The 144,179-nt window shown below is 39.4% G+C and overlaps 1 protein-coding gene across 1 annotated transcript; it reads left to right on the top strand.

Annotated features, from left to right (window-relative positions):
- Positions 1-24,197: 24,197 nt before the first annotated feature.
- runx1t1.L (RUNX1 translocation partner 1 L homeolog) lies at positions 24,198-134,415 on the top strand (the record flags this gene model as incomplete). The annotated part of the gene is given in 11 exon segments (NM_001095596.1): positions 24,198-24,627; positions 95,688-95,825; positions 97,388-97,629; positions 97,980-98,069; positions 106,269-106,450; positions 110,705-110,955; positions 112,598-112,683; positions 114,821-115,016; positions 119,587-119,655; positions 125,547-125,737; positions 133,472-134,415. Coding segments are annotated over 11 exon segments (1,749 nt in total). The 5' UTR covers positions 24,198-24,599.
- Between the last annotated feature and the right edge of the window lie 9,764 nt (positions 134,416-144,179).

Genomic DNA, 144,179 nt, shown 5'->3' with positions numbered 1-144,179 from the left:
TTTACTGAACCCTTGTGAATGAATTATTCTGTTCCTAGTGATAATGCGCTGCTTATCCTTATGGCGCTATATAAATAAATAAACAAACACGTGCATAAATAATAAATACGTTCATAAATACCATACTTCATAAATAAATGCATAGATACATACACAGTTAGTTAAACCGCAGAGTTAAACACTTGGGCTTAAAGTTGGGGAGGTAAAAGCAAATGTGGAACCAGGTATCATAATAATCATAATAGTTGTGCCTTCTAATAACAGTTCTGTTTTTACACACTATGGCACACTCATTTTTTCGGATACTGTGCACTTGTCTTCTATGAGGCTTACCGCATGTTTGGTGCTTAAAACTCAGTACCTAGTTATGGTCAAATGGTGCCAATCACTCCCAGGTCAAAGAATAGTGTCTTGAGACCCAGCTGCATTTATAGTTATTTGGGAGGCTAATGAACCCATATAAAGGCTGAATTAAAATTCGGTTTTTACTACAATTATTAAATATAATTCTTTACAATGTTTTTGTCTTAGATAGACTTGCTTGTTAGTGGCTATAATATACTGGTATGTTAACCCGGAAAACCGCTATCCGGAAAATGAAAAAATAAGGGAAAGTCTGTTTCCCATAGACTCCGTTTTTTCCAAATAATCCAATTTTCTCTGTAATAATAAAAAAGTACCTTCTATTTGATGAACTTGGATATAACCAATCCTTACTGGAAGCAAAACCAGCCTATTGGGTTTCTTTAATGTTTACATGATTTTCTAGCAACCTAAGGTATGAAGATGCAAATTATGGAAATATACATTATCTGGAAAACCCCAGGTCCCGAGCATTCTGGATAACAGGTCCCATATCTGTACTTCCTTCTGCATTGACAGAGGCTCTACTTGGGATCTTTCAGAAACTGGCGTGGTAATTGTAAATAAATCCAGTCGTCCTAGTAGTTGAATGTAGCCATATAGGGGTCCGTTTACTAAAGTGCGGTAAATCTGACTTTAAGTTTCCGCATGTTATCGCTGAGAATATTTTTCCGCCAGAATATTCGCAGTGACTAAGTTTACTAAACAGCGATGCGCTCAGAAGTCATTGCGATCACTTGTGGTAACTACGTTAAGGAACCAGCTTACGTTAGCAGTAATTTTAGCGAGTTGCGAATTTTCTGGCGAAAAATTTAGTTTTTGCGAATATTTATGCTATAAAATAGTCTTGTTTTATGGCGGTTATTATGGCAATTTTTACTGTGACATTTATGGCCAGAAATGCATCTTCAAAACTCATAAACTTTATTGACTGATGATTATACCATCCAACAACATCACCAGAGTAACACCAATCTGCCAATAGAATCATAGGAACAAGAAATCATACCAGTCAATCTCTTTGCTTCATAGAAATGTCGCCAATCACAATGAAACCAAAAAAGCGTAGCGGCTGACGAATCCTTGGACTGTGATGCCGCTGCCAATAATACACCTCTGAGCTGAAACTGCTGCTGTTGCACCAGATAGAAGCAGAAGCCAAAACATTCTGTCAGCAATAGCTACAGATCTCTCTCCTGTCAGCAAAGAATGATGGGTAAAAAAAACAGTATTATGGGATATTTCCTGCCCCTTGAGAATTTTCTGGCGAAAATATATACTTTTACGACACTGCAAAGGTGGCGTTAAAAGTTTGTGAATATTCTGGCGTTAATTTTGTCTTTAGCACATTTCGCTGTTTAGTAAATCATGCGTTAATGTGTACGTAGCGTTATTTTCAGCGAATGCGATAACTGGCGAACAATTATTCTTGAGCAAGAAAATTCGCAAATTTATATTTACCGCAGGTTAGTAAACTGGCGATAACTTATTTGGCGAAAATTCTGTCTATATATTGTGCGAATATTTTTAACGCACTTTAGTAAACGGACCCCTTAATTCTAACATGTTGTGCTTAGAAGCAATGTCATGCCTATATCCCAAAAGGGGACTACGGTTAAATCACATGGCCCTTGAGCTAAGGGCATCTAAGCGATTAGGTTAAGCACGTTTGTCAAGGTTTCATTTAGCCTGATAATATTTCTTAGAATTTTCTAGAGTCTCCATTCCTACACGTTTTGAGAAGATGTACAGTTTTGCATAATCCAGGACCTTTATTACTCCTGGGTGCAGTAGAAGCCACCAGATCTGATGTCTCTTTTGTGTGATAAAAAATTAGGGGGCTGTTTATCAAGGTTTGGATTAAAATTTTTGTCTTGGTTTGAATTTGTTTTGCACAAAAACTCACAAATTTGAATTATATTTTCAAAAACTCGAAAGTTTGGTATTTATTAAGCTCAAAAAATTTAAAAAAAACGTTGGCATCTAAGATCTATAGTTCATGTACAAGTCAATGGGACTTAGAAGTCAGTAAAAGTCAATTCTTGTAAACTCACAAGTTTGAGTTTTTTATAATGTTATAATCACAAATTTGAATTATATTTTCAAAAACGTGAAAGTTTGGTATTTATTAAGCACAAAAAATGAAAAAAAAACTTTGGCATCTAAGATCTATAGTTCATGTAGAAGTCAATGGGATTTAGAAGTCAGTAAAAGTCAATTCTTGTAAACTCACAAGTTTGAGTTTTTTGAGCTGGTAAATTCACAAATTTTATGTACTCGAGTTTTGTTCCAGAAATCTCATTAATAGATATATATATTTGTCAGAATTTATTAAACCCTGAGGATGGAAAAGTCTGAATCAGAGAATCAGAGACCTGTTGAGGTTGCATATAAGTCAATGGGAGAAGTCCCAATGATTTTTTAAAGTGCGCTGGGTTTCGTGCAATACTCCAAAGTTTTTGGTTTTCAGGTGAAAAATCTGCGTAAAAAACCTGAGCAAATTTGATCAGAGTTTGTAGCAGAAAATATTGAGATAAATTTGGACTTTGATAAATAACCCCCTAAGGGTTTGTAACAAGAAACGTGTAAGGCTGTGGACACAATAAACTATTTCACTTTGAATCAACTGCCTGGTGGAAGATTGCCTTTATTGAGTGCCTGCTCCAAAGAATTTTCGTTATATTATTTAATAAGCAAACATTGGAGTTTTATAGATTGTGAGTTCACTAAAAGTAGAAAACAACTTACAAATTTTTAATAGATCAGCCCATAAGCGTCAGTTCATTCTGAAATTGAACAATTATTTCAACAATAGCATTCTTTCTACTAGTATTGGACCAGTAGAAACCAAGACTATGATTCAGATTATTAGATATATTTCCATTGAATAATACAGTCAATGAATAACATCTAATCATGTTAATGCATCTTATGGTGTAATGCTTTAAATGTAAACATGGCATTCGCTGCCATCTTGGCAACTTCATAAAATATGTTAATTCAAAATAATTGCATGTAAGTGTATTTCATTAAACATCTAATTAACATTGTTGATGAACATTCTAAAAATATTGCATATTTTACAAAATTTTGATTCTTTTTTGAATCCTGTTTCTTTGCCTTCAAAATGAAAATAACAGAAATTTAAATCCAAGCCACTATCAATATTTTTATTCTAGTTTTTGTTTTTTTAAATTTTCATCACAGAAACCTTAGTTTTAAAGCTAAGTCTGAAAATGAAAATAACAAAAATTTTAATCTAAGACACGATCAATATTTTTATTCTAGTTTTCGTTTTTTTAAATTTTCATTACAGAAACCTTAGTTTTAAAGCTAAGTCTGAAAATTAAAATAACAAAAATTTAAATCTAAGACACTATCAATATTTTTATTCTAGTTTTTGTTTTTTTAAATTTTCATTACAGAAACCTTAGTTTTAAAACTAAGTCTGAAAATGAAAGGTTTAAGGACAATCAAATGTAGACTTTGGTTTAGCGATTTTACCAACCGACACATTACAACAATTTCCCTTTGTAGCTTGAAATAACTAGTTGTAGAAAATAGCAGCAGTCATCTGTATCTTTCTTACTGTTGGCTGAGAATGATCAATAACAACTGGACAATAAGAGACGCGGATCTGTTATTTCGAAGGTTCTACATATGGAGTCAGTCTATGTACCTTGTATTTTCTGAGTATTGATCGTTTAATGTTTGGTTGAACTTCATATTTTGTCATTGTTCTTTGAGACATATAACCAAGCAAGTACAATGATGGTTGTAGAAAATGTTCAAATGGTTATATATCGTGGGAAAACCATGAAATGATATGTGAAGTGGATCAACATTCACTTGGTAAATGCCACAATAATCATTTTAAAAAATATTAAAGAGTAATAAAAATATTTGGTACTATAATAATGCCACTTCCTTTATTTATTAACCTTAAAATCGTCTTTAATGCTTTGCAGCTCTAGCCTTAAAAATACATATTTTAGCAGTGCTCACTGGCACAGTTGCCTGCTACAATTATAACCTGTAATTGGGATACTTTATCATAAGCCAACAAACTAATGATAGCGTTCATTTAATTATATGAGCCATGCGATTCAATTTCATGTGATTTTAGACAATATTTCACATTTTGTGTAAAAAGAAAGATAAACCAATAACATTAGCAAGTAATACCTTTGGGAGGTTACATTCTGTGTCAAAATCACATTTAATTGGCTGTGGGATTCTTCATGCCATATGTTAAAGGGCCCTATGCCTAAAGGGAATAAGAAATAGACAAGTGACCTTTAGTCAACATGGGCAGAAGTCTTACCGGTACATTTATTGTAGGTGAGTTTAAATCAATTGCTTAGGCATTAAAATAAATCACCCAGTAATATCATTCATGGGAGCAAGAGGAGGACTATTCTAGTGTAATGTGCAACGTTCTAAAACAATGTAAATGCTAATTACTTTAGCAAAGAGTAATTACATACAAGGAAAGTGATGCCATTTTTGATGAGCAGTAAGAGCTTAATGTTTATTTTGACTAGTTTTGCCAAAAACAAACTCTTTAGTCATCCTTTAGGAAATACAGGTTGTCCCAGAGGCTAGAGGATGAAAAATGTTTCACTGAAAAGTATGTTGAGGTTTTGTTTTTGTTTTTTTTAATAGAAGGCAAAGAGAGGGGAAAAAGTTGGAATGTGAATGCATTAAATGTGTTTTGAATTTTTTTTTAGAAATAATAAAAACTTGCATATTTTCCCATAAGCAGGGCCCATAGTTATTTCATTTGCCTGTATTTTAGAGGTGCCCTAAATGTAGATAGTGACCTCCCAGTAGATCTTGAACTGCAGGCTGGTACAACTGTCCACTACAAACTACAATAGATCACCATTCTTGGTGCTTCCCATCAACCGCATTTTTAAACAAAGTTAGTAGATCCTCATGACAAAGGTCACTAACAATAGACTCCAAATCTGGGCACCCCAACTGTATGTTGGCCTAGGATACTAGTTGAAGAGAGACCAAATACCCCAGATCAGGGCATGTAGTAGTATATTGGCCTAGGTTTTTAGTCAAGGAGTGTCCAGATGGGCCATGATGTGTTGGAGGATCTACAACAGCTGTTGATTTACCTCGTTTTTCAGAATATTTTTATTCTCCAGAATAGTTTCTATGGAAAAAGAGGAAGAAGAGGAATCAGAGGCCTCAGAAGTATCCATTGCAGATCCAAGTTAACTGTAACAATGCTGCCAAAATTGGACCCTGATAGGAGACTATCTACTGTTAATCTGAACTAAGGTGAGGCAGGCGACCCCAGGCAGGCAGTAACACATCCACCGAGAAGCCTCAGAAGCAGGACTGCTGGAAGCAGGCTACAAAAAAGAATCAATGGACATGCTCAAAGCCACTGACTACAATTATTTATCATCTTCATTTTTATCATAATTGTTATCTCAGTTTTTGTTGAACAGCAAGCAGAGTTACTTTATAGTTGTGAAAGTTTTTTGTTATTTGGGATGCACCAAATCCACCAGTTTGGGGGAATCCTGAATCTATTGTGAAGTATGCAGGCGAATCCCAAATGGAATCGGACCCCCAATTTGCATATGCACAGAAAGTAATTGTAAATACCTTGTTCGTGTGAGGAAAAGTCACATAATTTTGATTCTGATTTGGTTTGGCCAGGTGCTTTGACAATCCAAATTCTGGTGAAAAAGGCTGAATCTTTTTTGTTCTTGTTTCAGATTACTGGTGCGCTCTGCATATGTATTGTGTATTGCAGCCCATGTTATTGTCAAAGGGATACTGGAGCAATCAGTATCACACTCTTTAAAGAACTATAATATGTTGGCACTTTGGAAATAAAGGATAATTCAATCCGATGGCAATAAATTGTGCAGCACTTTACCATGAATGTGTGATATGTCAGGGCTGCATTATACAAACTCTGCTGCCCCCAAAATTAATGGAAGCAAGTAAAAGAAAGCCAAACTACTTTTGCTATAGCTATATTATGGGAATCATATAAATTTTGTAATTGTGCAATTATATGTATGCACTAAAGAAATGAAAAGGCTGGATCATTTTTTTCAATATAGTTTAGATTTATTTGAAATAAAAAGTGTTTTACTTTTACAATTCTTAATTTTATGAAAATCATATCACTTTTGTAACTGCACACATTTAAGAAGAGGTAAAGAAATGAAAAGGTTGGATGAAGAGTCTGCAATAAAATGTATTGTGTTAAACGTTTACATAATGAGTTGTGTGTTTATGTCAGAGAAAAAAAGAAGATTCCATGCGATGGATCCTTTATCCATAACCTATTTCTCAATGCAATAAAAAAGTGTTTGACAGTGTTTATGGTGTGGCCACACTATGGGGCAGATTTACCTAGGGTCGAAGTAAAATCCTTCCACTTCGAATATCGAAGTCGAGGGATTTTGCTCTTTTCCTACGATTGAACGATCAAAGGAATAATCGTTCGATCAAACGATTAAATCCTTCGAATCGAACGATTCGGGGGATTTTAATCCATCGATCGAAGGATATTCCTTCGATCAGAAAATTGTTAGGAAGCCTATGGGGACCTTCCCCATTGGCTGACATTGGCCTCGGTGGCAAACTAGGGGGTTCAAAGAATTTTTTAAAAAGACAGTACTTCGACTATCGAATGGTCGAATAGTCGAACGATTTTTAGTTCAAATCGTTCGATTCGAAGTCGAAGGTCGTAGTCGAAGGTCGAAGTAGCCCATTCGATGGTCGAAGTAGCCAAAAAAAACATTAGAAATTCAAACTATTTTTCCTCTATTCCTTCACTCAAACTAAATGGGCCCCTATTTGTTGATGTTTAATTTTTACCTGTACTATCCTAATAACTGTCTATTTCTAGCCTGATCTAGTGAATTTAGAATGTTGATCTGTGTCAATACAATATGGGATTGAAGCATAGCCCTTGAGTATAAAATTGGATGCAAAGTCTAAGGAACATATTTCATATAATCAAATGATAAAAGTAATAGAGTTTGTCAAATCTTTCTTTATTTGAGTAGATCACCTGCAGTAGTAGAGATAAAATATTGTTAAGGGCAGTAGGCGATGGGGAGATTTGTCGCCCGCTTTTCTTTATGCATGACTGGGGTGGACAAATCTCCCAAATATGCGTCTCCATTGGAAATAAGTGAAATTGCTGGCGGTAAAACCAACCTATCATGAAGTCGCCCAAAGTTTCCTCCATAGGTAAGTTCGGGTGACTTCGGAAGAACAAAGCGATGTGTTCCTTTTACCACCATCACTTTCAATTATTTCCAATGGAGATGTATTTTTGGGAGATTTGTAGCCTGCAGTTGTGCATTTTTATTGTGGGCTACAAATCTCCCCATATACCACTGCCCTAAACCCAATACACTCAACATGGTATTGTATCATTCAATCAGTTATTTGGTCTCCCCCAAGGAGATTTAACACAGAAATGATCGGTTGGGAATAGGTTTGCCACCTGGCTGGTATTTTACCAGCCTAGCTGGTAAAATACCTGAAAAAGCCAGGGCCGGTATTACAAATTTACCGCCAATGTAGCTGCCGGTAAATTTGTAATATCCCTAACTAAAGCCCTTGGCCTGCCCCAGTCTGCACAAAATCTACCTTTTCTTCGGCGCCTGGCCAATTGCACGCCGCCCCCTTTGATGTCTTGCCCCGCCCCCTTTGATGTCACGTTCAATTGCACGCCATGACTCCACACCCTTTGCACGTCCCGCCTCTTTTTACCGCCCACAGCACCGACTGGTGCAAATTTTATTGAAAGGTGGCAACCCTAGTTGGGAACCATGGAATACACTTTGCAGGAGTTTCTCATTTTTTCTGACCATTTTGGTGTTGCTTTTTGGTAATGAACAGACTTATTAAAGATCAGGCTGGGGCAGGTCTAGACTGGGAGTCAAATAAGCCCTAGCATTTTAAGTACATTGAGGCCCAAACAGCCCACTAATTAGTTATTTTCTATGGCATCTTACAGCAGCCCCTCTGGCATATGCCAGAACCCACAGATTGCCAGTCCGGGCCTGGGGCATCCAGAAGGATCCCCAATAGTTTCCTTACTATCTGGAAATTATTTTGGATTGTCTAGTCTAAGAACCCCCTGCAGCCAAAGAGATGTATGCTTTCATTACTGCATTGGAAATATTATTTGTCATTTGTTGATGAGTGAATGGTACAAACTTCTCCATTCTGATGGTAGAACGCACAAGAACGTGCACAACTGCAGGTACTGATTGTACAACTCTTACCTTTGATGTGTGCTAATATGGCCTTTATTATACAAATACTACAGTGTAATTTAGTTAGAATATGAAATTAACACTGGACCTTTCAAGGTCAGTTAGAAACCACTTCCAATATCTATGGAGAAGGACATTCCGAACTTTCATCTGCATTTCACTCACAAGGCTGGAAACCATGGCTGCAAATTATGTGGAAGAGGTTTGTCCTTATCAAATAACTTCCTATCTTGGCTTCTAAGACTGCTTTTAATGGATTATTAGTTTATTTTGGCTACAGTTAAAGAAAAAAATTTATTTTTCTATATATGTTTAATAAAATGTATGGCATGGATTTGTTTTCTTTGCAAGAAATAGCTAAGATAGGCTTCTCTGAAATATTCAGAATCCACAGTGAGGTGTTGCTGAGGATGAAATCACAGTGAATTATATATTTCACTTGGTTTTATGGTACATGGTTACAGATTTTTCCCAGCAGCACCTCAAATGGCTCACAAACTCTGTGCCTCTCAAACTGTAAGACCCATCTAACTTGCGAGGCTCCATTCATCTCTAATGAGTTTTAGGTTGAACCTTAGCTCCCTAAACTTATCAAAATTGCAATATTGTTCAGAATATTCTAAAACGGGAGTCCAAAATACTATACTTGATATTTATGAGACATCATATTGCACTTCAGTTATTCCGGATATTACCTTTTAAATGTGGGTAATGCTATTTTGGGCTTTATTAGGCAAATAAAGGTTAATGTCCAGCTATACAGTAAAGCATGGGTTACACTTGACTCTAACACTTAACGCAGGGACTTCGCTAGGTGGAAGTTATGAAGGAAAGGTATAGTTGAACTACAGCTCACAAATGCTAATGTGTAAAAATAAAGTAATAGGACACTAGGAGGTTCTTCTTGCTACAAACAAGCAAAATAAATGTTATTGTCCAAGACAATAGATACACAGGGTTATACTCACAATTCACAGAGGCAATTGCAGTCAAGATGTTAAAATGCCAGGACAGTTAAGCAGAGACAACACCATGTGACACCATGTGGAAGCAGTTATGGTAGTTTAAGGTGGCACCTCTAGGAATGCCCTGTCGTGGTCAGGATCCCATACAAAGATCAGGGAGAAATATTCTAAGCCTGATTCCCTATTCAGCTGTGGTCCCTTTACTTTAGGCAGAATGAGAGCCAAGAGGAGATATACCTGCTTGTTGGAGCACAGGATGCTCTTTCTATTTATCCTCACTATCTTACTCTCCTAGAGAGTACTATTAAATTATCTGATTTATCACTGGCTGGCCTCATTCACGGGTTCCCTGCTCCCCGACTTAACACTAGAGGTACAGGTCCCTCTAGGGCAGAACAGTTTTACTGGGCCTTGGTGCCTCCAGGCTCCCTGGAACAGATGCAGCTGGATCAGCAACCAAAAGCCAAATAGAAAGAAACACCCCTAACCAGACACTCTGGCTCATTTATCAACACTGGGCAAATTTGCCCATGGTTGGTTACCTATAACAACCAATCAGCAATTAGCTTTTTCAAGCAAGCTGCAAGTAGAACAATGAATGCAGCAATTTGATTGGTGGCTGTGGGTTACTGCCCATGGGCAAATTTGCCCAATTTTGATAAATGACGCCAAGTTTTGTGTTAAAGTGTGGCAGGAAGTGGTCATAGGCCAGAAGGCCAATAGTACAAATATGTAAATGAAGTAACTAGATACATGGGCATGATGTGTGGGCCAGTCCAAAACCAATTGGAACTGTGGGTTTATTCACGGGTCGGGCAGATTTGGGCCAGCTACCGCAAAAAATCTTCGGGTCACACTGCTGGCTTCCGTTACCTGAATTTATAGTCTATAAATAGAGGGGATGGAGAAGGGTTCGGGTTGGGACAGGGCTGGTTTGGGTCGGTGTGGGTTGAGGGAAACTTAACCCACACATCCCTAATGGGTATCTGCCCAGCAACAAGGGAGATAAGGAAGTGTAGGGATTTAAAGCCATAGGGACATTAGTAAACCTATGGGTCCCTACATGTGCATACCATAAGATCTGTTGACACCTGTATCTCTCACTGTAAGTTGGGTGATGCCTTGGTGCCAACTGCTGACACTTACAAGTTTGAGTGCAATGTACTGATCATTGTGATCTAACTCAATGCTAAAAAAGGCAGATATTCTGGTTAGTTCAGAAGCCAAAAACAAAGTAGTTGGCTATTCATCTCAATGTCCCCAAAGTGACCAACATGACCAACCTTTAGCCATTTGATGGTATTAGCAGAACCATTGCTAGGCTTTCAGTACCATTGGCTGGATATGCCTCCATGACATAAATACAACAAAATATTTTTAAAAAAACCATAGATTTTGCAATAATAGTCATCTGTAACTGACCCGACCAATAGGTTCTCCCTCACTAGGAAAGCCTGGAGCAAACCCCTCTCTTCCAAAATGACCTTCTTAACTGCCTTCATTTGAACAGAGTTGTAATGCTTCCTGGGATAATGTGTTTCGGGTTTTTTTGTGCTCAGTGGAATCTCTTTCCCAGAACACGACAGTATTACTATATCACCCATGCCATAAAAATATCTAAAATAATCCTGGATTGGATACGTTTTATGCAGAATCTCATTTCCCCTGTCTGCAAAATATATTACAGTCACTATAAACAATAATAATAACCAACAGTAAATTACAATACAGCACTGGCAAGGTACAAAAGTCTCCTCCCTAAAATGTAATTTTCTGCTGTTTGAGCAATAAGGTGGTGCGGCAACTCGCTGAAGGTCACAAAGCACTGCTACTGTGTCATTGTTATGCTCCAATAATGATACATTTGTTTTTCTGAAGATTTGGTTCGCCCCCCAAATAAATGTTATCTTTCAGTAGCATTAAGGAATGTGTGGGTGTTAAGTCAGATGTGCAGCAGCGGTTTTTCTAGCAACTGATAATGTATTAACCATTGTGCTGGTAATGGTTAGTTCTGTGGCACACGGGGCTTCCCAGCAACTAGTTAATATTTTGTCAATAGTTCATTTCATCCAATTATATTTTTCCACTCATTTTTCTAACCTTTTCTCATATCCCACCTCCAATTTCAGTCATTCATCAGTAAATTGGTTCTATAAAATATCAATTTCTATTAATGCTTATAATACACAAAATCTGAGTTAAATGGGTGGGTCTTCATTGTGTTAACTTTCAGTATGATGCAGAGAGTGATATTCTGAGACAATCTGCAATTGGTTTTCATTTTTTATTATTTGGGGTTTTCGAGTTACTTAGCTTTTTATTCAGCAAATCTCCAGTTTGCAATTTCAGTAATCCGGTTGCTAGGGTCCACATTACCCTAGCTACCATGCACTGATTTGAAACTGGAATATCAATAGGAGAGGGACTGAATAGAATGATAAGTAATAAAAAGTAGCAATAACAATAAATGTGTAGCCTTACAGAGGTTTTTTGTTTTTTTAGATGGGGTCAGTGACCCCCATTTGAAAGCTGGAAAGAGTCAGAACAGGGCAAACAATTAAACCATTCTGAGACAATCTGCAATTGGTTTTCATGTTTAACTATCTATGGTTATTTAGCTTTTTATTCAGCAACTCTCCAATTTGCAATTTTAGAAATTTGGTTGGTAGGACCCAGGTTACCCTAGCAACCATGCATTGATCTGAATAAGAGACTGGAATATGAATAAGAGAGGCCTGAACAGAAGGATGAATAATAAAAAGTAGCAATAACTTTAAAGTTGTAGCCTTACAGAGCATTTGTTTTAGAATGGGTCAGTGATCCCCAATTTGAAAGCTGGAAATAGTCGGAAGAAAAAGGGAAATAATTAAAAAAACTATAAAAAAATAAATAATGAAGACCAATTGAAAAGTGGCTTAGAATAGTTCATTCTATAACCTACCAAAAGTTAAATTAAAGATGAACCACCTCTTTAATTCAAATGGATCTGAACTGTTGTCACAATGATTTTATGGTTATTGCTGTAGGAGCAACATGCAGTTTTTAAGACCTATAGTGCACATAGCATATTGTCTGCCTATATTTTTCCAGCTTGCAGAGAAGAGCCAGATCGTGGCCATTCAGTCTGTCATTTACCCCAGTGGAATCTGTCTGCCACTGATTAGTGACGGGCGAATTTGAGAAATGGTGCTGGCATCTAGTTTTTGACGGCGCAAATTCGTGCATATAAATAAATAATTACAATTATAATAAATAATTTGCCCACCACCAGCTCCACAATTGTGTACTTCTTTACCAGCTGTAAAACCCTAGTGGAGAATATGACCAATATGCCATTGTCCTAATGGTGTGAGTTAACCTAAAGCTACCGTATATACTCGAGTATAAGCCGAGTTTTTCAGCCCCCAAAATATGATAAAAAACTCCACCTCGGCTTATACTCGGGTCAAGCGCAAAAACGGTCGCCGGCGCCTAAGAATAGTCGCCAGCGTCCAAGAATAGTCGCCGGCGTCCAAGAATAGTCGCCGGCATCCAAGAATAGTCTCCAAGAATATTCAAAGAATATTCACCGGCGTCCAAGAATGGTCGCCGACATCCAAAAACGAGACGCCGGCACCTCCAATGGGAGCAGAAACCCTCAATTTTTTGATTGAAACTTACCAGAAGCTGCTGCATTTCTCACCCTAGGCTTATACTCGAGTCAATAAGCTTTCCCAGTTTTTGGAGGTAAAATTAGGTACCTCGGCTTATACTCGGGACGGCTTATACTCAAGTATATACGGTATGTGTCCCAGTAATTGTCCATTTTTTATTATTCTAAGGGCCCTTTCAGAGCCAGAGCAGACTTTTTCTCACCCTCCACAAGCCCCGTCTTTGTGGTCCAAGATTCAGTCCCAGAACCTCATACAGGTATGGGACCTGGGTTTTCTGCAAAACAGTTCTTTCCATAATTTGGATCATCGTACCTTAGGTCTACTATGTAAATATTGTGTAAGTAAACCCAATAGACTGGTTCTGCCTCCAAAAAGGAGTCATTATATCTTAGTTTGGATCAATACAAGGAACTGTTTTATTTTTTTACATTTTTTGATTATTTGGATAAAATGGAATCTATGGGAGATGGCCTTTCTGTAATTTGTCACTTTCTGGATAATGGGTTTCTGGATAACAGATTCATACCTGTATAAGGGTAAGTCCACACTGGGCGTTTTGGGGAGATTTGGTCGCCTGGTGACTAATCGCCTCGTTTTTGCTGCGACCAATCTCCCCAAACGTCTTCCCTGACTCTGCCCCGGCTAAAATGAAAAAACGCCGGTGCTAATCACATGCGGCAATTCGTTTTCCGAAGTCGCCCGGCTTTGGGGAGATTGGTCGCTGCAAAAACGAGGCGATTAGTCTCCAGACGACCAAATCTCCCCAAAACGCCCAGTGTGGACTTACCCTAAATGTTTTATAAAAATAGTATAAGCCAATGGAGTAGAGTTTCAAGAATAGCAATAGATGTGTTTGCTCAAAATGTAGCTCTCTTTTCTTCTGCTCCCTGCACACTACTATGGGCCCCCCAGGGTGGCCCAGACTTAAGACGATATCCCAGTCCCAAAGACAGAGGCATAATAATAGAAGATTGTTTTACAAGTGCTCTTCAAAGGCACAAGCTCTGCGTACTGCTATACAATTAGTGGATGCTTTATTACCAGATACCAGCCTTGAATTTGAACCTTTTTACATGCAGGGCTTGTTCCTTCCCTTCTCTGTTTTTTCTCATCTTTCCAGATCATGGACTGCCTTGTGTTCTGTTACCCTGACGCCTTATCTGTTTCTTGTCCAGTTTCCTCTGCAATTGTGCTGATTATGCCTTCTGTCTGGCTGTCCAGATGTTCTCAATAAACAGGCTCCGCCCATTGAAATGATGAATCATTTTCTAATGTGAATGATGTATAATGGCGGTCTGTGGTTGGCACGATTTAAAAAAAGGATAATAGTATTGTAACGTATGAGAACATCTATACAAGCCCTATGTCTTGAAAGAACTTTTGACACCAATATGGTTGGACATTTTTGACAATAATTATTATAATTTTTTATGTATTTCCTACCAGATAATTACCTAATTGTATACCAACGTTTCCCAAGCTCCCCCAGAGGCTGCTAATATCTTTGGCCTGAAGACCAAATAGGCGAAGTGCAATAGGGAAGAAACTGCAAGCACTCTCGCAGTCTTTATTTCATCGGTTTAAAAGCATCCATATCCTGAAGCGTTTTGTAGCCTAAAACTTGTAGTCATAGGCATTTTTGGATACTAAACACGTCAGGGTATTAAAAGCTTAGAACTGTGCTGCATACATATTTTTGGAGTGAAAACCAACTAGGGATTTATTTGGCTATTACCCATTTTCTGTCCAAGAAACTCCAGGATGCTCATCTTGAAGATCAATTAGAGCAAGATTTTGGATGAAGAATAATGTGATATCCTGTATATGAATGCTTATTTTTGAATTTCAAGCTTGGAGGCAAGATTTAATTGCATAAAAACTAGGTGTACTGTCAAGTAGAGCCTCTCCACATAGGGGCTATCAAATAGCCAATCACAGCCCTTATTTGGCCTGGGACTTTTTTTATGCTTTTTTTATCATTGGAATGTGGCTCACAAGCAAAAATTGTTGGTGACCCCTGCTCTATATAGTCCTCTAAAGTAAAAATTAACAGCACAACAGAACTGATGGAAGCGATGATAACCCCTGTTTGTAAAGTAGATTTTTATGGGCACGCCACTTTGTGTTCATATATTTGCTAACTAAGGAGGGCCCCATAGAAATAAGCCCAAAACCTACTGTTTAAACAATGTATTTTACACCTGATGATTATTTTTATTTGGTTCTCTCCCTTACCCCATTCATTATCAATGTCTGCTCTGACCAGTAACGTAACTAGAGGGGGGCGGGACACGCAGCCGAGCCCCCCGCCCCAGTCCGTAAGCAATTTTCGGCCCACATTTCAGTGGCGTGTGAGCTGCCGGGGGCCCTGAGGGGGTGCGGCCCTGGACTGCTCGCACCCCCGGTAGTTCCGCCACTGGCTCTGACCTTTCCCATAGGGCCTTTCAGTATTTAGCATTCAAGGGTTTAAGGGTTAGGCCCTACTGGGCGTTTTGGAGAGAATTGGTCGCCTGGCGACTCTGCGCCGGCTAAAATGAAAAAACGCCAGCTCTAATCACATGCGGCGATTTGTTTTCCGAAGTCACATGGAGTTGCCGGAAAGTTCGGGCGACTTCGGAAAACGAATTGCCGCTTGTGATTAGCGACAGCGTTTTTTCATTTTAGCTGGCGCAGAGTCAGGGAAGCCGTTTGGGGAGATTGGTCGCTGCAAAAAAAGATCGTCAGGCGACCAAATCTCCCCAAAACACCCAGTGTGGCCTTACCCTTACCCCATTTATGGAACTGAACAAACTAGATTTGATTTCATGAACCTAGTTCCAGTTTTATCTGCTTATGTTTATTGAAGTACCATTAGCATTATTTTACCCTCTATCTCATTACATTTTAAAATAAAAAAATGCCTTACCCACTGCAGTTGTATTGAAAACAACATGACCCAGGATTTAGGTGTATAACGTGCTACATATCCGTCCCATTTGTGGAAGCCATCGCAACACCGTGTTTGTGGGAGTTTGCTTTTCTCGATTTTTTCAGTCACAGAGCTTGCAGTGTTCTTTTCAGCCCTGCTTTACTACATCTGTGAAGAATTTGCTTTTCATCATCTGTGCATCACACTGTGTGTTTGCTGTTCCACCGGCTCTGTCTCCATTTGCATATTTATTATCTTTTTCATTACAAAGGGACTTACTTATTCTCATTTGCATATTAGTATGTTTTCGTTGAACAGCGTTGACATGGGTTTTTGCATTCTACCGTTTGTTTGCTTTGATTTAGGGAGCTAATTTAATAAACTATTCAATTGTGCTGCTGAATTTTTGGTATGGGGTTTATGGATTTATGATATATCTCTTAGCAGGATTTGGACAAGCTTAGAGGATTTTGCTGCTTTGTTCTGTTCCCCCCTTATTTGGCAATACCTGGTGTGCCCCGTTCCCAGGGACATTAAAAAGGGCAGAGACAGACGAGAAGATTTGGGGAAATTCAGTCGCCTGGCGATGAATCGCCTCTTCATCGGGCGGCTTATCTCCCTGAATTGCCTCACCCGCCGGCTAGAATCTAAATCGCCCGTGGGATGGCACTCGGAGCACTTAATTTTCCGAAGTCACCCAAAGTTGCCTCACGAGGAAACTTCGGGCAACTTCGGAAAACAAAGCAATCGCAGTGCCATCTCGTCGGCGATTAATTAGATTCTAGCCAGCGGGAAGGCAATTCGGGGAGATTAGTCGCCCGATGAAGAGGCGATTTGTCACCGGGCGACTAATCTCCCAGAATCTCCACATGTGTCTCTGCCCTGAAGGGCTTTGAGGGCAAGGAAGGGGGATTACTGTCAGAGTGTTTAAATGACAACATCTTTATAGAAGTTTGAGAATTACCATCTGAAAAAAAAGAAATATAATTTATTCATGAATCCCAGTTTTTTTTTGATGTTCCATTAAATGGGAAACATGCACTTTTGTCCAACATGAACGAACCAAATAGGGTTTGGTTTGAAAATGTAGCCTGCCTATACATTAACAAAATTCTATATTTTAAGTGTGACAAAAAAGCATTTGTTTTTGAACATGGGGATTAACATGTGACTCCTGGACTAATAGCAGGACCGGCACTAAACTTCTTTAAAAATCAATCTGGGCTGGGGTATTTGGGCAGGGTGTTTATCATTTCACATCTTCAAAGGAATCCTGGCCTGGTCAGACTTGGGCATATGCAGAACTGAATTTCTTGGTTAAAGGTCAAGTCTAATATCTGGAAAGATGGGGGAAGACAGTGGCTGTCTGTCCTGTCATAAACTACCGGTGACATTGCAGTTTTTGAAGAAGTTGAGCACTTGCCCAAGGTATGAATTACAATCACTGTACACTTTAAAAATATATAAAAGTCTTATTATCTATGAAATTGGTATTTTTGTAGGCCAAAACCACATACAAAAGGATCTATAGAACTCTTGGGCAGGCTGGAGATGTGGGAGCACAAAATGCCACTGCCTCTTCCCACACATTGTGATCCAGCTGGACGTCCTCTTTCCAGATGGCAAGAAAAATAGTAAGCTAGGACTGAAGGCACAATTGTTAAAGTTTTTTAAGTCTCCTTTGGATATATCAATATGGTCTTGATTTTAGACTTATTTTGTAACAAACAGAACTTGTACGTGTCCAAGTAATTGCCATTTCCAAATAGCAGGGTTCCACCAACGGACTTCTGTCTTTTCTTCCCTCCTTTGTAAAGATAAAAAGGTTGAGTGTTTATCTGTTGATAAGCATGTGTGGAATGTGTATGATTTGTTTTATTAGGAGAAGTGTGTATATCTAACATTTATCTCCAAGCCATTCTTGGGGTTAGCCTTAAATTACTCCTGTCTTTAAAACTATGCAGCCTATGTGCCTTTTCCAAAGGATTCTGGGGGAGTTTTCACAAGGACGGTTCTCAGGGACAGAAATGATGGATTGCCCTAATGAATTCAGGCTTCAAGAAATGTGCAAACTTACAAAGAATTACATGCCATTTATCAGTCTGGGTGTTTTTAAGATTTTATTATGTCTTTATCCCGGGATAATCCCTAAAGTACTATTATTTAATTTAAATTGATGTTGTTATATCTATATATTCCATTGTGTGTTGGCAGCTACAGTATATACATAGCTTGTCTAATCTTGGTTAACCAAACAGTGCATCAGTGTATATATATATATATATATATATATACACAGTCTAGAATGATTCAACTATGCCCAATATGTCTTATTGCAGGTAAAGTTATAGTTTTCCTTATATTTGATTGAAATCAGCTTGAAAAGGGAACTAAATGTTCTGAAAGCTTGCATTGATTATATTAGTTAGCCAATAAAGGTATCACCTTTATACCATTTTGTTATTTTTTTTTTATTATTATTTCAAAAGGGTTGCCCTGTAACAATATATCTTATGTAATACTTTAAATTCCCACTTCATGTCAGCTTGCTGGTATTTCTATTCCAACTTGGTAAGTTTAACCTGAAAGGCAAACAGGTTCTGTGAGCATAACGGCTGCCTACCAGAGCTTTACTAACAATACTATAACAATTAAAGGATAACAAAGCCCCAAAAGCACCGGGGGGCACTTGTTAGGGAAGCGCAGGAAGATCTTTGGGAAGACCAGCTAAAAAAGTCTTGGTAAATAGAATGTCAGCCTGGGGGTCCGACGTTAGCGATCAGAATCATTGGAGGGTGCCTAACAAATGTGTCTTTTTTCCAATAAATTTAAGTTCTCCTCCAAGAAATAATGGGGCCTCATACTACTTAGCAATATGGGCCCTACCCTCCAGTGCTGGGAAAAAAGAGCTCACCTATAGTCCACCACAGTCTAAAATAAACCAACAATATTATATAACCCTACCCTTCTCCAAAACAATACCGCTAATGGTAGTAAATGTTAAAACTAAACTAAATTTTTTTGTCAGTGGGGCAGCCAATCCGAACCACATAATCCCTGGCCTTTTGTTGACCTAAGGCCAAAAACAAGCAGTGTGTTGGCTCTGCGGCCCAAATTTCCCTCTTCAGTTCCTCTAGGGGTTTACATCCCCTTTAAATTAGATTTAGTATTATTATGATTTAGGGTCAGGGCACACGCTCAGATTTGGGGAGATTAGTTGCCCGCTGAAAAATCTCCTCTTATTCAGGGCGACTAATCTCCCCGAATCTGAGCGCGCGCACTGACCCTCAAAATATATATATATATATATATATATATATATATATATATATATATATATATATATATATTTAAAGACAGGCTGATGCCACTGTGCTTTATATGATCTAACAAGAGCAATCTGGAGATAAGGAAAAAGGGCTGCTGTTCTTTTGTACCCACCAAATGGATATGCTGTTATCTTTAAGGGGAAGTGTATTAGGCAGAGCTCAGTGTGCTATTCTTAGCCATTGTTCTGTTCATATGTGCACATAAGGGAAAGGCTAAGGAACAGATGATGCCTCTAACAAAAAAAGGGGTTAATCGCATGGTGTGCAATGGAGATTCATGTAGCACAAAGGCAGATCTCGAGAAATATCAGGATAAACATGGAAAGGGAAAATACATGCAGGGGAAGAATTCTGAATTAGTACAACTGCTACTGAACTGATATAGTTAGGGGGCAGCCTATATGTACTGTATGTCAATTTCAGGTTCTTTGACTTTTTTTGTTTGATATGCGATGTTTCCAAATGCAATCAGTATTTGTACTGCATTTCCACGCACCCAACCTACAGTATATAAACTAGGGATGCACCGAATCCACTATTTTGGATTCGGCTGAAACCCCAAATTAGGGTCTGGATTCGGTTCGGCCGGGCAGAAGGATTCGGCCGAATCCGAATCCTGCTAAAAAAGGCCGTATCCCGAACCGAATCCTGGATTCGGTGCATCTCTAATATAAACATATATATATACATACATATATAAAAATAGGGGAGCACAAATTGAGCATGAGCGCTCTGGTGTTTGCAGTTGAAAAGTCAAAAAGTGCAATCATAAAAACTAACTAAAAATACTTATAAAATTAAGGCTAAAACATGCATTTCACAGGGTAATATATTGTTAACTAGTCAATTACAGGTAGAGGATCCTTTATCCAGAAACTGGTTATCCAGAAAGCTCCGAATTACGGGAAGGTTGTCTCCCATAGACTCCATTAAATAATTCAAAATTTTCTCGGTAATAATAAAACAGTACAGGTATAGGATCTGTTATCCAGAATGCTTGGGACCTGGGGCTTTCCAGATAAGGGGGCTTTCTGTAATTTAGATCTTCATGTCTTAAGTCTACTAAAAAATAATTTAAACATTAAATAAACCCAATAGGCTGGTTTTACTTCCAATAAGGATTAATTATATCTTAGTTTGGATCAAGTACAAGCTACTGTTTTATTATTACAGAGAAAAAAGAAATCATTTAAAAATTATTTTAAATATAATGGAGTCTATGGGAGACGGTTAACAGGATAACAGGTTTCCGGATAACCTCATCCCATACCTGTACCTTGTATTTGATCCAAACTAAAACATAATAAATACTTATTGGAGGCAAAACCAGCCTATTGGGTTTATTTAATGTTTAAATTATTTTTAGAAGACATAGGGTCTGGCAGATTCGGGGAGATTAGTTTTCCGAAGTCGCACAAAGTTTCCTCGTGAGGCAATTACGGGCGATTCCGTGTGCCTGCCCCCAGGCAATTTACATTTTAGCCGGCGGAAGGCATGGGAAGGCAGATTGGGAGATTAGTCGCCGTGAAGAAGAGGAGATTTGTCGCCTGGCAACTAATCTCCCCGAATCTGCCCTTGTGGCCAGACCCTTAGGGCTAGGCCACATGGGAAGATTTCAGGGAGATTAGTCGCCTGGCGACTAATCGCCACGTCTAATCTCCCTGAATGGCTTGCTGTTATCTTGCACTCGCTAGCACTAAAGTCGCCTGCGCCTATTCACACGCGGCGATACGTTTTTCAAAGTCGCTCGAAATTGCACAAGGCGATTTCGAGCGACTTTGAAAAACGTATCGCCGCGTGTGAATAGGTGCAGACGACTTTAGCGCTAGCGGGTGCAAGATAACAGCAAGCCATTCAGGGAGATTGGTCGCCTCAAAGACGCCGCGATTAGTCGCCAGGCGACCAATCTCCCTGAATCTTCCCATGTGGCCCTAGCCTTAAGGTATAGAGATCCAAATTATGAAAAGACCCCTTATCTGGAAAACCCCAGGTCCCAAGCATTATAGATAACAGGTCCCATATGTGTATTACAATACAAATTACTTGAAGGTGGAACCCCATAGAGACGTATAGTATTATACCCTGTGTCATCCAATTGGGGGCTGGCAGGTGTCTATCACAGGGGTAATACTTTCACATTAGTGACATGAGCTAAATAGAATATGGATCCTGAACCAGACTGTGTAAATTGGCATGAGCAGCAATCTGTCACATTTCCAAAATAATGTAAATTGTCCAACGTCAGACTGAGGTGTATTGGGCCCACTGAGGCTGCCACCATAAGGGCCCCACATCTCCTCAGGGGCCCCCACCTCAGTCATCAGCTTCTCCAGGTGTGATACCGACTCCCTCCTTCCCCCAGTGTGTACCTTTTACTCCTTGTGGCAATCAGTGAGGGAGCAGAGGGAACTCCCACAGTTTCCAGTTAGAAGCGGGGCTGGGCCATGGCCCACTGGGTTATTTCCCAGTTTCTCTCCAGATCCATCAGACACTGAAGATGTCAGTCATATCATAAATGCAGTCACAACACCCAAACACTTAACCCTAACACTTAAAGAAGACTGGAAGCCTTAAAGATGAATATCATTATCAATGCTGAATTATAATAATACTAATTATCCAGGCCTTTAAAGTTGTCCACGGCAGCTCCCCATCTTGGATTTTGTTACACCATCTTTTGTGTGTCAGTGGCCCTGCACATGCTCAGTGTGCTCTGGGCTGCTGCTGCTGCCGAGGAGCTGAGTTTAGTGATCTTCAGAATTCAAAACATTAGCAGAAAGTGAAGTTACGTTTGTCATAGAAGACACTGTCGCAGGGCTGATTATTAATCAATTTGGATGCAGACTGCATATGCTGCATGTTATATGAATCTGGATCAGTGTATTATACTGGCACTCAAAAAAGGCAATCTTCCACCAGGCTGTAAAATATTTAATATGTCAAATCAGCATAGCCTTACGCGTTTCGTGGTACACACACTTAGTCATAGTCTACAAGCTATGACTAAGTGTGTGTAACACGAAATGCATAAGGCTATGCTGATTTGACATAATAAATATTTTACTTATTTTACGGCCTGATGGAAGATTGCCTTTTTCAGTGCCTGCTCTACATTTTGTTGGTTTGAATCTGCTCCCCTGAAGGCTCAGGGCGGTGAGTTAATAATTGATATTGGACTTCTATTTCTGGTTCATTCAGTGTATTATACTACTGTTTATAAGGGTTGCCGGGTTTACGGTTTTCCAGCCTAATTGAAAGCCCAGGTGGGTTTTGAAAGTGCAAACTAGTCAAGGTACAGATTTTGGCTATTTTTGGGCCTTTGGCTGGTTTGTACTTTGGAAACCTGCCAAACTTTTGTCTTGCCCTAATGTGCCGAGCCTGCGTCTCCCAATGCATGTTGGGTAATGTAGTTTTTTAACCGTTTTCCAACTGCCAAGTTTAGACTACAATACCCAACATGCAAAATGAGCTGACTTGTATAGAAGTCAAGAGTTACCAGATTTTGGGCTCTGTACCCCAATCTCCCATCCCATTCTTGCATTTTTCAGTGACTTTCCTCAATTTCAGACAATTTTAGGTCAAAACTCTTCTGGCCACCAAAATGTCTAGAGGTTGACCTGTTTTTATTGAAATTGTGTATGTATTTTTAGGGTCTGGCCACACAAGCAGATTCGTGGGGCGACTAATCTCTCTGAATCCGCTCGTGTGGCCTGACCCTTAGGGCCTTATGGGGCCCCTATACCTCCTGCGTCCCCCTCTGTAGTTACACCCCTGATTACGGGCAAATCTGTCTCATTTTGCTTCATGGTAAAATTTGTGAAACAGTGACAATTTGAAAAAGGCAATTTTTTTTTTTATATATATTCCATTATTTTTAGACGTTTTGTTTCATATTGTGCTATTTTTGGGCTACTTTTGAAGTGGCTTCAAAATTGCTTGAAAATTAGACCTGTCAGCTGTGCTGTATATATATTGTAAGCTTGGGTAAGAGATACAGACCTAAAGATGGGGTGCTAGCCATTTTAGCTTCAATTTATTCATAGAATACAAGTGAATATTCAGAGATAGACACTGGAAGTCATGTTGGGTGCATAGGAAGCAGTGACAGCTGGCACACATGCAATGAGTAGGTAAAGCCTTAGGTGGCAGGGAAAGGGGAGATCTTTGTTCCTCCTCTGTGGCCATTATCTAATGGAAAAACAAACCCACTAAAGAAAGCATGTGACAGAAGGGGATTAGAGAGGGAGGCTGGAGGCAGAGCAGCACCGGGGCTGTGAGAGCAGATGGCGGGGAAAGTGCTGCAGCTCTTGGGTTACTGCAGGGCAGGCGGTTGGGGAGAGGCAGCGGCACCAAAATAAGTGAGAGGAGAAAGGAGCAGACAAAGTGCCCGATAGCCTCTCATTGTTCCCAGGACTTGACCCCGCTGACCCCTTCCAGCAGCAGCACACGACACAGATGTCTGATACCTCCATCACCTCCCACCGCCGCTGCCGGCGACCCCTCCCTCCCCGCTGCACCTGGGCATGTGAGTCGGCCTGTCTGTGCTGCCAGTGAGCTGAGACTGAAAGCGACTGCAGCAGCCGGGGAAAGAGAAATAAACAGAAGAAGAGAGAGGGGAGGGGAAAAGCAGCAGCAGGAGGAGGAGGAGACGCGACCAGATCGCAGCCTTATGGTGGAATCAGCACAGATCGCATCAGGCTCCCTCCCTGACAGCCGCACACTCTGCTTCAAAGCGATGTGTCGCCTCTCTGCATTAGACCACCAGCAGCCATAACTGCCGACCCCCCTCCCAACACCCAGCCTGCTCCTGTCTGCAACACCAGGGTCCTGTCAGGCTGCTGCTGCCACTGTTACAGCTTGGAGACTGCCTGGCTTTATTCTCTGCTTCCCCCTCCGACTCTCTGGGCAGCTGGACTTTCTCACTTAGTTTGGACTTCTCTGGACTTCCCTGCTGCATTCCTCCTCTTCTGCTCCAAGCACTTTGGGAATTTGTTGTTTTTTTCCTCCAAACTTGCCCTCCTACTTCTCCTCCCTGCGTCTTCTTGCTGCAGAGTCGCTGCTCCCAGGACAGGAACTTTGTATATTGTGCAGCTCCAAGGCTGTGGCGAATGGTGGGAATCTCAAGCACCTTCCAGTGTAAGTAGCTTGTTGCTCCCTTGCTCAGGTCATGTTCCAAGCACCGCTCCTCCAGCTGCTGGAAGATTTGGGGGGTTGATGCTGTGGGGGAGCCGGCAGCTGGAGGACCGCGAATTTGGAACCCCACTTTGAAATTTGGATTTTGAGTTGTCTGAGCTAATCCATGTCCATCCCACTTTGCTGTACCAGGGCTTGAAAAACATGAGAAGTGTTTCAGATGCAAGAAAATTATCAAATTGTCGCAGTGGCTGAATTTGCGCTTGCGACATTGTAACCCATTAACTAATGTAGGTCGGATTCATATTTTAATAAATAGGCAACGTTTAAAGCCGCTGAACTCTGGGGAGAGAGAGATCTAAATATCCGTGTATCTGTGTTTTATGTGTAGAGTCGTCTGCAGGCAATAGATTGCGAGCTCCTGTGGTCCCTGCTTGTACTACAGTGGTTGTGTGATAGTAAGAAATATAGGACTTATTATTGTATTGTTGAAAGATGATGCCCCATATGCCAGAATGAACCCCAGGGCATCTAGTCAGTCCCAAACTGGTAGTCAGGAGCAGCGGTGCATCTGTGCACTATTGGTCCAGAACGTTGGTGCAAATAATCGCTGCACAAATTCCATTTAATCGCTATGAAATACTTCCCAATGAGCAGCGACTTCGCTCCATTCGTTTTATCTCGTCTGTATTTCTGCCCCAACTACTATTTAGTCTTTACAGGGATTTGTAGGGGGCACACAAAGAGCTAAAAACTAGACATTTTTTTTTTTTTTACAAATGGATCCTAATGTTTAAAGAAAAGAAACAATGTGAAATAAATTCAAACAATTGGAAATGCCCAACCTGGGGCTCTTGTTACTTTATTGACTCATGAGCTGAGAAAATGTTTATTTTGTGTTTATTTAACAATGTGACATGGGACTGGAGCCCAAAGTGTGCCAGATATGTGTTTATTTCTCCTCTATCTAAACAAGCTGTTCTTTGGGTGGAGGATGGAGGGGGCTCTAAGTCTTGCCTTGGGGTGGCAGGGGAAGAGGAGTAAAAAAAAAACATTTTTGTTTCGATTTTTGGAGCCTCTAATCCTATCATAGAAATGGCAGGGCATCTGCTCTTGTTTTCTAACAGATCTGAGCTTTGCCAGAGATAAGCAGGAGACTAGTCTGGGTGGCTGATAATGTGCTTCCTGCTGAGTCGCCCAGCGACACACACACAGTTTCCTTGCTGGGAAAGCAGATTTCCTTAGGAAGCACAGCCTGACCGAACAGTTTCCTCCAGCTCCCTCAGTATCCATATTACAATACCTAGAAGGAAAATAAATAAATCAATATATAGATATATACACACATATAATGAAACACAGAATAATAATACTACTGCTACTATTACTGCTGCTACTAATAATAATAACATTAATAATAATAGCAATATTAATACTATTATTAATGCTAATAATAATATTACTGCTACTACTACTACTAATAATAATAACAACAATAATAATGATAACAGCAATATTAATACTATTATTAAAACTAATAATAATAATATTGCTGCTACTACTACTACTACTACTAATAATATTGATATTATTATCATCATCTTCATCATGCCTGGGCTAATAATAATCACTTCAGTTCCCAAAACATGCATTTGCTTATTTTGCTTAGTTACCTTGCTGGGTCCCAGCTGGTGCCATGTGTCTATATTTGGCTGCTGCAGCAGGGGGTCAGTTTACTAATGCCAGATATGTGTGACCAGATATACAGCACATTGTGATGAATGCTTCAGATAAGTTAATGCAATGCCTTGATCAATACACTCTGCCTCTTGCCCCAGTTCTTTAAGCACTTAAAAATATTAAAGAAGGAAAAAGAAATGTGCAAGAGAAATGAATCAATGCCAGAGGGGAGTGCCTATTCTGTAAGCTGTAGGCTCAAGGCAGCAATTATTTCTTAGTGATGGTCAAATAAGAGGTTCTTTAAACATACATGAGCAGGGCCCTTGCTGCAGAGAGAAAAGGGAGCCTGGTGCTGCCAAATGCTTAACAACTCTTTAGTGTTTATAACTATTAAATTTATTCCAAGGCTGTGGACTGAACTGTGTTGGGGTTTTGTAGGGAGGAATTACAGAGTTGGAAAGTAATTAAGAATAAATATCATTTCATGTCTGAAGAAACTGCTCCACCTGCAGTCCCACTGGGCATTAGATCTAGTCTAGGAGATTGGGCTCTGTTACCCAATAATAGATGGTTCCTAGTGACAGTTTAGCTGTCAGACACACAAGGATCTTCACTGAGAGAGAGAGACACCTTTATCCTCCAGGTTCACCCTGACCAGCTGACACCCATTGTGCAAATATCTGCAAACCGAAAATGGACAGTCACCATTGTGGACTTTATCTTGGAAAAACACTTGCCACATCCACATGGAAGCATTGGGGTAATTGAAAAAAGAGGCATGTTAAAAAAAAAAAAAAAAAAAGCTTCAAATTTTAATTGAAATTAAAGGGCTTTGCCATTGTTCTGTGGGAACTTGTCATATGCTGGATCTCAGGGCCCTTATCTGCCAAGATATAGAGGTGCTCTTATTTCTTCCCTGGTTTCTCACGCTTACTTTAACTGCTTGCGGGCCAAATGTTTGGGCAAAGTGTTTCATGATTTATTTTTGCTAAATATGTATTTGTCACCTATAGATAGAGATTGAGATCTTGTTAGCAATCTCCTGGCCTTTTTTTTTTTGTGGCTGCCTTTGTGATATACTCTGTATCAATGACATGAAATATTTAAGGATTTATTTAACATTGTATCATTGAATTTGTCTCGGTTATTTAAATACTGATTGTCTCTCTCATATTTTGCTGGTCATCATCACCAACGTTCATTAATAAGAAATATGTTGACAAGAACAAATATAAAAATTCAGTTGGATATGTTGATATTAAATATATATATATTTGCAAAAATAATAATGATGTTTATTTTTTCAGTTTGTTGAAATCTGGGGAAGCAGCAGGTTGACGGTTCTCACCTTTACGCACTGAAATGAATGTGCGTAATTGTAATTGATAAATGGAAAGAGCCTAATCTGGATGTCTCTCTGTCTAGCAGGACTGTACAGTACTGGAGATGGTCTTTAACCTGCTTTCACCTGTCCATCTCCAGTACTGTACAGACTTGCTAGAGAAACATGCAGATTAAGCTCTTTCCATTTATCACTTACAAATAAGCACAATTAGGAGAGGACGGGAGAGGCCACAGATTTGGACTACTAGCTAGTGAGGGCTTTGATGGTTGTGAATAAATCTCGTTTTATTTTATACAGGCAGTCAGCTAAACCCTGAATTTATTTGTATATACATATTCTCAGTGAATCTATACTGCTCATGATTATGTTGAACGTTATATTAATATTTATTAACATTATATCCTGGTATATAAATGATATGTGCTGCATTTGAAGTGAATACAAGGGGCAAACACATCGTAGAGTTCTTGGGCATGAGAAGGAAAGCGGTCTGGTTGTGGAAGAGGGAGTTGCAGTTTACAGGGAAGACTGCGAAAAAGTCTGACGCTGAGAATGTTCGCGCAGAGAGAAAAAAGGTCGCCAGAATATCCTGAGACATCTGTTTGTAGTAATTATGAGTATAATTAGGATAAGAATTAGAAATGCAGAGCTGACACTGGGTGATGGTCATATGCTGGAATTCTCACATTAGATCACGGTCCGGTACACTAGTGACTGGCCCCTGGGGCAAGAGGGGAGGGGGGATGTAATTTATTGGATTTGGATGGACAAAACTCCAGACTGGAAGTCAGTTAATGCTGAGTGCCCGGGGCAAAATGACTGTCCCCCCACAGGGGTAAAATTGTGCACTGCTGTAACACTCTACTGCACCAGGGATTGCACTGATACTAGTCGTGTATAATATTACACCATACCCCATATGCAATAAATGACATACTTACTGCACAGCTTTCCAGCGCCACTGTATATGAATACCTGGGACCTGGCATCTGAATTCCTGGCCAGTGGGTACCTGAGATCATTTCTCTATAGGCATCTCAGTAACTGCAGAGCATTTCAGCACCTCTGCATAAGAATAACTGGGTTCTGGAAGTGCATTCCTCTTCATTGGGTACCTTAGATCATTTCCCAATACGCATTAGGAGACTGTAGAGAGCATTCCAACACCACCGCATAAGAATAACTGGGAGCTGGCATGTAAATTCCTGGTCAGTGGCTACTTCAGATCATTATGCTGTAGTTGCTGCACCACAAGATGTGAATAAATGGCTACAAGGATACGGACACCTGCACATGTAGATTTATCTAACTACTGCCTTGCCTGTGCGGGTCCCCTCCATGCTCTGTATTGTCTGTACATAAGTCAAGCCATGAATTGCGCATGGTGAATATTGTGGGTGAGCACAATAGCCATAAATGATGAGAGGTGTGTGCGTCCTTGTGGATACTGGGTGCTTGTATATATATGGTGCATGTATGTAATAACAGCCTCTGGGAGCGATAAGTTGATCGCGTTTTTTTAAAGCCCAGGAATCTAAGCAAGTGCGGATCTAGCGCGGAGGCTTGTCCGTGGAACATAATTAGCGCTTTATAGAACAAGACCATTTCCCCCGCTCTCCTGGCACTGGCAGACCCCCACCCGTCCCCTCCAGCGCTTTGATCATTTGTACTTTATCTCCCAGACTCACCCACATTATTACTTCCAATCAGCCCATTTGGCAGATGCATTTTTATTTCTCCTGCATAAAAAAGACGACTTTTGCTAATCCTCTGCCAAAGTGTTCACAGTCACCTGCTCCCTGGCACTGCCAGTCTATCCATGAGCTGCTTATCATTGTTACATTGCCAGCCTGTCTGTCTCGTGTTTGCTACTTTCTTGTCAAGTCATCTGTGAATGTGTGTGCATACAATTACACACTTAGACACACACAATCATCATCTATATACCCAACGTGGAAAAATCTGTATAGATATATGTCATAATGGATATAGATATATATATATATTTAGTGCTAACGCCATGAGTTGTATATAATACTGAATGTTGTATATGTTCTTTATTCAATTGATAGAACAACCAATATATATCTTTATATAAACTCCAGTATATCCAGTATGTCGTGAAATGTCTTTTCTTTCTAGATGTATCTTTCTTTTCTAACCCTCTATTCTCTCTCTTTTCTTATCTATCATCTTATTCTTCTATCTATCTATCTATCTATCTATCTATCTATCTATCTATCTATCTATCTATCTATCTATCTATCTATCTATCTATCTATCTATCTATCTATCATCTGTCTGTCTGTCTGTCTATCTATCATCTATCTATCTATCTATCTATCTATCTATCTATCTATCTATCTATCTATCTATCTATCTATATGTCTATCTTCATCATCATCATCATCTTCTCTATCGTCATCTTATTCTTCTCTCTCTCTCTCTCTCTCTCTCTCTCTCTCTCTCTCTCTCTATCTATCTATCTAGCTCTATCTATCATCTTCTCTGTAATCATCTCATTCTTCTTCTTTATCTCTCTATCTATCATCTATCTCTCTCTGTCACTATCTATCTATCTATCTATCTATCTATCTATCTATCTATCTATCTATCTATCTATCTATCTAGCTCTATCTATCATTTTCTCTGTAATCATCTCATTCTCTCTCTCTCTCTCTCTCTCTCTCTCTATCTCTCTCTCTCTATAATCTATCTATACATCTAGCGTTATCCTTTATAATATATTTGATCTAGCAATTCATCTATATATCACCTGTCTATTTATCTTCCTTTGTATATATACAAATCTACTATCTGCTTATCTAACTATTGCCATATGTCTTGCTTTTCTCCTGTTTCTGTAACACAGAAGTGCAAGGCGCATGATATATACCGGGGGGCCCGGGGGCCGGGCAGTAAAACGCTGGGATTGAGAGAAATACAAATGACATAAATGGAAGGAATGAGCCGGTGTTTATTTGATGGGCCAGGCTGTGCGCAGAGAGACTAATCCATTACCCCCTGTATATTTAATGCAAAGCAACATCACTGTCAATAATTAGCCTGAATAATTAATAATCCTAATTAAACACCAAGGCGCTACATATTCCTGGGCATCTGCTTTCTGACAAGCTATAAAGAGGATTTATTTTCATATTTATGGGGTTGTTTTAGTTACTGTGCCAAGGGACGAGCAACTGGCCGCCCTCCAGGTGTTGTTCAACTACATCTCCCAGAATCCCACCTAGTACATCAACATCTGGAGGCACCCCCTTGTTCTCCACTTGCTGCCTGGGCTAATCTCAGTATTATAAATATACTGCTGTAATTAACTGGATAATTAATGTATAATTAGTATCCGCAAATAACCCACCTCCAGCTCTTTATAAGGACCACCTTGTGGGCCCCCATTCTGTGCAGCCTGGCTACACCCCTGCATTACATTAAAGTGCTGTGCAATTGGATGCAGTCAGCCTTGTTCCCTAAATGACATTTGCTGCGCAGCTGTGTTGCGCTGAGATGATTAACACCGGCTGCAAAGGGTTAAAGATTCAGATTTAAACTGCAATTACGATACTACAGGCTGCCCCCAGCCACATTTCTATTCCCACTTTCCTGCTTCCAGCTGCTTGGAATTCAGCCTCATACACTATCACTAACATTTTTAGTGCATTAAAGGGGGTGGTTCACCTTTAAATTAAATTTTGGTATGTTATAGAATGGCCAATAGTAAGCCGCTTTTCAATTTTTATCGTTTTTTTAGTTATTAACCTTTGTCTTTGGATTCTTCTCAGCTTTCAAATGGGGGTCATTGACCCCATCTAAAAACCAATGCTCTGTAAAGCTACACATTTAGTTATTGCTACTTTTTATTACTCAGCTTTCTGTTCAGGTCCTCTCCTATTCATATTCCAGTCTCTTATTCAAATCAGTGCATGGTTGCTAGGGGAATTTGGACCTTAGCAACCCGATTGCTGAAATTGAAAACTGGAGAGCTGCTGAATAAAAAGCTAAATAATTCAAAAAACCACAAATAATAAAAAATGAAAACCAATTGCAAGTTGTCTCAGAATATCACTCTCTACGTCATACTAAAAGTTAATTTGAAGGTTAGCAACCTCTTTAAACAGGAATAAAATTTCCCTTTCGATACAGAATTCCCTTTCAAGGTCCCTCTCTCTCCCTTTGCTCAGTGCCAATCGATAATCCCTAAAAAATGAAGAGATGTAACTTGTTATTTACTGGGAAAGTCATTTAAATTTCAATTTGGAGAGGAAATAGATAAGAGACTGCTTCGAAGAGATTATGACCCTATTATATGCCTTTTAATAAGTGTGTCTGTGTGAGTATGCCAATGCTGTTGGGGTGTAGTACGCATGCGCAAGTGTCAGCGACACAGACATAAAAGCTGTGGCTCAGGCAGTATCATATCTCTGCTCAACAAAAACCCACTGCCATAAATTATAATATGATTGGGGATAAAGGGAAACAGAGGTAATGCTATTCTGGCTGAGAATCAGTTAACTTAAGAGAAATGATCCAGCAGAACGTTCTCTACCTGCGCTAAGTAGTAAATGAGTCACAGTGCGCGGCCACTTCTGATTGATAGAAGATTTCGCTTCCTTCTTGCCATCATTTATTTATCTGCCAATCGATCTGCTGCCCATTCGCTCTCCCAAATGATGAACTGCAACGCGAGAGCGTTCGGATTGGCTGGTGCCCATCATGAGACTTTACTGCCCGTCTAGAGTTTAACCCTGAGCGCCAGTACAGCGCAAGGTTTTATGTTTGTAGCGCGAATCGGCACAACCGGCTGATCCAGAGCGATTATGCTGCAAAGCTAAAGGATGTCTAATAACCGGAGCAGGGTCAGGGGGTAAATGAAAGCTAAGATGTGGCATCTCTGCATTTTGGCCGTGCCTGTCATTCAATGTGAGGGCAATCTCAACACAACTCTATTATTCTTCCAACTGCAACTGAACATATACATGTTTTAACACTGTGCTGGTTTTAGTGAAATTCCCTGCCTACATTGACAAATATTAATGCATGCATGTCATATTCAGAGCTCTGTCAGACATTAGGGTAGCCTCCGTTATTTTTGGGGACATGCTGGGCAGTAGCAGAGGGGAATAATTATACTTAGTTTGGATAAATTGTATGAAGTATAGTAGGGAGAGATGGTGCCTATAGTAACAGTGGAATTATAGTCTCTGGGAAGGGAGTGTGACTGTGGGATAGCAGGTATAGTAGGGAGAGATGGTGCCTATAGTAACAGTGGAATTATAGTCTCTGGGAAGGGAGTGTGACTGTGGGATAGCAGGTATAGTAGGGAGAGATGGTGCCTATAGTAACAGTGGGATAATAGTCTCTGGGAAGGGAGTGTGACTGTGGGATAGCAGGTATAGTAGAGATGGTGCCTATAGTAACAGTGGGATAATAGTCTCTGGGAAGGGAGTGTGACTGTGAGATAGCAGGTATAGTAGGGAGAGATGGTGTCTATAGTAACAGTGGGATAATAGTCTCTGGGAAGTGAGTGTGACTGTGAGATAGCAGGTATAGTAGGGAGAGATGGTGTCTATAGTAACAGTGGATAATAGTCTCTGGGAAGGGAGTGTGACTGTGGGATAGCAGGTATAGTAGGGAGAGATGGTGTCTATAGTAACAGTGGATAATAGTCTCTGGGAAGGGAGTATGACTGTGGGATAGCAGGTATAGTAGGGAGAGATGGTGCCTATAGTAACAGTGGATAATAGTCTCTGGGAAGGGAGTGTGACTGTGGGATAGCAGGTATAGTAGGGAGAGATGGTGCTTATAGTAACGGTGGGATAATAGTCTCTGGGAAGGGAGTGTGACTGTGGGATAGCAGGTATAGTAGGGAGAGATGGTGTCTATATTAACAGTGGGATAATAGTCTCTGGGAAGGGAGTGTGACTGTGGGATAGCAGGTATAGTAGGGAGAGATGGTGCCTATAGTAACAGTGGGATAATAGTCTCTGGGAAGGGAGTGTGACTGTGGGATAGCAGGTATAGTAGGGAGAGATGGTGCCTATAGTAACAGTGGGATAATAGTCTCTGGGAAGGGAGTGTGACTGTGGGATAGCAGGTATAGTAGGGAGAGATGGTGCCTATAGTAACAGTGGGATAATAGTCTCTGGGAAGGGAGTGTGACTGTGGGATAGCAGGTATAGTAGGGAGAGATGGTGTCTATAGTAACAGTGGTATAATAGTCTCTGGGAAGGGAGTGTGACTGTGGGATAGCAGGTATAGTAGGGAGACATGTTGCCTATAGTAACAGTGGGATAATAGTCTCTGGGAAGGGAGTGTGACTGTGGGATAGCAGGTATAGTAGAGAGACATGTTGCCTATAGTAACAGTGGGATAATAGTCTCTGGGAAGGGACTGTGACTGTGGGATAACAGGTATAGTATGGAGAGATGGTGCCTATAGTAACAGTGGGACTTTGGCTGTGGGATAGCAGGTACTAGAATTGTCTTTGTAAAATACGGCCACTCTGATGGGCTTTGTCTCCAGGCTGTATCATATTGCAGATATACAATCAGAATTTGGGCAGTTCTCACAACGACAGTTGCCAAAATCAATATTCCTTTATCTGAAAGACTCCAGATTACATTTACCTTACTGTAACTAGAGAAGCCTTAAATAGATTTAAAAAGACCTGGAGTGATAAGAAAGGTCAAGATATGCAGAGAAGGCAAAACCATTGAACTGAATATGTACCTATAGTCAATTTCCTATGTATCGGGAAACAACACAGTGTTTTTTTTGTACATAATTGGGGCAATCATGCTTTAAAGATACATTATATGTAATAATGGTCAGACTAGTCATGAAGAATAAATCTGTGAACATGGGTGGCATTGCTGATCCATCCTTATCTGACCTTCTGAGCCTAATTACACAGTGTGGACAAACACAGCCAGCTGTCATAAAGATGCATGGGGCATAAATTTGTATAACTAGTCTGAGCATATTAACCATATAAAAAAGCCTGTGGTGCAAATAAGGCATTTGAGGTGAATTTTTGCTTTCCCTCTCTCCACAGCTTCCAGGCTGGGATGGCAGAAAAACGAGGATATTTAATGCAAAGTAAGTACAGGATGGCAGAAACCTCATTCAGTCAATTTCTTTGCAAAATGTTGGGTTTCTCCTAGATGAGCGAGCGATGTGGTGAAAGCCATGTGAATGTTTCCAGGAGGCCAAACATGTCAATTCAGAAGAGAGAGAGAGAAAAAAAAGGGAGATAGATGGTGGAAAAAGCAATCAGTTTCCCTGTTTTCAATTTTGCTCAGAATTCAAGGAGCTGTTTTGTTAAATGGCTACATCTGCTCCAATATGAATATGGAGCTTCCACCACTAAAAATAACACCCTGTAATTTGAAAGCCTCTGTAATCTTCTGTTAATGCAAGCGGTAAAGAAAAAAAAAAAACGCACAGGCACACACGCATTTTTTTGTCCCGTACATTTCATGGCCTAATGTGGATTTTTGGGTCAGCGCAACTTATGCTTGATGGAGTAAGGGTGCAATTAAACTGGAAGGCTTCACAATGGCTTTAAAGGAACATTTAACTCTAAGCAGAATAATTTGATGGAAAGAGTAACTGCATTTCATAGTCATTCTTTGCAATTCGTGGAGACATCTCTCCCCCCTGTAGATCCTTAGGGCATCCCTTGAAATTAGGGAGGTTCATCTCAAGGTGTTGAATAGGGTTTATTACAGTGAAAGCTGGGAGGTTGTGGATTCTCTTCCTGAAATGGTTATACTGGCAAATGTGTTTAAAGGGATTCTGTCATGTTTTTTACTGTCGTTTTTTATTTCTAATTTACACTGCAAATAATTCACTCTACAATATAAAATTTAATTCCTGAACCAGCAAGTGTATTTTTTTAGTTGTAATATTGGTGTGTAGGTGCCATCTGAGGTCATTTTGCCTGCTCATGTGCTTTCAGAAAGAGCCAGTACTTTAGGATGGAACTGCTTTCGGGCAGGCTGTTGCTACTTAATGTAACTGAATGTGTCGCAGGAGGACCTGGATTTTTCTATTGTGTGCTGTTCTTGGATCTACCAGGCAGCTGTTGGGGAGCTGCAATCTGGTTACCTTCCTATTGTTCTGTTGTTAGACTGCTGGGGGTTGGGGGAAAGGGAGGGGGTGATATAACTCCAATTTGCAGTACAGCAGTAAAGAGTGACTAAAGTTTATCAGAGCACAAGTCACATGACTTGGGGCAACTGGGAAACTGACAATATGTCTAGATCCATGTCAGATTTCAAAATTAAATTTTAAAAAATAGGTTTGCTAATTGCAAATTGTCTCCGAATGCCATTCTTTACAACATACTAAAAGTTCATTTAAAGGTGAACAACACCTTTAATTCTCTGTGCAGCAGTGGTGTAAACAAGAGTCATTGCTGCATTGTAATGGTCTGTACAGGTATTGGACCTGTTATACAGAATGCTCGGGACCTGGGGTTTTCCGGATAATGGATCTTTTCGTAATTTAGATCTTCATACCTTAAGTCTACTAGAAAATCATGCAAACATTAAATAAACCCAATAGGCTGGTTTTGCTTCCAATAAGGATTAATTATATCTTAGTTTAGATTAAGTTCAAGCTACTGTTTTATTATTACAGAGCAAAAGGTAATTCTTTTTTAAAAATTTGGATTTTTGGGTAAAATGGAATCTATGGCAGACGGCCATTCCGTAATTTGGAGCTTTCTGGATAACGGGTTTCCGGATACTTGTATTACACATGATTATTATCTGTATGCTTGGGGGCTCCTGAGGTTAAAGTGAAAGATAAGTTCTATGTTGTGAAGGTCTATAATATACTTTATATGCCATGTTGTGCTTTGCATGCAGTGCCGTCCATCTGCTGCTGAAAGAGTCTCGGACTCTCCCAGTTTGTGCTGAGTCTGCTGATAGCGGTAATGGATCAAAACCCTGGTGCGCACAAGCCATTTTATTCTGGATGGGAAATGACAGCGTCTGACTGAGCTGAATAGGAATGATACGACACTTGCTACTACTGTATTATCAAACACACCATTTACCAGCTGTGGCTCCCGGTCTCAGGTTCCACAGTAGGAAAAGCCCTTAGGTCATTGGACTATTTTAGGAGGTGAGAATTAAAAAAATAAAATAAAAAAAAAAGCAGATGTACCAGGAAATTGCAACTTTGTGGCAATTAAAAGTTCTTATCAGTGGGAAACACTAATTACATTTAGGATGGAAGCCAAAGGAGGCTGGAGGTGCTGGACTCATTAGATAAAAGACACACAAAGGCATGAGTATTTAGTAAACATTTCTGTTATAGTAACTGGTGATGTGAAGCTGATGCCTTCCCAGCCAGGCTTATTGGAGCCTTCAGCCTACAGGGATGCACAAACAATGGAGCTGTGATCCTCTTTGTCTTTTCATTCCATTGAAGATCTGACCTGGAGTCCTTTGTAATGCACACACTGTACTGTACCTTTAAGCACTTAAGCCATGTTAAGCCTTCTTTAAGTAGACTGCTCATAACCACTGCTTGGTGGTTTCTGTTAGTAGGTCTACTTGTTTAATCTACATATGTTCATAAATCAGCACTTGCATCTTATAAGTCAGAGCTGTCCAACTCTTTCCATGCAGTGGGCCAACAAGCTGATGTGCTATAATTTGTGATGATTTTGTGCATAGCGGTCTCTGGAACCCATAGGTAGGTGCTGGATTTCCACCCATTGCCTGCTATGGTGATTCCTGAAAATGTTGGATCAGGGCTTTCAGGCAATTAAAGGAATGGAAACATGGCAGTTGGCTTTTTCAGGTGGCTCATTGACTGTCACCTGTGCTGATGGGGAACCAGACAATTATACAGAACCTATCTTGGCAAGTTCAACACTAAAATTGGATTTATTGTGATCATGTGATTATTGGATTTTTTTTGTGATCAATTTCTGTTGGAGCAACTATGCCTTTCCAGTCTCAGTCCTTCACAGAGGTGCATAACTGTGCCAATGATTGAAGTATTTTATGATGAAAGGCCAGTGCCTTGATCTGTGCAGAACTCACTTGATTATATATTCTCAGCTAGTCATGAAGGACTATAGAATGCAGAAGGACGTTTAAAAATTAAAATTGGGATAGAATCAATCAGGACCATGTTCCACCCCAACTACGCCAGCTACCAAAATTCCCTCTGCCCAGTCTACATCCATTTAAGCCTCACCATTTTTAGGTCTGCAAGCTATATCAGGTTGGTTAAAGAGGTTGTTAACCTTTGAGTTAACTTTTAGTAGGCTGTAGACTCTAGAGAGTGATATTCTGAGACAATTTGTAATTGTTTTTCATTTTTTATTATTTGTGAATGCTATTTAGCTTTTTATTCAGCAGCTCTCCAGTTTGCAATTTCAGCAACCTGGTTGCTGTGACCCATATTACCCTAGTGACCATGCATTGATTTGAATAACTGACTGGAATATGAATAGGAGAGGCCTGAATAGGAAGATGAGAAAGAAAAGTAGCAATAAAGTTGTAGCCTTACAGAGTAGGGATGGGGGAATTTTTTGCCTTGTCTCGCCGAAAAAATGAAGCCCATAGACTTGTATGGTGGTTCGACGCCCATAGACTTTCAGTGGGCGTCGGCAACATTTCGCCAGAGGCAAATTTTGGCGAAACGAAACAGGTCAAATTCGCCATCCCTATTACAGAGCATTTGTTTTAGAATGGGTCAGTGACCCCCCATTTGAAAGCTGGAAAGAGCCAGATGAAAAAGGGAAATCATTTTAAAAAAAAACTATAAAAAATAAATAATAAACAACAACTGAAAAGTTGCTTAGAACTGACCATTTTATATCATACTGATGAGTTATGTAATAAAAGGCAATAAGTTTGCACATGAGCAGTAACCTATAGCAACCAATCAGCAAGTTGCAAATAATGATCACCTGTTTAAAATTAAATATCTTATTGGTTGCTATTGGTTACTGCTCCTGGGCAAACCCAGTGCCTTATATTACATAGGGGGGTAAAAGTTAACTTAAAATGGAACCACCCCTTTAAGGGGTATGCAATAATAAAGAACCATAAATGAAGCTGTACTCAATACACAATAGTGCTAAGCAGGGTCCCTATATATTTCTGTAGATTAGAGCAAGCCTGAGATGGTCTCAAGGAAAGCCCTTTTCACAAAATGCAAATTTCTAGAGGAGACTGATGACTTGTAAGAGTGACCCAGTTTGATGCAACAACCAGATATTCCCCAAGGTGTGTGGTTAGTGTGTGAAGGCCTTTTACACCATTTACACCAAATAACCCTGAATCAATTTGGCAAATTATCAGAGCTGACCCTGCTGTTATACAGCCAATGGCGTCACCTTTTACTAGAATGAAATTGCTTTTTATTATGAAATAAAAACCTGAGCATCTTTCAAAGAGAACAGAACAAGGGGAATGCCCTGCGCCCATTCCTGTTAAAACTCTTGGATCATATCAGGCTTTGCCATGAGGATTTTATAGAGTCAGACTTTCACAGGCGCTTGCATTTCAATTTTCCATATGCTGGAAGAACGCAGTCCATATGTACTCGCAGACGGCCTTTCCATTGCTTGCATCACAGAACAGGTCATTTTCCAGTATTATACAACTCCTCAATGATTTGAAGGGAGGCCCAGCTGGAAGAAGTTGCCTTTTGGTAAAAGGCGCTGAAGGTACAAGAGTCGTATCTATTTCTCCAGCGCTGTTAGATCAGCTGACAGAAAAACCGACCAAATCATATTTGCAGCTGGCAGTTACAATGCACCCTAAGATCTGGAACTTTCAACCATGAACACAGATACTGTCAAAGTTCCCTTTTTCCCCCTCCGCCTCTCCATGTGGAAGTCATTGGCACGGAACAGATGCCTTCATTTTGGAGAAACCAGCCTCTGGATATAATTGGCTTTCCCTTCCCTAGTCCTCTAGGGACAGTCTATTGCAGATGAAATTAGATGAAAAAAGAGAGGAGGAAAAAAAAATATACACAAAGCAAAAGCTTTCATGGTGTTTGCGTCTTCCTCTTCTCTTTTTATCTGTGCGCCCCAATTTGGCCAGGCTGGATTTGTTGTTTAACGCTTTAGGCTTCCAACCCGGAAAGGGTTAAGCATAACACAGTCTGTCTCTCCTGCGCTGCGGCTGGAATTAAACACATAGATCACTGTGACATCTGAAAGGATCCCTCATCATTTATTCATCATAATTTCTAGTTAAAGTATGCATATTGTGGCTAGTTATTAAGCATTAATGGTGAAGGGCCATTATGTTTCCTTTGCATCTTGATTTTGTAAAGCGTTTTATTTTTAACAATCAGCTTGATGTTGCTCATAGTTAAAGTTGATGATATAGCATACAGGATGTAGGATAATAATAATAAAATAAAAAGGCCCAGCGCTTGGGGTTACTCTGTAACTTGTACATTGCCGCCACTATGGAGGCCCTTGTTCTTTGCTATGCTTCATAACATAGAAGAATCTCTAGGGTTAATTTTTCAACATTGCACCAATGAAATTTCCACTTTCCACTTTTGATCAATTTACATGTATGGGGTCTGGTATCCAGAAACCCGCTATCCAAAAAGTTTACGAATTACGGAAAGGCCGTCTCCCATAGACTTGATTTTATCCAAATAACCTGAATGTTTCCTTTTTCTCTGATATAATAAAAGAGTACAGGTATAGGATCCGTTATCCGGAAGCCCAGAGTTACAGAAAGGCCGTCTCCCATATACTCCATTTTATCCAAATAATCCAAATTTTAAAAAATAAATAATAATGTAATGTAATACTAGAACAGTAGCTTGTACTTGATCCAAACTAAGATATAATTAATCCTTTTTGGATCCAGAACTAGTCTATTGGGTTTATTTAATGTTTACATTATTTTCTAGAGGACTTAAGGTATGAAGATCCAAATTACAGAAAGATCAGTTATCCTGAAAAGGAAAACCCCCAGGTCCTGAGCATTCTGGATAACAGGTCCCATACCTTTACTTGATCCAAACTAAGATATAATTAATCATCAATGGAAGCAACCCCAGCCTATTGGGTTTATTTAATGTTTACATGATTTTCTAGTAGATTTAATGCATGAATATCCGAATTATGGAAAGATCCTCAATCCGGAAGACCCCAGATACTGAGCATTCTGGATAACAGGTCACATACCTATACTACAAGTTAGAAATGAAAGCATTCACTTGATTGGTTGCATTGATACATTGGCCCAGTACACTTTAGGGTTTTAGGGTGAAGAAAGGCCTCACAGTTAGATATTCTTGATTTATATAGTCCCCCTCTGATGTGGGCCCCTGGTTACCTGTGCTGAATGGGCCCCAGGCTGAGACACTGGCTGTGAGGATAGAATGCATGCAATGGCTTGTTTATTATTCTGGCAGTAATGATGAGTATGTTCTTCTAATGAACAGTGTTTATGATGAGCATGCTGCTATGAATAAAAAAGCTGGGCACTGTATAATGATCAGCAGATAAAGCTTGCTGTGTAATGATTAAGGTTAACTATACATTTATAAAGAGTGTGGCGCTCTGCATAATGCTGATTAGTCGGTACTTCAGTAGCTGTGCCTATAAAGGATATGTAGTAGCAGCACCATAGCAGTACAGTAATGGATATATATATATATTCTGTATATATCTGGTGTGACTATGCCAAGGTGGTCTACCCCTCACCACCAGAGAGAAGGGTATTTTCAGTCCAGCTATAGAATATTTCAGGCAGAATACATGAAGTATGTATGAATGTAGAGCCAGATGAGGTCAGACTGGCAGATTCTGGGCTGCATGCCCTTTCTACTGATATTACAACATAGCATATACAGTATGTGTGGAGCCAGATATTAGTGCCTTTTCCATTTTGTGTCGGGGAAGGAAACAACTAAATCAGTTTTTGTTTTCAGGCAAAATAGACATTATTTATTGGTTATGTACTAAATATCCTATATTTTGTTTTCTTTTCATATTTGCATATTGATTGAGGGCAAACAAAGCATTCTCCATAGACAATGCAGTCAGCACTCCCAGTGGTCATAAATGAATGTATTTTTCATAGCAAATTTCAGATTTACCTCAATAGAGGTCAACAATATGGCACATACATTGGTCTGTTGGTTTGTGTATGAAGCCACACTTGTCAAACACAGCTGGAGTTGGAGCTATAGGGTCTCACAGTAACTGTATGGGACAATAAAGTAGAATGTATATAAATCAGTAATGTCCAACCCTCAGACGCTAGAGCTGTTGATGCCCAACAGCTTGCAAAATGCTGAACTATGTTGGTGGGATTATGAGATTTGCTTAAAATAACTAGTTTACATTACTATGTCCCTACTATATTATCACCAAGGCTTCCTCTAATATCTGTATTTTTATCAACATTGGACTCCAAGGGGCCTTTGTGTTGTTTGCAGCCAAGGGCAAATACCTTCTATGCCCTAGTCCAGTGTTCCTCAGCCAGTGGCTCATGGCCAACCCATTGGATGTTGCTCCAGTGGCCTCAAAGCAGGTGCTTATTTTTGAATTTCTGGCTTGGAGGGAAGTTTTAGTTGCACAAAAAACAGGTGTACTGCCAAACAGAGCCTCCTGTAGGCTGCCAGTCCACATAGAAGCTTCAGAATAGCCAATTTTCATGTTAATTTTACATTTAAATGTGGCTCACGGGTAAAAAGGTCCTGCTTTAGCCTAAAACTGGCTATCCCAATAGGTCATACTAGGCTTTCAGACTCACCACAAGTATGTATTTAGCAGTGGCAAGGCTTAGAGGCCAGTGGCTTCTCTGGGGTCCCATTTTTATGGTTGATAATTGGAGCTGTAGTTGAGCAACAAATGGAGGCTAGACTGGTCTGACATAAAGTGTTGCCACCTTGCCTTAAAGTGGACATACTAAAGCTGAATTGCCATCATTAGTCCATGAATTTGGACGATGGCTTGAACTTACAGATCTGGCAGCAGGTGAAGAGGAACTGCAGATCCTCATCTGCTGATCCACCATCCACCCATGGAGAAGACCTTGTCAGATGATGTGTTCAGTTCGATCAAGCAGACTGAGGTCTGATAGTATCAGAGGATGCTCTGTTAAAACCACCCACATAAGGTGACCCAGATTTGGGTATGTCACACTGTGCCTACCCTACCAACATAGAAGCATTCTCCACAACTTTCTCTTGGGCTTTATTGATTTTCACCAGTTTGAACCAGCCTTACATTTGAGAATCCCCTTCTTAAAAGGAACAACTAAAAAAAAGCCCATTGTTATATAAAAGTGCTTATTTGATATACGGCCCAACATATCTGTCTATATATGAATTCCCAATGATGGCGGCAGGCCATGGGAACTGTGCTTATTCCATGAAGGAATTCCCGTAATGGAATAAGTGCAATTGCTTTCTTATGCGGTCCACTCCTATAAGAATACTGTTTGCCTCCAATTACATCTTGAAAAATAAAGCGATATAAAAATGATTTGCCAAAAGCGATGACTCTTTTCCACCGACGCCGAGGCTCAGGCCGTGCTCGCAGGGTGGAGAGAAACAGATAAAAGTGTCACAGAAAGGAGGTGAATGGAAAAGCTTACCCCCTCCCCAGTTATTGAATTCCTAAGGAAAATATATACATTTCGCATATGGTTAGGGCTGATCAAAAAAGAATTCTCTGTGCCAGTGATTACATTCCCATCTGTGATTAAGGCTCTCTGTCTGCATCTGGTTTTCACATTTATATTTCTGTAACAAGAATCCTTTTTAAAGGCAGGGTCGACTTTCTGTATTTTCTATTAGTTGCAGCTTGAACTACTGCACGGATTTCACATTTACACATGTGGTTTTCATTGCTTCATACCATTGAGAAAAAGTAATATTTGTTTGGGAATATATGTTTTTGGCAATTTCCATGGCGATGCAACATGCTCAGATTTTTTTCTTCTGATTCTTCTTTATTTTATAGTCCATTTCCAGAGTCACAAATTGTGACATTGTGCGTTTGAGTTATAGCAAGCTGGGGGTTTGTTCCCCATTTATTGTCGGCTGGCTGAGAAACAGACGCGGAGAGCGCTTGCAAGAAACGCAGAGCTCCTAGCAAAGAATGCTGCGATGATGTATACATAAACAGACTACATGCACAAATAATGAACAGCTGGGGTGCAAAGACAATGAGACATGCACACACATGGGTGTATAGGTCAGTTTATAGGTCTGTGACTGAAATAAGAAAGGGTTGATGAACACTGTGCTATTGGAGGACCCTCTTGGTCCTGGACCCATCGGGTCTACGTCCTGTCCAATCCTTGGGTATGTCATATTTCCTTTAAAGGGGTTGTTCACCTTTAAATGAACTTTTAGTATGATGTAGCGAGTGATATTCTGCATCAATTTGCAATTGGTTTTAATTTTTTATTATTTGTGGCTTTTAAGCTATTTAGCTCTTAATTCAGCAGCTCTTCAGTTTGCAGTTTCAGCAATCTGGTTACTAGGGTCCTAATTACTCTAGCAAGCATTCATTGATTTGAATAAGAGACTGGAATAAGAATAGGAAAAATTAGCAATAAAACGTAGCAATAACAAAACATTTGTAGCCTTTACAGAGCAATTGTTTTTTAGATGGGGTCAGTGACCCCCGTTTGAACGCTGGAAAGAGTCAGAAGAAGAAGGTAAATAATTCAAATACTATAAAAAAGAAATTCTATAACATACTAAAAGTTAACTTAAAGGTGAACCACCTCTTTAATCACATCCTGTGACGTTCAGTGAATTCCCAATACGAAGATCCTAGCTAAGCTAAGCCTCTCTGTGATCTCTGGGAACTCTGGACACTTGATATTCTTTTAGGGGCACCAAGGGTGGCAGTATCCTATAATCGCCATGCATACACACAAACAGAAGCACAGACATACATAGGTACCTCCTAGTATTACAGAAGGGGTTCCTAACCTGTGGGTGAAGACCCAGAAATAGGTTCCCATACAATTTAGGGTAATTCTCCTTAATCTTAAATAATGAAGAAATGGTCATCAAAACAAGCAAGGCACTTGGTTCTAAACAAAATTTCGGGTCACAAAAGCCAATTCCAAGACTTAGGAGGAAGAAACCCTTTCAAGGAGAAGGAAAGGCTAAAATTAAGTAAGCATTATCAGAAAGGTCTATATAAATACACCAGTTAACCCACAAAGTAATGCTGCTCTAAGTCCTCTGTCAAAAGAAACACCTTATTTTACTTCTATTTTGTACACATGGGCTTCTGTATCAGACTTCCTGTGTTCAGCATAAACCTCCAGGGCTAGGGCTTGAGCATGCTCAGTTTGCTCCTCTTTCCCTCTCCCCCTCACTTTTCCCCACTCGCTGCTGTAATCTGAGCCCAAAGCTATGAGTGAGCAGGGAGACCTAGGCAGGAAGTGATGTCACATCAAGCTAATATGGAAGCTGCTATCCTAAGCAAACAGAGAAAGCTTCAAGATCTGTTTACTCAGGTATGGTAAGGCATTCTGCAGAATAAAAATAGTCTTATAGCTTGCAACATTGTGGCTAAGAAACTGCTTTGGTAGCTTTCCTTCTCCTTTAAATTTTGAATCAACATGGCAGATAAAGATGACACGTAAAATAAATTGCTTGGGTCAGGCCTGTTTTTTTTTCTTCCTAGAAAATAGTGCAGACGAATTTCAAATAAGAGAAAGAAACATATTTTTTTGTGTTGTGGTTGTATCTTATAAAAGCCTCGCTTCCTATTTCCCTACAATAGAGTGCGATCTCAGGCCATGTACACACGGGTGGATTCATCAGCAGCCCAGGTGCATCTGACTCAATGACTCATCCACTTATCCACTCACCTGCGCTCCTGGGAGCATATCCTGAAATATGCTCTGTTGGGGAAAGGGAGGGGGATAAGGATGTGTTTTGGAGTCTATCTGCCATTCTTTATCAATCTTTTATGACACAGGTGCAGCCCATACATTTCCTACGATCCAATGAAAATGATCACGAATTAGCCCTGGACTGGTGCCGCGGTTAACCCCTGTAAATCATCTATCAAGGCTAGCTTTTTTAGTTTGAAGCAATAGACTGATTATGTGTTCAGGTTCATGGTGAGTTGTGCTCACTAGACCTTATTGTCTTTTTTTTTCTGAATAAGCAGATGCTCCGGGGCACTTATAGATGAAGGAAGTCCATCTTTAGCAATAGTGGGGCCATATATAATATAAATGAATACAAATCTGCAAGGAGGCAGCACATACTAATTTAATCTTGCAGAATAATAAATGGAATTCCATAGAAAAAAATGGCAGCATCCAAAATATATATACAAAGTATATGCAATAGTGATTTAGATATTGCAATTCTTCACTGGGAAATCTCTATAGATAAATGGATGTGCCGCCTCCTCACGTATACTCTTGCATATACATCTTTAACAATGCCCCCCCCCCCCACAAAGCTGCAAAGTGGACCCCCCCCTCCTTTTAGCATGAGCCGCACGTGCCAAAAGTTTGTTATTACCTCTATAAAATGTCCTTGCAGCTGTAATAACAAAGCCACAATGTGCATGTATCAAGCAGGGAGGAAAAACTTTCCACTTGAAATAATGTCTCCAACACTTTGAACATTTGCACAAACCCCTCTGTGCATTCTAAGTAACAATCGTAAAATAGCAAGGGGTTTGGAAAAGGCTACATCAAGAGTGAATGTAATGGAACCAACATGATCACACACCCTACACCTCCATCTTTCTCCAATCAGTGGATTTCTTCAGACTGGTGCACTCACCAGTTTCCCCCCTCACCTTCATCATTTAGTGTTAAAGTCCCACTCTACAATCTTTTAACAATGTAGCCCATTGTATTTGTCTAATGGGTGTACTGAGAACTGGATAAATCATTCTATTAACTTTGCTTTTATGAAGCTGCAAGCTGACAATTTAGTCTGCCTAACCTACCCATGTATTAGGCTGGCAGCCTTTTTATTGCCTACAGAAGTCCTCCTTATAATCTACTTACCAGAAACCATGTTCCCTGGGGGCATGATCAGGTGGAAACAGATAATAATGGAGCCAAAATCTGGCCATACACATATAGATTCACTTGAATGGCAAAGTCCCCAAAAGAGAAGATTCTTGGGCGAGTCGGTCACCCATGTGAAGAGCCAAATCTAATTGTTCTTGAACAGATCCACACACAAGACTATGCATATCCACAATCAATGGACCAAATCAATGTGGTCCTGCCTGATGGAATTTGAAAACCTAATATGTGTCAGGCAGGCTCTCTTTAGGAGTCCATGTATGGTCCAATAAGATATCAACCTGGTCTGAAGGGGCAAAGTCTGCAGGTTTTATTGGCCAGTGTATGGCTAACTTTATCAGAGTCACTGCAAGTGTATAAGACAGAGGTTCCCAAACTGAGGCTTGTCCAACTAAGTTGCTCAGAACCTTGGTTAAGGGGGTCATCTGAAGTCCTGTTAGGGAAAAATGGGTGAATGCCAGTTTGTCCTTAAAAACAGACCTGGAAGCCTGTATTGATTTGAGAGAATACTAATTGGCTGCCTTGAATATCCATGGAACTATCAATGAATGAGTGATACAGGGAAACCTACCTTCCATTTACAATAGTACCCTCAGCATTCTGCCTGTAGCTCAAGGATCCCCAATCTTTTGAACCCGTGAGCAACATTCAGAAGTAAAAGGAGTTGGGGAGCAACACATGCATGAAAAATGTTCTTAGGGTGCCAAATAAGTGCTGTGATTGGCCATTTGGTAGTCCCTATGTGGATTGTCAACCTACATTGAGGCTCTGTTTGGCAGTACACCTGGTTTTAATACAACCAAAACTTACTTCCAAGCCTGGAATTCAAAAATAAGCACCTGCTTTGAGGCCACTGGGAGCAACAACCAAGGGGTTGGAGGGCAACATGTTGCTCATGAGCTACTGGTTGGGGATCACTGCTGTAGCTAGACACTAGTGATACACCGAATCCAGGATATGCAAATTAGGATTCGGTTAGGTATTTGGCCGGTTCTTTCGTGAAGGATTCGTGGTTTGGCCGAATCCAAAATAGTGGATTCGGTGCATCCCTACTAGACACACACACAAGGATAGTGGGAGTTGTAGCTCAGTGGCAGAAGGAATGCCACAGGCCGACTCTCCCCATCTGGAATATTCCAGTATATCAGATACTAAAGGTTGGAAACCTGAAGATGAATAACCTGTAAACAGATGTGAATGTGCCCTGCCAACATGCACCATTTCACAGCCATCCCTGATTGCAACAGTCATAACAACTTTTATAAATGGTAAAGGGGCCCCAAACCGATGTACATAAATAAAAGGCCAGGAATTCTAATCAGGGGGAACGTTATGCAATGCGTAATGTCATTGGTTAAATGAGTGATTTATCACCGTTAAGACAAAGCAAATTGATATCCTAATCTTTATTTATGCTCTACCACCATTGCAAATAGCTGGTTGAAGCTCAAATGGAGCCTAGTGCACCTGTACACAGTATGAGCCATATAAATTGGACTTTAGTTGGAAACATCATTTGTCAGTCGTTTTAATTACAAAATATATATTTTATTATTTGTCATCTTAAACGGTGCTCATGGAAAACTGCAGTGCTGTTGTTTACTTCAAACCAGATTGAAGGTAGCAGACTCAAATTATAATATTGCATTGATACCAGTTATTCTTATGCAGTACTTTTATTTTGAGCAATAGTGCTCTTTAGTTATTGTGTTTAGTTATAGCCAAGTCCAGAGTTAGGGATTTTATAAAATATATTCATTTTTGGGGGGAGAGGGTTGATACTTTTATTTTTTGAAGGGAGTTTTGAGTATGCTTGGGCAAGTGCTAGCTATTCCTGGCCCGAGTCTCGCCTCGTGTCCTAAATGCACGGTTCAGTGACACAACACATAAAGACACGTAAAAAGCCATTTATTCTGGCTGATGTTGCACTCTTGCCTGGAACTGTGTTTATTTGCAGGCAGCCACAGTGATTTCCTATGAATAAAGATAACATCTGAAGAAACCCCTGTGAGGATTTGAAAGCTTTCTGTATCATCTTTCCAAGGGCTCTTATGTATTTTGGCTAAAATTGAGGAAAATAAAAGTTTTTACAGCATAGAAGCTGTTTGGAAACCATTTGAGCCAACATGCTATTTTTAATAATATTTCCAATTTCAATAATACTTCTATATCAAACACTAGGTCTATATTCAGTATGATTTTGTACCTTCTTTTTCCTATGGATTTATCTAAATAAGGATTTTGTTTCATATTGATTTTATTACCAACACTTCTGTAAATGTAGTATAGGAAGGCCGGTATTTTTTTCCAGAAAAAGTGGCAACCTTACCCACCAGCCCAGTCCGATCCTGCACCCATGCCTATGCTGCCAATAGGGTTGCCACCTTTCTGAAACTTTCCATGGTATAATGGAGGGCATGCCGTGATGATGGTGGGTTATTAAGCGAATTAGGGGGTGGGGGAATAAGAGCTGTCTAACGGTTATGGCACACAAGAGGTTGAAACTTACTTGCAAAATCCATGGAACAGTAATGGTGTAATGATGGTGTAATGATGCATAAGGAGTGTGAATACTAGGTGTTGTAAGGGGCAGGTTACACATCAGCAGAGGGCAGACAATTATTACCTTTATTCTTGAAAAACGAAACTTTCTTCTTCTTTAACAGAATTTTTTTACCAGGCTGTGCTCCCGAATATGCTAACAGCCCCTTATCGGGTTGGATTGGGGTGTGTAATGCCCACCAGGGGCTGCTACCACAGGGGCCCCCACACCCCCTCTTGTGCCCCTGTTGCTCACCCGATCACCTCCAAGCAACACCCCGTCCGCACTCCCACTATACTTATTTTTGCCATTATTCGGGGGAAGGGCAGGATCTGTTTGGTGGAGCCCACTGGCTTTTGTCCTGGTGTCTCTTTGGCCCAGTCCAACCCAATATCAGAATATTGTACACTGCTTTCCAATGTTTGATGGGTGCTCAAGGGTGTACTGGGCACAGGTTGCTATGTACCCTAAAGCTGACCCTGCTGGGGACAATTGTGTGATATATTCAGTCTCTATATCAGCAATATCCAACCTGCATTAGGATATTTGGCTCCTGACACCGCTGTATATGGTGTATATATAGGGACCTTAGATTGTAATCTCCACTGGGGCAAGGACTGATGGAAATTATGTATAAACTCAGCTGAATATGTCAGTGCTATATAAATAAAGAATAATAATAATAACTACATGATCCCTTTCCTGCATTGCACTGGCAATTCTCTATCGACTCCTTGCAAATAAAGTTAGCATTCAGAGGCAGCACGTTATTTATGTTTTCTTCCCCTTGATGGAGCAGCAGCCTCCTCCGGCATTAATGGGTTGTACCCCACACAGCGCTGTGAGAGTCGTGCCGCAGTGCTAGCCTGATCCCGGGTCAGTGTGATGCGTGAAATCAATTTATTTGAATCTCTTTGGCTCTATAGGAATTTGGCCGTACGCCAGTTGTTTTCATTTAATGTGCTTTGTGTTGAACACAGACAAGCAGGATTTGCCTTTGTGTTTCCCTCCCCGTTGTCTGTACCAGCCTGTATTAAATTCAATGATCTCCGAGATGTAAAGGGAATGGATTTTGCATTACGGCAAATGATTAGGATGGAATTAAAGGGCGAGAAAATAAATATATGCTCAAAATCTATTAGTAGTGATGGGCGAATAAATTCGGCAGGCGCGGCAAATTTCCGTATTTTGCCGGCGGTGAATAAATCTGCGAAAATCCTGTAAAAATCGATGGCGTCAAAAAACTTTTGAGCATTTGACACAGGCGTCGAAATTAGTGTTTACAAAATTTTTCGTTGTTTTACGAAATTCGCTGGAAATTCGTGAATTTTTCCCCAAAGCGAAACAGGAGAAATTCGCCAATATTAGTGAAAATCTTTATAGTGGGTTACGGCAAAGAATTGCAAGGCCAGCCGGCGGTACTAAAGTTCACTCATTCCTCTCTGTATATTCAAAGATAAAATGGAAAAGGGACAGTTTGTCTTACGTTGTTACCATATACATCACAGAGCCGCCAGGGTAGTACAAATGGATCTCGTGCTGGACGATCTGTCACTGGCACAGCACATAAAGGCAATATATATACATGACTGGCATTTTATACGCGTCATAAATCTGCTCCATACCCAGGAAAATAATGAGTCTCTCAACCTCGGTGGAACCGCATGGGGTTGCACCTTTTGTAAATACGGGGGTTAAAATATTGCCATGAGTTGCAGTAGTGTTTATTTTCAATAGAATCCACACTAGGAGATTTTAGAGGCAGACAGTAAAAAAAAATACTGCCCGACAAGTCTTATTTTCCAGTATATAAAAGAGCGTATACCCTTATTTATAAATCATTTGAAGTGTCCTTGTATTTCCTCTTGAATCGACACTTCAGTATTAAGACATAGCATAGGGTGTCTAGGACATTGCTCATCTTGAGAAATCTGTTATCTGGAAACCCGTTATCCAGAAAGCTAAAATTACAGATAAACTCCATTTTACCCAAATAATCCACATTTTTAAAAATGATTTCCTTTTTTCTCTGTAATAATAAAACAGTACTTTGTATTTGATCCAAACTAAGATATAATTACTCCTTATTGGAAGCAAAACCAGCCTATTGGGTTTATTTAATGTTTACATGATTTTCTAGTAGACTTAAGGCATGAAGATCCAAATTATGGAAAGATCCATGATCTGGAAAACCCAAGGTCCCGAACTCTCTGGATAACAGGTCCCATACCTGTATATGTTTAAATCCTAGCAACTGTATTGCCGCCTTCTGTTGAGTAAGATCTGTCACTCTGACATGGGGTTCATTTGTAACCACTAGGGGTGCTGTTACCAGCAATATATAGTCTATAGACAAGTTTCAAGCATGGGGCCTCCAAAAAGCTCCACCTTCATTGACGTAGAATTACATGTATCCATATGTTCAGTGCATATGATAAGGCACAGCTTAACCCATTAATGTCCCTGTAGAATCTACGGTAGTGCCAGCAATGTACATTCTGTTTCTAGGTTACATGTAACTGTATGGAAAACATGTTGCCTAGCAATGCCTGGAGCTGGCTTCGGCCTCCATTAACTGCCACTTAAAGGGTCAAAGGGAAACCAATTTATACTTAATGAAAATATGCCTATAAATCAGATATAGGTGGAATAGTGCAAACGGAATAAGACTAAAGGTGGCCACACATGGGCTAATAAAAGCTACCGGCAGCTTATTGGCCCGTGTGTGGGGCCCTCCGACGGGCTTCCCCAATCGATATTTGGCGAAAGTCGGGCAGATGTCGTTCAGGAAGGGTTAAAGATCCCGTTGGATAGCAACCACTTCTATTTGTTGATGCGGTCCTGTGACCCGACCACCCTTATTGGCTGCATTACAATCCAATCGTTGGGCCCTAAGGCCCACGATCAGATCAGCCCGATATCGCCCGCCTCAATGTGAGCATATCTGGGAGAGTTCCGCTCGTTTGGCGAAATTGACCAAACGAGCAGATCTCTACGTTTAAGGCCACCTTACGTTTAATAACCATGGTGATGTGAGTGATAATGGAGTAATGCTCCCAACAGCAGATTATGACTATTGAGTGCAGGGGACCCTTATCTTTATATTGCTCAGAAACCTGCACTGGGGTAGGATGGTCACCTGATTAGAATTTTATCAGCCTGCCCAGTAATGCCAATGTTATTAGCAGGGAACTACGGTCCCATTGTCTTACATGAAGGCTGTGCTGGGAGCTCCACTCCAACAACAACTAAAGGGCTGCAGGTTGAACATCCCTGATGTAGTTGCTTGAAATTTTCTAACAATGGCTACACAGTACAATACTATTGCCCTTCCTCTGCTCTACCCTAACTCCAATCTTGTTGGGGTCTCATTGTAGTGCTGAAGTGGTACAGCTCAGAAACATGCGGCAATATGGTTATTCCACATGAAACCTATTTCCCATTACCATCCTGGATGATTGGATTTGTGCCCTGAGCTCCTGTACCAGACCCAAGGGAGAACCTGGTTGTTTCACCTTTAAATTTACTTTTAGTATGATGTAGATAGTGATATTCTGAGACAATTTGCAATTGGTTTTCATTTTTTTATTATTTGTGGTTTTTGAGTTATTTAGCTTTTTATTCAGCCGCTCTCCTGTTTGCAGTTTCAGCAATCTGGTTGCTAGGGTCCAAACTACCCTAGTGACCATGAATTGGAAAAAAGACAATATGAATAAAATCAATAAGCAATACAATAAGCTGTAACAATACATTAGTAGCCTTACACAGCATTCATTTTTTTTAGATGGGGTCAGTGACCCCCATTTGAAAGCTGGAAAGTACTCACTTAAAAAACTATAACAAATACTTTATGAAGACTAATTGAAAAGTTGCTTAGAATTGGCTTTTCTATAACACATTCAAAGTTAACCACTCCTTTAAAAAGGAAATCCCACATTAATCCTAAATATAATATTGGCAATTATCATTTTCCTTCTCCTTATTAATTATTTAGCTTTTTTATTCGCCCCACTGTTGTCTGTTTAACCTTATATAATGGCCCCACTCCTATCAGCATCATACGTCTACGGTGGCTTCCATGCCAGCAATTAAACAATGATAATGTATAATGGCAGCAGCTAGTTAGCTTGTATAACATAGCAATAAGGGCCTAGCTGGGTGAACTTCCCCTTTAACCCTGTGCCATGGTGGACGAGTTTAACAGCAGCTGGGCGGCGGGGGGAGCTGCAGATTGTGGTGGAAGTGGGACGAGCACAAGGTGCTATCATGGGGGGGGGGATGTGCTGCTTCTGTTGCTGTAGCTAACACCGGGGTTTGAGGAAACTGATAGGGAGAACATTGGAGCCGAAGCTCCGGGGTCAGAACGTTACAAGCCAGCCCCGCTTCCTTGTATTTATTACACCGGAGAGTGAGGGTGTGTGAACCGGCGGTATCTGTGACTGCAGGGAGCTGCTGTTGCCGCTCAGACATCCTGCCAGTTCCTGACAGCCGCCTATCTGTGCTGTGCGTTGGTTCCTTCCATTCCACCGGCCCATTGTGTGCAGCAGGGCTGGGTCAGGAACTGGCCGCCGGGGTCGCGCTAACTGCTCCTGCTGACAGATCCAGACTCTGTTGTGTTCATCAGCTCCAAGTACCCTGGCACCTGCCCAGCCTCTTAATAAAACCCACGCTGTGCCAATCACTAGGAATTTCCTAATCCAGCTGAGGATGCCCAGCTCATGCCAGTGCCACATCCTGGTAAACTCAGGCCTCTTACACTCTCCCACTAACCCCTATCCACTGCTGCTATATGGAATTGTAGATTTCTATCTAAACATTAATAGATTATAGAGGGATGCAAATCAAGGATTTAGATTGTAAGCTCCACTGGCACAGGGACTAAGGTGGATGATATATAGTGAATAAAGTACCCCCTCTTGTAAAATATAAGGATATTATAAGTTATCGAGGAGTTTCATGGTCATGGAACTCCAAGGTAACTTCTAATATCCTCATATTTTACAACTGGGGGTACTTTATTTATTATGTGACACAAATGACATCAGAACTCATTGTTTATAACTGACATCAGAACTCACCGTTTATAAGGATATAATTTACAGGATATTCATAGCTTTTGTGTATTATATAGTGAATAAAGTACCCCCTCTTGTAAAATATAAGGATATTATAAGTTACCGAGGAGTTTCATGACCATATAAAAACACGAGGCCGAAGGCCGAGTGTTTTTATACAGGTCATGGAACTCCGAGGTAACTTATAATATCCTCATATTTTACAACTGGGGGTACTTTATTAATTATAATACACAAATTTTAGTGAGTCATGTGACAGAAATTACATCACTACTCACCGTTTATAACTGATGACATCACTACTCACCGTTTATAAGGATATAATTTACAAGATATTCACGGCTTTTGTGTATTATATATATATATATAATACACAAAAGCCATGAAACTCCTCGGTAACTTATAATATCCTTATATTTTACAAAAGGGGGTACTTTATTCACTATATATATATATATATATATATATATATATATATATATATATATATATATATATATATATATATATATATATATATATATATATATATATATATATATATATATATATATATATATATATATATATATATAGTGAATAAAGTACCCCCTCTTGTAAAATATAAGGATATTATAAGTTACCGAGGAGTTTCATGACCATATAAAAACACGAGGCCGAAGGCCGAGTGTTTTTATACAGGTCATGGAACTCCGAGGTAACTTATAATATCCTCATATTTTACAACTGGGGGTACTTTATTAATTATAATACACAAATTTTAGTGAGTCATGTGACAGAAATTACATCAGAACTCACCGTTTATAACTGATGACATCACTACTCACCGTTTATAAGGATATAATTTACAAGATATTCACGGCTTTTGTGTATTATATATATATATATATTTTCACATACACGTTCACTTTCTCTCTCTCTCTCTATATGTATATATTATATGCCCACCTGCACAGGGACTAATGTAAATGATATATATATATATATATATAATACACAAAAGCCATGAATATCTTGTAAATTATATCCTTATAAACGGTGAGTTCTGATGTCATCAGTTATAAACGGGGAGTAGTGATGTAATTTCTGTCACATGACTCACTGAAACTTGTGTATTATAATAAATAAAGTACCCCCTGTTGCAAAATATGAGGATATTAGAAGTCACCTCGGAGTTACATGACCTGTATAAAAACACTCGCCCTTCGGCCTTGTGTTTTTATATGGTCATGAAACTCCTCGGTAACTTATAATATCCTTATATTTTACAATAGGGGGTACTTTACTCACTATATATATTCTTTCAAAGGACCCGCACTCCAAGTTCAGTGAAGCATCAATCTTTATTCCTACTTGTGTATCCAACATTTCAGCCCTAGTTAGGGCCTTTATCAAGATCCTTTGATAAATAATTTATATGTTGTTTTTGGCCCAGCACCTGTTGGAACTTAAGACTGGCTCAGTGCGAAGATTTATATATATATAAATATATACAGGTATGGGATCCGTTATCCGGAAACCCTTTATCTAGAAAGCTCAGAATTACAGAAAGGCCATCGCCCATAGACTCCATTATAATAAAATAATCTACCGGTACATTTTTAAAGTCAATTTCCTTTTTCTCTGTAATAATAAAACAGTAGCTTGTACTTGATCCCAACTAAGATATAATTAATCCTTATTGGAGTAAAAAACAACCTATTGGGGTTATTTAATGTTTACTTGATTTTCTAGTAAATTTAAGGTATGAAGATCCAAATTACGGAAAGATCTGTTATCTGGAAAGCCCCAGGTCCTGACCATTCTGGATAACAGGTCCTATACCTGTATAAATACATATATATATATATATATATATAAATATATATACAGTATAAACTTTCTCTCTCTATACCTATGTTATATTCCCACTGGTACAGGGACTAATGTGAATGATAATAAATATATATATATATATATATATATATATATACACACACAATCTCTCTCTGTCTCTCTGTCTCTGTCTCTCTCTGTCTCTCTCTCTCTCTCTGTCTCTCTGTCTCTGTCTCTCTCTGTCTCTCTCTCTCTCTCTCTCTCTCTCTCTCTCTCAATATGTTTATTTTTGGTTTTTGATCATGTGGTGACATTTCAATAAGACCATCTTTATTCTCTGCTAAACATTAGGTTCACTAGAGCTGGGGCTCATTTATGGGAGCACTTGTCTGTAACTAGTGGGGGATTCACAGGCGCTGATTATTTGCTCCACCTGGTGGATCCCGGAGAAAGCGACTCCATAGAAATTCCAGGCATTCCACCGCTCCACATTCATGTTCATTTAGGTAATGCAGAATGCAAAGAGGAGGCTGCAGCTGGATGGCAGCCGTTGGGTTATTTGGAAGGACGGCAGCCTGTGGAATTGAATGTTTGGAATTGAATACAATTTAGGCCACACTGTCAACGTATCAAATCATCAAGTTGCTGAGCGCGGTCTATTTATAGGATGTTAATGGCGCTTCCTGTATGTTAACTACATATAAATCTGAAGACTGGCGCTCATTCGCTCATTATTCATATTTAAATGTAATATATACAGTCCTATAGTGTAATGTAATAGAGAGACAGCAGCCTTGTATCTGCCATCAGACCCTCATTTCCAGAGATTGGTCTGTTTATGAGAATCTGAGGAATTAAGGATATGTGTTCATTTTTGTAAATGACCAATTGCATATATGCATGACCCCCTGTTAGTAAAACTGTCATGTGATGCCTACGCGTCCTTAGAAATTAATTTTAATCCATAATACATAAATTAAAAAACAGGACACAGTCTAGATATGTTGGGGGCCCTGTGGTTTTTATACAAATGGCCTGTAGATGTCACTGTGCCCAGACTTATACTGTGTATACTTCTGTTAGCTTAAAAGCGAAAGCTTACTGTTGTGTAATTCCTGCATGACTCTGCTAATAAAGCACTGTTATACTCTACTCATCCTCGGCTACCCAAAACATAACAGGCCCTATGTTTAATTTGTTATGGGGCTTGTAGTAGAGCATACGTAATGTGATTTTTAAAGGGGTGCTTCACCTTTCAGTTAACTTTTAGTATGTTATGTTATGGCTAATTCTAAGCAACGTTTCAATTGACCTTCATTTTTTTTTTATAGTTTTTGAATTATTTGCCTTCTTCTTCTGACACTTTCCAGCTTTTAAATGGGGGTCACTGACCCCATCAAACACAATGGCTCTGTAAGGCAACAGATTTATTGTTATTGATACTTTTTATTACTCATTTTTCTATTCTGGTCCTCTCCTATTCATATTCCAGTCTGTTATTCATTTCAATGCATGGTTGCTAGGGTAATTCGGACCCCTAGCCACCAGATCGCTGAAAATGCAAACTGGAGAATAAAAAGCTAAATAACTCAAAAACCACAGATAATAAAAAATGAAACCCAAAAGCAAATTGTCTCAGAATATTACTCTACGTCATACTAAAAGTTAATTTAAAGGCGAACAAACAAAATAATAGGCACTATGGAGTTTTACAAAGGCCAGTCTATGGCTTTAAACATAATCCGGCTTTGTGCTAAAAGGGGTGCGTTGATGATGTCCAGCGTGGGAGGTTAAATGGCAGCTCCTTTGTTTCTGTGGTAATCAGGGGGGCTCTCCTAGTGTTAGCAGGGCCTGGGGCCAAATAGCCTCTGTGGACCCCATTAGTTTAATTCAATCAGCCCGTGCTTAGCTGTTATTGAAATAAGACTCTCTGCACCCTATCGTCAGTCTACAGTCTCTCAGGGGATGCCAGGAGTTGTAGGCCAACAAGCTAGAAGACACATATGTGCATGAGATCTGGAGAAGCTCTATTGTCCTGCAAGCTGCCTCCTTCCCCTGCTCTCATTAGCATTGATGGTTACAAGGCTACAAGCAGAAGATGTGAGTTTGTTAATTGAGGGCTAGCCCCGCAGAGCTCCAGAGCAGAGCATTTGCGCCTGTAGTGTGAGCTCTGGGACCGGCATTTGGAGGAAACTGGCCAGATGGCAGTCAGCTCACAGTATAGATACAGGGTTTTGTCTCTCCGGTGATGAGGGGAGGGAAGGATCACTGGAGCATATGCAATCACCCTTGCATCTTAACAAAAACCAGCTCTCCATCCGTCACAATGAAGAGGGGCTTGACATTAAAACAAAGGCTTTTCAGCAGAATGGCCAATGAATATAGTGCATTTCAATGCGGCCATCTTTCTTCTGGCGTTTCAGTTGGAATTACCGTGTATCTTGCCCAGGCCTGGGCTTAGCATCATGTATTAATATCACTTGAACCTATAGCACCAATCAGCGACATCTTATATGGGTACAGTGATTATACTTAATTACCCTGCAAATAAGGCTGATATGCTTCATCATTAGTATGGGATCCGGAAACCCGTTATCCAGAAATCTTGGAATTGCGGGATGCCTTTTTCCCATAGACTCATCCAAATAAAGTAATTTTTTATTCACTGTAATAATAAAACAGTACCTTGTACTTGATCCAGACTAAAATATAATCAATCATTATTGGAAGCCTTTTGGGTTTATTTAATGTTTAATGTTGAAATTATTTTCTAGTAGACTTAAGGTATGAAGATCCAAATTACAGAAATTTCCATTGTCTGGAAAGCCCCAGGTCCCGAGCATTCTGGATAACAGGTCCCATAGTTGTATAACTTTATAAATGTTCAGGAATACATGTCTGAATAATCATAGATTACTAAATGAATTGAATTAAAATGTAAAATAAATTAATCTGCACAGAGTGATATTGCATCTGTACGCGTCTACATATTTGCACATATTGTTTCTCCGGCAGAAATTAAATACATGAAGCCTTTATTCCTATAATACAGACATGACCAGAAAGGCACATGCTCATGAAGCATGGCAACATTCCTAAGGCAGATAGCCTGTTTGAGGCCCCACCATTTATAATTTAAGTTGCAGTGGATTCTGGGAGTTGTAGTCACTGAACAGCTGCATAATGACATGCCCATATTTATATATATATATTGCTAGTGCACCATTGTGTAGCCTTTCCAGGCAAAGAGATCTGGGTTCCACTTGGAGTTCCTTTTCCTTTGCCCAACTGTTCGGTAATTGCTTTTGCTCTCTATATGTTGCTATCATACCGGTATGGGATCCTTTTATTGAGAAAGCTCCGAATTATAGGAAGGTCATCTCCCATAGTCTCCATTGTAATCAAATGTTGAAACTGGTGATGTGCGGGTCGAGTTTTCCACGACCCGGACCCGGCCTCCCTTAATCCGCGCCCGACTGTGCCTGACTGCGCCCAACTTCCCCCTTCCTTTTATAGACCTGCCCTACAACTGATGTCACAAAAGGGGAGGGACGAGCAGGTGTGTCTATAAAACCGGACGCCGGAAGTGTAAAGTCGCGGGTGGGGAGAGCAGGCAGAAGAGCTCAACCAGGCCTGCGACCCGCAAATGGGGGAGAGAGGTCAGCCTGAACCTGTCCGACCTGCGGGTAAACCCTTGGGTAACGCGCCGGCCCGCACATCACTAGTTGAAAGGTTTTTCCTTTTTCTCTGTTATAATAAAATAGTATTTTGTACTTGATCCCAAGTAATTAATCCTTAGTGGAGGCAAAACAACCCTACTGAGTTTATTTAATGCTTAAATGATTTTTTAGCAGGCTTAAAGTATGAAGTTCCAAATAAGACCCCTTATCCAGAAAACCCCAGGTCCCGAGCATTCTGGATAATAGGTCCAATAACTATATTTTATCCATAATATTGTCTCATGCACAATATATATATGTGTAAAGGCCTACTGCATATATTTTAATTAATTACATCACACTACCCAGAGATTCTATTAAGCATTTTGTTGGTCTTTGAACAGAAACAATAATAAATGCAAAGTACCAGGCACCATATATAACTGATTGCCAAGCTTTAGCCTAACAAGGGTCTAAGAAAACCTCATACCCATCCACCCAGCTCCCACATTAGGTGCGTATGCCCTGTCAGTGGGGCCCTTTTAGGGAAACACTAATGGTTTCTGATGGAAAATTTGTGAATTTTTTGTGCAATCGCTCGCCCATATAATATTGTTTTCCGGTGTGCCAAGCCTCCATTGGCAGCCAGTGGTCTTAAACTGGAGGGTCACTTAAACCTTTAAGCCCACCCTCAAATGAAAGTCTATTGACCATTTATCAAAGCTTGTTGACTGATCATTGAGTGGCTCCCCATTCAGTTTATCAAGTCTTGCACATGGGAAGTCAGGGGAAGGCCTTATTCAGCTTTGTTAAAGACATCTAGGAGTAAAATGCCTCATTTGAACCCTTTTTGCCCTTGTTTTTCTCTGTGTTAATGCAGCCCTGCTTAAAAGAGTGCCTTTATTTGCTGGGTTAGAATATCCGAGACGATTAATTCTCTTGGGCTGAATAGGACGTGTCAAGCCGAAGCAGATGGGATAGAGAGGTTGGGTTGGCTGTTTTGCTTTTAAGTAGGATCAATGAAGTTTCAGTGTCTATTGAAAAGACTCATTTAATGCCCACTGGCTGAAGTCATGAATTGAGCATGTATCATCCCACGGACTCTTATAAGCAGTGTAAATTCTGGGCCAAGTTAAAAAGAGGAAAACCCTTGAGCTCCTTGTCTGATAACTGGCACCGCAGCTGAGATGCATTTCCACAGCCTCCCGGGCCCCTTCGGTGAGTTGATATTTATTTTTTCAATAAATGCATTTTTATCTTATAGGTTCAGTGGAAAAAAAAAGACGCGGCTCCTAGTCAGAATTTAGCACTCGGCTCGTGTCTGTATGTAAAGCCAACCTGTTCATTATGATGCTTTTAAGATGTATATCAAAAGGCCTCTTGATACCTTTTAGAGCGCCATTTAAACACAACAGTTATTTAGCCTGCTCCACTATGGCTAATGTAATGTTTAACGCAGGCCTGGCGATGTGTTTAATACTCTTTATTATCTCCGGTACCCGGTTTGCACCCGCAGAGGGGTTTTTAAATAATACAAAGTCGACGTGAAAAATATATATGTATCTAGTCGAAGCTAGTCATGTGTATTAAGCGAGGGCTGACGTGTGGAGTTGAATGAAATCATGAGAAGAAGGAGAGAAAGAAAGAGGGAGCTTGCAGCTGCTTGCTTCATTGCTTGGGAAAAACACTGGAGTATTCTCAGATGCACCGGTATCCTGTCAGAGCCCTGCTACACTCGCCTGTAGGGGTGACAATCTCCAGGGATCTTGCTTCTGTTGATGTGCATCAATTACTGCAGTCAGATAACAACTTTAAAAGCCTTTATTTACACACACAAACATGCATAATGGTTTGGCATGGGGAAGGGGGATTTATTTTTGGTGACTGAATGCCTGTGGGGTGCACCCTGCCATGCAACTGCCAGCTATTGTCTTTTTTAGGTTTAGAAAAGGGATTTAGAAAAGGACGTCATATCCCAGAGAGCTATAGAATGTGTTGAATTGATACAGGGAAGGGACAGTGAGAGTTTTTGCTTCTTTGCTATGCCGTTAAGAGCAGAACCTCATACAATAATCTAAAATCTTTGACTTATTGAAAGTGATTTAATTGCAAGTTGGGCACAGGAGTTGGTCAGCGATGAAAACTTTTAACATACTCAAATGTCTACTGGGAGTTGCAGTTGGAAGGATACTGTCATTGATGACATATTCTAGTAAGTAAGGGCCTGTCTCTATAAAGATGGAGCTATTCATGGTGTAGTAGAGTTCAGAAGCTTTAGGGGGGCTCTGGATCTGGGGGTAGACTTTTAGACTGAGCTCAGACCATTGTCTTGCACTGGAGACCTCAATGATCTTGTTCTACCCCTGCTAATCATGGTGTGGGTCTAGGGTAAAATAACTTTCCTGCCTAAACCTAGCCATACAGGGTCAACATCACTTCTAACTCTTGACCCAATCAGGCCTGTGTTTCAGGGCAAAATGTCAGTGTCCTGACCCATATCTGATTTGGGCTTAAATCTGAGAAATGAAGCTGAGAAATGCATTGTGCTGATTGGGCTGCACAAAGCTTCTAATAAGACTTCAGCTTCACAACATGCGCTCTGTAGTGCAGGGCATTTTTATAGGTACTGTTTATTTAAATATAATCAATCGGTTTCCGAGAGGTTCTGTGCCCCATTGACCTAAATCTGAATTAATTATATCACCGCTGCAAGTCATGGTGAAGGCTTTAGGCAATAATGTTTATTAGAAGGTCCATATCTCAGCAGTGTGCTTTAAAGGTGCCTGCTTGTGTATTGGAAGCACAGATGCCTCTTCCTTATAAACGCAGAAGGAAGACACAGAGGGAGGAGGGGACATTTTGTCACATTATACACATACATCTCATTAGGCACCGTATAGAACGGGCAGGGTTGAATTTGCCATCAGCTAATGCTCGGCAACATGTAAATGTGGCTTCATTAGAGGCGAGGAATGGATGTAAAGAGAGATGGAGAGGGGACCAGATGGCTGCGCAAGAGTTAAGGATTCAGCCAACTACTCGTCTGGGCTCTGCTGTAACCATGCAATGAGGGGCTTCCTGAAGATCTGGAATAGAATAATTGCTTCAGCTTTCCTTGACTGAAACCTATACTGGGGAAGGTACTTTAAAGGAAGCCAGTGTGTGTGCTGCTCCTCATGTGTCGCAAAGATGTTCTACAGAGACAGCAGAAAGGTTCTCCAAGGGTTATGTTCAAAGAGAGACTTTTAAACAGCAGCTATTTTCCCGAAGCTCTGGCGTTTTGTGTAGAAACCTGAGTGTGCCACATAGGACAAGCCTGTCAGGCGTATGTTTCTCCTATGAGGTAAGGATCTTATACAAAGGACTAAAGAGGCACCGCTGAGAGGAAAATAGCCAGCCTTAGATAAAGCACCGTAACAAAGGCATGCCGTTTTATGTATCATGGTGTCCATTAAAGCTTATTAGGGAAGAGTGCATTGCACCTCAGTCGGGCATGTGTTTCTTTCCACTGGAAGGATAAACATTTAAAGGGTGTATGAAATTCGCAAGCAGGAGGACATGATTGTTAAGCTTTGAAAGAACATGGCAGGGAATATTTTGTTTTCATGTCCTATGGATCAGCGTGCTAAAGCAGAATAGAGAGCTGTTAATGTTTGGAGCATATCAATCCAACATTCCCAGGGGGTCTGCCTTGCCATAAATGTCCTGTACTCTAATTTTTTTTTTAAAAAAAAAACCTTTTTTTTACAGTTCAATGAGAAGGCTTTGGAGCTAAACTATTAAATTGAAAACTGCCAAACCTTTTATTTTTTTTTTGGTATGAAATAGAATTGTAGGAAAAGTAGAAGGCAATAGAGAGAGTACAGTAATGTAAAATAGTGCCGGGACTTTGCAGAAAGGGGCTCATTGATTTTTCTGGGCAAATAGCTGAATCATTGAATTGTGCTATCTGCCTTGTCTGTGTGCCATGAATCAGTAGCAAGAGAGAGAGAGGCAGTCAGGAGAAACCTAGGGGTTGTGGATAATTTGCACATGCAAACACACACATACACACACACAAATCCTTGTCATTGTTCTGCTTGAAGAGACAGGGCTGGGTTCAAGGCCACATGTGCTCCTGTCATCATTCACATTTCTGCTCCAAGTGCAACACGGAGTGTCAGTTCTCCATCTGTCTGTGCATCCTGCCTGCAGCACCGGCAACCCTCATGGCTAGCCTCCCAATCCTGAGCAGCCGCAGCAGCAGCCCACTAACCCATTCCAGCAGGCTCCTGTAGACTGGGAGGCAGCTCAACCCCACTGATTTATATCTGTCTAGGATGCCTGGTAAGTCTGAATGCCTTCTTCATGGGGCTGTGTCACTAGATTGTTTGTCTGTGGATGTGCAGTGGGAGGCTGAGATAGCTGCAGATAAGTGGAATAACAGAGCTGAGCTTGGGAGGGGGGCACTCGTTCTGTAAAATAATCTGAAATTGTGATGATTTGTGTATACAACACTTCCAATGTACTTTCTTTGTGTGCTCTATAGTGTAGGTGAGGAATTACATATATATATCTATTACCGTAGTGTGGATAATTGTTCAGCTGCAGAACAAATATTCTAAAATCTCCGCAGAACCAGTTCCACTTCTTCTTACCGTGGATGGGAAATGTTTCTTTCCTTCTTTTTTTTTTTTTCCGGTCAAATATGCAGAAGAAAATATTAATTTTGGATGTGGGTCCAGTCCCCAATACAAGGATTGGCTGCCAGTGAAAACACATCTGGAATTATTCTAGGAAACCAATGAAAAAGAAGAACTTTTTATTTATTTATTTTTCTCCCTGGGTTTTGAAGTTGAAGAAGAATGTGAGTCGGGGTCCTTGGAATGCAGGAAGGCTGGGGCCACTGCTTGATTGGGAAGGGGGATTATAATATATATATATATATATGTGTGTGTGTGCTTTATATTTTTGTCTATATATTTTTGGCCCTTTTGGTTGTGGCCAAATCCCTTTTTCTTGGCTGCATTAATACCATCACTGACAGGCTGTGCAATGCTTTTCATAGTCCTGAATGGGGTGAAAGGCTGTTTAACAAGCTAAGCGAGACGATGAGGGGGGCGATGCTTAGAGAAATCCCGGCCATGGGTTGGCATTGGTGGATTTTGCTTTATTTAGGTAGGCCATGCTGTTTCTCCGTCTCAGAGACAGTGCACCTCACAGATGGTGTTTTGAAAAAGCGTCTGACTGCCAGCTTGCTGTGGTCACATTTCTGTGAAGGTATTGCCAGTTGTTTGGAGAATGTTTTTTAATAGGGTTGTTCTGTGGTCACAGAGTCGGGCTGGAATGCTTGAGGCTTCTGAAGCTGCTTTAGTGTCAAGGGAGCGAGAGCCTCTTTTGGCTTCGTCGTTGCCTCAAAGGGCTTTAAGGGGCTTCTGGATGATCTGAATAAATAAAGGCGATCACAGGTCAGAGGTCAGTTTGCTACATTAGTTTTAGAGTATGGTAAGTGCCTTATGCATCGTTAAGGGGTGAATTTATGACAAGTAAAATATAGCCAGAGCGATACATCCCCCTATTTGCATTTGTATTTTCCCCTTCTATTTTGTCCTGTTTTCCCTTAAATAAGCTTTCAAGCTATGTAGAAGTGGACACAAATATATATATATATATATATATATATATATATATATATATATATATATATATATATATATATATATATATATATACATACTGTATATATATATATATATATATACTGTATATATATAAATATATAGCATTAACCATTTTTTTTATTTGCTACTTGTATTGCTTTTCTTCTTCTTATTGTCATTATTATTTAAAGATCAGTATAGATAATGCATGCTGTATCAGACAGATCAATTGCGTTGATGCTGACAATAAAAATGCAAAGAATATCAACAATTAAAAGTAAAAAAAAAGCAGCCTTCCGTTCCAGGGGGGTGCAAAATAAGGCTTGACGATCAGGAGCTTGTGATGTGAAACGCGTGGTGTTTATACTTGGGGAAATGCTTTGAAAAGTGGAGCTAATAAAGTTTAAATATGAATTAATCAGACACGAGGAGCTAGGAGTGCTGGCTACATGGAGCTTCTCTTCACAAGGGCAAAATTAGCGATACCAATAAAAAAAAAATAATGCTCATTGAAACTGTCAACGGTATTTATACCACATTCCTAGTTAAACAAGCTTAAATTATTACTGCCTTTCTCTAAAAGTAGTAGCAAGCACTCGTGTTTGCAAATGTGTGTTGTGAGTGCCAAGCAGCACTTGGAAACGGAGAATGCATTAACAGCTGTGACTGGGAGCCTGTGCCAAAATACAGATACTTGAGCAAATCTGACACTTGGCTATTTTTGACATCCATCTGTAGTTTTTCTCCCTTTTTTTAATTTTTCTGTAGGTTGAACTGTCTCCCAATCTGTTCGCAGTACAGTGAGTTGCATTTCATCAGTCTTAATTTTCTATAAATGATCATCCATGTCCAAGTGTGCTTCAGTCGAGTAAACAATATCAATGTCAGCCCATGTTTGTTCCCTCCGATTTTACATCATTCAGCTACAGAACCTAGAGGAAATACAAGACTAGTGTTTTGTAACACATGTACATGGTTCCATATGGGAGAGTACTTTGGCTGTGTGCAGCTTTGCAGAAAATGGGGAAAGTATTTGTCCGCTGCACCACTGCTCTTCTAACCACTTCCTGTGTGTTTTGCTGGGGGTAGATGATGCAGTGAATATTTTACATTTCCATATTTATTTGTCTGATGAGTTGTTATGGTTTTATTATTGCTTTCCATCCCCTGGCTTGTAAGAAGAGTTACTGGCTCAGCTTTCAGGTTTAGCCTTGTTTAAAGGAGAACTGGGGTTCCCAAAGAAGAAGGCTGGAAATACTGCACCTTTGGGATTTTTTTTACCAGCTCAAAACCAACACAGCCCTTCACATCTTCATGCTATTATAGATTTCCCCAGTAGCACCCAATTTCTACACTCTGGGCATTTGTTAGTTACCTTCACTTAGGGACTATGTCACAATATAACATTCACTATCCAAGTATGACTGGAATTAATTTAGATTAACATTACATAGCAGCAAGTGCATTCTGTGTCAGAATTGATAATCAACATTTATGGGTGATATAACCTCACTGATAATGTTTTAATAATATCCACATTCACAGCAACCCAGAGCCCACTGAGCATGTGCAGTGTCAGTGACTCTCAAAAGATGGCCTAACCAGATAAGAGTGTGGAAAACTTTGAAGGCCTTGGTCATCATTGTTATAAATGGCTGCTGACTTATTGACATGCACAGTAAATTATATAAAATGCATATTTTCTAGCTATATACCCATATCTCTTTGGCATCGCCTTGCACCCAAAGCCCATGATCTAACACCATAAGATTGTGGTAATCTAGATCATAAATGGACCTCCCCATAGCTACCACAACTCCGTAGGTTTTCTCAGCCTGCCTAGAGAGGTACCAGAATTCTCTACCAGAATAAGGTGTCCCAATTCTGCAGGGGAATTTGAAGGTATTTTGCCCTGGTAATACAGTACAATTAGACTACACTGTTCAGCTGCAGCTATTCATGGAGGATGTGGAGATTTTGGTGTGTTGTAGTAAACACTTTTGTATTTAGTTGTAGGGGAGGTCAAAGACTAAACTTTCCTGGGATCCCATGCTGCAGGCCACCCATTATTGTGTACCTTGATTTTTATTCGATTTTATGCAGGGATTTGTAGTCTTCAGCAGCAACGTGAGTATTATCTACCGTGGCTGTTCATTCCTAATTAATGTTATTATTTTTTATTGCTTTCAGTATGAAGACACCTATCTTGGGCTATTATAGACATACAGAAATATATCAGAGGCTGAAATCATATGAAATCTGATATTTGCAGGACACGGTTGGCATTACTGAAGTTAAGTCCCAGTAAGCCAGATAATTTCAGTGCAGTACACCGCTGTTCTTATTTGTAGAAGCTTTGGGGCATATCCACCAAAGAGTGAAATAGAGCTCACCCAGTATTTCAGGAGGAAGTTTAACAGCTCTCAATCCACTTGTATGGGATTTTTAGGAGCATATTCAAGAGAGCGAACTCTAACCTTTTGATAAATATACCCTTAAACATCCCATACTTATAAAACAAGTGCTGTGAAATATCCCTCTGGTGAACTTGTGGTACAGTTTGTGGCATGATCTGAAAGAAGTATTCAGTGTTTTAACTTGGACTGAGTTTATTGGTGTGTGCTGATGGACTGCACGGTAATTGAAAAAGCAAAACAGTCATTTCCTTGAGTGAGCAATACATTCAGCAATCATTTAGAGGCAAATACAATTTAATTATTAGTTTATCTTCAGGTTCTTTCCCCTTAGATAATCAGTAAGGTATGATGGTATTTATATTGTGTGCAAAGAATGGCCATTTGCCGTTTATTCATATGTAGGAGCCTTCACATAGGTTGGAACAGCTATTTTTTCAATAATACACTTTGGTTGAGTATCAACACCTAGTGGACATCAAGTTTAACCATCAGCACCTTGTGGGCATAAAACTCGAGGCAAAACCATCTAACAGAAACATAAATATTTTTGTTGTGTTGCTTTCTTTAACTTGCAGGTTCTACTTTTGTGCAATATTCCCCTAGACACTGTCATATGGTGATAAACTGCATGCTATAAGGCAAGAGGTGGTATGTCCTAGTGCAGGGATCCCCAACTTTTTGAACCCGTGAGCAAAATTCAGAAGTAAAAGGAGTTGGAGAGCAACACAAGCATGGAAAATGTTCTTTGGGTGCCAAATAAGTGCTGTGATTGGCCATTTGGTAGCCTCTATAAGGATTGGCAACCTACACTGAGGCTTTGTAAGGCACTACACCTGGTTTTTATACAACCAAAACTTGCCTCCAAGCCTGGCATTCGAAAATAAGCTCCTGCTTTGAGGCCGCTGGGAGCAACATCCAAGGGGTTGGAGAGCAACATGTTGCTCACGAGCTACTGGTTGGGGATCACTGTCCTAGTGGTTATGGGTTTCAGTTTGATGTCTTGGAGATATGGTTTGATGTCATTGGGGCGGGGTATGGCCATTCAAGGTGGCTGTGGAAGTGGCATCTGGTCCCTTGTACTAAGTGCAATTCACCAGGTCGTTGTTAAGAGTTCAGTATCCCTTTAAGGCAAGTTTGATACTTTTGTGAATGATGTCACTGACTAAGTTGTTAAGACATTTCATGACATGCATTGATCTTTCCTACAGTCCCTCAGATTTGAGAGGTACTGTTAGATCATAACACAGGCAGTCTAAAGCTGTTCATACATGGTCCAGTATACATGCAAGCTGACAATTTAGCCCCTTCAGCTTATTCACATGTATGTGGCCTTCCCAAAGGGCATAGATTATAAAATCTCATCGGGGAAGGGCCTTATTGGTCAGTTGATATGGTCATTTCCAGACCCACATTATAATGAGATCATTGGCTCAGGAAACGAATGATTGGATCAGCTGGACATGGCCCAGAACATAGTTCGTTAAATTAGGCACGTATGTTCTCTTTTGTTGACCTCACTAAACAAGTGGATTTTTTTTCGAATGTAGGGCTAGCTAAACTTAAAGCTGTCACAAGCAAATATTGATGGAACAACAATGGAATCACCCCCAATTTTCTTAGGGGGCTTTCTCCTTGCTTGAAGCCATGTTTAGTAGAAGCATGTCTGATCCATCAGTCTCTCTATAAAACTATAAAACTAGTGTTATGGATGCCTCCAGATATTTGCAAATACAAGATACTAAATGTTATCCTTTATTCTGTAAGCCTCTTATCCAAATTGATATAATTTAGAATGTACTGCTGGTTTAATTTCACTGTAGAAGAAAAATGTCTGCTAAACATTATAATGTTTATTCTCATAGTCCCATATTAAAGAAGAGGAAAAAGCCCAGTACAGACCTAACAGCTCTGGTTTAGCAATAGCAAGAAACAGATGTTAGCCTACAAAACATGTCTCTATTGCCTGTGGCTTAATTTGAGTCTGTTTCCATAAAAGGATAGTCAGTTATCAGTCAACATTGGCCAGCAATAATAATCTTTCTTTAGAAGATGCCCTGGCATTAGGTCAGACCACCCTTCCAATGCTCCTGCTCTCCAGATGTGCTTGGAATCGTTCCTCTCTCAAAGTTCATGTTTCAAAAATGAATTTGTTTGTACAATCTGGTTTTACTTAAGAAATCTCCATCACAGAGCGCATTTCATAAATTACCCACATATTTTTCTTAGCAGAGGACTTAACTGGCTGTAATTTTTAACACATGGCCACATCATGTGAGATTTTCAAAACACTTGCACATAGGGTTGAGATGGTCCCAGTAGAAATTAACCATCATCCTCCAACCAGACCCCCTTTTTTTTTTCTTTCTTTCTTTTTTTAATAGCATATCTGCATTTTCCATTCAGTTGAGCAATATATCATAAAGTTTTACTTTCTGGTTTACTAAAACAGTGCATTGCTTATTGTAAACTTTAAATGTCTTTATTGTGTGCTGCAAATTGATTTGGCATTTATTGCCACTGTGTTTAAGGCTCTCTGTTTTCAGCATTACTTCTCGTAAGTGACGATTTGCTTAAAAAAGTCCAGAAACAGAATCACAATGGACACATAACCGCCAGCTTTGGGGATAATTGGACGTTAGTGCAAATTGTGTATTCTAAGTGCACTATCCAGGGTACCATTCTCTTTGCAGCCTCTGTGCTGCCTATTTAATGCACAATATGGCGGGGCCCCATCATGCTGATGAAATCGAACACGTATTTATAAAAACCCTTTCATTTCTGAAAGTACTTGCAATTATATATCAGACATATTCATTATTTTACTACTAACATCAAATCCAGAGAGCACCTTTTTAGCAACAGAGTGCGCGTAAGAGCGGTGAAATTATAAACTATGCATGTTGTTATTATTGCTCAAATGGGAATTAGTAAAAGGAAACACAGAGGTGTGCAGCGAATTAGCCCTATTGTATAAGACCAATGTTTGCTCCAATACATATTTAGTTGTCCTTATCATCCATTTCATGAACACTATTGAGGGACTCTGGGAGTTGTTTTCAACAATAGTAGAAGGAGTACATGAACTGACATGCAATTGGAGAAAATACACTTAAGGGAGCATTTATTATATATGGGGCACAGTGCAGAAAGGTGCTTTCTTTTGTGCACGTTGCACATTGGTTTGTATCCCACAATGCAGCACTTGCACTCCTAGTGGCAGATTCACTAGCCGAATTTGCACTAGCGTCCGCTTCCCTCACATCGCAACACTTTGCCAGGCTTAGATTCGCCAGGACAACGTTAATTCACTAAAATTCACTAAATTCACTAAAATCCAAAGTTGCGTCCAGGGCGTCGAACACTGGCGAAGTAGTGCTAGCGTTACTGTGGCAAGCGAACCAAAGTTGCGCTAGCGTTGGCTAATTTGCATACGGTGGGAAGTTAAAGTTGAATGGACGTATATGTTGCAGCAAATACATTACATTACACAAGCCTGGGAAACCTTAATAGAATAAAATAGAGTTGTTATATTTCCCTACACATGATCCCAGTGTATAGTTTATGTGCCATATGTTAGGAAATGTAGGGGGGAAAATTTACGATCTTTTGCAGCCTGAAAAATTAAAAGTCGCCAGCGTTTTTTGGGACTATTTTTTGAGGAACTCCTATCTACTCTATTGCACTTCGCCTTTTGTGAGGTGGCGAAGGCAAGTCTGGTGCAAGACTATTGGCTCCACCTCACCACCAATAATATGTACTATAGGGTAGCCAACTGAGCAATCCATTAAGGAGGGTAGCGGGGTTACCACCCAGGCGATTCCTCGCCAGAGAAGGGATATAAATGACAAACCATGGGTATTGTGCATTCCCTTCAGTAAAGGCTATTAAGGTTGGGCATCTGTAGAGAAATGCTGTTGAGTATATATATAGATACCAGTTTTTTTATCTATTTGTGCACAATATTATTACATTACTACTCCATTGTTCTGCTCCTCTTATTTGATTCATATACTCGTATTCTTATAAGCATGCATAGGCAATATTCCCAGCTGTTGCAGAGCTACTCTATTAATACTACTACCACTACTAGCATCTGGTGTTAAGATGTGGGAGTTGTAGTTCCCCGGGAACTTCTAATAACTGCCTGACTGACTCCAGCCTAATGCATTTTCACTTGAAATACACCTCCCCATCACACGCTTAAAATCCTAATTATAATTTGTTATGATTTATTGCATATTATTTCAGTTCAGACATTTAATAGCCCATATCCAGTACACAATGGTTTGACTTCAAGAGTGTTGGCATTTGTGTTGGCTTTAAAATTTCCGTTATTATGCTAAATTGTTGCCTTTTATTGATGTACTAAATCAGCTTTTTCTCTGTTCTCGGTAACAATCAAAGCACTGGGTCATTAAGCTTTCTAGACACAAACAGTGTCCCAACGCATTCGTCAGTGTTAAAACCCCATTACATTATCATTTCAGTGATGGTTTTCAGTTGTGTACATGTACGGAAGGGTTCTATGGCGGATAAATACAATAAGCATAAACATACACATTAATTTGTTTGCCCATGTGGCGGTGAAAGGCGTTTTATTTAGATGAAAGCTGCTAAGCCAAATGATAATGATCCTGAATATCAGTCGCTGGGAGAAAATGAGATTGCTTATTTTACTCTTGGCCATAGCTGAGAGCTAATGGCTGATCATTTTACCCATCATGCTCCACATTAATTTGCGTTGCTTAAATTGATTGGAGGAGTAGAAGTTTTATTACAGCGCACTTTAAATAGAAAGGCTATTCACTGCACTAATTTGACACTGTGGACCTGTATTGCACACCAGCAAAATGTCCCGTGGCATTAAACTGGCCATGTATGTTTAAATGTGGTTGAACAATTTAGTTGTTCAAAAAATAATTAGATGTGCATTGCATAGATTGTTAGCTTTAATTTTGAGCCATTAAAATCAGTTGCAGTTGGATCATATGTGATTAGATGAACAGTTGGCTCCATGCATCACCACCGATTTGCAGGTTCTTCAGCTGGCTGGAAAGTGGTGGTGCCAAATCTCCCATTCATATTGGGTGATCTGAACCAAGGATCTTTTCTAAGATTAGCCAGTAAGTGACTGGCAACATAGATAGATACTATCAGATCAAATTATGCAGAACCGTGCTTTCCTACGCTTTCCATGTAGAGGTCCAGTTAGTTGACAAACATGACTACAATGGTCAAGCACCATGCTATGTCAAAATAATAATGTAATACACAACAGCTCGTGCAGTCCATCGGCAGTTCAGGGCCACGTCTGACCCATGGACCTCCATCTGGGCATCCCAGATCCGTATCATATTTCACAACAGTGAATTGCTCAACATGGGTGATGGGTTTGATGTAGTTGCACTACTCTGTGTCAAACTGGCCCATCCAGATCCTGGAGGTCCCAGGTCCTGCTAGGCCCTGGCACCCTCAAGCTAGACTTGCCTCCCTTCCCTACCACCAGTCACCCTGTGGCACCACTGGAGAGGGCTTTGGTGTGTTCATCAGGTGTGGCCTAGAGCTCCACAGATCATCAATCCAATGCTGGCAGCGCTTACATTTGCCTTGGGATCAAACGTATGTAGCCACCATGTCATTATTAGACCCCAGCTCCTCATTTGCCATTTCACATGGTATTCTTCCATTACTAAAGGGCTTTGAGTTTCATTTGGTTTTTATATATATTCTAAGAGGCACAGAGAAAGGGGGAGGACTATTTATCATAAATAGTTTCACTGTGAATGCAAGTAATTGTTAATAGGGTTCTGCTGTGGTGCACAACTAACCTGTTTTCATTATCATGCAACAATGCCTCTTGGTGCCCAAAGTGTAATTTCAGAGATTACGTTGGATATTTATTTTTCTGAAAACGTGATGATTATGAAGATTTCCTCTAATCCACACAGCAAACAGTTATTGAATCAAAGGCTTGGGAGATCTGTATCTCCCCTCACACTCCCTTCTGCCTGCCAAATGCATCTGACTCCGTCTTCAAACCCTGTTGGCATTTAGGCAATAGACTGACGTGACTGCTTGCCAACCAGATGTTTAAGGAATAACAACGCATTCATCTAATGAGTACACCCTGGAGTCAGACGAACATTTATTTTAATTTAGGAATTCCTACTAAAGTCAGTAATTAAAGCCTTGTACCTGCTCATCTCTACCATGCGAACGCGGCTTTGTATTCTATACAAGGGGCGGTTGCTATGGAGAACGGATGTGATAACCGATGGAAGTTTTGCCAGTGCTTTTGACTGATTATGTTGTCTGTGTTATCTCTATTCCTGCTTAGCCTCAACCGGATCGCGATTAAAAATAGACATTTTCTTGATTACAATTGGTTCTTTCTTTAATTTAGAAATGTGCCTTTGTACAGATAGATGAAAAAATAAACATTCCTTCTTGTGTATTAGTGCTTCCCAGCCTTTTTAATTCTGCCAGCTCCTGATTATCACCCATACATTTTATGGACACATATGGTTTGATGCAGAGATTTAATAGCTTTGGTCTTCTAGCTGTTTTACTCCCATCATTCTTTGCCTAGGAAGCCCTAGCTCTGGCCATTTTACCCTATGTGTATATTCCTTAATTGTTCCCTAACCTGACAATGCACTATGACTCTCACCATGTACAGATTTAATTTTCCAACATATCTGGGGTTGCAGGATTCTGAGCCAATATGGCCCCAGACATGGAATATGTATCCAGATGGTCAGACAGTACTGTTGGAATTTTCCAAACTGACGAAATCTGGGCATGGATGTATGTTAATGGTCCATAGTCTGGCTCAGGTGGGAAAAATAAGTATGAGATAACCAGTACCCTAGTTGTATTGCATTTACATAGGAAATTGTTATCCATTTAATACCAAAAAACAAGGGAAGCACAGAAACCAAAATAAAAAAAAAGAAGATATAGTCAAAATTCCTGTAGAAATCCAAAATACAGGTATGGAACCTGTTATCCAGAATGCTCAGGACCTGGGGTTTTCTGGATAACAGATATTTCTGTAATTTGGATCTTCATACCTTAAGTCTACTAGAAAATCCTTTAAACATAGATAGGTTTTGCTTCCAATAAGGATTAATTATATCTTAGTTGGGATCAAGTACAAGCTACTGCTTTATTATTACAGAGAAAAAGGAAATAATTTTCTAAAATTTGGATAAAATTGAGCCTATGGGAGACGACAATTCCGTAACTCTGAGATTTCTGGATAACGGGTTTCTGGATACCGGACCCCATACCTGTAATAGTAATTGCAATATCAAAATCCAACAAGATAGGCACTTACAAGGAACCACTCAGACCAAAAGTAAATGTAAAAACAGCCTGGCACATTTTATACAAGTGCTTTTTTTTAAAAAAAAATGTACCCACATAAAAAAACTAAATATTGAAGGAGCATTCATGAGTCAGTAATTGAGATTGATAGAGAAAGTTCTAAAACAACAGCAGTTGGAGGGCCCCAGGCTGTACATTGTCGATTTCTCCAGTTGTACTTATATTACCGAAAACAACAACTCTTCCTCCATTGTCCTTAATTTCGTCTCTGCCCTCTGACTTTTTTTTCTTACTTGTTCTGGATATTCCTTTGCTAAAGCTGGCCATAGACTCAACTATCCAATTGTACGAATCATCGATTCGTACGATTTTCGGACCGCATGTGAAGAGTCCCGTCATTTTTCGTCCCATGGAGAGATTTCTGTCGGCTGACGACAATATCTCTGCATGTGTTGCCGATCTAACAATATCGCTATGAGCTTCCTAGTAGGATTTGTCGGCCATACTTTTGCACGATTGCTGTGATGGGCAGGACATCGGATGGTTTGTTCTCTTTGCTGCTTTATTTTATCTGAATGGTTAGTGGCAGGTCGGAAAGGGCACTGACTGATCATTTGTCCGATATTCTGCTTATCTATGGCCAGCTTAAGAATTGAACCACATGAGATCTTTGCTTGTCTGGCCCTAGCCTTATAGCGCATTCATGGCATCGGGAAGGAGAGCAGGATGGTGTAGGAAAGCTGTTCCCTCATGCACACATGCTACAGACTGCTAGGCAGTAAAACAGATGCCACTAACAATAACAGAATAACAAATGCAAAAACATGGAGTTTTGCACATTTAACAGATGTTTTAACAATTGAATATACTTATCTTCCTTCAAATAACACTGCATGTTATAGGCAGAGCCTGGAAGAAGTTCTGTGTATAGGAGAGATGCAATGAAACTGAAATTCAGTTCTTTAAAAACATTGGATTTGTGGTGCCAGCAACCTGGAGGGTTGGGCAGGATAGGTTTCAGATTATAGTATTATATTATTCGTTGTACGTTGGCATCTTTGTGGGGCTACAGCTGATTTACAGAGAAGCAAAACAAGTAATAAATTCAGGCCAATCATCACCTGGAAAGATGACATATACAGTATGTATTTCAAAGTGCTACAGGAAATGTGTAAAAGATAATCCAAAAATATAAATAGCAAGTGTTATCACTATAATACATATAAAAAATGCAGCTCTATATGGGGTGTATATATATATATATATATATATATATATATATATATATATATATATAGATATACCTCTATCGCATTTCCTCTCCAGGCCTTCTCTTTACCTGCATCTGTGATTTATAGAGATGTGAGCACTTGTACTGTTCCGGCCTTATCAGCAGATTGGAGCAGTTGGAGCTCAGACTTGAAGCTTGAAGCAACTGTGTCGGCATCATTCCTTTCCCCTTGATCAGTTTTGGAGTGTTCCAAGATTTTCATCTCTAATTAATACCGGGGCCTGTTTTGGTCATTAGATGATAACATTTAACTCTGTTTATCATCCATTCATGCCAGTGGGAGTGCGGGGGAGCTAATCCTTATCACACTTTGATAAAATTGGGCCCAGAGCATGTAAGATAAGGAAGATGCTAGGTACCAGCAGCGCTGCATAGAAATATCTTTAAAAGACAGATAGCGGTAGCAATCGTGTACTAGTCATAAATCCTATCTGTCCCATGCAAGCCCCTAGATTTTCATATTTACACTTAAATTAGAACGAACCCTTGAAACAACCCAAGACCCCTGCAAAGACCTACCCAACTACACCACCAACAACTCACCAAACAGAATATATTGCTTTTCCTAACAGAAAAATGCAGAGTAGTCTTGATAGGTGCCATGTATTCAGTTAATGCAGACCAGATATTATTACCGTTCTATAAAAGTTGTCCATAGATGGACCAATATTGGCCTGGCAGTTTGTGATCTTATAGCCAAACACTATGGGGCACATTCACCAAGCGCTGAAGCGCCGAACGCTAGCGTTAATTCGCTAGCGTTTGGCATTTTCGTGACTGCGCAAATTCACTAACGAACGCTTGCGTAGTTTCGCTAGTGTTACTTCGCACCCTTACGCCAGGCGAATTTTCGCTAGCGACGTAACTAAGCAAATTCACTAACTTGCGCAGTGTACTGAACGCTACCTTTTACGCTAGACTTCCTTCGCCACCTCAGACCTGGCGAAGCACAATAGAGTAGATAGGGATTGTTTCCAAAAAAGTCAGAATTTTTTCTAAGTCCCAAAAAACGCTGGCGTGTTTTCTACATTATGGGTGATAGGCTGAAAAAGATCGAAACATTTTTTGGGGCTCCCCTCCTTCCCCCCTACATTTCCTGACTCATGGCAACTTACCTAGACAGTGGGCACATGTGTAGGGCAAAATAAAATTTTTATTTGATGATTTGAAGGTTTCCCAGGCATTTGTAGCGTATTCCTCCATTGAAATTTGAATTTCGCGCCGTATGCAAATTAGCCTTCGCTAGCGTAACTTCGCTTTACATAGCGAATCAAAGCTAGCGCAACTTCGCAACCTTACGCTACCCCTGTGCGCAACTTCGGATTTTAGTGAATTTGCGGAGCGCTGGCGAAACTACACCTGGCTAAGTGCGGCGAAGTTGCGCCTGGCGCAACTTCGAATCTTAGTGAATTTGCCCCTATGAGTATCTATGAGCACCTGAAGTACAGTCTTTTCATCTGAACACTAATAAGGTAATGTAAACAGTCTAAAGATTCATACTGGTCTTGTAACCCATAGCAACCAATCAGCAGGTATCATTTACTGGTCTGTTCCTTAAAAACATGCATCTGATTGGTTGCTACTAGTTACAAGATGTGGACAAAAGTTGGACTTTTTAAAACATTACCCCAATATTCCGATTTAGAGCCGTGTCCATGATAACTGCCCTAAAAATTAGTCATAATTGGTTCCCTTTGAAGAAAAGGCTTTGCACAGAAACCTGATTACATGTTTAATATCCTTTCAATATACCCCTTGGCTATTCTTGCAGCATGGGCTGCACCTCATTTCAAAACTGTCAGTGTCCTTGAGATTTATTCATTTTTTTTGTTTGTTTTAGATCACTTTTAGAGAATGAAAAAAGCTCTGAACACATTTAACAATCATTTCTTAAAAAATTCTGAATTTGTAAAATATATTTAAAAAAATCTACATTTAAATTTTTTTGCAGGTATTTTTTTTATTATTGTAATTTTTTTTTTATAGCCTCTAAATATGCATTTGAAACGCAAAGGAGGGTACAAATAAAAACAAACCCTGAGGGATTACAAATGATAATACTGCATTTTAAATTCATGCCAGAATACAGAATATATGAGATTTACATATTATTCATTTTTTATATAAAAAAAGCAAAAAAATAAAAAACAGATACAATAAAATAAAAATATTCACATTTGTAAGCCTATTAAAATATGATCTAAATGGCTCAGAAGAAAATGTTTTGGGTTTGTGTCTTCCGTTAAATGGTAATAAATTGAATTAACGCTGGGATAACACGGCTGCGGTTCATTCTTGCATGCAAGGCTTTTCAGTAATCTGTGCCTGATGTCTGTGTGTCTGGTGTCCCTTGTATCTGTGCTGACATAGAATGGAAATGTGCTCGCTACCACCTGGCAGAGACGCGGGTCCCCTGGAGACAAGTGCAGAACAGAGGAAGCAGGTGATGGAATGCTAAGAAATGATGAAGTCTGGGGACACAAGCAAAGGATTGCAGTTAAAAACACAGAGTGGGGACATTCATGCATCTTCCTAAGGTTTGATGGGACATGTACTGCCTACTGTTCCATCTGGTGCTTATGATAGCACGGCGTATTAGCATGCTGCCAGATCATAATGCATTCAGGGCAAGAAATCAGCTCTTGCATACCAATTGAAGCATCTTCTCAGCGAATGCCGCCTTTGAATTTCAATGATGTTTTTGCCTACTGTGCCACGGCTGAACTTAGCATTTCCTTGATAAGATAAACACCTACAGCTTTGTGTTTGCTAAAGGTTTCAAGAGCCTACGTTCTATTTTTTTTTTCTTAATTTCCCCAGCGGAATGTACTGTAGCTGCTAATTTTTAATTGCTGTAAAAAAACATAAATGAAACCCATATATGTAAAAAATAAAATCTATAAATAAAAAATCTAAAATATAGAACAAATATAAATAAAAAAAATGTAATATATAAAAATAAACGCAATGGTTAAATTACAATTATAGTAATTACAAATATTATAAATATAATATTTTATATGTAGTTCTTTTACAAGAAACATTTGCTGTTTAATTTAAATCAAAAATCAAAACAATCAAAACCAAATTGGTTTATCCAGGCTACTAAAAAGCAGCACATGCAATTTTAAAAATCCATAATCAGGCGCAATCATCAGGAAAAACCCATTCCATTGAAGGCAAAACATACCCTACTTATAAAAAGAGTTCATCATTTATTCTCCCTTATATAGCCAGTAAAGAAAGAGGACTTTATTCAGCATAACGCTGCGATGATGTCTTTCAGTTGGCAGAAGCACTTTAAAAAAAAAAATCAATTTTAACAGGATTACGCTATGTATGAGACTTAGATTTTTCACGGGAGATGTCAATTTACTACTGATAAACTGGATTTTATACCAACGTGTGCAGAGATAATTGAGGGATACGTGTTTTATATTGTAAATCAAAAAATTTATCTATCCAGCATTTTTCAGCATTGTAGAGACAATTTTTTTTTTACCACTGTCCTCTGGTAAAAGGCATATATTGGTTATTTATCGTTTCAACTCTTTAGTAAATTGTGACCATAAGTTGTTCTGTGCAGAATTAGTATTGATTTTGAGCTAAACATTCATTTTTATTGTATTGTTTAATGTTTAATATGTTAGTTGCCTTAATCATTGCTGTCTTAAAAGAGAACTAAACCCCCACAATAAGAAAAGCCTTTACCTACTAATTTAGGTAGTCTCCCCTCCCTGCTTCACCCCGCATAGTTACTACCCTTGAAATCACCCCTAAGAGTTTGCTCACGTATTATGCAGAGTAAATGCAGTGGAGCTCATGGGTGCCACCTTCTGGATCTCTGGTCTTCTTCTGTAATGAGCGCCATATTGGCGCATGTGCGGTTGGAGCAGTCTTCCGGTTCATAGCAACTGCGCATGCACCAAAATCCCCAGGGTTTGCTAAAGGGATGGAAGAGGACCCGAAGAAGGCCAGAGATCCAGGAAGATGGCGCTCATGAGCTCTGCTGCACTTACTCTGCACTGATATGTGAATAAAGTCTTAGGGGCGATTTCAAGGTTAACTTACTATGTGGGGGGGAAGCAGGGAGGAGGGACTACCAAAGGGGTTATTTGTTAAGGTCTGAATTTACCGAGAAATCCGAGCAACTCTGATTGGACCTTATTTATGAAGAAAAAAGCCAGAAACAATAGGGTCGGGCAAACGTCTGAGCTTTCCCTGAAAACTCTGCATAGTTCTTGGTTTCTGCGCAAAAAAACTCAGAAATCTACGAAAAAATCGTAGTTTTCGGAGTTTTTGCCGCAGAAACCACAAAACGATGAACTCATCGGATATCGGTACAGACAGCTCTAGACACTGGGACCTTCCCCATTGATTTATACAGTACCCCGAGAGCTTTAAGATGCCGTGGTTTCGGATTCAGAGTTTTTAGACCATCGGACTTTAATAAATCACGAAAAATTCATAGTTTTTTTTTTCTCCTCCGAAAACCACAAATTATTCGAGGTTCGGATATTCGGACCTTGATAAATAACCCCCCCCTAGGGGAGAAGGTAGGGGCCTCTCTATTGGGGGGGTATTTTTCCTTTAAGGTTAGGATTGACTACTTGTTTGAAAAAATATTGGAAGCAGCCATTGCATGGACCTACAAATAAGTCCTAGTTGTTAAAGTCCATATTCAGTACTCCCTTCCCATGCATGCAGGCTACAAGTTGGGACACATCAAGTTGTGATACCCACAGATTTATTATTTATTTTTCCAACTCAGAATATATACAGTAGTCATTCTTCTTCTCTTTGTAATGTGCCTTACAGCTATTTTCTGATCTGCTCTTTAATATTCTATCAATTTTCCTTTTACCTTGCTGTCACCCATGTCCATTCTGGTGCAAATCTCCATTTTCCTTCTCCTTCTTTTGCATCTTCATTCAGGGATAGTTTCTCATGTTTGAGTTTGTTTGAGCTGAGTTGCGGTTGTTAGGGTGTCTGTGGGGATGAGTTGTTTTGGTGTTTATGTGGGGAGCAATTGTACTATTTGAAGATGTACATTTGTAGGAAGACAAAACCATGACCTTGACCAAAAGACTGCAGGAGGTGTTCCAGTAACTAGAAATCGTAGGGGTAGCACATGATATAGCTGTAGTTTAGGGTTGCATGAATATCTATCTCTATAGTTGTTGAGGATTAAAATTGAACGGCATTCCGCTTTCAAAAACGCAAGCATGTTATCCTTTATGAACCAGGGGGAAAGGTAGAATAATAGGCAACAATGGGATTACACTGTGTTTAGTTCCTATCCTAGCAGTATTTGCATGCAAGGGGAATCATTTGTAGGAAGTGGCACGTCCGTAATCTTAACATAATGCAAAATTTCACCCCAATTTCAGTTTTAATTCCTAGTGTGAAATGTGTAGCGTTCTTCTTTTGAAGAATGAGTTTTCATTTTGCATTTACACATCTCGCTCCCACTCATAGCTGTGTGCTTCTTTGTAACACAAATGCCTATCTCCCTTTATGTAAATAATATATTTGTCATGCTTGTTTTACCGTGCGCGGATATCACAATTTGTATGCTGACAATGTGCTTACCTTTGCAAATGCTGTCTACATATTAAACATACTCTAACCACTTGGTGCATCATAAGCAAAGACATGTAGGGGTTGTGTTAAAATTGTGTTTAATACAATGCATAATACCCGTGATCAAACAATCAGCATTCATTGTTACCCATTTCCTGGTCTGGTAGTTTCATCCACTTGAGAGAGGGGAGGGTGCGGACAGTTAAGCAGAAAACACTGGAGGTCTTGCGCAAAGCAGAATCTGTATACTTTCTAAACAGATGTGCTTCAATAAAAGAGTTAAAGAAGGTCTGGGAATGTGTCTTGACTGTATCTAAATCAGTCAATCTCCCCGAACTGCCTTCCCCCTGCCCTCTGCCAGATAAAATGAAAATCGCCTGCGGCAATGCACTCGCGTGGATTCGATTTCCGAAGTCGCCCAAAGTTTCCTCGTAAGGCAACTTCAACCGACTTCGAAAAACGAAGCGCAGCGTGTGCCTTGATTTTAGATGGCGGAGGGCAGGGGGAAGGCAGTTCGGGGAGATTGTTACCCCGGAGAAGAGGAGATTTGTCTCCAGGGTGACTAATCTGCGTGAAACTGCTCTTGTGGCCAGACCCTAACATTCAATGTAAATGCTCTGTCCATTAACCATTTTGGAGAGTAATTTCCTATTTGTTTTCACACCCACTGTCATGAAAACCATGTGAAATGGAGAAACAAACTAGGATAGTCATGGGAGTATACTGTATTTATCAAAGAGTGAAGTTGGAGATCACCACAGTCCACTAGTGTGCAATAGCACCTCTCTCCATTCATTTCTATGGATGATTTTCCTGCATAGTTGTCGTGGTACCTGTGCGTAGCAACTGCTACATTGATGCCTTTACTGAGGCATAGTCACCATCTGCCTTTTTAAAGCTTAGTATGATCCATTATTGCCCATAGCGAATGGCTTTATTGTAGAAATAAACATGGTTGCTCCCAATGGCAAGAGTAAATGGCAATTTACAGACGTGGCAGTCTTTACTTCTGATCTGAAAAAAGTGTTAAAAAACAATTAAGACACAGTTGTGGCTTAATTAACAAAATTGGAAATAGTTATTTTCCCCATTCCTAAATATCTGATATTTTGTCAGTGTATCCTGTTATTACTGTGCTTAATATCACTAAATTTACTGACAGGAAGATCGTCTTGACCCGTGTGTGTGTGTATATATACCTGTATATATATACAGGTATGGGACCTGTTGTCCAGAATGCTCTGGACCTGGAGTTTTCCAGATGACGGATCTTTCCGTAATTTGGGTCTTTATATCTTAAGTCTACTAGAAAATCATGTACAAAAAGGGGGGTTTTGGGAGCACTCCTAAGGCTAAGTAAAAATGTATCAAAGTATAATGAAAGTGCTACTGACTTGGCCAATTAATCAGTGCACATTCCGTGGTCCCCTGTCTCACAAATAATTCAGTATATATGCAAGTGCATGTGTTCACAAAGACAGGGGTTTTTAGTTACAAAGTTATGGTCATAAAGTTGATAAGCCGCCATACTGTACCACATCAGGGTAAACCCCACATGGTGGTCCCTAACTTGTTAACCTCTGGTCATAGTATAAAAAGTCTTGTACCTCTCTGCATGGTAGCATTAATTAATAGAAATTAATCGATTTATAGACTATAATAGAATAATTATATAGACTATAATAGAATAATTAATAGAAAGTCATATAAACATTAAATAAACCCAATAAGCTGGTTTTGCTTCCAATAAGGATTAATTATATCTTAGTTGGGATCAAGTACAAGCTACTGATTTATTATTACAAAGAAAAAGGAAATCATTTCCAAAAATATTGATTATTTTAATAAAATGAGAGACAGCCTTTCGGTAATTCAGAGTATTATGAATAAAGGGATCCCATACCTGTATTGCTGAAATAATAACCACACCAGAAAGAACCAAAACCAAGCAAACTTTAACTGAAGTTTTCTCTTTACATTGTTATGATTTACCACTTCTCTATTTCCAAAATGTAACAGAATATGCTGGGTGCACTTCTAGCTTGCATCCATGTAAACAAGGGAAGCTCCCAAGCTGAGCAGATCCCAGTTGTTCCTTAGGAGGACATTGACAATGCAGCTGAGCTACTCCTCCAGTCCAGCCTACAGACGTCACATGTTGTCTCTGCCTTTTAAGAACACTTTCACTTTTTATAAAAACATTATAACAGTGTAAGGTTTCTAAAGAGGGACGTGGGAGGATGTGTGGGTAACTCAAGCTCGTACTGTCAGCACTTACAGGATTCTTGAAATGTTTCACAATGTCCAACAGCAGTGTTAACATCTGCACTTGAGACAAGTCCTATTCACCGCTCTGAAAGAAGAACATTGTATAGAGAATAATGCAGACAGCATTGGCTTTCTCTTTTTCTGAGTGGTGTCATCTGATTGGGCTTGGTGGAGTCTCACATTTCTCAACAATTTATGGGGGGGAAAAACACATTCAATTTTAAGGATATATCATACCCATAGAACTTTATTTCTAGATTGATTGATAAGGAATATTATAAAGTATAATTCTGTATTGTCAGTATTGCTTGATAAAGAATATTGTGAGATGTTTGTCTTTATTGCTTGATTTATTTATTTATTCTATATTTATTTATTTATAAATATATTTATTTATTTATCTATATATATATATATATATATATATATATATATATATATATATTACACAAAAGCCATGAATATCTTGTCAATTATATCCTTATAAACGGTGAGTTCTGATGTCATTTCGGTCACATGACTCACTGAAATGTGTGTTTTATAATAAATAAAGTACCCCCAGTTGTAAAATATGAGGATATTAGAAGTTACCTCGGAGTTCCATGACCTGTATAAAAATGTGATCATGAAACTCCTCAGTAACTTATAATATCCTTATATTTTACAAGAGGGGGTACTTTATTCACTATATATATATATATATATATATATATATATATATATATATATATATATATATATATATATATATATATATATATATATATTCTCAAAAAACTGGAGCACTCATGCATACAAAAACAGCTGCCTGGGTGCAGTATTCAAAAATTATGTAAACCAAATGCTGTACAAAAACCGCACTTACAGGAGTTTGTAAAGGTGCAAAAAAGATCTGTTTATTTCTTTACGACGTTTCGGCTTCTATTACTGAAGCCTTTCTCAAGTGAGAAAGGCTTCAGTAATAGAAGCCGAAACGTCGTAAAGAAATAAACAGTTCTTTTTTGCACCTTTACAAAGTCCTGTGAGTGCGGTTTTTGTACAGCATTTGGTTTATATATATATATATATATATACATAGGTATGGAACCTGTTAACCAGAATGTTTGGGACCTGGGGTTTTCTGGATATTTCTGTAATTTGGATCTTCATACCTGAAGTCTTCTAGAAAATCATGTAAACATTAAATAAACCCAATAGGCTGGTTTTGCTTCCAATAAGGATTAATTATATCTTAGTTGGGATCAAGTACAAGCTACTGTTTTATCATTATTTTGGACTATGTGATTATAATGGAGTCTATGGGAGACTGCCAATTCGTAATTCGGAGCATTCTGGATAACCGGTTTCCGGATAACGGATCTCATACCTGTGTATAAAAATTTATTTTCCCTGACCTTTGTATAACTGTAGATAGACCACCTTATACTGAAGTTTTCTTAAGCTTCCTATGGTTCAAAATGAAATTTGTGTGCCAGTAGATCAGCCTCTGTGGTTCTTGGTCTTCACTGCAGTCGTATGCGTCACTGTAGTTACACCCCTGTATACAGTAGAACCCCAAATTTATGTTCTGGGATTTTATATTTTGCCAGAATTTACACTGTTTTGTTGTGGACCCATTCAGGCAAGCTTTGTTTTTTTTCTTTCCACAAATTTACCATGTTATCACGCTGTCCCCTGGAAAATTTTAAAACAAGCGTTCTACTGTATAACATTTTAATATAATAATGTACATGCATATTTGTTTTTGTTTTCTCTGTCATTCTGTTCCTTGCCTAACATGAGAAAAGGCAAAAACTGCCTCCTCCTTCCCTATAAATAATTCTGAGTCATTACAAAAAGGAAGTAAGAGATGGAATGATAACGTTAGAGAATTTATCCCTCTTGATATTTATTTTACTCTTAAAAGTGTGTTGTGAATGATTTGTCAGAACCTACTTGTCATCGAGGTGACATCATTTATAAGGAGCAAGCATGCTGTCATAGATTCTCTGTACCTTCACAGGCAATGTTACCCATTCCAGAGTAAATATGTTAGAACTGGTTCCAACAATCCACAGTATACATGATAATACCAGCTTTGCACTCTAGGGGGCAAATTCACTAACCGGTGAAAAGTCGCCAGCGCTGGCTTTGAGCACATCGCAACACTTAGCCAGGCATAAACTCGACTAGACAACGCTAATTCATGAAATCCGAAGTTGCACACAGGGTACCGAATGCTGGCGAAATTATGCTCAGCAGTTCGAAGTTACGCTAGCGTTTGCTAATTTGCATACGGCGTGCAGTTAAAGTACAATGGCCGTATATGCTGCAGCAAATACATTACACTACACAAGGCCAGGGAACCTTAATACAATTATATAGAGTTGTTATAATTCCCTACACATGTGCCCACTGTATAGTTTAGGTGCCATATGTTAGCAAATGTAGGGGGGAAGGAGGGTACCCCAAAAAAAAAAAATGACTATCATTTTCAGTCTATCACCCTTTAAATAGGAAAAAACGCCAGCGTTTTTTGGGACTTAGAAAAATGTTAAACTGTTTTTTGAGGAATTCGTGTCTACTCTATTGCACTTCGCCTGGTCTGAGGTGGCGAAGGCAAGTCCGGCGATAGAGGTAACGGTCAGTAACTTAGTGAATTTGCGTAGTAACGCTCTTTCGCCAGACCAAAAATTCGCCTGGCGTTACAGTATGAAGTTGCGCCAGAGTCTATCTCCTTGGCGAAATTACGCCAGCTACTGTTAGTAAATCGGCGAAGTGCCGATATGACGTCACACTGGCGAATTTTCGCCGTCGTTAGCCCTTTAGTAAATTTCCCCCTAGAACTTGGATTGGATTCCTATTTCATATGACTTTTCATTTGCTTGTCGAATGCATATATATTCTGCCTGACACATGTGTGACGTGCTTTTAATTATGTATCATGTTCTGTAAAGGAACAATTAAGCATAAAAATAATTTTTTTATAGGGGAGCTACTTTCTGTCGCAGAGACATATGTCAACTTTGCCATTACTTACATAAAGTAGGCTTCCACGCCTTTGACATTGCTTCTTGAGCACAGATTTATACCAGATAATTGCCGAACAATGGGTGGTTATTTTGGTTTATTTTTAATAAGCTGATTTATATTTAAAATGTTCAACGGCATCAGCCCAGTACTAGTATCCAGAGTGCGGCTGACACAACACTTGGCAAATGTTATGCAATATTTTTTTCCATTTCGACTCAAGGAAATTGAAAACACGCAGCTTTCAGAGTCTGACATTGGAGTGATTAGTGAAATGCTTATATATATATTCCATATTTTCCATACGCTAAACAGCCGTGATGCGTTTGACCTGGAATGCTGCCACGCAAAACTATTACAATATTTAGACTAGTAGAATTCATTGTAATACTACATCAAAGTATACGTTGCAGTGTTATTGTTTAGATGATGTTTGGATTTGGGCTTTGTATCACTCTGACCATTAACGATGAAGTCAGGTATTCCGCATCTACGTTTGATTTGAGTATCAGTTATGGTCCAAGTGTACTATTTTTATGGCTTGCCAAGCTATTTCTCTAGTGTACGTCCCTTTATTTAAAGAAAAAGGAAAAAGTTTGGAGTGAGTTTGAAGTCAGAAAAGCTTATTGCCGAAGTGAACCCAGACGCGGACACAGTGTGACCCAATACACATGTCAACATAGAACCTGATCAAAGCAGTTTCATGGCTTTAGAGACATTAAAGATAAATGTTTTCAATGTCTGTAAGAGCATTTTAAGGCTGAATGAATGGGGGGAATATTTTTTTTCCAAGAATTCCATTTTTTTCACTTGGAAAGTAACAAAATAAAAGACATTGTTTTCCATGTTATAATACTGTGGTGCCCCCCTTTTTGTTAATCATTCAAATGTGTTTTGGATATCAACCATGCAGGTTTCTTTTGGGGTAGAAGGCCTAGGCCTCTGTTATGATCCCATCATTGGCCCGAGGGCCAAGCATTAAGATCAGCCCAAAATGGCCCAGCACATAGGTGGCTATATGGGAGAAAGAGCCACTCAGTTGCAACCTTGTCTTGGTTGCTATGGGTTACAAGGCTAAAACACATTATTATATACCTCCCAAAAAACCAACTGGACTTTAACAGAGTTCGACTAATTGTATTACTTATGCCTATTTATATAGGAATTTGTGTTAATTTCTGATGAATATTTTCATGAAATTTGATCTACAGTTCCTGACCTAGCAAAATACAATAATTTCATATAGAATGATGGAGACCTCTTTTTGTGAAAATGAAAGCAATTCAAATTTTTCTACCACCCATAATTTTTTTGAATCTAAAAAATTCCCAAACTTTGTAATTTCTGTAACAGATTACTACTCTGAAATTTCCCTTTCCCTAATGCTATAAGTGACGAAGAACTTTGATCTTCCCCTTCAATGTTGCCAGGAAGCATGCGGTGCTGCATAGATCAAAGTGCAATCATCACCATAAAATCTACAGCACTGGCATACTGCTACTTTTATACCAGTACTGTCAATTTTATAATCCCTGTCTCACAGAAAAACAGAAAATTAAAGAGCAAAACATTCTGTTCCAGAATTGTAAAGAAAACTCTGGAACAGAATTGTATCTGTGTTAATTATTTATAACTGGGCTCTTGGTCCCTTTAAAGGCACGTCTTTATGACACGGATAGAGTAGTTAGTAGTGAATTTATGTGCCAGACGAGAAACCACCGGGAAAATTCGTCAGTGAAGATTCGCCAGCGTAAAAAAAAAAATGGAAATTCGTGAATTTTTCGGCAAAACGCTCCAAATTCTCCTATCACTAGTCATAAGAATTTATAAATAATATATTTTGTAATTGTATTTTATTTTAGAAGCTAGCAGTACTGTAGAGATTGTGTAAATATGAAGCTGGATTGTGCCATTATTCTTCCATCTCCATCATGGACCGATTGCACAGAAATCTGAATGATTAACAGATGGTATCATTTTGGCTTTGTTACAGTGACCTTTAGGCTGCAGTGTTGGTTGGTCGGAATGGAGCCTGCTATCCAAGTTATACCCTGACTGACAGCCAAGTTTCTTGGCGGAAATGTATTATAATCATTACCAGCTCTTTCATTTTACTTTTATATTTCAATTTTTGTGGAATTTTTTTTTGGTTTATATTATCTCAGGGCATGATCGTCTTGGCCACGCTAATCAAGGCAACAAAGTTGTACTCCAAATGCTCAGCTATTTCAATATGTTGATGGTATATTTCTATTCTATAGCAATGGTTTCAGTTTATAAATACACAACATTCTTTTACAGGCAGGATTTACATTTGCTTACTTTTCTTTCCAACCCTTTTCCATGTAGAGGGCTGATCATCTGACACAGAATGTTTTGGTGGCCTGGAAGCCATTAAATAATTATGCCATATAAAAGAAGTCTAAGGAAAGGGGTCATGAAAATCCTTTGGGACTGGGTGAAGCACATCTGGCCCATGGACCTCCAGTAGGACAGCCCTGGTGTAGGCTATTATGCATAGGAAGTCATATTTAACTCCATGTTTATGTTTGGGGGAGTCGAATCAACCATGATTGAGACAACTTAATCCACAGGCAACAGTAGGCAGGGTTGACCTTACCAAGTAATATATTTTGGGAAAAGTACCTTTCAGAGATGAAGCACCAAGAAAAACCACATATGTTGTTTCCATAATTGGTTGTCCCTTTCAGTATAATCCTCTAGACCAGGGGCCCGCAATCTTTTTTACTTGTCACATTTAAATGTAGAATAGAGTTAGAGAGCAACACAAGCATGGACAAGTCCATGGGATGTCAAATAAGGGCTATTATTGGCTGTTTGGTAGCCCCTATGTAGACTGGTAGCAAACAGAAGCTCTGTTTGGCATTAAACCTGGTTTTTATGCAAACTTGCCTCCAAGTCAGGAATTCAAAATTAACCACCTACTTTGATGCCACTGGGAGCAACATCCAAGGGGTTGATGAGCAATATGTTGCTTGCAGGCTACTGGTTGGGGACCACTGCTTTATGAGCATGTGAAATAAACCATTAATACAAAGTTCTTATATTATGTAGGAGAATTAGACTAGTCAAATGCATAACCATTCATACCCCTACACTTCCCAGCATACCCCTTCAATAGGAGGGTAACCCTCTAAGTCACCACCTAACTGGAGGGCTGCACGTTTTACAATTATACAGTAGAAAATAACCTATCACGCCAACTTTGTTTAGGCCTCTCTTTCACAGGCAGCCGCTTTCTAAACAACCGTCTTGACTAGATAATTCTTTAAGAGAAAACAGATTGGCTGGGCAACATCCAGTGACAGAATAATGTTTTGTTGTAAATACTTAAATTAGAGGATACACATTGTGCCTTATTTCTGTACAGCAATCCCTCCGCAGAACTCTACTCCCTCCTGTTTCTGCTCCCACATGTTTCAAATCTGGGGATCTGGACAGCCTACTTCAATAGTTCAGTGTGAGTGTTAGCAGAATGAAAACCAGATGGGCCAGCCGTTCTCACTGTTATCTGGAAGCTAGCTCTGGCAGGATTCTTTCTATGACTGTTTATTCTGTAAAATAGAAATATCTGCCTTTATGTAGAAGGATGCACTGATGCCCTGCCCTTCCTACTATACCAACCTGAGATACCCTCTCTGGCTTCCCCTGCTGGAGCGATTCCATATAGTGAAGTGAGATAGTCTCATGTGTGTGGCCTGATTATCTAGCAAGGAAGCTATAAACACTTCAGATTTATGAGCATCGCCTTCTTCAGTTCTTGGCTTCAGATGTTGCATGTATTTTTAAGACATAATAGTACAATGCATGAAAATTCCTATGGACGTGTAATTACTGCGGTCTCCTTAAATCAGTTGTTGTTGGACAGAGCCCAGCCGATTATCTCCAGCCTTAATCAGTGTAATATTTCATAGAGCCAAAACTATGGTTGACCAGTCTCAGATTTGACTTGTTGGGTATTGTCAATGTCCTTATTGGGTCTATGTCAATATTATTGTATAGGGATGGTGGCAGCAGCCATAGTTTTGACTGGTGGCATCAGTGTAGGGAAACTGAAAGAGCAACTCTTAGGATTGAGTGTAGATGCATCTCCCAAGTCTTTTCTCAAAATGATCTGTTCAACTAATCTGGAAGTGTCTCTAAATCAGTTTCACTTGAGTTAAGACACTCCATCTAGCCTGTCTACATAATATTCGGCAGTAGAGAAATATCAGGACGGATTATTTATCCTGACTGACTCTTACACAACAAGTAGCACGCTAAACAGTTTGTGAATATATCCTACAACATCACGCGGTGCTGTGCAGACTATAATTTGTGATGTCTACTGTTTCACAGCTTCAAAATTGTGTCCAGATGCAACTACGGCATATGTGCTGTTACTGCTGTTAGCCACCCACTCAGATTTTGAACGGATATGTTGCAGCTTAAAATATCTTTATGGGAAAATACTACTTTACTTACAATGTTTATTTCCAACCCTGCTATATGTTTTACAGAAATAAAATCTGATTGTGGATGTAGGTTGATAATGAGGCAATGGCTGACACCATAACACAATCATCATATTTTAATTCCTCGTTAGATATATAGGAGTTGGATGGAAATCAACCCTGTTGATAAGTTGTTCTTTTCCAATTGGCTGCATTAAATTTCAGTTCTCTCTTGTGTTTTTTTTAATATGCAGCATGCGGACACAAAAGTTTTTCAGTTTTCCTGATGAAAAACACATGGAGGAAAATGGCAACAGCTCCAGACTAAAAACATATGAATTTCACACGCTGTCGGTTTTTCCCCCCTATTCCCACCGATTTCAGTATGTTTAAAACACATAATTCCCAGTTGCAGGAAAGCCAAATAATGACTTTAATGATGGTGATGGAAGTGGTTGTGATCATCCAATCATATTCCCTTTTGTAACATAAATGTTTACTTTCTGTGTAGGTTTTTTTGTAACATAAAATATGCAGCTTTCACAAAAATTCTGTAGTGGAAATATTATTTCTTACTTTTCTCTTGTTTTAACTTAGCGGACTTTTGGTTTGTTTATTTGTGCAGAGATAAAGTTCCACTAAAACATAGGAGAAGGGTGATCCCATCCCAGTAGAGCTTAAGTTCTGTTTCGAATGCATTTTTTCTAAAATGCTTATTCAGAAAATAAAAATGTACACAGGTGTCAGAAATGTTCTTATGAGCTTATGAGCTTGTTTAGCTTATCATTTAGATGATGATGCTGCTGTTATTACTGACAAAATTATGATCCACTTGAATCTTGAAAAAACAGATCAGCTTCCCAGGCTTTCTCTTTAGACTGAATATTCTATATTTATTTGCCTGGGGAGAGAAAGCACAGACATTTGTAGATTCTGTACTAGATTCTACTAGACACTATATAAAGCCATTTGTCCAGGCATACATGCCCAGATTTGGATAGACAGTTTGAAGAATTTTACCATGCAGTCCCTCCATTTGGGCATATATGGCAGGTTGGGGCATTGTTAAGACCCAAACATTTTTACTCGTGCGCCACATTCAAATGTAAAGGAGTTGGAGAGCAACACAAGCCTGAAAAAAGTTCCTGGGGATGCCAAATAAGGGCTGTGATTGGCTGTTTGTTCCTAAATGGACTTGCAGCCTACAAGAGGATCTGTTTGACAGTACATGTGTTTTTTATGCAACCAAAACAAGCCTGGAATTCAAAAATAAAACCTTTAGCAATAGCCAAGGGGTCGGTGAGCAACATGTTGCTCATGAGCCACTTGGGATTTGGGATCACTGGTTTAAATTTATAATCCTGGGATTTTGGTGAACTGAGGAAACTGTCATGCAATTTCAATTAGTTGGAATTAGGGAAGCTGCTGCCATGGTAGGGCTAAACAAATCAAAAACAGCACCTTTTACAGTATCTTTCCATTCAACCCATGGTTTAGCTGTTGGAGTACAGTGGTGGTTGGCCTATATATGGCATTTTAAGATTTTTTCTTGGATTAAGCTTCCCGGATCATCAGTTACTACCTTTTGTTGGTGATGGTTAACTTGCCACTATTGCCCTTTCACTCACACTGTCACTGGTTATTATTTAGTTCTGTGTTTCCCTGCATTTCACTTTTCTAGGTTCTTCTATAGATTGCATAGAGGATAAATACCGTTTGGTAAACTGATACTGTTATTTTGCAACATTAAAATACTTAGTATAATTCAGTTACCTGGGCAGGTAATGGCATTCTGCCATCTGAAACATTGATGACCAGTTACACCCTGAACCCCATGCCCTTTACCTCCCATAGTGTTAGGTGGCCCTGTGTAAGGGGGCCTGCAGAATTTCTGACTGGTGTGTGAATTTAAACCTTTGCTTTAAAATGGAGCATTTGGCTTCTAAAGAGAAATCCTATGCACATAAATGCCACTACTTGGCCTGTGCCACCCCAGAGTAAAAATGATTTAGCCAGCTACAAATCGACTACATTTCACTTTCTGTGTAAAGCTGTACACATATGGGGGCAGATTCACTAACGGGCGAATTTTCGCTAGCGTCGGCTTCACGCCCATCACACCATTTTGCTGGGTGCAAATACGCTACGAATATGCTAATTCACTAAAATGCGAAGTTTCGTCAGACACTGGCGACTGTCCCGTTCACTAACAAATTGGAGCCTGCGACTAGTGAATTGGCAATGTGGCAATGCTGGCAAAAAGTCACTAGCGTCAGCCACTTCGCTCTTTAGTAAATCTACCCAATGGTATCTGGAATGCTCGGGCCTGGAGTTTTCTGTATAAATCAAAATATCAGTCCAATAGTAAGAATTATTTGTTTAATTAAGAAATGTCTGCAGTTTCTGTATAATGGCTTTCCAGATAACAGATCCCATGCTGATACTAACAATCAGTCTGGATCCAGGCAGTATTATGAACTGAGTCTCAGACACAGATTAACATTGAACTTATTGTTATCTGGGTTTCCCATCCTCCACCCAAAAGGGTTGACAGGTGATGTGAGCAACTTCAATAGGCACAATTAGATCAAATTCTGAATGAACATTTCTAGAAAATCAGTGTGAAAACACTAATTATTCAAGGAATACTAGTACAGGTATGAGATCTATTATCCGCTAACCCATTATCCAGAAATTTCCGAATTATGGAAAGACTGTCTCCCATTGACTCCATTCTGATCAAATAATTCAGATTTTTAAAAATGATTTCCCTTTTTCTCTGGAATAATGTAGCTTGTACTTGATCCAAACTAAGATTATAACTCATTTTGTTTTATCAATGTTAACATGATTTTCTAGTAGCCTTAAATTACGAAGATCCAAATTACAGAAAAATCCGTTATCCAGAACAACCCAGGTCACAAGCATTCTGGATAACAGGTCCCATACCTGTATATTGCAATATTCTTCTAATTGAAGGGGCAGAATCTGATCAAGTGAAACATTTCCCCATTCATAACTAATACCAAAGCACCAGGCACCCCACTATTCCTAATTCATGTAGATAACAGTGTGCACTGGTGTGTGCATTATTTATTTCACATTCACCAATAACACTGCGCCCCCTGATAATAAGTGTGGATTTATTAAAAATAAAATTCCTATTATAGAGGAGCTGCAAGCTCTTGAGTGGGAATGGAAGCAGCTTGCAATGTTTACAGTAATTGGAATACACCTGTAATCTTTTTTTTTTTTTAAACTGTAGAATAAAAGGGACTATTTGTGCATTTTCCCCCCTAATGAACCAGTATAAACAATCCGCTGCTGTGTAAACAAAGGAAAAAGCTTTTTACTGTGTGACATATGGTATTTATCTATTGTTGGTTCGGAATAAAACAAGGTGGGAAATATGGCCAGGAGACACGCAGCATTTCACCGACTATCTCTGGTATCAAAAACAAAAGCGGAGAGAGGGCAGCAGGTGTTGCTAAGAAGAAGAGTCAGTGAGGATAGAGGCTCCTGCCAATGGCTCACCTGTACAACAGAGCATCAGCTTTTGTTCTGCCAGAGCTGTCATATGGGGATTCATTAACATCCTGCCTTTTCATTTATTTTTCCTCTTCTGTACTCAGAAGAAGGTTTCGAATTGAGGTACCATTGCTGCTTCCGATCAGGCTATGTAACGGGCATCTGGGCCCTTAGAAATTAAAAGTAGGAGGCAATACCTTTCTGGCTTGATAGGAAGTCTAGAGCAAGCGACTGTTAAAATGAGAGATTAAAGCACAAAGGTTTGTTTGTTTTCATTCTAGGCGTTCATTGTGACATGCTCAGAGCTGGGCTTCGGGAGGATAACGACGAATAGTTTGTTTATGTTCTATATCTTTTTTTTTTTTTTTTAGATCGCACTGAGAAGCGTTGCACAATGCCAGACTCACCTGCGGATGTAAAGACACAGTCCAGGCTAACGCCTCCAACCATGCCGCCTCCGCCTACGACGCAAGGAGGACCGAGGACCAGCTCATTTACCCCCACAACATGTAATTATTATTGACCACTTGCTTTGAATTTGTCTTTGACTTTGAACGTTTTAAGGGGTTATTTATTAAGGCGCACATTTTTGGCGTCCGTTCTGACGCCAAAAACTTGACAAAGTTGCTATAAAAATAGACATAATTTTTTTCGCGATTTATGATGCCCGAATCTGTTCCAAGTCTGATTTATTTATATATATTATATATTTAAAATAAATGAAACATACAAAATAGGAGTGTGGGTAATATAATAAAAAAATCTTACATTTACCCACATCTTGTAACCCATAGCAATCAGATGTTTGTTTTCAGCAGTTGGCCAGTGCTTGGCTTCTAAGAGTTAGCAGACCATTTATAACTTTGCCTCCTCAGTTACCACTAGGTACAAGCAAATCAGTGAAAATTAAGAATTCTATGTTTAAATTAGGGATGCACCAAATCCACTTTCTTGGATTCGGCCGAACCCCCGAATCCTTTGCAAAAGATTCGGCCGAAATACCAAACCGAATCCGAACCCTAATTTGCTTATGCAAATTAGGGATGGGAAGGGGAAAACATTTTTTACTTCCTTGTTTTGTGACAAAAAGTCACGTGATTTCCCTCCCCGCCCCTAATTTACATATGCAAATTAGGATTCGGTTCGGCCGGGCAGAAGGATTCGGCCGAATCCTGCTGAAAAAGGCCGAATCCCGAACCGAATCCTGGATTCGGTGCATCCCTAGTTTAAATAAGAAATGGTGTTGCCATGTTTTGGCTAAAACCGGTACATGGCTGGACTATATGTATCCCCTGTATAGCAGATTCAGTAGTTGCCCTGTTTTTGGCAGGGCAGCCCTCAATTGTTGACCCCAAAACTGGGCTTCTTGGGAAGCAGGATGATTTTTAAGCAGTTCCAGTATATACCTTGGCTTAATTGGGTATGGCAGGACTGGGCAAGGGGAACTGGGACTTAAAGGTTGCATGGGGCAGGTATTCTTGTATAAGTAATAAAGAGAACTAGGGGCACAGGGTAGTAAAAAGATATAAATCCTATATTAATTTATTATCCTTTTAGACCAGCATAAGGGTAAGGGCAACACGGGGAGATTCCTCGCGAGGCACCCGCTGGAGATTTTTCATTATAGCAGGCGGGAACTTAGGGAAAGGCAGATCGGGGAGATTCTCCAGAAGAAGAGTCGATTAGTCGCCAGGCGACTAAATCTACACCGAATCTCCCTGTGTGCCCTTACCCTTATAGTAGAGGTATTATTATTACATTTATTTATCAAGCACCAACATATTCCACAGTGAACATAATAGCTGACAAACTGCTATATTAGCTAAGAAAGGCCCTGCCACTATAATGGAGATAAGTGAGACACAAGGTATAAAAATATATACCTCTGCTTAGCATGTAACATGGCAGCTCCCATTCAAATGATATTTTGTGCACACCATCCGCTATTAAGATAATATAACGTCCTAATGAATAGGCATCTAATGTTCTATACGGATCAGCACAGTGCCATCTAATGCTCAGAGTGGCTGTACAAATGGTTATACATGTCATTTTCTGATTTCTGCAATAGTAACAAACGGCACAAGTCACTCTCCAACAGCACTGAATGGAGCTCCCTCACCTCCGAACGGCTTTAGCAATGGACCTTCATCCTCTTCGTCATCGTCGCTGGCCAATCAGCAGTTGCCTCCGGCTTGTGGCGCACGGCAGCTCAGTAAGCTCAAGCGATTCCTCACTACATTGCAGCAGTTTGGCAATGACATCTCCCCGGAAATAGGAGAAAGAGTGAGAACACTTGTGCTTGGACTGGTGGTAAGTAGAACAGTAGAAATCACCCAACATGTAGATATTGAGAAGGTTAATGTGGAGAAGGTGTAAATGTATGTACTGAAAATATCTAACTATTGCAATAGTTTTTACTTTTATCTGCGTTCCTCCCTTTAATATGGGGGACCCAGGGTAAATGACAATTTTTGCCCTTCCGTAAAACCAGCCTTGTTTTTAGATGAGTCTATGCCAGGCTTTACCACCTGATATGAAAGCACTTAAGGAAAAATAAACCTTCACACTCACCTTTTGTTGTACCGTCCGTGTTGCTAACCTTTCTAAAGTGATGTCAATGTGGCATATGTATCCGCTAAACTATATTTTATATCTTACAGAATTCTACATTGACAATTGAAGAATTTCATTCCAAACTGCAAGAAGCGACTAACTTCCCACTGCGACCCTTTGTCATCCCATTTTTGAAGGTATTGCACGGTTCAGCGATCTGGAAATTATTTTCAAACCATATTGTTGCTAGGTCACAAATGTGTGTTTTACAGTTTTGCTTCTTTTTTTTTTTTTGGAAAGGAGAATAGAAAATAAATCTGAGCTGTGAGGACTGTACCTTGATGGACACACTTATCTGTGTGACACTTTGCCCTCAGGCTATTTCTTTATGTTATTTCTGGTTAGGCAGTGTGAAAAAGCTTGGAGTGAATCATTTAGGCCGATTTAATCTTCCCTGTAGAGAAGCAGGAATTTAGTAGAAAACGTAATACCTATATTCATAGGAATGTTAATGGTAATGTTTATGATTTGTAAGAGGAATAAATGATTAGTTACCTTGGAATATAATATAAAATTAGAGTTTTTTCCAAAAGGGTATGAAGCTTAAACCTTGAAACCATTGTTTAAGAGAAAGAAACATTCCATTGGTTCTTCCTAAAGGTCTTAATAGGCCCCCCAGATGATTAATACATTAAATATTTTTGAACACTGTCTGTTTATAAGGAGTTTCTAAATATAAAGATATGTTGTTTGACATTCTGCTTTTCAGCAGAGATTAATAAGTATTTTCTTTTTGTTCGCTTCATTGGGTATCGGTCTGTAGTCTTCTGTTTAAGGCACAGCAGGTACACATTTGGATCGATCCATCTTAAATTTTGAAATTTTTTAACACGTGTTTGTGACCATTGCTACATCCCCTTTCATGAAGTTTGAGTAATTGAGCAGTGATGTGCCTCTAAAAGTCTTAATGGAACTAGACGTGCACATGTAGCCTGATCTCATTACTAGTGTTTGGAGCCATAGTCCATCAATCAGTAAAGTTGCAGTATGTGGAGAATGTCTGCTGGCTCTTCTAGAAGAACAAAAATATATTGTTTGCTTGCAAAAAAGCCCAACTTGGAGGTCATCTAGGGTAAGATTTGAAGTAAACACTTGCTTCCTCTGTAACCTTGTTATGAGCTTGACCAATGATTGGCCCTCCAAGGAGGACTTTAACTGAAAAAGTCCACTCGAATAATATTAGACTGTTCTGTTTCTCTCTATGGCTACAGTGTGTATATATATTTGGAATGACATGTAGTGTTTTTTTAAGTTGTATAGTGATAGGAGACCCATCTGAAAATTCTAAACATTTACAGCTGCAGGCTGGACATCTTGTCATGATCTTGCTTGAGGTAGACTTGTTGACTTGTTATTTTGGCAGATCTGCCTTTTGTTTAGAAGACGCCCATAAAGAACTTGATTTATTGTTCTGCGCTCTTCATTTTGGGAAGAACCAGAAGCTGCAACATAGAAATTAAAACTAGTAAAGGTGGTTGAGGCATTACAATTTTAAGGTGGTAGCAGAACAGATGAAGTATGAGGTAAGATTAGGTAACCGTAAAACTCCTCAGCCAGACGTGCACATTTAGCCTCATCTCATAACTAATGTTTGGAGCCATAGTCCATCAACAAATGAAAACATGCACATTGCACACCATTGAATGATATCATAATTGGGATGTTCACATGCAGTGGCTCCAAGAGAGTGGAGCTGCCTGGATCAGTGACAGGGGAGTTCAGCTTTAAGGCCAGTAAAGTTGCAGTGTGTGGAGAATGTCTGTTTGCTCTTCTAGAAGAGCAGAAATATCTTGTTTGCTTGCAAGAAAGCCCAACTTGGAGGTCAACTAGGGTAAGATTTGAAGTGAACACTTGCTTCCTCTGTAACCTTGTTATGAGCTAAGGCTGGCCTTGACCAAAGCTTGGCCCTCTAAGGGGGACTATAACTGAAAAAGTCCACTCTAATAATATTAGACTGTTCTGTTTCTTTCTATGGCTACAGTATGTATATGTATTTGGAATGGCATGTAGTGTTTTTAAGTTGTACAGTGACAGGAGACCCATCTGAAAATTCTAAATAAGGCATATATAAAGCCCACAATCCTCCAACAGTTGATTACCAGACACTGGCTGAGGTTATTAGTAACTGGATCACTGCAACATTCCCAGCTGCAGGCTGGACATCTTGGCATAATCTTGCTTGAGGCAGACTAGTTGGCAGATTTCGGCAGATTTGCCTTTTGTTTAGAAGACCCCCATAAAGAACTTGATTTATTGTTTTGGGAAGAACCACAAACTGGAACATAGAAATTCAAACTAGTAAAGGTGCTTGAGGCATTACAATTTTAAGGTGGTAGCAGAACAGATAAAGTATGAAGTAAGATTAGGTAACCATGAAACTCCTCAGCCAGATGGTATGAGGCTGTTCCTCTCCGATCCAACTGGAGATCAGCCAAAGATAAAGTCATTATGTTTTGTAACTGAAGTAAGGTTGTACAAGGTCCCATGATTCATACTGTTAGTTTGTTTGTTAGATAAGTGTCCTATTGGTGTAACACTTAAAGGCATTGAACTTTCAGGGAGGCATCTATAAGTCAATATAAGAGGTCCTTTGACCTGTTTCCTTATCCACTTAAACACAAAAGACTTGAATGAAATATAAATTGTACGACAAGTAGTGTAATTAAGTGGTCTAGCTTTTTGCTCTAACTCAGTGGTTCCCAAACTTTTGGCCTAGCCCCAGAGGAGCCTGAACCATTGGCTGAGAGGGCCCAGTCTGATGGCTATTTCGGTTAGGGTTTGGGAAGGAAGGGAATACTTACTGAAAGTCTTGAACACACTCTCATGGTTAATTAGAGTAAGATTTTTGGGTAAACACTTATTAGCTGTCCTAAATAATTATGGAATAAATGGTTAATACAGGAGTATTGTCGTATATTTTTAATCTTGTTTTGAGCATACGGTGAGCTGAACAAATGTTGATCTTCAAAAGGAGGCTTGAACCAAAAAAGCCTCAATAACTCAGAAAGATTTAGAGTAGAGATAGGCTCTAGGGGCCCTGGTGGGTGGTCCGTTGCCTCTGCATTAGTTGGTTTTAAGAGAGGTAAATATAGCATGAAAATATGTTATATGCACATGAAAAATGATCAATTATACATGAACTTAGTTTGCAAAAAGTATAGCCTATATTTAGGGGTGTATTAGTATTAGTATGTCATTTCAGTAAAGCAGATTTTTCTTTCTGAATCTGATAATATGAACAATTTCTTTTGTGAATACCAATGATTTCTTTCCTGTATAAAAATGCCTGTCTTCAGGGTCAAGTTGGCTGCCATGAAAATTAGGGAGAAAAAAAAAACAGCTTACAAGGACACTTCCAGATCTTTCTATCAGAGCTGCACGCCATATGGTTGCCATATCATTTACTTTGGATCACTGGAATCAAAGATGCAACTTTTTTTTTTTCTAATTTTAGTGCTTTTCCTCAAAGGAGACATTAATGACAAAAACCATATGGTTGTGGGAACACGGGGCCTTAATAAGTGCATTCAAACCCAGCTGTAACAATATGCATTAAAATCTTGTTTTCATTAAGCTAATGTAACCCGCAGACCCGCGATTCCATTTTGCGTTTATGGAGAAACATTTACTGGAAGGATATTAGACACCACTCTAATTACCTAATCTGGCACCAGAATTAGAGCAAACAAAATTGCTTTGTATTACCATTTTTTTTAAATTGAAGAAAGATGTTTATGGAATTGCTGAATTAAAAAAAAAAATGAAAAACAAGTAAAGCTTCTTCCAGTGTCTCATCATTACATTGTGATTTGTAAAAGGCAGTATCTCTGGATCCCATTAGCTGGAAAACGCAGATCGTGCCATTAAACAGGGCCACAGTTAGAAGGGGCCCCGGCAATGTAGGAAGTCTTGGTTCCCCATTTGAAGGGGAAATATTGAATACATTCGCAATGTCCAATCTGAATCACAACAGCAGAGAATTGCAAGATAAAATATACCCCTCTTTGTGGCATGAGCTCATTCGGTAATGTAGAAAAGGTGCATAAACACTGAATAAATATAAACTACCAGATATAAATATAAATATAGTTTATTTTCTTCAAAGAAATACCTGATTCCACAGATCGAAAGTAAGCCAAGATAGTCTCTCTGGAGTCATTTTCCTACTCCACTTAGGCTCATAGACTCCACTAAGGCTCATAGTTTCATGCAACCCTTCCCTCGTTGCATTGTGCAGTGATGGATTTTGGGAGTTGAGGTGCTTCCCATCGTGGGTGCTGCACAGATTCTCTGTAAAGCAGAGTGACTGCAAGTCCCAGAATCCATCACTTCACAATGAAACAAGAGAAGATCAGATTTTGTACCTTTTCTACATAAGCCAAAATGGATGAGCTTGTGTCAAAAATGAGGTATTTAACTACTTGTGGAGAACTGCAGGTGGAATATTTCTGATGGAAGTACTTAAAGGAGAAGGAAAGGTTAAAACTAAGTAAACCTTAACAGAAAGGTCCATCTAAATATACCAGTAAACCCCCAAAGTAGTGCTGCTCTGAGTCCCCTGTCAAAAGAAACACTGCATTTCTTTCCTTCTATTGTGTACACATAGGCTTCTGTATCAGACTTCCTGCCTTCAGCTTAAACCTCATTGCCCTGGGCAAGAGCATGCTCAGTTTGCTCCTCTACCCCTCCCCCTTCTCTACTGTAATCAGAGCCCAGAGCAGGGAGAGACTCAGGCAGGAAGTGATGTCACACCCAGGGCCGGAACTAGGGGTAGGCAGAGTAGGCACGTGCCTAGGGCGCAAAGCTGGGAGGGCGCCAGGCACGTACCTCCTCTGTCGCCTACCCCATTGTCCGGTTCCCTTCTCTTGCCGACTTTTGCGCATGCGCAAATTCGCGCGTGCGCACGCGAGCGCAAATGCGCGCATGCGCACGCCAGCGCAAATGCGCGCACACAATACAGGCGCCGCGAGTGCCGGGCCTGCCTAGGGCGCCTGCCCAGCATGGCCCGGCACTGGTCACACCACATTAATACTGCAGCTCCTATCCTTAACAAACAGAGAGTTTCTAGAGCTTTTTACTCAGGTATGGTAAAACATTTTACAGAATAAATATAGGATTCTATCTTGCACTATTGCAGCTCATCTATTGGCAATAAAATGCCTCCGTAGCTTTCCTTCTCCTTTAAACTATTTAAGAATTATAATTGCAATGACCCTTGAACATTATTCCCCCAAAGAGGGGTCCCTCTAATACTGAGTAAATGGGGGCAAATTGCTTCTCTGGCACGCCCTAAAACCTGCCATTAGTTCAACCCCTTTTTTAGATGCCAAAAACCGTATTTCAATATCCAAATCATCACACCCCCTTAGTGCCTCTGGGAATCACCAGCATGGTAACAGCTAGAAAAGCACCCAAAACCACTTTAGTGAGCCTTACAGTTTTATTCCAAAATATCCAGAAACATTTCAGATGGTTTTTATCAATTTTTTTGCTAAATACTAGAACTCAAATTTTCTGTTACATTGGGCAGAATTTTAGTAAACACCCATATATTTTCTTATTTTGCTATTTCTTCGCTTTTGTAATGTTAAAGGCTCTTGTATAAATCCAGGGACAGATGTGGGCTCCAGCCAAAACCACTATTCAGAATAGGCTGGACTGAGGGTTTATCAAACATTGTCCTGGGAATGGTTTGTTCATTCACTACATCTAATAAACGGGCTTGTTAGGACTCGTTTTTTCCGCAAACATCAGATTAGGGTCCTGCAAGTGAAGCCCACTGCTGTGCAGTGAATGTATTGAGGTTAGTCCTGGCCGGGAGCCAGCTGAACATTGCCAAGAGACATCTGCGCACAACATGGCCAACGTGTGTCAATTCTCCTAATTATCATTCAGGAATTTGTATTTTTTGCAGACTATTGCTAGCTTTGGTCCTGATACAAACAACATTATATTTATTAACAAGTTTGCTCCTCTCTGTGATAACCAATCAGTCACATTTTCTAACTGCAAATGACTGATTAAAATGAATGGATAATTGGTTGCCAAGGATTACTGGGCTGGGGCAAAATCCCTTGCATGTCTCATCTCATAAATGAACCTACAAGCAATGGCATAAGTGACTTGTCACAATGGATATCAGGGCCCGGTTGGTAGATTCTTAGAAACCAGGGAGCGTTTGCCAGAGATAAATTGGCCTGTAAATAGAACACTAAATAGGGTACAATTTACTGATGTGTATTAAAAAGCAAGTTAATGCCTCAGTATCATTCCAGTGCCACCTCTTCATCTGGGTGGAAGTGCCAGGGCAGTGTACCAGTACATGAGTCACTAAGGTACCCTACACCCATCTCTGGGATAATTTGCCTTTTGGAGAATTTTGTAGAAGAAGAGGAGGTAGGAAACCTAGAAGGTATGTTGGGTACATTATACTAAGGTATAGGGCAGTAGGGCAGCCTTATACCTTAGTATAAACAAGAGGATAACTACTTGCACTGGCATTGGCTGCCCTTTAAATGTTGTACTTCAGTTAAAGTTAAACTTCCCCTATAAAGGAAAAACTTATTAAACACTACTGTCTCTGAAACCCAATTATAATACCAATCGTGATCATAATCATGCTGTGCAGTTAAAATATATGGTTGTGCTGGGACTGGTACCTAGCAGTCTGGCAGGAGCAGTTTTTGTTGGCAGTTCTAGAGGGACAGGAATCTATGTTTCCTATTTATTAGGCAGTACATGGAGTGTTCAGAGAGAACTTTCCCAAGCTGACTAACAAATATGCACAGACGATAACACATAACTGGGAAAGAATGACTGGGAAACAAGGCTTTCTCATAGCACAACTTGCCTCCAAAGGGGCCTGGACTGTAGAATACAAGGTTAAATGCTTTCCTCACGAGAAACCAATTATCCACATTGCATTAGGATACAGCAGATCAGAGAAGGACAGACCCTGCAAGTTAATTAACTATGGCATCTGTATATATTATGTTTGTAAATAAACAAGTTCCTTCCCTCTGTTTTCTAGATATATTTATGGGTTTGGTTTTAACACAAGCCTTTGTGGATGCAATTTACATAGCAAATAGCTGTTCCCAGTATGGGTGGCAGATAAGGTCAAGGCAATAACATTGAAAATGCCCAAAGGAAGTGTGGTACATGATGTATGGATAGGGCTGCATAACCACCTCCCTCTAGGACAGTAGTTTTAAGACCTTTTTGGTACAAACCCCCCTCTGAAGTCCAACAGTTCTCCAGCCACTCCTCCCAGATGACTCATAACATGGTTTTGAAAACATGGCTTTTCCATTAGTTTATTCTCAAGTCTCACTCTAAATGGCCTTCCAGGTTATGAAGCAAGGCAAACAGATTTCATCTTAGGTTGAGGGATCACCCGCTTTCCCGGCCAATATGCTGGGACTAGGTGAGCAACTGTACTGTTTGGGAACCACTGTGTAATGGTTTTCATGAGCATACAGTAATGCGTTATGTACTGGTTTCTAACATCAATTAATTAGTGATGGGCAAATCTGTCAATGAGAAATTCGCAAAACGCAAAAAAAAAATCGTGAAAATTTAGCAAAAAGCCAATGAGTGTTACAATTATTTTGACACGCGCCAATTGTGACACGATCGGCAATTTTTATACGCGCGACTCTTTTGTCCAAATGCATTAAAGTCAATGGCGGTCTGAAAAATGTTGACGCGCAACAATTTTTATGCACACGCCAATGACTCTTTTGTCCAAATGCATCAAAGTCAATGGGCATCTGAATTATTTTGCAAGCAACAATATTTTTATCGCATCAAATTTTCCCACAGAAAATTTTCGCGGGAGTTTTGCGAAAACATTCACCGTTCGCCAAAATCCTGAAATTCATCAATCGATGCCTGGTATATCTATATATATTGAAGATTTTACCTAACTGAGATGTTCTTTTATAACCTATAGCCCATACTTATCTATATTAAATTGAAAGGACGGATGAGTTAGTAGCTGTGATCCTTGTAGGGGAAATTAATACTTCATAAATCTGCTTCATAAATCATCTATGCAATGTTAATATTTCTTATTGGTAGGAAGCTGGCAGCCTGACCAGCAACCACACAACTCTCACTACTGGTCCAGCTGATGGTTTAGTAGGCTGGAGACCTAGTGGTCCTCAATCGTTTGTTGACGCTTTACTTTACTTCTTCGAAAAAAGGTTTTGTACAAATGCTGCTCTGTGCCAAAGAGGGGGGTAATGTGAAGAGTTTTGTGAAGAACGGTGTGCTTTCTAGAGTTCAAATTTTATAGCAAGCTGTTCTCTCTGTGTTTGTTGTATATTTTATAGGCCAATCTGCCCCTGCTACAGCGGGAGCTTCTGCACTGCGCACGGCTGGCCAAGCAGAACCCAGCCCAGTACCTCGCTCAGCATGAGCAACTGCTTCTGGATGCCAGCACCACCTCACCTGTTGACTCCTCAGAGTTGCTTCTCGATGTGAATGAAAACGGGAAGAGGAGAACTCCAGATAGGTAAAGGAAGATAAGATGACAAATATACAAGGTTGCACAAGCCAATCTATTGTCTTTTATATGTGGTTCTTCTTGGTTGCCTAAAAGGTGTACAGAAATATACATTGGGCAGATCATGGCCAAATGTGGATAGACTATTAAATTCACAATGTTTAAAAGCGGAAAAGTTGCAAAATCAATAAATCAATTATTTCAATGTTTGCAGACCATACAGTGATATGTATATATTGATATTGCATGATGTGCTGATTAAAAGCTCAACAAAGAATTAGGGTAGAAATGCTATATATAATGTTCTGGGCTTCTGTACCAACCAAGACCAACATACCCCTTTAGCAGAGAAGATGTGTGCCCCAGAAAATCCCCCAGTAGCTCCCCATCTTTTTTTCTGCTGATTCACTGCACATGCTCTGTGCTGCTGTCACTTACTGAGCTTAGGGACCCACTCACATTATAAAAAATATATACACAGGGTTGGACTGGGCCGGCAGGACCAGCGCCGGATTTCACTTTTGGGCGCCCCTAGGCCGCGCGGTCCGACCAGGCGGCCGCGCGGTCCTAGCGCCCGCCTTCCCAGCGCGCCGGCGAAAAAATGCCGGCGCAGCTGGTGCAGTTGAACGGCGGCTGGGCGGCATGCCGCCCCTATTTCTTTGCCGTCCTAGGCCCGGGCCTATGCGGCCTTGCCGCAAATCCGGGCCTGGGCAGGACACCGGGAAAAAACCTGGTGGGTCCTGCCAGCCCAGACCCAATCCCTGCCTGCACTCCAAGCTGCTGATCTCCCTCCCCCGATGCGCTGCTGGAAAGTTGATTCTACACGCGATCGGGGGAGGAGCGGCAGCTCACCTCAAGTGGGGTATGAGGGAGGAGTGGCTGGGGCCCTCTGGGGGGCACAGGGGCCTTTGGGGCGGCAGCCCTGTGAGCCCTGCACCCACCAGTCTGACCCTGTATATACAAGGCTGATTAGTAGTTTCAGATTCACATTACATGGCAGCACTGATATTGCCTCTGAATTCTTTATTAATCAGCTCTCAAGCATCAACTAGTGTGACAAACATAACCACTTTTTCCTATTGAAGTTTTTCCCTAAGATTAGCTTCTCAACAGCAGCCTGGAGCACACTGAGCATGTGCAGTGCCACTGGCAGAGAAAATATGGCCTTATAGGATTAAAGATGGAGGGCTGCTGTGGACATTTTTGGATGCATGAATCATTATTGTTATTGGGATGCTGAGCCTCTGGGTTTATATTGTAAGTTTAGTATATCATATACAGCATTTCTAGCCAGATTCTATTTTAGGCTTTAATTCTCCTTTAGGTTGAAAAATATATTTTAAGAGATTACAAATTGACTTATTTATTTAACATAATATTCATTCTAAAGTCTACCGAAGTGTGAACTTTCTCTCCTTACAATAAAAACAGAGCTGGTATTCCCTATTGTCAAATAAGGGAATTGACTACAGATAAGCTAAATTCCACAGTACATGGCTCATATTCAGATATCTGGCAAAAACACTTAAATATAGTCGTTTTGGATTTTCTTGGTTGTTAAACATACTTTTTCTCTTTATTCATACACATGGAATATCTTTCGAGCAACCCACTTAAAACCACACCAATCTTCATCAAGATTCTAGAAAGTGCTTAAAATATTAAGAGCAAGAATAAAAAATAAAATGACATTTTAATGATATGTTTATTCACTTTTATGTATTTCCTGTCTAGCAGAAACTAATCCTATGGAAATGTATTGGTATGGTGGAGCGCATCTGTGGTTTGAGAACAGCCCTGCTAACATATGGTTTCAGATTTGATATTCGGAGACTTAAAACAGTGCTAACCATCAAAAAAAGAATATTCCACATATATAGAAGAAGAAGAGGGGGATATGAACCTTGATTCTCAGCCTCCTATAAAGATTTGTGATGTTTATTTTGGGAATCATGTAGGGCATGTTTTAAGGGCAATAATCCCACCGTATATTTCTGCCATAATCAATTAAAAGATCCTGTCTTGGTTCATCAAAGTGGACTTTGAATTCATTCACTTCTCCAAAAATTGAGTCATATCCCTATAACTCATAACCCCCCCCCCCCAATATCTCAGAAAGCAGACAAACTGATATTTGTGCCCATATTGTTTCTTCTTTGATTGGGTTATCTTCACAGACTCAGAGTCTTCTCAAGCATGAAATTAGAAATGCCAAGGAATTTAGCCAGGAGCTATTTTTCATAAACGGATCAGATGCTAATTTTTTATTTCAGTCACAATGTTGATAAGCCTGGAGAGAGGAAAATACAGAGCCGGATGGGTTGAAAATAAAGTGTAGCATCAAAGCATGGGCATTATATGTGATGTTTGTAGAAATACATTTTCCCTTTGACCGGAGATAATTGGCTTGTGGACAGCTGTTAAGTACGGCTCCCAGCATCCCCAGGAGAGGGATGATACCGCTTTAAAAGTTAAAGTGTGGTAGCAGAGTGATAAAAACGATGAACAATAAATGCTACGTGCTGATTGCTAAAGACTAACACTGGTATTATACATTATATTATCATGATATTTGGGGGGCTACAGCAGACTTTATTTCTAGTACCCTCTTTAGGAAGTCAGTTTGCTACACCCACCCATAGTGGATGCTCCAGAGTAACACAGTGGGTGTTTAACTACAGATTAGGACCCAAAATAGGTACCAGTGCTGTTCCGAGTGGGTCTCAATGACCCTCTTTAAAAAATAGAAATTTCCTGCTACAATAGTTAACAATAATTAAAGGAAAAGGATAATCATTTGGGAAGTGCCTATTTTTCAAGCACCCCCATCCCAACCCGCCACCCAAAGAGAATACAATCCCTGAACTTGTTTTGTAGGCCAGTGTTCCTCTTCGCTGAAAAATTCACTAGATGTCATGCTGGCTTCTAGTGCCCTTATAGCTGTATGGGACTGCATGCATAATTTGTATGCATGAAGTCCCAGACAGCCAATGGGAAGAGGCCACAGATGGAGACAAGGAGTAGGACTATACCCTGGACCGGTGCATTTCTCAGTGCAGAGTTAAAATGACCTGGTATTAAGGGCAGTAACTGTAATCACTGAAGTGGGTGCCTGAGAAATAAACACCTCCCTGTAATCTTCATGTTCCTTGTCCTTTAAAATAAGATGCATAATTAATTAAAATAATTAAACCTGTGTTATGGGTCCAAAGAAGACTCCCAAATCCAATTTGGTTCCCTTGAGAAAAAATGTAAGGAAAAAATAGCTACAGTAAGATGAGAAGAGGTTGTTCTCTTAAACCCATTATGGAGAGAGAATAGAATGCAAATAATTAAAACAATAAGAATTCAAATTTGAACCTTCTTTTTAGTTGCAGCCCATGGGACCTAAATGTTTACTTGGTCGGACCTTAATCCTATTTTCAGTGCTGAAGGCTGTGCTTGCTTTTCAGACTATCAATCTACTTTCTACATATATCATTTATTGTTTTTAGAATCTGCTCAGTTCTTTGGGGCTTTTCTATGGAAACTAGATGAGACTTTCGTGTATGAACAAGCTGACAGCAAAGCTTTATGTTTTAGTGAAAGTGTTCTGGCTGCATATGGTCGGACACGGATGAGCAGCCACGGTTAGATTTTGGAGTCTATTAAACTCGCTCATTAAAAAGATCAATCTGTTTCAATAATAACGTCATTCACAGAAAGAGGGGGGGGAACCCAAAGAAGTCTGACATGTGAGGAGAAAGCACATTTGTCCATGACATGTCACGCTAGTCAGAAGCTTAATATGTTTATCTTACTGACGGACTTCAGTTTCAACTCCTGCAGACATTCTCATCCACTGGATTATTTATAGGAATCCAATTACTGACCACGTATCTGGAAAGTTGTATTGACCCAAAATTAAATGCATCTTTGGACCATTAGGGTAGAAAGGGGGATTTGCTCTAAGCCCCCCGGGTTAGTTTGAGTTCCTCCCGGATCTGGTCAGATAGGATGATATTACTTTAATATTATGAAAGCTGTATCTAGCTGTGCTATATATACATCTTTATAATCAATTGAGTTAATTGCACACGGCCCGCTTAAAGGGATTTGCCAGCATAGGTATTCATATGATAAGCACAATTCTACATGATCATTGGAGGGTATAGTTGCTTGTTAAGTATTTTACAATATTAGACAACTAACTGATGATAGGTGGCTTTTCAGATGATTAAATGCATGGGACTCATTGTAGTAAAAACACTGTTCTCTTTTCAGAACCAAAGAAAATGGCTTTGACAGAGAGCCTTTGCACTCAGAACATCCAAGCAAGCGGCCGTGCACTATAAGCCCAGGTCAGCGGTACAGTCCAAATAACGGTTTATCCTTCCAACCCAATGGACTGCCCCATCCGACCCCACCACCACCTCAGCATTATCGTTTGGATGATATGGCCATTGCCCATCACTACAGGGACTCGTACAGACATCCCAACCACAGGGACCTCAGGGACAGGAACAGACCTATGGGTAAGCGCAATACTGGTGTTTAAGGGGACACTAAACATTCTCTTGTTTAAGAGAACTAATATATCTGTCATATGTAAATGTTAGCATTTGGTGACTTCAATGACCTCCATCCACCATAATTAAAGGGGTTGTTCATCTTTAAATTAACTTTTAGTATGATGCAGAGAGTGATATTCTGAGACAATTTGCAATTGGCTTTCATTTTTTATCATTTGTGGTTTTTGAGTTATTTAGCTTTTTATTCAGAAGCTCTCCAGTTTGCAATGTCAGCAACGGGTCCAAATTCCCCTAGTAACCATGCATTGATTTGAATAAGAGACTGGAATATGCATAGGAGAAGGCTTGAAAAGAAAGATGAGTAATAAAAAGTAGCAATAGCAATAAATGTGTAGCCTTACAGAGCATTTGTTTTTTAGATGGGGTCAGGGACCCCCATTTAAAAGCTGGAAAGAAGAAGGCAAATAATTTAAAAACTATAGAAAATAAATAATGACAACTAATTGAAAAGTTGGTTAGAATTAGCCATTCTTTAACATACTAAAAATTAACTTAAAGATAAACCACCACTTTAAAAGAATGATAGTAGTTACATACATAGTTAAATTGGGTTGAAAAAAGACAAAGTCCATCAAGTTCAACCCCTCGTTAATTAACTAAGCTGCCATAGTCCATCTTATTGCTTGATTTTTTAGCCCTTGACGTCGCAAGCAAATTAATTTGCGAATCCGCGGCAACAATTCGCCGGTGAAAACTCTGGCATGAAAAAAATAAATCGGCGAGCGTCAAAATTGGCACGCGCATAAAAATTGCAGCGCATAAAAATAATTCGCCACACATTGACATTAATGCATTTGGACCAAATAGTCACGCATATAAAAATAGACACTTGCGTCAAAATTAACATGCATCAAAATTATTTTGCCGCCCATTGACTTCAATGCGTTTTGCAAATTTTTCACTGTTTTGCGAATTTCTCTGTAAATTCTCAAATTTTTCGCCTAAGTGAAACTGCACCGATTCGCCCATCACTAACGGCAAGGACTAAATTATCCTGAGGCCAGTTTTCAAAGGAAGGTGCAGGGGACATCTAACAGTTAATTGTGATATCAAATGTATGCCGTTCTGTTTATAGGTATTTTATTAAAACTATAATTTTACAAGCATTTCTTATTCTGGCTTTTATTCTCAGTAAGTGAATCTGAAATGGGGAAGTCCATACCATATTGCTATTGATTTAAATGTAGGAGAGAAGTAACTTAAAGAACGTCAAGTTACCCTCTGCTGAACTCGGAACTCCTGCAGAAGAGCTGACAGCCAGATGTGGTTAAAGCCCAGCATCTAATCTTTTTTTAGTCAGAAAATGAGAAGAAGTGAAGGTGCAGAACCTGACATACGAAAGGACCCAGCACATTCCCACATTGTCTTCTTGTTGTCATTTCATCTTTGTATTTTTCATTGCAATGCATCCACTTTAAATGAAAAAAAAGACACATTCCACATTGCAAGAATTTTCCAGGGCTTATTTAATTTCCACTGGGACTAACAAAATAATGATTGGAATAGGTTACCAGAATAAAAAAAAAAAAACATCATTGTTTATTTCTTTTTATAAAGACATTTTTTTCCCCTCTTTTTCTTCCAGGGTTGCACGGAACACGCCAAGAAGAAATGATAGACCACAGACTGACAGACAGAGAATGGGCAGAAGAATGGAAACACCTTGATCATGTAAGATCATGTAATATTAAAAAAACATTCTTTGGAAAGAGCAATAACGGCCCTCCTGCTCTGTTAGGCCATAGGCATGTGTAGCATTTTGACTGCCTAGATCGTTCTGGGAGAACCTTCATCATCTGCCACCACTTTCCCTTTCAAAACAAAATTCTCTACCTCTGGCAAATGCCAGAAGGTATTACTCAAAAACTCTTCTTTTAGGCAGTTCCCCTCAGTCTTATTAGAATTTAAATGAACCCTGATCAGGTAACGATCAAGAGATAATTAAAATTGGCCCCACAGGACAATCACATACAATATACAGTAGCTGAGAGATACCCAAGTTTCAGTGTTGTGCACCCACCCAAGGCCATATTCAGCCATAACTAGAGGCTAGGAAATTAACTTATCCAAATCTTTATTGCCCTGTATTCAAGCAATTTTATGTGATACCATTTTTGGCTCATGGTTCATTTGCTGGTTGTAGTTAAGATGAGCCATTTTGGATCTATTTGCACCGGAAATAGGACATGTTCATTTAGTGCAATATCTATTATTTGTTTTACCACCACTATTGACTGTTAAACCCATTTGGTCTCAGTCCAGTAACAGACATGATTGGCTCACCCATGGTGTACTTTACAAACCCTGATTTAATCATCTCACCTCTTCAGCTGCTTAATCATTATGTGTTGCCTTTCTTAGTTGGCTTTACTATAGTTGGACAAAACACTAACGGGGGAATGTAATAAAAGTCGCAAATAGCAAAACAATTCGCACCAATAAGAATAAAAATCCACATCTCGCAATGTAATATTGTTCCTTAAACTGTTATTACATTGCGAATTTTAATTACACACAAGTGCTTGAAGGTGTCGTAATCTTTTGGAACAACCATAACAACTTTTTCAGTAAGAAGTTTTATCACATTTACTTGTTGCAAACTATAAAATTTGCTAACGGCCTTCCACTTTCGCTAAACAGTTTCCAGGGTCGCAAAAGCTATATTAAATTCGCGCAAAGCAAAATTTGTTCGGGCAAAGGCGTAACTTTTCGCATTGCAAATACTTTTTCCGTTACTGACTATTATTACATTCCCCCGCATGGGGCCTATTTATTATGCTCTGTCAAACAAAATTTGCCAGAAAAACGGTGTAAAAAGATGAGTAAAATATATGGCAAATGTATTCACCGCCGTTATTTTACACTGCTTCTGGCGGAAATTGCTCAAAGAAAAAGCGTGTAAAAAAAATGTTACGCCATTTTTTTATACAGCAATGTCTGGCGAATGATTCCAGCGATTTTTACACCTCATAATAAATCCGCCTCTTAGTATATACTAATAGGGATGGGCGAATTTGACCCGTTTCATTTCGCCAAAAATGTTGCCGCCAGCGAAATATCGCCGACTCCCATTAAAGTCTATCCCTATATACTAACTGGGGCAGCTAGATAACTGACCCCCGTCATCAGTAGGGGATATATTTGAGAATGCCACTTATTAAACATAGTTGTGTCCCCTATTTGGAATCCTGGCAATCTTAGTTTTTCTTTTAGCTTTTGTGAATAAAATGGAAGACAGAAACAGAACTGGGGCATGCCTACTATAAACATGATTGGTCTGTTCAAAGCAGTTGCCTGAATGGGTTCTTCTCTCTGGGCTATGCTTCGCTGAGCTAACTAATTTACAGTATATCATTTTTATATGCCGTGCGTTGTCGCCTTGCACCGTTGTCGAGCGCGGAGTAATGACTGACATTTCCACTGCAGTTTGCGACGGGCCTATGCAAATTTCAAAGATGCAAGAATACTAAGTCATAATATATTTAAAAAGAATAACTCCAGCAGCATCGCAGATGGCAGATGAAAGTACTTGCAGAGTGTTTGAAAGCTCTGCTTAATGAATGTTGCATGTTCCCAGACATATCTTGTGTCTTTCTAAACCATTATACTTTTTATGCTTCGAGAAGAAGAAGGGAAACTGCAAGATACAGTTTTCGAAATATCAAAGTAAACTTGTTTGGTTTTGTTGTTTTTTCCGTCATCACCAATTCGCCAAGGGGTCAGCTTCTGAGGTCCTTAAATAGTGATTAAAATTAAATTTGATTTTCTTCTTTTTTAATGTGTGTTTTTGTTTTGTTTCTTCAAACAGCTGTTAAACTGCATAATGGATATGGTAGAAAAAACAAGAAGATCCCTCACTGTGCTACGGCGTTGCCAGGAGGCCGACCGAGAGGAACTGAATTACTGGATCAGGCGGTACAGTGATGCAGAGGATTTAAAAAAAGGCAGCAGCAGCAGCCATTCCAGACAGCAGAGTCCTGTGAATCCAGAGCCTGTTCCCTTAGGTACATTCAGCAGAGCCAATGGGTCCTTGCGCCCTTGTTTTTTAGTTCACGTTTTATGCTTCTTTTCTTTTTTGAGGGTGGGGATATATAAGAACTCAATAGGGGTCATTTACGAATGCACCTGCACGTGGAGTTTCTCTAAAATGGAGAGTGTAATTCATTAAGATACTTGTGCCCTAAACATGCACTTGCACTTCCACCTGGTTTCCAATGTGTCCACCGAGCTTCTTCTATTGCAATTGCAATGGAAGACTGGAGAACTCTGGACTTATCATTGTGGTAGCTCCAGGTTTCCAACAGCAAGTTGCGCCAGACTTAGCCCAGTAAATCAGATGCAAAGTCTATTTTAAGGGCATAATCCAGAAGCGAAGCAACACTCCATCTCAAAATTACTGCAACTTGCATCGAATTTGTGTAAAACCCCAGAAACAAGGCTGCAATTGCACTGGACACATTGGACGCACCTTGGAGTGCAACCTCAATTACGCTGTAATTATGTGATTTTGCATTTGAAGTGGCACTCTGCACACTCTTGCTTTGTAAATGACACCTATTGTTGTGATGAATTACATTTCAGGGAACGCTATGGGTGCTCTGCATTCCAGTACCAGAAAATGTGTATTTTTCAATGCAAATGATCAATTCAAATGGCAGACCTATTCTATGATGAAAAGTGGCTTCAAATGGGGGTCACTGACCCCATCTATGATACAAACACTCTTATTGTTATTGCTACTTTTTATTACTCATCTTTCTATTCAGGCCTCTCCTATTCATATTCCAGTCTCTTATTCAAATTAATGAATGGTTGCTAGTGTCATTTGGACCTTGGCACCTTGGACCTTTGCAAACTGGAGAGCTTCTCAATAAATATCTAAATAAATAAAAACCACAAATAATAAAAAATTAAAACCAACTGGAAATATTTCTGGAATATCACTCTCTACATCATGCTAAAAGTCAATTTGAAGGTGAACAACCCCTTTAACAATTTGATTTTCCCTGGGGCATTCGGCCCCTACTGTTTCTTTCGATGAAATGACTTGCAGATCTCCAAAATTATGGAGGAGAACGCCCACAAAGCAAAATGCTGCAAATTGTAGATTTTGCTAAATCTGATAAAAATCACAAGTGAGTGTTTTAGTAGCTAATTTGTAATATCATATAGTTTTGTTGTATATTTTTCACAGCTGCTCAGCAGCTTTATTAATCTGTTCTTGGAAGCCTTTGCTCCTACTCCGATTATTTCTATGGTTACAATATGTCACATCATTCTCACGGAAGGGAGACCCATGAGGTAAACCTCTTATTGGTACAGACATCATTAGTTCAAAGCACGCAGAAGAGCACAAGGCAAACTACATGCGTTATTACATCACTTGATTGTCAAGTTGCCAATGTGGAGGCCTGTTAGCAATAGACTTTATGTGTTTCAGATATACAAGCATTACAGACAGAAATGCCAAACACTGACATCTTCCAACAAGGGAAAATTCTTGAACCCCAATTATACATATGTACAGTATGTGTATAACTTTGTAAATGTATGGAAAGATGTTTCCTTTTGGAAGCTTGGAGCTTCTAATACATCTTACTGACCAGTGCAATTTCTCCAAACCAGCCTACGTAGGTCTGTCTCAAGGACGGGCACAAAATCTGTCTCTCTTATCTTCATTATCCTAATTATAATTATATAAGACCTGCACACAGTGTTTCTAATAAATAAGGAAAGTGCAAACCTTTGTGATCTACTACTACTAATGTAGTAGTTACTAGAAGTCTGTAATGAGAGCAGAAGGAAAAGGTTAGACCAAACAACCTGGGATTACTATCTTTAAAATCCTGTCTTGTTAAAAGTTCTATCCATTGCTTATGCTTTAGTACTTAGCTGAGACACCCAATCCCCGCAGAGTAGTTTGCCATAATTAGGAGAATGCATTTGCCATCTGAAATACAAAATTTTAATTCAAGTGGACTGAGAGCATTGCCCTGTGACTCCATCTTTGGAATCCTTGTGTTACCGAAGTCCTACATGATCATTCCATGCCCTTATATTTCAGTATATCCTACAAGGATGCTTTAGAGGTGTTATTTTATTGAGCCAAATAGAATTTATGGGTCACGATTTTAGAAGACTATGTGGATACAAAGATAAAGTTACTCAGGCCAATATTTATAAAGGGATACAAATTATAGATCTGTCCTTTAAGCACATGAATCCATTAACTGACCAATAACTTATGCTTTAGACTGGAATGAGATGGATAACTTTTTCACTGTGATTGAATGCCATGTAAAAGTCTCAAAAAAGTGCTTGGCTGGCCACCCTATGACCACCCTATGTCCACCCTATGCCATCCTATAATGGCTATTGAATGCTTAAGGCAGTGCCATTGGCCACTGTTAGTGTTTCGTAGAACAATGACAATAGATCTCCTTTAATAGAGAGTATAGTCATATGCTCTCAGAAAGCTACATAGAAGCTACCATATACTCTATGTGCAATATCACAAACCTTCAAATTAGGGATGCCCTGAATCCAGGATTCGGTTTGGGATTCAGCCTTTTTAAGCAGGATTCGGATTCAGACGAATCATTGTGCCTGACCGAACCGACTCCTAATTTGCATATATAAATTAGGGGTGGGTAGAGAAATCACGTGACTTTTTGTCACAAAAGAAGAATTTTTTCCACTGTTTCCTTTCCTGCCCCTAATTTGCATATGCAAATTAGGATTCGGTTCGTTATTCGGCCGAATCTTTCACCAAGGATTCGAGGATTTGGCCGAATCCCAAATAGTGGATTCGGTGCATCCCTACTTCAAATTGTTTGTTTCTCATATATTTCTACATAAGCATGTTAATTTACAATAACAAACCAAATAGAGTAAAGTTTGATCCTCCATATTTGTAGGGATGCAAGAAGCTATAGCTTTACAAGAAGAAAAGGACAAAATGGTGCATCATAGAAGAGTTGATCTGGGGCCCCTTAGATATAAAACTTGAACCACCCAGAGTGTTTCTAAGTTTCTTTATTGATAATATTCCACTAACGTTACTATGAAGCAGTGATCCCCAGCCAGTAGCTCGCGCGCAACATGTTGCTCACAAACCCCTTGGATGTTGCTCCCAGTGGCATCAAAGTAGGTGCTTATTTTTGTATTCCTGGCTTGGAGACAAGTTGTGGTTGCATAAAAACCAGGGATACTGCCAAACAGAGTCTCCTGTAGACTACAGTCCATATAGGGGCTACCAAACAGCCAATAACAGCCCTTATTTGACATCCCCATGGACTTGCTTGTGTTGCTCTTTAACTTTTTTACATTAAAACGTGGCTTACGAGTAAAAAAGTTTGGAGACCCCTGCTATAAAAAGTAGTAAATATAGAATGATTAGCTAGGAGCTCTCAGCTGCTCTGAACCCTTTAAGGACCAGAGAAGTATTGTATCACCTTGAAGTATTATGGCATATAATAGATAACTTGAATGACCAATACGTGCCTCAGTATAAGGGATCACCAACTTAAATAACTGTATCCAAGTTCACAACCTCCCTACAGATAATGCTGTTTAGACTCATTTATTTCTTCTCCTCTTAAGTCATTGGCTGACAGTATTTGCAAGGTTTATTTGTGTATCACTAGCCTCTGGCTTGAAGTCAGATAAGCTGACTGTATTGAAGCTCAGAAGGAGGTTGTTGAAACGGATGCTATGAATTGATTCCCTTCCTGCTCTCGTAAAGGGCATGGATGCTCTGCCTGATCTAAAACAGGAATGTGATAGTTTCTCTAACATTGACTTCGGTAGGTTTTAGGTGGCGAACTAGGGGGTCGAAGTTTTTTTTTTTAAAGAGACAGTACTTCGACTATCGAAGGGTCGAATAGTCGAACACTTTTTAATTCGAAGTCAAAGTCGTAGTCGAAGGTCGAAGTAGCCAAAAAAAAACATTCGAAATTTGAAGTTTTTTTTTATTCTATTCCTTCACTCGAACTAAGTAAATGGGCCCCTTGGTGTATCTCTGATAGAGACCAATTCCAAACTGGAACACTTTCAAAAGTTGTCTAAAACCACATAACAAAAAAAAAAGAAGACCAGTTTGAAATGACCTTAACAATAGCGTTGCTTTCATCATTACATCTAATCTGTATGTCAATTACTCATTAAATGTCTTTGTCTCGCTCAATAATATTTAACCTAAGAAAGCTTTAACCCTCTTTTTTATAATTCGCTTCAACAGCCAATGAGTTAGATCGAATTCAGAGTACCGCTCACTCTTTCAATTTAATTATCCAAACATGTTTCCCTTTATACATCCCATAGACAATGTTAGTTTCTGAGCCTATAAACCAAACAATTGATTTGCATTCATTCTCTGGAAATATTTGTCACGTCCCGGAATGTGACAGTGCAGACATTCCTTCCGAAAGCCCGGAGCAGCCGTGACAAAGAGATTTCTGTGTGCCTTAGACAATACTTTGCAGCGTGATATGAGAATAAGCGGTACTTTGAGGCTGAAGTACCAAGGAATGAGCAATACTAACAATGCTCTTTTTCTCCTTCTACTCTCGACAGAATCACATCGGGAATTCCTTCACAGGCCCGCTTCTGGATATGTGCCAGAGGAGATCTGGAAGAAAGCTGGTAAGGATTGTTTAAACACAGAGACCCAGAGTTTTGGCAGCTGTGTGCAGTTGTTAATGCGCCGATGTGAGGAATCAAAAAGAACTGATTAGTAACAGGGAAAAAAAATCTTTAATGATCTCCTCTTAACAGTTTCAGATCATAATAGGAAACTTGTCGTGCTTGTGTAGGAAAACAACGGCCCTGCAGGCAAATATTGATTTTCCCGTTTAGTGGTCTACACGGTTACATAGAAGATGAGGCTGAAAAAACCAATGACCATGTCCACGTAAATCCTGCCTTAGGTCTATGTTGTTCAGGCAATAAAACATCTGCAGCTGTGTCTGCTCTTATTCATACAATATTAATATAAAAGCTACAACTGGCACAAAAGGTTGGGAAAATAGTGCAGAAAAACTTGAAGCCCAACCACCAATCTCCGCACAAACTATTGCTGTCAGTTACATCCAGAGTCTTGGGTGGGTGGGTGGGTGGGCTGCAGGTTGAACACCCCTAAGGTAGAGTGTATAAGTTTTCAGCAAAGCATAGATGTTCTTTTGCAAGCAGTTCATGTTCCATGTGGTATTTTGATTGCTTCAGGGTTTCCTGGGAAGTAGCTTTAAAAGAAACACAATTTATATCCCCACACCACTTCCAGTTGGCTACATCTGGTCAACATATAGCCCTTCCCTGCTTTAAAGAAAAACTAAAGCATAACTAAAGAAGTAGGTTAAAAATGTTGTACTTTATCTTTTGGGTTTCTGTACCAACCACAGCCCTTTAGCAGTAAAGATCTGTGTCTCCAAAGATGCCCCAGTAGCTCCCCATCTTCTTTTCTGCTGATTCACTGCACATGCTCTGTGCTGCTGTCACTTACTAAGCTTAGGGACCCACTCACAATATACAGTACACATAGAATAGAAATGTCACAATATAAGGCTGATTAGTAATTAAATACATATAATTACTACATGGCAGCACAGAAACCAGTGCAATTAGCATCAGAATTTAATAATCAGCCCTGTAGCATCAGCTTATATTACAGACCAACCTCATTTTCTGCTTGATAATTAGTGACGAGCCCTAAGCTTAGCTTCTCAACAGCTGCTCAGAGCCCACTGAGCATGTGAGTGTCACAGACACTTTCCAAGATGGTGACCCCCTGTGACAAGTTTGAAGTCCTGGATCATTGCTACTATTGACAAGCTGAAACTTTAGCCTGGTGTAATAAATTCTGTACATGAAATAAGGCATTTTAAGTCATATTAATTTTTAGGATTTAGTTCTCCTTTAAGATGGTTACTGTGGCACATGGTCTACTTACTATACCCCACATTAAACTCAAAAGGCCAATCCTGAACAGTAACCAATGGACATTCACCAAATGAGAAAAGGTATATGCTACGGCTATGGCCGACCAGCATACAGGTATCAGGTAGAGGTATGTCCAACTTTACCTCTATGTTACCGTTTTTTACTGGGTCATTTAACAAGGCTCCTCTGGGTGCCATTTTCCCATAAACCTATGTGATGGGAATTATTGGTGACCACCATATTGATGTGCTTTTGGACACCTATCAGCTTATGGCACCTCTATTGTTATCCAATTCTGTGTAGCAAATTTTCACAAAAGGGAACTCGTTTTCATTGGGATTCATTATCACATTGTGAATATAATATAAGGTTATATGTCATAAAGTGATTTATTTTCCCTCTTAGATGTTGTCCTGAACAACTAAACAGATTGTCCAGGTACAGGTTGATTCTCAAGATAGCAGGCAGCCTGCTAAATACTTCATAGTAGAGACTTGCCATCTTGCTAAGCAATGGGAAGCCTTAATCCACTTATACAGTTATTAAGGATTCCTTTCACCTTTTAACACAGCTTTTAAATATCCTACTAAATTCTTTTATGTTAGGTCTATTATTTTTTAACATTTTCAGCAGTAGAGGCCTGTGAAATGTTTGCATGGAGAGGCTACAAATTGAAGGCTTTCCATGTGAGAGCTTTTAAGGGTATATCTGGCAGTTGGTCCCTTTTTGGGGAGGCTATACCTCTTCTTCATTGTTCTTTGCCTATGTTTTTAAGCATTACCCTCTGCACGGATTACACACAAAAATATATTTTTATCCCTAATATGAAACAATAGCTTCTAGCAGTATAGAGGAGACTGTACGGGGCCGATTCACTAACTTCGAGTGAAGGATTCGAAGTTAAAAAATTTCGAATTTCGAAGTTTTTCTTGGGCTACTTCGACCATCGAATGGGCTACTTCGACCTTCGACTACGACTACGAAGTAAAAATCGTACGACTATTCGACCATTCGATAGTCGAAGTACCGTCTCTTTAAAAAAAACTTCGACCCCCTAGTTCGCCATCTAAAAGCTACCGAAGTCAATGTTAGCCTATGGGGAAGGGCCCCATAGGCTTGGCTAACTTTTTTTGATCAAAGGATATTCCTTCGATCGTTGGATTTAAATCCTTCGAATCGTTCGATCCGAAGGATTTAATCGTTCGATCGAAGGAATTATCCTTCGATCGTTCGATCGAACTATCTGCGCTAAATCCTTCGACTTCGATATTTGAAGTCGAAGGATTTTAATTCCTAGTCGAATATCGAGGGTTAATTAACCCCCGATATTCGACCCTTAGTGAATCGGCCCCTACATGTCCCCTCTGCAACAAGATACAGTTGGAGAGATAGAATTCAGTGTTACTAGAGAAGACTGTTGCCTTATTTCTCTGCAGTTTATGTTACACGGCTCAGAAAAGTTATTTATCATTTACAGCCGCCACTGATAAATAAACGGCAAGAATGATCTAAAATAACGTCGCCACGGTCCCCATCTTGCACCAGACAAAATTAATTATGATAATATAACTTGTAGTTGCCTCGCCACAGGACTCCAAACGAAATTGAATCACACTGAAAAGGCTGTAAATACTCCGGCTTTTGTTAAAATAATCACAGAATCCCAAATACCTTTATCTGAGTCCCGTCAAATTCATAAGAATAATCCACACGTCGGCATTAGGGGTTTTTTTTTTTCCCTTTTGTATATTTCAGCAAACAGGGATTGTTTGCATTTACTTATAAATATGCAAGCACCTTGCGAATCTTCTGTCAGTTCTCTTTGCAGATCTGAGTGTGCCTGTGGGACTAGAATAGGAATGCATAATTTAAATATAAATTGCCTGATTAGCATATACAATTAGTCGAGCTGAAGCTTTGATCGTAAGCAAAAATTATTGTCCTGTATTGCCACTTAGATGGAATTTTAATTCACCTTGAATATTCAAAGCAAATTGGACCCTGTAAGGGTTGTTCAGGGCTGTGCTTTTCTTTTACTCAATACTGGCATTTATACAGTATATATATATATATATATATATATATATATATATATATATATATATATATATATATATATATATATATATATATATATATATATATATATATACACACACTATTGGGATACCGGCACTCACGAAAAAATGTGGAACGATTGCCTGGGTGCAATCCTTAAACTTAAACATCCTCAAAAAGGAGCACTCACAGGTCTTACAACTCATCAAATAAATTTAATAAATTGTGGGCACAGAAACTGACGTTTCGGCTGGAACACCAAAAAAGGCTGGTGTTCCAGCCGAAACGTCAGTTTCTGTGCCCACAATTTATTAAATTTTTTTGATGAGTTGTAAGACCCGTGAGTGCTCCTTTTTGTGGATATATATATATATATATATATATATATATATATATATATATATATATATATATATATATATATATAGTTTTTCACTCATTTGCAATTATTTATTTAATTTCAGTTTTTAAATCAAAGCCTGTTTGGCGTGAAATCCATTATGTTGGCGGATCATCTTATAGTGTAAAATACATTAAACCTTATTGCCGTTGATTATGTTGTAGCTTTAAAAATATATTGTGCTATCAAATATCAGCCAAACTTCTTCATAATGGGGCATGGAAAGCAAAGCTTGCTTCAGCCCAGCCCTAGCATCTATTGGCGACGCGTTCTTCGTTTTTAATAACTGGTAATATGATTCTAATAGAAATCTATGTTCTTAATTAAAGAGAACATTTAATTAAGGTGCTTTTTTTTTTTTTAGTGAGAAAAACAATTAGGCGAAAACACTTGACTGAAACGTGTCATAATTAGTTTTAATAGGGTGTTAATTGGTACGATGTTTGCCAAGTTAATAATTGCTGCTTATTAGATTTTCAATTATTCATTGTCTTTTTTGGTTTGAATAAAGACGAAAATTAGATAAAAGGATAGAAGTGGAGACTGTGGTGGATCCCTGATAATTAGATCAGATGGCCTGACTTTTGAGGAATAAAGAAGGGTATTTGTTTTTCTGGAGCTGCTTCATCCCGTCATAATGAAAAAAAAATTATTTGATCCTAAAGTTCATATATTTTGATATATTTTGTTTTTACTGAATCGTGAATGTAAAGAGTTTGAAGCTGCGCTCCCCTGCGTTCTGTTTTTATGTGTTCAGCCGCGGGGGAGCGCAGGAGTAGACGCATTCAGTTTTTTTCAATGGGGCTGTACTCACACAGGCGCATGTAGGTGCCGAACGCAGGAAAAATGCAGTATGTTGCGTCTCAACCTGCGTTCTGCGCCTACATGCGCCTGTGTGAGTACAGCCCCATTTAAAAAATACTGAATGCGTCTACTCCTGTGCTCCCCTGCGGTTGAACGCATAAAAACGGAACGCAGGGGAGCGCAGCTTCAAACGCTTGTCTGTAATATATCTTAGCCTTTGAAGAGCTAACGTGTATATAGATGCACACCAATTACTATTGGGTTAATGTCATGTTTTAAAGAGTTTTAAGTCAATTTAATGTATGAGATCCAAATTACAGAAAGACTCCTTATCTGGAAAAGCCCAGGTCCCATGCATTCTGGATAACAGACCCCAAACCTGTACAAGAATGCATAAATCAGTCCTGCCCTTGAAACCCTGTAAGTCGTGCATTGTTGTGCTTACAGTTTCACATTTATTTCTAAGCACAAAGGGGTAAACTCCCTTGTTCAAAGTTGAAGATAAGGAAACCAGGCTAAGTTGGCCCCCCACAAATGCATATGGTGTTAGGGGGTTGTTAAAGGGGAAGCTTGCCTTTAGGCTGCAGTTGAAATGGGTTCCCTCTTTGTGTAATGCTACAGTATAACATAAAAAAGTCATAGGCAACGTGGAGAGAGGCTGGCTGCTGGCTGTTGACCTTTTAGACAGTCAAAAGCATTTGATTGCTTTTGAACTAAGCCACAAACAGTCGTTCTTTTGTCTGATTGTCCCCACAGCCCACAAGGCAGATTGAGAAAGTTGGATATTATCAGTGAATAGCAGCAAGATTCACATATAACTGACACTCAGTGGCATATCTTGTCTTGCAGACACATTCTGGGTGACAGCTCACCCTTAGAAGATCACTCCTGTGACTTCAGTCTCCCTTTTATCCAACACTTCCTTTGAGAAAACCTTAGCGTTGGCACCAAAAGCATCTTATTATTTGAGCAAAGTTTACCCTTTTCCTTTCATGGTTTTGTAACGGAACCATTAAAATAACTGTTCAATTTTAAATAGGATATATATGTTTGCAAAACAGGACATCTTCCTGATGTTTTAGTGGGCCCTAAAAAGATTTTACTGTCAAGCCATAACCAGCTGTATAGCCACTGGCATACTGTAATTATCTTAAAAAATGTAAAACCAAGATGATTTTGGGTGTGTTCGGTGCTGCTGCCTCATCATTGCAATGACAGGGTTTCCATCTTTATATAATATATGTGCAAAATATCTGTAGATTAAAGTATTAAAGTCTGTTCCCGCATGAAACCCTTTCATGTTTTCTTATGTGAGGTCCTTTTGTTTGTCGCACAGAGGAGGCAGTCAATGAAGTTAAACGTCAGGCAATGGCGGAGCTGCAGAAAGCCGTGTCTGAAGCAGAGAGGAAAGCACATGAAATGATAACTACAGAAAGGGCAAAGATGGAAAGAACAGTTGCAGAAGCCAAACGCCAGGCAGCGGAAGATGCACTCTCTGTTATCAATCAGCAGGAAGACTCAAACGAGGTGAGTTTCATGAAGTGATACATCTGTACTGTTTTATTTTCTTGTTTTATTTTTCATCTTATTGTTTGGAATATTTAACTTGAATGGCAAATTCGAAGAGAAAACTGAAAATGAGCGGAGGACCCATTAAAGCCTTCTTTGCATTGATAGGCCTAGCACAACCAGAAAGCAATTTAAATGTCAGATTGAAGAGGTAGTACAGAGAAGTACATCACTGAAAAATGGGACACACTTGAACTCACACACACACAATGAAGACCAGCTGTAGAATTTTTAAATTATATATAAGTAAGACCTAATGTTTCTTATTATTCCTCCATAGCCTTCTTGGAGTATCATAATCCCCTTACAAGAAGGCAGCAAGGGCTTGACTTATTATCCAGTGGTTTTGGTTTCAGGGATGTGAACCAGTAATTATTTTCCTAAACCAGATCTTCAGCAGGTAGAAACCATAAAATGTGCTTCGTGCTATGCCGTAATTAGTATTGCAGTGTATAGTGGCCAACTAATGTTGCATGCTTAAAGGGATCCTGTCATCGGAAAACATGTTTTTTTAAAAACACATCAGTTAATAGTGCTACTCCAGCAGAATTCTGCACTGAAATCCATTTCTCAAAAGAGCAAACAGATTTTTTTATATTCAATTTTGAAATCTGACATGGGGCTAGACATTTTGTCAATTTCCCAGCTGCCCCTGGTCATGTGACTTGTGCCTGCACTTTAGGAGAGAAATGCTTTCTGGCAGGCTGCTGTTTTTCCTTCTCAATGTAACTGAATGTGTCTCAGTGGGACATGGGTTTTTACTATTGAGTGTTGTTCTTAGATCTACCAGGCAGCTGTTATCTTGTGTTAGGGAGCTGCTATCTGGTTACCTTCCCATTGTTCTTTTGTTTTGCTGCTGGGGGAGAAAGGGAGGGGGGTGATACCACTCCAACTTGCAGTACAGCAGTAAAGAGTGATTGAAGTTTATCAGAGCACAAGTCAACATGACCAGGGGCAGCTGGGAAATTGACAATATGTCGAGCCCCATGTCAGATTTCAAAATTGAATATAAAAAAATCTGTTTGCTCTTTTGAGAAATGGATTTCAGTGTAGAATTAGGCTGGAGCAGCACTATTAACTGATTCATTTTGAAATATTTTTGTTTTTCCCATGACAGTATCCCTTTAAGGTTAAGGGAACTTTCATTCCTTAAGTTGACGCTAATTATCACCATCAACGCTAAATATCATGTTGCTCTTGCACAGATTATCATCTCCTTTTTTCTGATATATTTTTATACATCAAATCTACTGTACACATAGATGGCCTAATCCCACGTCTGCATTCTTTGAGTCCACACATGCCTAGCTGGTGATATATGGTTACGTTAAGTGTTATCTAGAGACCAGAACATAGCTGATTTAATAAAGTTATTACTGTTTATAAACTCCCTTCATATTATACAATGAAAAAATGTTCTATATTATTCAACACCTAGGGGCAAATTTACTTAAGGTTGAATATCAAGGGTTAATTAACCCTCGATTATTCGATTGTAGAAGGTAAATCCTTCGACTTTGAATATCGAAGTCGAAGGATTTACCGCAATTCGTTCGATTGAACAATTAAATCCTTAGAATCGTTCGATTCGAAGGATTTTAATCCATCGATCAAATGATTTTTCTTCGAACAAAAAAAGATAGCAAAGCCTATGGGGACCTTCCCCAAGGGGTAACATTGACTTCGGTAGGTTTTAGGTGGCGAACTAGGGGGTTGAAGTTTTTTTTTAAAGAGACAGTACTTCGACTATCGAATGATAGTCGAACGATTTTTATTTCGAATCGTTCGATTCAAAGTCGTAGTCGAAGTAGCCCATTCGATGGTCAAGTAGCCAGAAAAAACATTCGAAATTCGAAGTTTTTTTTCCTCTATTCCTTCACTCGACCTAAGTAAATGGGCCCCCTATTGTGTATTAGTGACAATAGTCAATATATGTAGGTCCACACATATAACATAGCTGAACATAGATGCCTTTTATATTCCTTCTCAATTTGCAGTGTCCAAAGGGTTAAAAGATGGCAATTAAAAAACTGGATATAAAAAAACTGGCACTGCTCTTTAAATCCTATGTATATCCATGACTTAATAAGAAAGGCTAGAATTTAATGTGTTGCAGACGGCTTTGAGGATGAAAGACCCTTGTGGGATCAGTAGATGCCCAGAGTAGTTTTTTTAATGCGGAGCAGATGACTTCCAAAAGACAAAAGGAATTGATTTCCAACATCTGAAGTTTCTCAGGAAGAGAGTCAAAAGGGAAGCTAAATGTTTCATTGCAGGAACCAAGTCAGACCCACCCGTAATTGGCCTGGCATCGTTAGGTTAACATGTCAAATACAGAAAAGTGAGTTTGTACATGATGATCCCTTGTTGGGGGCACAATCTTAATCTTTCCCTAGTTTAGCCGTGCTTTAACGCTTGAAGCATATGCATAGCTTAGTTCTTTTTCATATAGTATTTATTAAAGGGAATAAGGGTGTTATACTGGAACATAGATTTGTAGAAGACTTTTTAATTGTGTGTCATTTAATCTGATTTTATATAAAGCATGGAGTGAATTTTATACATATGGTTGTTTCCTGTAACAGGAAACGACAGCATCCAAACAAGTAAGTGGCTAGCACAAAGGTTAAAGTATTAAAGCCAAAATGCAGGAAAATAATATAATAAATGAATGTCATGTTATATATGTTATATACAGCCCTGAAAACACACGTGTGCACAGCTTCAAATGTATAAAATCTATGTGTGATCTGACTGGACATCAGGGTCAGTTTGCTAGTAATGCCCCACAGAGGTAGAACACAATACACAAGGCTTTTTAGAGAGGGCAGGCTTATAACTCACGCCAATTATTTGACTGATCTGCTATGGTTATTGTGGCAATACATGGGCCAATGGTGTACACTCTTTGAATGCACTGAGAGGGTACAAGGGGCCACAGAAGAAGAGCTGCCTCTTCCTCACATCCTCCACTACTGATGTCCCATAAACTGGCCAACGTGCTTCATTGTCAGATGACATTTTCAAACCTGCCCGTTTCTCAAACTTACTGGTACCCATAATACATAAATATCAATGTGGATCAGCAGGGCCTTACACGTACCAAGAACTGAAACTACGTACATACGATATTATTGGTACATGTATGGCCAACATTTCTGTCTCTTTTGCCATGAATTTTCTTAAGACATTGTGGTCCATTAAAGGAGAACTAAACTAAAAACTCCTACCCCCCAACCCACATAGACCCACTTCCTTGCTTACCCCTCGGTGCAGATTCAGAGCATCGCCTGAATCTGCAGCGATGGGTAAGTAATGAGTTAGGGGCATTTATCAGGGGTAACAGCTAGGCTGGGGGGGGGGTGCAAGGAGGGGGGTCTATGTAGGGTAAGGGGTAGGGTTTTTTAATTAAGGGTTTAGTTCTCCTTTTAGGTTCAGTTTGGGGTGGTTTGCATAGAATAATAGAATAACATAGTTGAGGCCAGTGGCATGGTATCTCCCATAAATACAAGAATAAAGCAAAGAAAAAAAAATATTTTGATGCAATCAGTATATTTAGGGGCCCATTCACTAAGTTCGAGTGAAGGAATAGAATAAAAAATACTTTGAATTTCGAAGTGTTTTTTTGGCTACTTCGACCATCGAATGGGCTACTTCGACCACGACTTCGAATTGAATGAAAATCGTTCGACTATTCGACCATTCGATAGTCGAAGTACTGTCTCTTTAAGAAAAAACTTCGACCCCCTAGTTCGCCACCTAAAAGCTACCGAAGTCAATGTTAGCCTATGGGGAAGGTCCCCATAGGCTTTCCATGTTTTTTCTGATCGAAGGATAATCCTTCGATCAATGGATTAAAATCCTTCGATCGTTCGATCGAACGAATTGTGCAAAATCCTTCGAATTCGATATTCGAAATCGAAGGATTTTATTTCGCCAGTTGAATATCGAGGGTTAATTAAAAAAATGTGCATATTTCCGGATATTTTGTGCGTTTGTGTGTGTATTTCACTGTACTTTAGTTGCTAGTATAGGTTGAAGTTCAGAGGTTCCATATGCTTTGATGGTAGAAGACAATGAATGTTTATAGTGTTTCATATCACATGGAAGAGGTACTATTAAATGCATGTAAAAGCCACTGAACTGTGACTAATTTCCTCATTAAATTGCTAGAAAGGTACTGCTTTGTCTTTTGTATTTGTAAGCACTACACTGTAGAAAATGTAAACATATCCCCAAACTATTTCAGCTTAGTAGTAATAGTTTTTGACAGCTCTAGAAGTGAGCTAAGTTTAGACAAAATGAACCCGAGACCAGAAGGACTGAATTAAAACCAGGTGAGGCCAGACAAGAAGTCTGAGACCTGAGAGTTTAACTACCAAAAAACATCTGTTTCTGTGTTTGGATACTTTTTTTTTTTTTCTTGGGATATTTTGAAGTGTTTTCAAAAGATGGGAACAATTTTAAGAAATAAAAAAGTTCCAACACATGCATTTGTAATTATCTGGTTTATTCTGTATATTCCATGCTTTTGAATGGAGCCACATCTGATTTTAATCTAATGGAGCCAGCGAGGATTGGACGGATACCATATTTCCACATGGCAGAGATTCCAGCACCTTCCTAGGCCTCCAACTATAAACAGCACTTAAATATTTTTAAATGACACAGTGTTGAAAATAACATTTATGATGTTGATATTCTAATTCGATTTCTGCTGATAACATGGTTTTACGTGGCCAACATTAATTCATGGTGAAAAGAGGACACAGAATTTGCCCTCAGTGAACCCTAGAGCAAACAATTTGCCCTAATGTTTACTTTTCCCATTTTTCAGAACTTTTAAAAGTTTATTCATTGAAATGATGCTTTGTATAGCCCCAGTATGTCAAAGGGCAGTTGTCTTTCAATGGCTTCACAACTGGGTCATCTTCCTGCAACCTAAAGGTGGTCATAGACGCACAGATATTATTCGTTGCTTGTACGGTGGAGGACGAGCCGACCAATATCAGCAAAATACTTGGATATCAGTCGGCTCGTCCTTTGAAGGTGTCCGAAAATTGGCCAGGGTTTACTGCTGAATTGTCAGATACAGATAGAATTCTATTGTTTCTACCTAAATTCAGCTCTAAATATCTGTAATGAAAACAAATGATCTTTCCTGCAACCGGTGCTCGTAATTGTTACGTCTATGGTCACCTTTAGGCTGGTAAATTCACTGTTAGTTTAGGAAGACTAATGGACAATCTGAACTGATCTAATGGACATGTAGCCCATGTATATCTTCGTTGTCTAACTTGGTTGTTAATTTTACTTGATCACTTTACTTGATTATGTAAAAAAAGGGTGCATTTGATCAAGATCATTTTTAAATTGACTTAGGAAGGATACTTTCTGTGCCTTCCATATAAAAAAGTCATTTGTCATGTGGCATGGTAGTACAGGTATGGGATCTATGGGACCTGGAGTTTTCCAGATAGCCCCATTATACCGTGTCTGCTAAAAATAATTTAAAGGGATACTGTCATGGGAAAAATATTTTTTTTCAAAATGAATCTGTTAATAGTGCTGCTCCAGCAGAATTCTGCACTGAAATCCATTTCTCAAAAGAGCTAATAGATTTTTTATATTCAATTTTGAAATCTGACATGGGGCTAGACATATTGTCAATTTCCCAGCTGCCCCAAGTCATGTGACTTGTGCTCTGATAAACTTCAATCACTCTTTACTGCTGTACTGCAAGTTGGAGTGATATCACCCCCTCCCTTTCCCCCCCCCCAGCAGCCAAACAAAAGAACAATGGGAAGGTAACCAGATAGCAGCTCCCTAACACAAGATAACAGCTGCCTGGTAGATCTAAGAATAACACTCAATAGTAAAAACCCATGTCCCACTGAGACACATTCAGTTACATTGAGAAGGCAAAACAGCAGCCTGCCAGAAAGCATTTCTCTCCTAAAGTGCAGGCACAAGTCACATGACCAGGGGCAGCTGGGAAATTGACAAAATGTCTAGCCCCATGTCAGAATTCAAATTTGAATATAAAAAAATCTGTTTGCTCTTTTGAGAAATGGATTTCAGTGCAGAATTCTGCTGGAGCAGCACTAATAACTGATTCATTTTGAAAAAAAATTTTTTCCCCATGACAGTATCCCTTTAAACATTAAATAAACCCAATAGGATTATTTTGCCTCAATATGGATTCATGCAGCTTCGTTACCATCAATTTCAGGGTCTTGTTTTATCCTAACAGAGAAACAGGAAATAATTTATGAAAATTAAAATTATTTGCTTGAGATGACCTTCTTGTAATTTGGGTTTCCGGATAAGGGATCCGGTACCTGAACTCCTTCCAGGACTAGTTTAATAATAGTAAAATCATAATAAATGCACATCATTATTTTTATGCACATAATTGTGTCTCCGGGAGGGACATCTGTGCTGTTTTAAAGTCTCTTTATTGTCCTTTTATGAAGTCATGATGATTCTACTATCAACATGAATATAAAAGTGGATGCCAAGGCATCTGTCTAATGTTGGCCACATTAACTTACCAATGCTTTGGTGCATCCATGGGCCTCCTTAATGACTAATTAGGCTGATCAAACACTGGTGAGTTAATCAGCCAAAAAAACTCAACGTGGATAACTAATGACCCAATTTTGCTTGAGGATTGGTGTCATCTGCCACCCTAGAACGTGTATCCACTGAGCCAACAGATCAACCCTGGGTTGATCCATTCTATTAATGTACTTTAGCCCTCTATGTTTGTGTCCAAAATACTCTCTGCTGCTCATTCCCAACATCCTGTTCATGGTGAGGCCAACTTATGTTGAGTAATTAACCTTTACTCAATATCTGGTCCTAGGCCTCTTTAGAATGAAAGCTGCATCATCATTTCAAATTAATCATGCTAAGAATTACGTTTTTTTATAGTGGAGATTTACGGCTCTGTTTCCTAAGAAGTTCAGCAGGGTCTACAGCCTTTTACTTTGAGAAATCATCGACTATCTTCAACATTTCCTTTTGGAATAAATCACTGGGCAGCAGACCCTAATTTTATTTGCTGTGGAGTGTGATGGTTACTTAGTCCCTGATATCTTGGCCAGATGGTTTATTGGCTGCCAGATAAACACTGGATTCTTATTTCTCTTGTCAGGAACTCGAGAAATAATGATGACAGCAAGTTTGCTGAGACAACGCTGTGTCTGCCAGTCATGACTTTTATTATCATGACAGTAGTTGGCTGAATGCTGTTGTATAGCAGCATGTGGGGGGTTCTTTGTGTGTGAGGGAGGGCGGTCTTATGTATGTGTGGTTAATATAGTTATACAATGAAAAGATTCTAGTTAACCTTTTACATCTAACAGTAACATAAGAAGTAATATCAAAAATATCCTTTTTGTTATGAGGACTTGTCTGCGCTGGTAGCATTTTCCTGTCATCTGCTGTAGAAAAACCGGAGCAGATTGTTTACATAGCATTTCACAATTTCACTATAATAAGGCAAATTCAGTGGATTTGCACAAATGTCTCGCCATGTGTTCAGAACACATTTCGTACTTTCTCCACCTGCGCTCATAATTTACAGTTCGTTTAATGTTACTCTTTGAGGCAATGCACAGAGTAAGGTTAATAACTGCTCATGTCATTTCATTTTTCTTTATTTTATTTTTTTTTTCTTTATTCCAGAGCTGCTGGAACTGTGGTCGTAAGGCGAGCGAAACCTGCAGCGGCTGTAACACTGCGCGGTACTGTGGGTCATTTTGTCAGCACAAAGACTGGGAAAAACATCACCATATTTGTGGACAGACTCTTCAAGCGCAACAACAAGGGGAGACACCAGCAGTCAGCTCTTCTGTCACCCCCAGCAGTGGAGCAGGAAGTCCCATCGATACACCACCAGCAGCAACACCAAGATCCACCACTCCTGGAACCCCTTCCACCATAGAGACAGCTGCCCGTTAAACTCTATTTAAAAAAAATAAACTGAAATGTTCTAAAACATTAAAGACACAGTGAAAAGAATTCCTCATTTTCAGATGTTCAAAGATTTAAAAATGTACTGTCACAAAAGTCAATACTACAATAACAATGAACTTCTTTTATGTCGAAGTAGTAAATACAGAAGGGCCAGTAACGGGTCACAAGGACTTCTTACGGAAAACAAAGATATCTTTTCTTTAGAAAGAGAGCAAAGAAATATAACTCAAACAAAATGCTAGATTTGACCTCTTCCCTGGTATTTTTCAGTAGCTGGGATTTTAAACTAGATGACCTCATTAAAATACGCTTTACCAAACAGCAAACCAAGAGATTGCTAATTGCTGTTGAAAGCAAAGGGGGGGAAAATACAAAAAAAAAAAAAAAAAAAATGAAAACTCAAATTACATTGTTCTTTATAAAAATGATGGCAAATTGAGTGGAACCCCTCAAGGGCCGTAGCATTGGATAGAGCAGTCAGCATTTAACAAGGAGATGAATGGCGTCCATGGGTAACTGACTGAACTTTGAAGACCCGCTACAAAAACTCGCAGATGTGCAGCAGATTGGAAGGACTCACAGATGTTCATCTTTTTTTTTTGTAAACATGTTTCTGAAAAAAAAAAAAATTAATAACGTCCAGGTCAACAGAATTGAAAAAAAAAGGAAGATGATTTGCAGTGGGATGTATGACCACAGAAGCAGCACCGGGAGAAGAAACAACAAGGTTTCTTTGATGGAACTCGGTGGCCATGTTTAATTTACTCCCTTGACATCAAGCAGCTGCCCAAGATGACCTTTTAACATTTCTTTACATTTGAAAGGTTTCATAGAGGAAGACAATCCAGTCTATTCCAACTAATTTATATTTTTTATTGAAAAAAAAAATAAAATAAAAAAAAAAACAGGTTCATACACAACGGCAACAGCTCCAACCCACTTCAGATGTTCTCCATCCCCTCATGTGTGGAATAAAATTCACTAAAAAAAAAAAAAACTAGTAGTTCTCTTGGTGTTGAAAACACTCCTGTCCTGTGAGCTTTTACCCAATGGTGTTTTTTCTTGTAAATGTGTTGGACAAATGTGAAGAACCATTGTAGTTGAACCATGCCCGCCACATTTAATCTCTCTCTTTATTCCTAGCTGGTGAGAATCTTGTATCTTTCTACGCTGCTTTTATGTATATGTTAGTGAGAATTCTCTTGTAGTACAAAACCGCCCTTTACTATGTTTCCTTTTTTATTTTATTTTTCCTTTTGTCATCACGAGAGAAAAATGAACGCTATCTGCCGGGGCTGCTAAATCACTCTTCTAGAATTTTTCTGTTCCTGGAAACTAGCATGCTTCACGGAATGCTAACATATCGGTGTTTTTGTAGGAGGGATGTACATAAATGTATTTTTGCACTGTCACAATGACTCCCTAGGCATGCATTTTTTTGACAAACTAATTTTTTTTTTCACGCAATCTATTGATAGCATAGAGAGTCATGGTGATTTTTTTTTTCTTTTTTTAAAGATTCGCTAATAGGGATTTATTTTTTTTTCATTTCAAATGAACGAGTTATCACGCAATATTAAAAGGGCAGTGCATGTGTATTGCTGTAAGATAACTTTTATTTCTGTTTTTTTAAACGAAATATTGATTAAAAAAAAAAAAAACAGTTCCAAATGCTGAGGTGTAGTATGACAGCTTTAACACTGCTGATAGTCAGGTCATACAGTATTCTACATAAAGGGAAGTTAGCCAAAGACTGATCTAATGGACCAAAATCTGAATTTATTTCAAGCACCAGTTCTATGCTCTGAAAGATCAGCAGGTTAAACATGTTCAGTAAGGTACAGTGTGTATTCATTTAGCCTTTTATTGTGCAGTTTTCCAGACCAGAACTACTTGTTAGTTGTAATTGGGGAAGTCCAGGAACTGGCTATGTGCTTTCAAATACAGAACAAAGCCAATAGGTCATAATATATACAATATGTGGCACATATAAATTGTAATATCTTGCTTAAAAGAAACATGACTTCTGATATTTGCCATCAAGATTTCCTAACAGGACAAAAGCGCAAATCAGTTGGACAGCAGTGCAGATCAAACATTTGGATGTACTGGGCTGATGGTTCTCTTTGCAACATTTGGTGCCATATAGTAATAAAATGATGGTGCCAAACCTAATTCCCCTGAATCATTAAAGGGCATGTAAAGGCAAAAAAATAAAATCCCATTTTTACTTTCTTTAATGAAAAAGAAACCTATCTCCAATATACTTTAATTAAAAAATGTGTACAGTTTTTATAAGAAACCTGACTGTATGCAGTGAAATTCTCCCTTCATTTACTGCTGTGGGTAGGAATTGTCAGATGGTCCCTAACTGCCGAGCAGGGAAACAATCATACTTATGAACAGCAGGGGGAGCCCCCGCCTTACTTCCCAGCCATGCAGAACTCAAGCAGCTTTGTTTATGACGATCCCTAAGTAGCCCAGACCACACTGAGCATGTGCACAGTCTTAGTCTTGCAGAGATGTTTAAAGTTACAACATGGTGACCCCCTTTGAAAGCATAAATTATTTGTTTGATTAGGCTTGTGGTGCAGTAAGTTCATATTTATATTTTGTATACAAAATACAGCATTTCTAGCTTTATTCTATTTTAGACTTTACATACCCTTTAATGCTCCGAATGACTGCATGATGATTTAAGTCTTGCTTATTTAAGAGCCTATTACACACAGGAAATAAATAATTACATTTGATGCTCACCCCCAGGTGAAAATCTCTAAACAATTCAGTAGAATGAAGGACACATTAATTAGTTCTTTTCAGCGACAAATCTCCTCTTCTTCGGGCAACTAATCTCCTCAAAAAGACTTCCCACTGGCTAGAATGTAAATCTCTTGCGGGATGGCCCTCAGAGCGCTTCATTTTCTGAAGTTGCCTCATAAGGAAACTTCGGGCGACTTCCGAAAACAAAGCGGTCCTAGTGCCTTCCCGCCACCAATTTACATTCTAGCCGATGGAAAGGCATTTCGGGGAGTTTAGTCACCCAAGGAGATTTGTTGCTGGGTGACTAATCTCCCGGAATCTTAGCGTGTGTCACCACCCTAAGGGTGCAACAAAATGTGGATGGGAAAAAAAAGGTATGAATACACAGATAGTTTGATAGACTGTACCATTTTTTAAATGATAATGTTACGGTTCTTATATAGAAGGTAAAATATAATCGGGTGGATTAGCTGTAAGGGGAGTCCAGTTTATTAAAATTTGAATTCTAGAATGGGAAAGATTTGATTGTGTTATTTTACCAAACAAAATCCATTTTGGTAAATAAATCTATACAAAATCACATTGTTTCATAGATTTCATAGATTTAAAAAAATTCAGATGATAAAATACGTTTTCGATTGACTGTTAAATAATACACCTCCTGTTGACGTATATAGATGCTAGTCAGGTTTTACTTGCAAGATTTTTTAATTTGATCATTTTTTTCCCACTTGATAAATCTGGGAAACTTGGGGTTGGAAAAATCAAAAATATTTAAATTTGCCAGAATTTTCTGGAAAATGTAATCACATTTTTATACAATTAGCCCTTACTACTTGGCTATATAACTATGAGTAGAGGATGGCATAATGCTTGCCCAAAGTGCAATGTCTCTAGTGCATGGTCATCTCTTAACACAATAAGCAACAACTTTACAATTTGGTTTTTAGGCAGTTGTCTCCTGATTATAAAATATTTCGCTTTTAAAGCACATAGCCAGAACCTTGGATGTGTTATTTCTTGCCATGGTGCTCCCAAAATTCATTTAAACTCGTGTTGTTTTCTTGTCTTCTTTTGACACTAGAAATACTTCTCATTTTATTACCAGGGCTTCTCTAGGAAGCACTTATGAATCCCACAAATCCATTTATCAATCAGGCAATGCTGTTACGAATTCGAACGGCATCATTTTTTTTTTTTGGACACCCATGTGTAAAATGCAGATTAGCACAATATGTCTCATTTTGTTAATTCAGGGCACCCTGAACGAAAAAGAAAAAAAGCCTCCCCCTTCTTGATTCTGAGCTCTCTCTTTCCTTCTCCTCCTCCTCCTCTCTGTCCTTCCTCTTCCTTTTGCTACAGTCTCCTCAGTGGCAAAAATTTTCACTCTACCTCTGACAGCATGTATATTGCACCAGTTGCTAACAAAACTGGTCTAGATAAACCAAATGGGCACAAAAGAACCTGGATACCAAAAGTTAAGCTCATACAGCTGCAAACCATATCACTTCTTGGTAACAATGCAGACCTCATAAACCTAAAGAAAAAATAAAGAAAAAAAAAAAAGAAGAAAAAAAAACTTTTGTTACTTTCCTTTTTTGCTTGTCACTTATATACAGGCTACGTGAGAGTATAAATTGTAGGTATAACACATTAAAAAGAGTTAACTTCATTGGATATATCTAAATGGTGGTCACAGATAGAAATAGGGCACCCTAACCTTTTCTTGCTTCTCTCCACCTCCCTCCCTCTGACCCTTATATTTAAACTTTTGGCCTCTGTCATGAGACTGTATGACAAGGGTCACCTAATGAATTTTTTAAGTTTTACTTTTGTGTAGGTGCATGTCTTGGGGATTTTCAAAATACAAGGCTGGTTTACTTCTGCAAAGCATGCCTAAGTCTGTAATACATAAAGTTGGGGGAAGGGTGGGCAAAAGTGACTTCATGTTGTCCGAATACTTCAAGGGACAGTAAAACAAATTGGAGACTGTTGAAATGCAAATTTCTTTTTTTTTTTGTAATTTTTTTTTTTTTTTCCACTTTGGGTTCTGCAAGGTTATTGTGAAAAAGTCGTTGTGCAATACTTAATTCAGACATGTACCACAACTTACTGGTAGACTAACACTGGGTGGGTATGGGAGACATCATGCTTTCGTCAGCATAATCTTGAGCTTTCAAGTCTACTATGTCTGAACTGTGGTTTCTTGTTTATCCTTTTTCTTTAGTTGGACTGTATTGTATGGTCTGTCAACCTGTGAATCTTTAAAGTATGATTCAGGTATCGTTGTATTCTTTACTGTGTAATAAAAATGTCAAGAAATGATGGACTTTATTGTTTATTGTAAATATGAGAAGTGTCATTAAATATTATAAAATTCACTATTCCTCCCATTCTATCAGTTCTCTGTAGTGTGTGGGTGCGTGTGTATTAGATAAGAGAGGGAGTAGACCCTTTCTGTGCCTGACAGAGGCCAGTGCTGTGCACATTCCATCTAAGTACTTCCATTTCCATCTTTCCAAACCCATTCTCTACAGACCTAGACTTTGTACATAGGGTTATTATGGTGCTGCAACTGGAAAGAACTGTTGCCTATGGAGCCCATAAACCAAACCATAAACAACTTCATATCATTATTGATCTTCCACCAGACATTATAGTCAGCATTTCACATAAAGTAGCGTTTTCCTGGCATCTGCCAAACCCAGCTACAGCTTTCAGACTGGCAGATAGAGAAGCTCCATTCATACCTCTATAGAACCCTTTTCTAGTGCTCCCTTAAATGGGAAAAAACATTTTTTTTCAAAATGAATCAGTTAATAGTGCTGCTCCAGCAGAATTCTACACTGAAATCCATTTCTCAAAAGAGCAAACAGATTTTTTATATTCAATTTTGAAATCTGACATGGGGCTAGACATATTGTCAATTTCCCAGCTGCCCAAGTCATGTGACTTGTGCTCTGATAAACTTCAATCACTCTTTACTGCTGTACTGCAAGTTGGAGTGATATCACCCCCCTTCCTTTTCCCCCCCAGCAGCCAAACAAAAGAACAATGGGAAGGTAACCAGATAGCAGCTCCCTAACACAAGATAACAGCTGCCTGGTAGATCTAAGAACAGCACTCATTAGTAAAAACCCATGTCTCACTGAGACACATTCAATTACATTGAGAAGGAGCCTGCCAGAAAGCCTTTCTCTCCTAAAGTGCAGGCACAAGTCACATGACCAGGGGCAGCTGGGAAATTGTCAAAATGTCTAGCAACATGTCAGATTTCAAAATTGAATATAAAAAAATCTGTTTGCTCTTTTGAGAAATGGATTTCAGTGCAGAATTCAGCTGGAGCAGCGCTATTAACTGATTCATTTTGAAAAAAAAATTTTTTCCCATGACAGTATCCCTTTAAGTCCAGTAGTAGTGATGCCACTCCGGCCAACACTTGGCATCGTACATGGTGATAGTACTATACTTGTGTATATCTGCTGGCCAATAAAACCCAGTGATCCCCATGTATGGCTCTTGCATGGATTTTGCTTAGAGGAACAGTTTGGAATTGGTATTTTAGAAAAGGTATCCCAGGTAGATAGACAGACAGATGGATGGACTGACAGACAGACAGACAGATGGGTAGATAGCAACAGATGGTAAAGTAATAAGTTATAAATTATGTGCACAGAATGGCAGTTGTTATGAACTAACTAATGCTCCTCTCTACAAAAACAATGGCCCTAATATACTTTTTCCCCAAACAACGAGTCACATTTACTAAAGGACTGGTTGTTGATGTTTAGAGAAAATTCGCCAAAAAGACAAATCACTATGACATTGCCTATTGGCGGAGAGGACAATTCACAAGCAAAAAAACCTCAGCGCTAGAGAACTTTCGCACCGTCCTGCAAGTGAATTTTCGCAAAAATGCTCTTGAGAAAATTTTGTAACTTATCAATGTGCGAACCAGGTTCACCAGGTTCAGGCTGGTGGACTCCCATTATAAAGATAGAGCAGCCACTTTTAAATCACAATCAACATTGCCCTTTCCATGCTACTTTTCTCCATGGCAAAAATTCTAAAGAATTTTCCCTACTACTATTGTGAGATGTGTTGTGAAACTAAACCTGGTGAAGTGAGGCAAAGAGAAAATTCACACTTTAGTAAATGTGCCCCAGTGAATCTGTCATTTTAGACCAGGGGTCCCCAACCCTTTTCACTCGTGAGCAACATTCATATGTAAAGAGAGTTGGGGAGTAACACAAGCATTAAAAATGTTCCTGGGTAGTGCCAAATAAGGGCTGTGATTGGCTGTTGGTAGTCAATATGTGGACTGGCTCTGTGTGGCAGTACACGGTTTTTATGCAACCAAAACATGCCTCCAAGCCTGGAATTAAAAAATAATCACCTGCTTTGAGGCCACTGGGAGCAACATCTGAGGGGTTTGGAGAGCAACATGTTGCTCACGAGCTACTGGTTGGGGATCACTGTTTTAGACCAATGAAATTTAATTGCCGGTTCCTCCATGTCTACACCTGTGTTAGGAACTGAGAAACAGCGTAATTGTAAACAAGCAAAATTTTGTATTATTAAGACCTAAGGAGAAGGTAAAAAAAGAAACACATATCTTTGAAGAAATGCAGTTTAGCAGTTTGGCAGGAGTACATTAGGAAACCCCTTGGCACATTTTAAGAAATAAAGGGGTTGTTGCTATTTGACGACTACATTTGAAGGCATTTAATAGGTCCAAAATTAGTCAGACTTCACTTGATAATATCACTTAGTACGAGTCACCTATGAAATTCAGTTTGCAACATAAAACTCGTGGCAAATTGCTAATTATGCACTTATTGCTAAACATGTGTACTCCATGATTCATTGGACCAACACAGTTACCTACACTTGGAAATGTTTATGAGAAAAGAAATGTGTCTGGCAACAGAAAACATGTAAAGAATGGAGCAGTTTAGTAGAACTCCTAGATAGAAAGGTCCCCCTGCCATATTTACACAGATGCCACTGATGGTAAAACTGAATGAAATGATGACACCGAGGGTTCATTTACTATATGGTGCTATCCATGTGTTGATGCTTTGCCCTCCTCGTCTCTCCGATGCCTCTGTGTTTATTTTAACATATGGAGAAGTAGTAGAGAGTTGCCAAGTCTGACAGTACAGTTAGTTGCGCAGAGCCACATTGCCCCTGATTATATCGGCTCACCATCCGACTCGGCAAGTCTTTCACTCAACTGCTGCATCAACCTGCTCAGAGAAGGAGCATGGATCATGGTCTTAGTTATGTTTTATAATACTGTGCCACTGTGTTCTCTAAAGAATAATGCCCAAACAAAATTTGAAACTTCAACATTGTTTACGTAGAGTTAGACTTTAGTAAGCGGCCTAAGCCAGGGTTCAGTTTGCCTGCACTTTAGACCTGGGCAACTCAAGCACTGGAAGCCTCAAATGGAAGAAGATGCCGCCGGGAGGTGGAAGTGATGATTCTTTTAGGGGAACTGCCAGTGTTTGGCTATTTCTTATCCAACCGCAGCTCATAGGATCTTTTACACCTTTAGATCATTTTATTTATAAACATTTTCACAGCTTTGGCCTTGCAGTCCATTGATATACAATAGATTTGCATAGATTTACAAATGTAAGTGCAGTTTCGGACCCAAATCCCTTTTTTTGTTTACCCATAATGCAGCATTTCCCCCATATAATTTCAGAGTACCTGCAGCCACCACATTCTTCCTATATGTGTCAAAATGGGAGAATTGGTCTTTTGTTTTATATTTATTTTTTATTTGTAAAAAGAAAAATATACACAGACATAGGGGCAAATTTACTTACCTCCGAAAATCCGCCAGCTTTGGCTTCGCGCACATTGCAACACTTCACCAGGCGTAAATTCGCCTCGACAACGCTAATTCATGAAGATTTGAAGTTGAGCACAGGGTACCGAACGCTTGCAAAGTTGCGATAGCCGATAATAAGATCAGCAGTTCAAAGTTGCGCTAGCGTTGGTTAATTTGCATACGGCATGCAGTTAAAGTACAATGGACGTATATGTTGCAGCAAATACATTACACAAAAAAGGCCAGCGAACCTTAATAAAATAAAATAGAAGTGTTATAAACCCCTACACATGTGCCCACTGTATAGTTTATGTGTCATATGTTAGAAACTGTAGGGGGGAAGCCTATCACCCTGGAAAAAACAAAAAGAAGCCAGCATTTTTTGGGACTTTTTTCAACAAAATGTCAAGTAAGTACTATCTACTCCATTGCACTTCGCCTGGTCTGAGGTGGCGAAGGGAAATCTGGCGAAAAGGGTAACGGTCAGTAAAATCAAAAACTTAGTGAATTTGCGTAGTAACGCTCTTTCGGTAGAGCGAAACTTCGCCTGGCGTTAGAGTGCAAAGTTGCGGCAGAGTCTATCTCCTTCGCTAGCGTAATTACGTCAGCGCCTGTTAGTAAATCGGCAAAGTGCTGAAATGACGTCGCGCTGGTGAATTTCCGCCCTTTAGTAAATTTCCCCCATGGTCCTGTTACTGCAAGATCTGGTCAATTCCCAGCTCACAGAAATGTAAAGGCACAGAAATCACACGTTTGTTTTCCTGAGCCATATAACAAATAACAATAAACATTTATAAATCAGCTTTTGTGAATACTGTGTTTATACCTTTATCAAGTTTGGGGTTGGGGTTGGCATCAAAGTGGATAAGAGGTGTTTATTTGGGATACATATGATGTGGTTTCTCCTTGCCTATGTCTTTCTTTCTGCTTTGAGTGAAAAAAGAATTAACAATGACTTATTAGTTAGGTGACACGTTTCTGTAGGTCATCCATGGTGTCCAGAATTTATAAAAGTATTTTTGAGAGACTGATTTCAAACTGATCATCTTTTCTAGGACCAGCACATTATCCATTTTGGTTTTTACCATTTGGAAGTCCAGGATCTGGGATTTCCAAGAAGATGCTATGACCTGTTCCGAGGCTGAGAAAATGTGTGTTATCAATTTGCTGAGGTGTTTGTTACCTTCTGTGTATTAATGCTTCCGCAGGGATTTTCCGGAGTGTTAACCCGGTGACATCTGTTATTAATGTGTAGACGCAGATCCAGAATTGGACAGCTTTAGGACATTCCCACCATATATGCATGAAGCTGCCTTCTTGGCCGCCGTTTCAATTGTGCTTGTGTTTTGATGCAAAAAAAGTGTAAGCTTCATATAAAGCATTTTAACAGTGGGTGTTGCTTCACTTTCAGAATATGTGCTGACACAGAGGTATTTGCATCTGGGTTATTGGGTGCAACTCTGGTGTGCCTGGAGCTACAGCCTGGTCCAGAGTGGTGGTATCTCCAGTGTTCCTCAGCCTCAACAGATGCAGTTGCAGACCATTCCCTAGAAGAAGCAGGATGGACACACCACGGGGAAGTGCAGGAGTGCTTTTGGACACTAATACCTTAAAGGGATACTGTCATGGGGAAAAAAGAATTTTTCAAAATGAATCAGTTAATAGTGCTGCTCCAGCAGAATTCTGCACTGAAATCCATTTCTCAAAAGAGCAATTATTGAATATTGAATTTTTAAATCTGACATGGGGCTAGACATTTTGTCAATCTCCCAGCTGACTTGTGCCTGCGCTTTAGGAGAGAAATGCTTTCTG

Source organism: Xenopus laevis, chromosome 6L (assembly GCF_017654675.1).
Source record: "Xenopus laevis strain J_2021 chromosome 6L, Xenopus_laevis_v10.1, whole genome shotgun sequence".
Classification (NCBI taxonomy): Eukaryota; Metazoa; Chordata; class Amphibia; order Anura; family Pipidae; genus Xenopus; species Xenopus laevis.
Note: the sequence above shows the minus strand (reverse complement) of the source record. Positions and strands in the feature narration are given on the sequence as shown.